The sequence below is a fragment of the Telopea speciosissima genome, chromosome 2 (genome assembly GCF_018873765.1).
Source record: "Telopea speciosissima isolate NSW1024214 ecotype Mountain lineage chromosome 2, Tspe_v1, whole genome shotgun sequence".
Lineage (NCBI taxonomy): Eukaryota > Viridiplantae > Streptophyta > Magnoliopsida > Proteales > Proteaceae > Telopea > Telopea speciosissima.
Window position 1 is genome coordinate 13,393,292 of NC_057917.1, and position 143,880 is coordinate 13,537,171.

The window sequence follows — 143,880 nt, forward strand, 5'->3', positions numbered from 1 at the left end:
CGAATCGGGTTTGATGGACACACACTTGTCCAACAATCTCTCACTTGTACATTAAAATCAATTCCCCATACATTTTAAACCCATGCCCTCCATGTGTTTCTCAAATACACCTGGTGACAAACCCTTTGTCATGGCATCAGACACATTTTCAGTTGTGTCTACTTTGGAGATACTCACGTCACCCTACTGGATAATCTCTTTGATGAGGTGATACTTCCGCTGCACGTGCTTGTTCCTCTGATGAGCCCTAGGCTCCTTAGCTAGTGCAATGGCCCCTCTGTTGTCACATAACAGGGGAATAGGGCCCTTGACAAGATCAGGGACTACCTCCAAATCTGATAGGAATTTCCTCAACCAAACACCTTCTTTTGCTGCATCACAAGCTGCAAGGTATTCTGTTTCGGTAGTAGAATCGGCTGTAGCCTTTTGTTTCACACTCTGCCACACAATGGCACCTCCACCCATTAGATATACTATCCCGGACGTGGATTTTCTGTCATCCTTGTCAGTTTGGAAATCCGAATCTGTGTATCCCAATACTGACAACTGATCAGATCCAAAAATCAAGAAATATTCCTTAGTCCTTCTCAAGTACTTGAGGATATTCTTGACAACACTCCAATGCTCGCGTCCAGGGTTAGATTGATAACGACTTACCATGCCTACTGCATAGCAAATATCCGGCCTCGTACACAACATTGCGTACATTAGACTCCCTACTGCTAAGGCATAGGGAATCATCTTCATCTCTTCAATGTTGGTCTGAGACTGAGGACATTGAGATCTGGAAAGACTGACTCCATGTTTGAAGGGAACACTTCCCCTCTTGAGGTTCTCCATACTAAATCTGGCCAGGACTTTGTCTATATAGGTAGCCTGTGACAAGCCTAGCATCCTTTTCTAGCGATCTCTTACGAGTTTGATCCCAAGAATATAGCTAGCTTCACCAAGGTCTTTCATCGAAAACATTGTGGATAACCACTGTTTTACTGATGAAAGAAAACCTATATCGTTATCAATCAGCAATATGTCATCTACGTATAAAATAAGAAAACACACTGCCCTCCCACTGATCTTCTTGTAAACGCATGGTTCATCCATGTTTTGATCAAAACCAAACGATTTGATTGATTGATCAAACCTGATGTTCCAGCTCCTGGAAGCCTGCTTCAGCCCATAAATAGACCTCTGCAATTTGCACACCTTTCTTTCTTCCTCCAAGGAAGAGAACCCCTCTGGCTGTTCCATGTAGATTTCCTCTTGAAGGAACCCATTTAGAAATGCAGTCTGCACATCCATCTGCCAGATCTCATAATCAAAGTGTGCGGCGATAGCCAATAAAATCCTGATGGGTTTCATCATCGCTACTGGTGAAAAGGTTTCCTCATAATCTATACCCTCTTTCTAGGTATAACCCTTTGCCACCAGTCTCGCTTTGAATCTCTCGACCTTTCCATCTGCGCCCTTCTTCCTCTTGAAGATTCATTTACATCCAATCGGCTTGACGCCAAGTGGTGGATCGACTAGAGTCCAGACCTTGTTGGAATGCACTGAATCGATTTCAGAGCGCATTGCTTCCAGCCACCTAGTGGCATCAACATCCTTTAGACCCTAAGAGTATGTCATCGGATCCTCATCCGATTCAACCGATACCATGTGGAACTCTTCCACTGTTTCCTCTTCGGTTAGAAGAGTAAGTCTGGTGGGTGGTCTAATAGTCCTCCCACTGCGTTGAGGTTCTTCAGGTGTTGGTATTTCAGTGGGTATGTCAATTGGTCTCACTTCAGGAAGTGACGTTTCTGAGCCATCTGATAGCTCCTTAATGACTACTGGTTCGGACCTCTGGGTCATCATTTCTTCCTCTAGAAATGTGACGTGTTTGCTTACAATGACCTTTTGGTCAACCGGGTCATAGAAATAATAGCCTATCGTGCCTTTGGGATAGCCTAAGAAATAGCATCTCAAAGTCCTGGATTCCAACTTATCTGTCTGTTGCTTTCGCACATGTGCTATGCAACCCCATACCCTAAGGTGTTGAATACTGGGCTTTCGCCCTTTCCACAACTCAAAGGGTGTCTTGGCTACAGACTTAGATGGAACTCTATTCAAGATATATATCGCCGTCTCTAAAGAGTACCCCCAGAAAGAAAGAGGCAGCTCACTATAAGTAAGCATCGTCCAGACCATATCCAATAGGGTCCGATTGCGTCGTTCGGATACATCATTTTGTTATGGTATACCTGGATTAGTTAGTTGACTAACTATCCCTTGTGATATGAGATGATCTTTAAATTCATCCGATAGATACTCCCCTCCACGATTTGATCGTAAGGACTTGACGCGTTTGTCGAGCTGTCTTTCGACCTCGGCTTGGAATTCTTTGAATTTATCAAAGGCTTTCGATTTCCTACGCATCAAGTATATGTAACCATATCTAGAGTAATCATCGATGAATGTGATAAAGTACTCATACCCATATTTTGCTTGTATGTTCATAGGTCCACACACGTCAGTATGTATCAACTCCAACAGATCTGTGGCTCTAGCACCTTTATTGCTAAAGGGTTTCTTGGTCATTTTGCCCTGAAGGCATGACTCACAAGTGGGGAATGGTTCCACCCTCAGACTCTCTAAGGGCCCATCCCTCACCAATCTACTGATTCGGTCCAAATTAATGTGACCTAATCTTAGATGCCACAGGTATGTTGAGTTCATTGGAGCTGCTTTCCATTTCAAATCAACATTTGAAACTACATTCGTTCTAATAGGGCAATCTAGGAAATACAAACCACTTTGCATATATCCGGATGCAACAAAAGAATTATTAAAACGAATAATTAACTTAGAATTAAAGGAAAAACTATATCCATCCAAAACAAGTTTTGAAACTGAAATTATCTTCCTCTTGAAAGAGGGTACATAATAGCAATCCTTTAAAACTAAACTAGCAGAACTAAATTTCAAAATAAAAGTTTCCACAGCCATCGCCATGGTCTCAGCTCCAATGCCCATCCGAAGACGCACCTCATTTCTTTCCAGGTTCCTTGTCTCCTTGAACCCCTGCAAATCATTGCAAATGTGAACAGTGGATCCACTATCCACCAACCAAGAATTGGTCGGTTCAAAAGACAAATTAGACTCATAAAGAACGTGAACATCACATGTACCTTCTTTAGCAGCCTCTGTTTCATCCGGCTTCTTGTCTTTCAAAGTTGTAAGGTAAGCACGATAGTTTCTTTTCCAGTGACCCTCCTTCTTGCAATAGAAGCACTTGCCTTTGCCTTTATTGCCAGACTTCCCACCCTTGGCTTTCAAGGTCTTACCCTTACTTCCCTTTTTCTTCTTCTTCCCGTTTGAAGAAGACTTTGCCTCAGTTGCATTGACCTCAGCCTTGTCCTTTTTCAAGGACGCTTCAGCCTCTACCAGTGCATTAGTAAGCTCGGTGAGCTCCATCTCCTTCTCGGACATCTTGTAGGACATCCTAAAAGGTACATAGGCAGAAGTGAGTGACGCTAAGATCACATCAGTCTTGTATCGCAGGCTGAAATCAGTCCCCATGGATTCTATTTTTTCAAACAGATTGATCATTTTCATTACATGATCCATCACTGGAGTCCCCAGGACATCTTGGAGTTATGGATTTGACTCACCGCATCGAGAATGTGCGTGTGTCAAGCTCTGTTGAATAATTCACAAGCTTATCCATTTTATCCCAGTGCGTATATCCTTGACTGAGTCTACAACTGACTTTTCCAACGATCCTAGGATATAGAGTGATGCCTTGGAATCCCTCATGAGGAACTCTTGCATCTCTTCATTTGCCTCAAAATCGTTCGGGTCGGGTTGAGGAGGAACTTGTTCATCTAGAACTGTGTACAGTCCTTCAACAGTCAGGAGCAACTTAATGCTCTGGTACCAATCGACATAGTTTATACCATTAAGTTTGTATTCGCTAATGAGTGTTAACAGGTTGGAATTAACGGTAGCCATCGTATATTAATCTACATATGCACAAGTAAATAACCACATGCTAATTAATGACCATTGAAAATAATAAATTGAGCACACACATCAATGGTCTTTCATGATTTGGGTTTCCCTCATAACCCAAAAGATGAATTGGATGCCTATAACCCTTGCATGCATAACTTACCCTGTCGGGAGTTATTATACACACCGTGGTAGTGTGGACTAAGCTGTCCGCCTCATGGGCTTCCAATATTTTTGGCCACCTGGGTGCCATGTCCAGATCCTTTCGGCTGACACACACCCAAGTCATGTACTTACCTATCGCATTAGTTAGAATCATGGAATCATGAAAGATGGCCTACTGTCGCAGTGCCCTCTCACTATCTATACCCTAACGTATCTCGATAGAGGTAAATATAGATAAATATGACAGTGGTCCTGGCAATGTCCTGTCGGCGTATGCGGGGTATATCACACAATCTCTACATTTATCTTCAATAGGAGGCCATGGACATGTCTATCGATTAAGACTAGTCCATATCATACATGTATTATGATTAAAGAGGGATTAAGCAACTCTCACATACATATCATGGATGGAATAAAATAACATAATTAATCAACATTAATTAAAAGTGATTATGGGATGACGACATTTTTATCAGAAACAATTAAAGAACCCTCCCAATAAAAATAAAACTAATAACTTTGGGTGCATTTATCATGCCATGGATGCTACGCCTCGATCATCTCCTCCGCTCGATCACGTCTTCAAAGTAGGTGACTTGCATCTCCATAAGCTTTGAGCGCCACATGTGGATCACCTTCCACATGCCCTGGGAGCCCTAACTCCTCTAAAATTACAATGGAAACCTAGAAAAAATTATATACACTTTCTTTTCCATAATAATAAAGAAATCTCGCATGGAGAAACCAACCCACCATTTGGGCTGCCCATGGGGTGGAGTACATTTGTTTATAAAAAAGAAAGGGGGAGAGAGAGAAAGAGAGAAAAGCATCACATCCACCCATAACCCCATGTATCACATACATAAACAATCCATCCATTTATTAGAATGTCATTCCCATAATCACATCATAATATAATTTTATGCATGGGCATTAAAGCAAGTGAACCAAAAATTAAAACATGGATTCCTTCAATTATTGAACCACCACATTGCATGTGATAACATGTATCCAAGCCCATAAAATTAAAATCGCATTTTAATTGCAAGTGGGTAAAGAGAGAATCTCTTCACCCATCATCATCCTCCAAAAACAAAACAAAATAATAAAATTCTGTTTTGAAAAATAATTCCTTTTTATTTTTTATTTTTTAAATTAAACTGGAGGAAAAACAAGGGGGTGCATGCAGCCCACTTGCGTAGGCTGCAGGCACTCCCTGCGTAGCCCGTAAGCCCAAGGCCCACGGGCAGCAGCCCATGGCCAAGCCCGTAGGGCTGTTGCCCATAGGCTTGCTGCCACGACAAGACATGTAGGCTGCAGCCCGCAGCACGAGCAGCCCGCAAAGGGAATGCGCACATAGGCAGGCAATAGGGGAGGGCGTGCGTAGAGGCTTGGTAGCGTGCGCTCCCCCCCCCACATATAAACATGATTAAAAAAAATTTAAATTAATAAAATTAATAATCACTCCTTAATTGGATATATGCTTCAATAATTGGAATAAATAAAACAAACAAAATCCATCATTACATGGGTAGGTTGTTACACTAACAACCTTGTAACTACCCATGTGCACATGGGAATGTTGTTACAACAACCATATTCTAACCACCCATGTGCCAACTTGCATCCCACTCATGATAATCATATTAATCATTAATTATTTAATATTCATGGGTGAGAAAGGTGGTTCTGATACCACACTGTTGGTCAAACAACGGTCCAGGGATCAAACCATGGTTCCCTAGGGAGACCAAGATATTTATCCTCAGGGTTTTGCACGCCCTGGGTTAGCCCATGGTGTCCCATGGGTGCCCCATTGAATTTTTAGGGCTTTCCATGCTCGCCCATGGGAACCCTGGTGCATCCCTGTTAGGGTTTCTCCTTCCCTCATGTGTCCCATAAAATTTATTATCACAGTAGGGACGAAGAAACTCATCTCTAGTCCATCACATGGCAAGGGGGATCCATCCCTAACTCGAATGCGCAGCGGAAAAGGTCGATTCGAGCATCCCATGAACATTAAATAATTAAAACAAAAAGAAATTATTCAAGAACTGCTAACCTGGTGAGCCTCAAGTGTTGCTCCTCCAATAGATAGTGGTTCTTCCTCCAAGAAGCACTTCGAGCAGACAGATCTGAACCTCAACCGGTGCTACCAAGGTTCTCCAAGCCAATCCCAACGTATCTCGAACTGGATCTGGGTTTCTAAAACCCTAGCTCTCAAGAACTAGAGAGCAAGAAGAAGAAACACAAGAGAGAGAGAAGGGGAAGCCAAAAACGTGGAGAGGGGGTAGCTTTGAAAAACGTGGAAGCCTAGTCTCTCCCACGTTTTGGTCTCCTTTTAAATAAATAAAAAATATTAAATTAAATCCTAATAGGATTTAATATAATCACAGTGAGAGTCTAACTCTCTCTCTCCTGATATATCTCTTGATTGGCTCTTTCTGTCTATCTCAAAGTCCTTTACTAGGTGAAGAAGCAGAATCTAATAGGGAATGTGTTAATTAGCTACTTTATTTAATTATTAATGAATAATTACAATTAACATCAAAACCATTAATTAAATAAAAAACCAATTAAATTAGCAAATTCCAAATAACTCCCTATATGATAAATAGTTCCCTATATGATAACTATTTATCATATACACCCCCCCACTAATCAACACCATCATTATGGAATCTAGGGCATGTACACATGTACTGCCAAATCCCAATCCATAGTACATGTCCATATAAGAGCGTCTGTGCATCTGATCGGGTCCCGCAAAACTCGATAAAATACTTTGTTCAAATAATTATAAATAATGTATCATTTTATGTAAAATAGATTTTTGCAAAACCATTTCCAAAATGGTACTGGATCCAGATTCTGATCCGACCATGCACAGACAGTCTCTATCTTGGTGTTCCCCAATCGGGCAGTGGTGACCGTGTTAGATAACTCCTTCACTCACAAAATGTTCACGCATTCCCAGAACACCGGCTTTGACTCGCTTGAGTCTCAGTCATTGATGAACCAAAGAATGCGATCACACTTTGCAGTGACAGGGTTTCCTCAGGCACAGGGTGTCGGTGACACATGCCTATCCCTTCCTACATCTGGCAGTAATACATGAGGGAATCGACAAAGTAGATTCTTCACCAATGTACACATCAAACATGTGAGCACTCGCATTCGTACCTTGACATCACATGTCTAGGCATACCCAATGCGACGACCATATGATAAGGGTGCCCAGCCCAAACCCTAGTCGTGACTACCATTTTAAGTAAAGCTTAGGGACACATAATGCTCAAAAAGTTTATATTGCATGTGACAATATCAAACTAAAATGTATAAATGTTCAATACAAAGGTGAACCGGGTTGAACCGAACCGAACCGGGTTTGATGGACACACATTTGTCCAACAATTACCAGTACGAGAAACCTTCTCCCATACTTTTTAATGAAGTGACATCTAATGCTATCAAGGTGAAGCCCCTAATGAAGATTCTACTTCAAAAAGAACTTTCTATGATCTCCTCCCAATCAATCTTACATGTTTCTAAAATTTGTTCTTAAGTGCAAGTGAAGTTGTAAATAAAAACCCTTCATCTATGTGTAACCTAAAATTAAAGGTTGGTCGGTTGGTATTACAACTTGACATAATCCACATTTACTTCAAGTAAATCTATTTATAATTTTTTTTTGGGTGGTGAATAATAAATTAATAATTCGTGCTATCAAGTAACCAACTTGGAATTATGTCAAAAATTGATAAGAGCCACGGTTAATTAGTCTCTCATTCAGATAGTTTTCTATAATGTTCCATTGTCCTTAGAGCTTCACTTTTGAAATCTAGTATCTAGTTATAAAACTGTTAGATTAAATGAAAAATCTTATTGTAACAAAAGTGGTGAACTAAACCCAAAGAGGTAGCGCAGTTGTCAAGGGACGAGGCCTAAGGAAGCTGAAGGTTCTGAGTTCGACTCCGCCTTCTCCCTTGGGGCCAATCGCCCGAGAGGAAACTCCCTGGTGAACATGGGGGCCCCAATATCTCTCGGTTCATGTGTGTTGCGGGATCGTGCACGAGCCCTGGAGGATTAATCGACCAAAGGCCAGATTACCTCCTGTTCCCAAAAAAAAAAAGGTGATGAACTCAGAAGCTGTAAACTTACTATTTTGTCCTTTTAAGATAATATATATATGTTTTTCGATGAGGGTAAATATTGCATTAGATAACTTTTAATTTTTTGAAAACCCTTTTTTATCCCAATATTAAATAACTTTTAGGAATAAACAAGGTGCAATTGAAAAAAGGTTATACAACTTCAAGTTGTACCTAGATTAAATAGTTTAATGTTAACCGGCATCGTCTTTAATGTTTGCAATAGAAATAGACCTAGACCTCTTGAGATGAGCCCAATAGACTTCTCTCACAAGAAAGCCATTTGATTCACCTAATCGAAAATATATATGAATTTGGAGTGCATATTAGCTATAGTCAAGTCTTTATAAATAGGGTAAATTACAAAACACCTCTTGAAAATGGAACAAATCTCAAATCACCCCATTTTATCTTAAAATGCTTAGAACACCTTTTGCTTTAGAGCCCTATATTACAGATTAGTTTCTGTCGTTAGTTTTAGGTTGTTAACTTATGAAGTCAGCTGGTTAATTTTTTAAAAATCCTAAACTACCCTTGACCCGTGTATAGTTACTATTTTATACTTGAAATCTAAAAACCTCCAAATTGATCTTCTTCCTTACACCACTTTCTTCCTCATATGGTCTGCAACTCAATGGAAGACTGCATCTCAGTTGGAACTTCTCGAGAAGACTTACACTGGTCTGTAAAAAAAAAATTAATTTCTTTATTTTTAGTTTTTAGTTTTTCTTCATAGTTTGCATGGTTTAGTTAGGTTAATAAGAATTGGTGGTTTTTTTATTTGAATTGGTCAAACAGTGGAGACGTATCCGACGGAGACTATGCGATCTGAGCTATCGGTAAAACTGGGCTTGACGGAGAGGCAATTGCAGATGTGGTTCCATCACCGGAGGGTGAAGGATTGGAAGCCTCCGCCGGTGAAGCGGCAAAGGAAGGATGCTCTGGTGGTGGCGGGAGAAGAGACGGAGTGATTGAGAATACAGAGAGCCCTAGAGCTATCCGCAACACTAGAATCGCAAAATCCAGGGAATCCAAGTGAAGAAACCTATAGAAAGGATGGTGCAGAGCACCTGTGACCGAAAATAAATTCGAAGTTCCCAAAATAAGAACGAAGCATTGATTAAGTTCCATTTTCTCCTCAAAAATCATAAATTTTGCTTTGTAAAACTCAATTTTTTATCTTTCCCTATCATTGTCTCCTTTCTCGCTTTGGGTCCAAGAAGTGTTGTAACTTGGAATAAGAAAGTTGTTCTGTTCTGTTTCTGGGGAATAAGCCTAAGTTTGGATCTGGGTCGGGGTCGATTCCGTTTGAACAGATTGATGTTGGCAAGGTCCGCCGCTGCCGTCTCCGAGAGTTACAAGAGAGAGAGAGAGAGAGAGAGAGAGAGAGAGAGATAGGTTTGAAACCATAGTTAGGGTTAGTTGGGTTGGGTTGGGTTGGGTTACAAAGGGATGGGTTAAGGTTAAATATGACATTTCATTTTTTGGTTTGACTTAAAATAACATCGTTAGTGTTAGTGTAGAAGGGACGGATGAGTATTTTCAGATAAGAGGGGGTGACTTAAGATTCATTCCATTTTTAGGGGGTGTTTCGTAATTTATCCTATTTATTTTTTGATAATGAAGTCTATACATTTATTGTTTGCCAAAAAAAAACTACTTATTTGTTTTATATTAACTACAATCAAATTATGCATTTAGTTATTTGCAGTAATCCAGCATTAGACTCTATGACCTTGATTAAAAAATTGGTAAGGTTTTTTTTTTTTTTTGGGTAGAAAAAAAAATTGGTAAGGTAGGTTCCATGACAATGTGTTGATGGCTCATGTAATTAATTGTTTATTAAAGTTTAACTTCAAACTTAATAAGATAATTTATGATCACATGGTACTCAAAATTCTAAAAGCCTCACTTATCTAATAAATTATCTTACCAAAATAAAATTATGCAATAAATTCTATCCTCCTGAAACCCTCTCCAATAATGGATCACTTTCAGGTATCTCTAGGTTATAAATTTATTAACTATATTATTAACTAGATTCTTCCTAATCTGGTATCTGCAACGTGGCTGTTGGTATTATTAGGAATCTCCTTAACATTTTGTTTTTTAAAAATAATATTTTTTTAGAGAAGAAGGAAAGACGTGAACTGTTTTTTTTTCCTTTTTCATTAATTTCGGAAGCCTTTCACTATTTAATAATAAAAAAAAAGAGAAAAAAATAAGGAAATATTATAATTTCATGCACGATCGTGTATAAGAGGAATCTTTTACACTGAATTTTAGTAACCATCAGATCGAATTGTTTTAATCTGAATCGTCAAAGAATAAAGTAACGATATATATTTGTCCTATAAGGTTACTCTCTCAAATACGTCTCTACAAGACTTTTTATTTATCAATAATGAATAAAAAAAAGGAAACAAGGACGGTTAGAGAAAAAAAAGGGAAAACAATTCGATCTCTTCTTTTTCTCTTTCTCTTCGGCCAGCGATTTCTGCAAATTATCCAATCTCTTTCTCTTCTTTTTCTTTTCACTGGGTCGAACCCTAGAAGGGGTTAATCGAAGTTTCAGAGGGAAAAAAAGGGGTGGGAATCGACAGTGGTTTTTTTTTTTGTTGGTAAAACTCAAATGGGTGGGATGATTTTCAGTGAAAATTGAAGAGGTTATTTATTTATTTCCAATCCCTCCACAAATCACGCATACATCCTCCAAACTCCGACAAGAGCGTCGCTTTGCCTTCTCACCGATCAATTCTTGCTACTAGCAGTTTAATTTCGTTCAAAAACTTCGACTGCACCCCACCCTTCCCTACCCTGCAACCCCCCTCCCTCACTCCCATCCCTGTAAATAGCCTTTTATGGAACTTCAATGTCTAAGAATAAATTACAACATATTTTCAAAGCCCACTATTTAAAATTGCAACCGAATGGACTCCTGCAACCATCGGTGGCTCCTTTGCTTCCGCTTGTGGTCTTAATCAGGAGCAACCCGGCCACGGGCTTTGCCTTGGGATCCATGTGTTTCAGAGAGAGAGAGCTTAAATCACGGGGACTTGCTCTGTAATTGAGAGCAACACATCGGCAGCGGCAATGAGCACTGTAATTCCCAATCAAATATGCTCGGTATCTACACGAAGGAACTTTTCTGAAACCAGTACCAAAACCACCCTCATGATCCCTGGAGAGAAATTTCTGTCACCAATTTCTTAAGCTGAAGAGTCAAAAAGTGAAGATCCTTCATGATCACATACATGGTTGTTGTAGTTTATTTCTATCATTAATGACTCCAAAACTTGAGAAGAACATGCTAGCCAGTCAACTCGCCACCCATTGATTCTCCCTCTTCCTGCCACAGGTTTCTGGAGTAAAATAGTTGCAGAGAACGAAGTTGTTTCGATTTTTTTTTTTTGTAATTATTGTATTTTTTAATTATTATTGATAAATACAAAAGTCTTTTACAAGTATTTAAAAAGGTATTGAAAGGTAACCGTATAGGAGTTATCTACAATTACTTTATTATTGGACGGTTCAAATTAAAACACTTTAATCTGACGGTTACTAAAAGTTAGTGTAAAAGATTCCTCTTATACACGACCGTGCATGAAACTTTTAGTCTTATAAATTTATTAACTATATTATTAACTAGATTCTTCCTAATCTGGTATCTGCAACGTGGTTGTTGGTATTATTAGGAATTTCGTTAACATTTTGTTTTTTAAAAATAATATATTTTTAGAGAAGAAGGAAAGGCGTGAACTATTATTTTTTTTCCTTTTTCATTAATTTCGGAAGCCTTTCACTATTTAATAATAGAAATAAAGAAAAGAAAAAAAGGAAATATTATAATTTTATCATCCCTTAACTCCCTTAGGACGTAAAGTCTTCGTTTCTTTTAATTGACTCTTATTTTATTTTTGAAATTCCTTTAAGTTAAGAATATAAAAGGGTTTTCGAAAATGACATATCACTATATATCAAAAGGTATCATTGTTATGCATATTTTTGTGAGTCCGGATCCTCTCCAATGAAACGCGTGCCTAATGAGCATCGAATGGCTGCGTTGACTAGACATGCACTGGGATGTTTTGCACAGCCAGCCCAACGATGGATGACTCATTGGAGAGAATTCCAACTCCATTGTTACAAGTATTCTTGTGAAATGACAATTTTTATCTTCATAAAAAAAATGTATATTATATTGAAAAAACAAAAAATTAAAGTGCATTACAAATGATTTTACACTTGAGAGCTGTTAAGTTAGTAACAAAATCTCATATTTATTAGAAAGTGTAAGTTTTGTGCCCATAATATTGCTAAATGGGCTGTTTTCTTTTCGTTTGGTTGGTGGGAGAACTCATATCTTGAGTGTCTCACGGCTATTGTAAACATTTTTTTTTCCCCTCGTTGAGGAAGAATAAACCATCTCCCCCTTTGTGGAGCATATGCGTAAAAAAAGAAAAAAGAAAAAAATAGATATACATAATAAATGAAGATACTTGGAAGTAGGAAGTAGGCTCGTAGGACCCATTGTTTTAGGTATCAATATCGAACCGATACATATCATACTGGTATCGATATCGGTATCAGTTCGTATCAGACAATTTTTCCCTCAAAGATTCCAATACCATACCATATTTTTTTCAATTATACAATCTACCCGTACCGTGCTCTAATCTAGTATTATCGATCATGGTATCAGTATTGATATCTGTTCCGATCCATATTTATACGGATCGGCCGATACAAAACCGATACCTAAAACCATGGTTGGAACGTCACCCATCACAATCTTGCCCATCCCTTTGATACCCTGAAGTACTAAAGACTTTGCCGTGCCGGGAAGAAAGGTCTTTCTCTCTCCCTTGTCCCTTTTTTTGAAAATGGCTCACTCTCCACTTCACACGTTATTAGGCAAACTTGCTTTGCTTACTTCCCACTCTTTATCATCCATTTAGCTCTATAAATTCCTCTCTACCCCTCCAACCAAACGGTCCAAAGCTTAGCAGAAGCATTGATCGAAGCAAGCAATGGAGACAAATCTTGTTCTCTTGATTTTCGTTCTCCTTTTCTCTCCATTTTCTTGTGCCAATGCAACTCTGATCCTTGATGATCTTAACCTTTTTTCTAATGCCAATCTCCCCTCTGTGCAAGCAGAGAAGCTAATTCGACAGCTCAATCTCCTCCCTAAGGACGCCCTTGACGCTCCCATCGCTACCCAAGCCGTCCCTCCCACCCCCAAGATCGTCGAGAAACGCTTCAGCTTACCTAACCTTGCTGCTTCATCTGATGTTTCTGTCGAAGACCTCGGTCACCATGCTGGATATTATCAGCTCAAGAATTCCTACGCTGCCAGGTACTTCCCCCCCCCCCCCCCCCTTTCCTCTGTTGAATTCCTATTTGTGTTTCTATGTTGGTGGTTTACTTCTATGATAGTTTTTGTTTTTAAATAGCGTTATGGGAACTGAAATTGAATTTAGAATCAGAAACGAATATTAAGCTGAGGAAATTTTGGTGCTTTAGATTCAATTGATGTGGTTTCAGTTTCTAAGTGAATTTGCACTCCAGCAATTAGCTTTTTGAACTCTGTTAACATCTCAAAATCCCCTGGATAATTAATTGCTGCTAGTTATTGCTTCTCAGATATTGTGTTGTTCCAGACTTCCAGTGTGCATAAAGCGTTCTAAATTGTTCAATCTTATCTGTTTTTTGTAGGATGTTCTACTTTTTCTTTGAATCAAGAAACAGAAAGGAGGATCCTGTTGTTATTTGGTTGAGTGGGGGTCCAGGGTGTAGCAGTGAGTTGGCTGTTTTCTATGAAAACGGGCCTTTCACCATTGCAAACAATCTGTCCCTTCAATGGAATGACTACGGATGGGACAAGGTATCGATGTTTCTTTTAACTTTCATCTTTAAGTTAATTGGATTATTTGAAGAACCTTTCAATTTTTAATAAGTTCTTTGTAATCATCATTTTTAAAAGGTTATTCTCTCTTACAACCTTTTTACATGGTTTACAGTCTGAGAATGGTTAGATTAGTTATGGAACTTTACATTATTAAAGTTCTAGAGCATCAAGTGGTTTTAAAAAAAAAAAAGCTGATTGAAACTTGGATTTTATTTCTAGATGGTTGTAAAGAATGGAATTTTTTATTTATAACATAATATTGTATTTACTGAAATTTCCTTTTTGATTGTGTTGTCTCTGTTTACCAGTTCCCTTGAGGTTGTTAAACACAACCAGAAGACCTTCATATTGCTTATTGTGGGAGCTTTAGCATAACTTTTTTGTATTATTCTTCAGGTATCAAACCTTCTATACGTTGATCAGCCTACTGGAACTGGTTTTAGTTATAGTTCTGACAAGCGTGACATTCGTCATGATGAAAAAGGTGTTGGCGATGATCTATATGACTTCTTGCAGGTCAGTTTTTGTCTTAAATACGATAGCATTTGATACAAGCTGTATGACCATTTTGTGGATGAATATATGAATGTAATAAGAAACAAAATCCTGTATATTTTAATGTCTCAATGGAGTTAATTTTTGCAAATATCCTAGAATTTGTAAAGTAGTCAGTTCAGCTCTGTATCATGCTCATGCTGCATGGTAAGAGAGAGTCTCCACTGCACATACGCTCAGCACTCAGCAGATGTCCCACCCACTGTCATTTGTAGTGTCTTGGGGGCATTTCTAGAAGCAAAAAGGACATGTATTGAGTGCTGATCATACGTGCAGTGGAACTGGACTCCATGGTAATTCCCCCTTTTCTTTAAATGCTTTTGTTGAGTACTTCTTTTGCAATTTATTTTGAGACTGAAGCCTCTCAATTTTTTCTGAATGTCTCCATGCATTGGGGGGGGGGGGGGGGGGAGTATGAATCTTTAAATGAATAAATTTTTTTAATTTGTCCACTGCACCTTCTGATAACCACTTGTTAAACATGGACGATTTTTCGGTGAGCTCCAATTAAGTTCCATGTTCTTCAAAACACTTAAAAGAAACCCATATTTGGGTGTAGATCTTATTGTCAGGTCTTGATTAGCACTGTGAAGTTATTGTGAAAGGATATAGGAACTGAGGCTACAGAACAATATTAAATGGGGAGTGTCATACTTCCACTCTTCCCCACCCTGCTTTCTTTTGTTAAAATTTATTCATTTTCATCTCCATGCCTTCTTGAAAAAATTACCTCATAGAAGAGCCTTCTATTTATTGAATCAGATCCTTGTTTTAAAGGTTAAGCTCCAACTTAACCACACATTTTGGTCCTACACGAAACAAACAGACACCCAAAAGGGGTGGGGGGGACTTGGATCACCCACATGGGGGATCTTCCAAAGGCACGAAAAAATAAAGAGAGAAAGAAAATGATGATGATGGATTGATTAATAAAAGAAAGTAGAGGTTATGTCCATTGGATGGTTAGTATCTCTTATGCTAAGAACATTAGTTTGACTCATTTTCTCCTCTATGTGTCAGGCATTTTTTGCTGAGCATCCTGAATACGCGAAGAATGACTTCTATATTACAGGAGAATCATATGCTGGGCATTATATTCCTGCTGTAGCCGCTCGAGTTCACCAAGGGAACAAAGCTAAAGAGGGGATTCATATAAACCTCAAGGTATGAAGCTGTTTTAACTTGATTTGGATTTATATTTGGTCAGTTATGCTTGCTTCTCTGGACTTAAATAGGTGCAAAAATGGTTGAACAGGGATTTGCAATTGGAAATGGACTTACAGATCCTGCGATGCAGTACCAAGCATACCCGGATTTCGCATTGGACATGGGAATAATTCAGGAAACTGACTACAAGATTATTAACAAATTGCTTCCAGTTTGTGAAATGGCAATAAAGCTTTGCGGTAATTCTTCTTATCTCTGCAATCTCTCCTGTAGTCCCTGGTTGTAGTTATGTTATGAATTCCCATATTTGTTGCTGCTGGTTGTTGGTTGAAACTGACAATAGTGGGGTGAATTTTTGTAACTTAAAGTGGAAATGAGAGGGGGATCCCTGCAGAATGTCACTAGAGTTGAATTCTCTTTTTGACAATAGCAGATGCCCCTACTCTCAATGGTTCTCTGCAGCTTGGAGTCATCATCCTTGGTTTAATACTGTTTCCTTTTGTTGCAGGCACCGATCGTAAAATCCCATGCATGGCATCATATGTTGTGTGCAACTCCATATTCAATATGATCGTGGAGCGTGCTGGTAATATCAATGTAAGGATTTGTCCATCATTTCAGTGGGTTCAGTGTTGGAGAAATACTAATTTGTTTCTAACAGAGAAATATGAGTATTTTCTTAACAAGCATTCTGCAATGTCTTTATTCAACAGTACTATGATGTCAGAAAGAAGTGTGAGGGGAGCCTTTGCTATGATTTCTCAAACATGGAGAAGTTCCTGAACCAGAAATCTGTTAGGGATGCTCTTGGAGTTGGGGACATTGAATTTGTTTCATGTAGCCCTTCCGTTTACCAGGCCATGATGGTGGACTTGATGAGGAATCTGGAAGTTGGTATACCTGCTCTTCTGGAGGATGGAATCAAGTTGCTGATATATGCCGGGGAGTATGATCTCATATGCAATTGGCTTGGTAAGTTTCCTGGGTCCAATTTATTAGCCCCCATTCCATATGAGTTCTGAGTACCCAAATCCTCACACCATTGTATCTACGTTTCTGCTACGCAGGGAACTCAAGATGGGTTCATGCAATGGAATGGTCTGGTCAGAAAGAGTTTGGCGCAGCCTCAACTGTCCCTTTCATGGTTGATGGTGGAGAAGCAGGACAAATGAAAAGCCATGGGCCTCTCACTTTCCTCAAGGTCACTCTCTTACCTCGTTATCTCACATTGCTGCTGAAATTTCTCTCCATATATAAATGGATTATTCATTATGATACCCGTTGTTTTTCTGTACTGATTAAGAGTCTGTCATTTTGATGACTAACAGGTCCATGATTCTGGTCACATGGTCCCAATGGATCAGCCCAAGGCTGCCTTGGAGATGCTGAAGAGATGGACTCAAGGGCAGCTTGCAGAACAAGGTCAGGTGGCTGAGATATGATAGCTCAGCTATGCTATCCATCTTCTGTGATATTTGTTATCCATTTAGAGTTTCCCTCACTTTCTAGCTCTCTTCTGGAGGTGCTTGTGAATATTTTCCCGAACTCTGGATCTCTTGCTTGAAATCGTTTAAAGAGACTCCATACACATTATTAAAATATGTTTGGATTTAGTATGTGCATGCCTCTGTATATCTTTGCCTTTTTTTCCCCATTGCAATGGATAGCTGCTAAATGGGTACCCGTGTTGATCATTGCCGGCAAGGTTTCATCAGATCAGACTAAAATCATTAAATTGAAATGGAAATTTTAAAAGAGGGCTTGATCCGGAAGAATCGGATCAGAATTGGCCAAGACCGATCCCAATTCTAGGGTTTTCTCACCTGTTCACTGGGTTTTCAGATCTGATGGGTCGATTCTAGGGTTTGTGAGACCAATACCAGCCGAGCACTAACCGATTCGATCCCCAATTCTGATTTTCATAACTGTCTGACTACAGACATGTTCCCTTAGGTACATGCGCTTCAAACTGCAAAAGAAAACTCAAATTTGGGTCTTCGTTAGATAAAATGCTAAAATCAGGGTCCATCGTTCTTTTTTATTGCAACGGAAATTGAAGAGAATTTGTTTTTTGGTAAATAGGGAAATTGAAGGGAAGGAAGGAGAAAATATTGATACTTAACAATAAGGTCTTTTGTATTCATTATCTAAATATAATTGTATAAATTACTTAACTTTTTTTTGTTATATTTAGTTGTATAATTATCTTACTTTAGATACAAAGTAAAGTGAAATTTAATAATCAATATAGAATGATTTGGAGTTAATGACATAATCACGAGGAATAATGATTATAAAAATCTATTAAAAGAAATTAATGATTATAAATTTTTATTTTTTTAAGGTTCAAAAATTTTCTTTTCCATTCCTTCTAATTTCCCTTGCACCTAAAGCTGGTAGAGTTTAGCAATTCACCTTTCCCACAATATTCATCTCTCTGTTTTTCTTGTCAAAATCCATCAGACAAGGTTTAGCACCTTAGCCTTGGTGTGCTGAGATAATCATAGGCTCGTAGCGATCAATCATGTTTGAAATAATACCAAATAAACAGAGAATATATAACTTATCTCAATGGTTTAATACTTAGAAATGAAAGAAACCACATATTGGAGGAGAGCTTTATGCACAACGAAAACCACGAACACTTGGTGGGGCTTGGTCATGCAACGGATCATTATCTGTTCCATTTCCCTGCCCAGTCCCTAACCCCAAGTTCCTCTAATGGGGGGGGGGGGGGGAGGAGCAGAAATGACCCCCCTACCCTCTGCCCGAACACACTACCCTAGTGGGTTCCACTCCCCCTATTAGAGGAACTTGGGGAAATGGACCGAACAGAAAATGGAGCAATAATTTTTTGTGGTGCCACTGATCACTGTCCTTAAGATCATAGTTGCCCCTTATGGCGTAATATGGGTTCTTACGAATCGACCTCCAAGTTGAAACAGCCCCCTTTCCAGTAGTTGATGTGCTCGCTTACTAGACCGCATTAGGTTATACCTAGATTGTGCTCAACCAATAAGAAAGGCAAAACTGAGAGAGACACTTAGATACTGTTGCGATACTAATCCGGATCAGCCTGGTATTTTTAAAACCATGTTTTGTATAGTTTGTTGATTGTAAGGTATTACTGGGAATGCAAGACCAATTATCTATCTATCCATTACTATGTTACAATAGTTTTTTTACATCTTACATAGACAAAGGCGCAAGAAAAAGGCCAAATGAATGGAAGAGAAGTATTGTGGTCCCGATTTATAAAAAAAGAAAAAAGGTGATATTCAGAGCTATAATAACTGTAGAGGCATAAAACTAATGAGTCATACTATGAAGCTATGAGAGGGGGTAATTGAAAATCCTCCCTAAGAAAAGAAAGTACTATTTTGGAGGAACTATTTTGCTTTATGATAGGAAGATATAGAAGCTATTGTCTTACTTAGGAGTCTCATGGAAAGATTTAGAGAGGGCAAGAAGAATCTCCATATAATTTTTATTGACCTAAAAAAAACATACAACAGAGTCCCTAGAGAGTTAATCTAGCATATGCTAGAGAAGAGAAGAGTTTCAAGTAAATACATAAACATAATTAAATATATGTATAATGGTGTGATAACGAGCATGAGAACTTTGTAGGGTCAAGATAGTGATTCCCAATTATAGTTGGATCACATCAAAGATCAACTTTATTAAGTCCTTATTTGTTTACCTTCATGGATGATTTAACCAAGACATTCAAGATGAGATTCTTTAGTGTATGATTTTTGTTGTTGATATTTTTTTGGTGGATGAGACATAGACACGGATCAACACCAAATTAAAGTTATGGAGATCTACATTGGAATCAAAAGGATTTAAGATAAGTAGAATAAAGACGCAGTATATGGTGTGTAACTTTAGTTATACTAGAACGGTTAATGAGGTAGTGAAAATTGATGAGAGGGAGATTCCACAAATTGATCATTTTAGGTATTTGGCATCAATCATAAATAAAGAATATGATATAGATGATGATATTGCTCATAGAATTAAAATAGGTGGATGAAGTGGAGAGGTGCGTCCGGATTGTTGTGTGATCGACATATTCTTTTAAAGCTTAAAGGAAAATTTCACAGGACTGTCATACGGCTGTCTATGATGTATGGTGCAAAATGTAAATGTTGGATAGTAAATAAGCGTCAAATAGATTAACTAAGTATAGCAGAGATGAGGGTGTAGAACAACAAAATAGTCTCACATTACCTGGGGATATGCCATAGAATGCACAAATATGTTGTGGCATTTTTACTTGGTATGTCACATTTTAAAACCGTGCAGACCTCAGTTCAAACCGGACAATATCGTGTCATCTGTGGAGCCGAGTTTGTGACACTTCATTGGTATCAAAGCCAAGGATGGGATTAAAGGGAAAATCAAGTGAAAAATACAAACTCAATTCATCATTTTATCAGATAATTTAATAGAAGCAATAAAAAAATAATCAATAAGAGCAAAGGTTAACATATCACTGCCCAACAATATGTTCGTACTACCATAACTAGAACCAATTGAACTATAAAAAAAATAGAGAAATAGACTTACTGATGTGAGACAAAACAAAATTAACTTACTAATGCCAACATGGAACACGATTGGGTTTTCGTTTGCACCAACAGAGATCAAGAGGCACAACGAAACACGATGGAAAAAGACTTATGCAAGCACATAACACGTTGGATGTCGATGCTACACGCACAAGGAGAGAGCATCAACAGTGAGTTGTTTCATTTCTCCCGTTTGCACAACAAAGATCAAGAGAAGGCTCTTGTTCTCATTCACATAGAACACGATTGGATTTTTGTAGCTTTTCTATCTCTTTTCTCTAGAAATAAATATAGATTCAATAAAATTCATGTTAATGGAAAATATATAACCAAGAGCCCCAACATAAATAAAATTTTGGAGTGGGAAGCCAAACCCTCCAGAACCCTTATCCAACAATCGAAAGTTTTTTCACTCTTTACGTTTTGCCCGTCGTTACATAAAAAATCAAAATTGAAATTGAAGAACACCAACTATGATGTTCTATTGATGGATGAAAAATCGGATAACAGATTTGATGCTCTTGAATGGAACAAATTGATGATCATTGGGCTATTAAAGTCAAATGACATTTCATTGGTTTCAAAGCCAGGGATGGACCCAAATGGAAGCGTGGATGTAGAACCACAAAACTATAGAATAGTCCCACATTATTTGGGGATGTGCCGTGGAATACACATTTATGTTGTGATCTTCTTACTTGATATGACGCATTTTAAAACTGTACGGATCCCGATCCAAAACAAACAATATCGTGCCATTTGTGAGGTTGAGTTTGTGATATTTCAAAGGGTATTGAGATGACTATGTGACAAAACTAGGAAGGATAAAGTGTTTTGAGATGACATGACCATGTGTAACAAAGACCTTGAAAAATAGAACCGAAGGATCTATATAGCCAATCCCATTTAGTTGGGATATAAGACTATAAGTGTAACGTAATAAATGATGATCATGAGGATAAGCAAGATCTTTGTGAGGTGGTTTCAGAATTTTTCAGCTACGGGGATTTGCCACAGGACCTCAATAAAACCTTCCTCTGTTTGATACCTAAGGGCAATACTCCTGAGTCAGTGGATCAATATCGTCCAATAAGTCTGTGTGGGGTTGCAGTGAAACTCATTTCTAAGATTATGGCTGGTCGCCTTAAAGGAGCTATGGATGTCATTACATCACCCAATCAGTCAGCTTTCGTTCCTGACAGAATGACCTCGGATAATGTTTACATTGCACATGAAGTGTTCAACTATGTCCGACATAGGAAGAAAGGATAGAAGCGCCTAGTGGCTATCAAGTTAGACATGCGGAAAGCCTACGATAGGCTGGAATGACACTTCATCGAACAAGTCCTCCTCAGGTTGGGGTTCTGTGCGAAATAGGTCAGTCTTATCATGATTTGCATCAAGTCTGTCTCTTTCCACTTACTGATTAATGGAGTTGATAGCGGAGCTATCCACCCCTCTCGGGGCATTCGACAAGGGGACCCGCTACCCCCCTTCCTTTTTGTTCTGTGTACGCAAGCTCTCAGCTCGATTCTTAGTGAAGCTGAAGGAAGGAACCAGATTAAGGGGATCAAAGTCTGGAATAGAGGCCAATCAATTTCCCATTTGCTGTTCGCGAACAATTGCCTGCTGTTCTCCGAGGTGAAGCTCCAAGATATCTATCATTTAAAAGATTGTTTAGAGCTATATTGCAGAGCCAGCAGGCAAGCCATCAATCTTCAGAAGTCTTCCCTTACCTTTAGTCCTAATACTCCTCTTCGTTTTAGGAGATGGTTCTCTAGAATTTTAGGCATCTCTTATGGGGAAGGTCCATCGAAATACCTGGGATTGCCGACGGATTTTGGAGTCTCTAAAGCTCAACTATTTCAAGACATTCGAGATAGGGTCTGCAACAAAATTCAAGGTTGGAAACACCAGTTGTTGTCTTCAGCAGGAAAAGAAGTTATGGTTAAATCTGTGGTGTGTTCTATGTCCAACTACACCGGGTCTCACTTCAAGTTGCTTATTTTGCACCACAACCAGATTCGACAAGCTATCTCTAATTTCTATTGGGGCCAAACCAGACAAGAGCACAAGGTGCACTAGATATCGTGGACGAGATTATGCCAGTCCAAGGAGAAAGGGGGCATTGGGCTTAGAGACCCTATATTACACAATAGAGCACTTCTCTCCAAGGTCGCGTGGAGGCTCTGGTCCAATCCAAATACTTATTGGGCCCAGTTTCTTAAGTCCATCTATTTTCCCCACTCTTCTTTCCTTGAGGCAAAGTTAGGCAGCCAGCCTCGTGGGCTTGGAGGAGCATACTAGAGGGACGCAATGCACTTCAACTGGGGCTTCTCTGGCAGATAGGTGATGGGGTATCAGTCTCTATTTGGGAGGATAATTGGGTGCCATCCCTCCCATACTTCAAGTTATCTTCTCCTAAGCCCACCAACTGTCCCTTCTCTAAAGTAGCTGATCTGATTGACCCAATCAACAGAACCTGGAAGCTGGATATTATAGATGCCTACATTCATCCCCGCGACAAGGCTGAGATTTTTAAAATTCAGATTAGTGTTAATTCCTTTTCGGACAGGCTAATATGGGGAGGTGCGAAGACTGGAAGGTACAACGTCAAGTCTGCGTACCATGTGCTTTCTAACCACAGAGCAATATTAACACAAGCTCTCTCTTCTTCATCCCGTATCAAAGCTTGGCAGCTCATACCGGACAAGGTGTGGAAAAGAATTTGGGGTTGCAAAACCCTACCCAAGATCAGAACTTTTCTCTGGAAAGCTTGTGCGCAGGGGTTGGCATCGGGTGAAGGTCTCTGTTCGCGACAACTGTCTTTAGACACATTATGCGTCAGGTGTGGCAAGGAGATTGAAACCAACGATCATATCCTGATGAGCTGTCCATTTGCAAGAGCCACATGGTTTGGAAGCTCTCTATCCTTCCGTGTTCCCCCAGGAGACCCAAAGCTTGCTAATTAGATATTAAGCTGGGACCACTTATTTGCTCAGGATAAGAAGACAACCCATCAAGACTTCAGCTTATGGGGCCTTTATATGTTGAAACTTGTGGCTAGCAAGAAATGACTAGACCTTCAACAACAAAATCTAGGCTCCATCTGATGTCCTTAATTCGGCCCAACGGGCCCATCAGAAATTCTGGTCTGCCTCCCAAACCCCCTCGCCTAAGAATGATCTCCTGATCAATACCAATACACCTACTCTGAGGAGTTGGGTTCCTCCCCCTGTTCACTTGTTGAAGATAAACTGCGATGCAGCATACCCTTTGAACGGAACTCAGGGAGGTGCTGGTTTCATCGCTAGAAATCACCTCGGAGAACTTATATTTGCAGTCTCAAATTTCTTGGACTTCCCCTCTGCTGCAGTGGGCAAGGTTGTGGCTATCCGCTCTGCTATGTTGTTTGCTTCCTCCATTGGGATCCCGCGCATTGTTGTTGAATCGGACTGTAAGGACGTCATTTTATGCTTACTTGACTCCAAGCGATCGGCCCCACTATCCATTCGTCCCCGTGGTTGATGATATTGTTCTACTAGCTTCTAGTTTCCAGCATTGTTCCTTTTCCTTTATATCTAGGGATGCAAACTGTGTTGCACACTCCCTAGCCCAGAGGGCCCTGTCGATGTCATGTAAGACAGTTTGGCCTTGCTCTACTCCTTGGATTTGTGAGCTTTGTGCTCATGAGGCTGGGCGGCCTTCATGTCCTTTTGAATAAAGCTTCATTTACCCAAAAAAAAAAAGAAAAAAAAAAGGAGGAGAAAGTGTTTAAGTAGGACCGCTAAGGAACCCCACCCCATTTAGTATTGAGATAGATCTATGTATGTCCACTTGTCCATGCATGTATGCATGTGTTGTTTCCCAATCCTTACTCTTCGTTACTTTGTCTTTTCTTTGGCCCCCACGCCATCTAGTCTGAACCATGACTCATATCTATCTCCCGCACCCACAGAGAGATATTTCTTTTGGTTCCACGCTCCTCCAACTAAACCGTCATTTATAGCTCTATAAAGATCCAATCCGCTCTTCTAACCAAACCGTCCAAGTCTCCCATCCAAAATCACAGGGGAAGCATTGATCGAAGCAAGCAATGTGGACAAATCTTGTTCTCTTCGTTTTTTCTCTCCTCCTCTCTCCAATCTCTTCCGTGACTGCAACTCGGATCCAAGATGGTCTTAGCCTTTTTCCCCATTCCAATTTTCCCTCTGTGCAAGCAGAGAAGCTAATCAGACAGCTCAATCTTCTCCCTAAGGACGCCCTCGATGCTCCCGTCGCTTTTCAAGCCTTCCCTACCACCCCCAAGATCGTCGAGAAACGCTTCAGGTTACCTAACCTTGCTGCTTCTTCTGGTGTTTCCATCGAAGACCTCGGTCACCATGCCGGATACTATCAGCTCAAGAATTCACACGCTGCCAGGTACTTCCCCGAACGGAACTCCCTCCCTGTTCTCTGTTGTTTTTCTCAATTTGTTCTCTTTTTCTTCTTTCGTTTTTTTTCCTCCTCCAATTTAGGGTGTTTATTGAATTGTTCTTATGAGTACTGAACGTAATAAGTTTAGAACGAGAAAATTTTGCGCTCCAGTTCTGATTTTTACGATCGCCTCAGTTTACTTCATTTCAGACTCCAGGCTGCTGTAAATGGAGTCTGTTGGTTTCTATTTGTATTTCTATGTTGGTGGTCTACTTATATGTTAGTTTTTGTTTCTTAATTTGTTCTGGAGACTGAAAGTGGATTTAGAATCAGAAAAGGATATTATGGTGAGGAAATTTTGGTGCTTTAGATTCAATTAATGTGGGTTAAGTTTCAAAGTGAATTTGCACTCCAGCAATTAGCTTTTCTTCTATTACTAATGGTTCTTTATTTTAGGGGTATATATGATACGTGGTTGCTATTCCCTGGATAAGTAATTGCCCAGTTAATGGACCCATGTGCTGCTAGTTATTGCTTCTCAGTTATTGTGTTGTTTCAGTGTGCATAAAGCGTTCTGAATTGTTCCATCTCATCTGTTTTCTAGGATGTTCTACTTTTTCTTTGAATCACGAAACAGCAAGAAGGATCCTGTCGTTATTTGGTTGACTGGGGGTCCAGGGTGTAGCAGTGAGTTAGCTGTTTTCTATGAAAATGGGCCTTTCACCATTGCAAATAATTTGTCCCTTCAATGGAATGACTACGGGTGGGACAAGGTACTTTTGTTTCTTTTAACTTTCTTCTTTAAGTTAATTGAATTATTTGAAGGAAAAAAAAACTGTCAATTTTAACAATAATTTTCAGAATCATTATTTTTAAGATATTATTAGGTTGTCGCCTTTTATCATGGTTTACAGTCTGAGAATTGTTAGATTAGCTATTTCAAGTGTATATTGCTTAACATTTGGTTTTGTTCCCTGTATCTCTACTTCCAAGAATTAACTCTTTTATTTTTCAAAAAAGGGGTATTGGAACTTAACATTAATGAAGTTGTAGAGCACCAAGTTGTAAAGAACTTCAACATGATTGAAAATTGATTCTCCCCCTCTCCCCCAGATGGTAGTAAAAAGTGGAGTTCTATTTATAACATAATATTGTATTTACTGAATTTTTCATTTTGATTGTGTTGTCTCTGATCACCAGATCCGTTGAACTTGTCATACACAACTAGAAGGCATTCATATTGCTTATTGTGGGAGCTTTAGCATAACTTTTTATTTTATTCTTCAGGTATCAAACCTCCTATACGTTGATCAGCCTACTGGAACTGGTTTTAGTTATAGTTCTGATAGGCGTGACACTCGTCACAATGAAGAGGGTGTTAGCAACGATCTATACGACTTCTTGCAGGTCAGTTTTGTTTCTCTTCATACGTTATTGCCCCTAAATGTCATATTTGATACAAGATGTATGACTCTTTTGTGAACCCCTGGTAGCATATATGAATTTTATAAGAAAAAACAATACCGTATATGTTAATGTCTTAGTGGAATTAATTTTTGCAAATACATCAGCTAAGCTCTATATTTGTTCATGCTGCATGGTAATTCCCTGTTTTCTTGAAATGCACTTATTGAGTACTTCTCCCCCCCTCTCCCCCGCACTCTCTTGCTGTGAGACTGAAGCCTCGCAAAATTTTTCTGAATGTTGCCATTCAAGAGAGGGGGGGGGGGGAGTAGAAAAACCTTCTGATAATCCTACAGCCATCCTCTCCTAAGAAGCGGTCTCCTGCTCCCATGTCTCCCTTCTATCTACTGGTTAAACATGGATGAGTTTTTTTTGAGCTTAATTAAGTTTCATGTTCTTCAAAACACTTGATGAAATCCAGGTTTGGATGTATAGCTTATTGTCAGTTTTGACTAAATCTTTAGGCATCAATCAGAGTGAGCTGGAATTAGAACTGTGGACTTAGTCTAAAGAATACAGGAAATTGGGAAATGAGACTAGGTCCGTCCCTCAGCGGCCAATCCTCTTTGCTGCTCTGGTAGAAAAATATTGAACAGGGAGTGCCGTACTTTACCTCTTCCCCTCCCCCTTTCTTTTGTTAAGATCTATTCGTTTTTATGCTGAATCCTTACTATTTTCATCTCCATGTCTTCTTGGCAAAATAACCTCATAGAACCTGTTATTTGTTGAATCAGATCCTTGTTTTAGCTGTTAAGCTCCACTTAACTGCACATTTCGCCCCTACATGAAACACACAAGACACCCCCACCCCCACCCCCCCCCGCGAAAAAAAAAAAAAAAAAAAAACTATGGATACCCACTTGTGTGTTCCAAATCACAGGAAGGGGAAAAAAAAGAAAGAAAGAAAATGACGATGATAGATGAATGAATTATGAAAGTGGAGGTCATGTCTATTGGATGGTTAGTATCTCTTAAGTAAAAATATGAGTCTGACTCATTTTCTCCGCTGTATAGGCATTTTTTGCTGAGCATCCTGAATTCGTGGAGAATGACTTCTATATTACAGGAGAATCATATGCTGGGCACTATATTCCTGCTTTTGCCGCCCGAGTTCACCGAGGGAACAAAGCTAAAGAGGGAATTCATATAAATCTCAAGGTATGGCCCTTTTTTAGCTTGATTTTGAGTTTTATTTGGTCAATTATGCTAGCTTCTCTGGACTTGATAGGTGCGAAAATGGTTGAACAGGGTTTTGCCATTGGAAATGGACTCACAGATCCTGCAATCCAGTACCAAGCATACACAGATTATGCATTGAACATGGGATTAATTAAGGAATCTGAGTACAAGGTTATTAACAAATTTCTACCAGTTTGTGAATTGGCAATAAAGGCTTGCGGTAATTCTTCTTATCTTCTGCAATCTCCCCAGTAGTCCCTGATTGTAGTTATTATGAAACCTCATATTTGTTGCTGCTGTTATTGGTTGAAAGCAACATCAGGGGTGAATTTTTGTTATTTATATATGAACATGAAATGGAATTGAGAGGGGGAGCCTTGCAGCAATTCACAAATAATTGAGATAGACTTTGAGTTGAGTTCTGGTTTTTTTAACATTGCAGATGCTCTAACTCTCAATAGTTCTCTGCTGCCTGGAGTCATCATCTTTGGTTTAATACTGTTTACTTTTGTTTCAGGCACCAATGGTAAAATCCCATGCGTAGCATCATTTATTGTTTGCAACTCCATATTCAGTATGATCATAGGGATTGCTGGTGATATCAATGTAAGCTTTTGTCATTCCTGTCTGTCCATCATTTTAGTGTGTTTGGTGTCGGAGAAATACGAATTTGTTTTTACCAATGAAATATGATTATTTTCTTAACAAGCATTCTGCTATGTCTTTATTCAACACAACAGTACTATGATGTCAGAAAGAAGTGTGAGGGGAGCCTTTGCTATGATTTCTCAAACATGGAGAAATTCCTGAACGAGAAATCTGTTAGGGATGCTCTTGGAGTTGGGGACATTGAATTTGTTTCATGTAGCCCAACCGTTTACCAGGCCATGATTTTGGACTGGATGAGGAATCTGGAAGTTGGTATACCTGCTCTTCTGGATGATGGAATCAAGTTGCTGATATATGCTGGGGAGTATGATCTCATATGCAACTGGCTTGGTAAGTTTCCTGTGTCCAATTAATTGGTCCTCATTTCGTATGAGTTCCGAGGTACCCAAATCCTCTCTTCCGCGTAGTTAAAAGTTGCGTACTCTAATTGTATTAATGTTTCTGCTGAGCAGGGAACTCGAGGTGGGTTCATGCCATGGAATGGTCTGGTCAGAAAGAGTTTGTCGCTGCTTCAAACGTCTCTTTCCAGGTTGATGGCGGAGAAGCAGGACAAATGAAAAGCTATGGGCCTCTCACTTTCCTCAAGGTTACTCTCCTAACTTGTTATGTTCACATTGCTGCCGAAATTTCTCTCCGTAATTGATTTATTTATATCAACTGTTTTTCTTTACTGATTAAGAATCGGTTATTGTGATGACAAACAGGTCCATGATGCTGGTCACATGGTCCCAATGGATCAGCCCAAGGCTGCCTTGGAGATGCTGAAGAGATGGACTCAAGGGCAGCTTGCAGAACAAGGTCAAGTGGCTGACATGTGATTGCTCAGCTATGTTATCCATCTTCAGTAGTTACTATTTACAGCCCTCCCCCCCACCCTCCACCCCCGCCCCCCCAAAAAAAAAAAAAACCTTCTGGCTCTTTTCTAGAGGTTGCTTGTGAATATTTTCCCCAAACTTTGGTTTTTTAAGTCTAGCTGGAAATATCAAAAGATTTTCCATACATATTATAAAAATATGTTTGGATTTACTATGTTCTAAGAATCATCGGAACATCCTTAGTGCAAGTCGGCTTTGAAAGATGCCCCCTATTGAGAAATTCTCTTACCCACTTATAAGCCTAAGGCACTCCTAAAAGGTAGCTAATGTGGGATCGGTGAGGGGAAGAAAAGGGGGGGGGGGTGGAGGCCATGAAAAAATTCTGTAATTTGGAGAGCTCTATTGGGTCAAATTCAAAGTCAAATTCAAGAAATACTCTTAGAATTTGACCCACACACCATGGGGGGCCGGCCCCGCTATGTTCTGTTATCTAGGTTTATTTGCTCATGTCAACCAATGAGAAGAATTATGAAGAATGGGGAATCCAGAAACGAGGATGGAGTTATATACTTATGTTGAGGATATGGCTAGATGACTGAAATCAGTTGGGTTTCATTTGGTTTCAAGGGACATTGCAGGGGAGGGAGGGGAACTAAAAATTTTCAAACCTTAAAAAGAAAACCTTTGTAATCATTACTTAAGGGAATTCTATAAACTACTTAAATTCTTTTATCATAATCCGGATCATCTATTGCGTGGCTGTCCCAATTGCCTTGCTACGTAGACACAGCAAGATGTGAAATGATCGACTTACCCCCATTTAGGCAAAGCACTCAGGCAGGGGTAAGGGGGTCATTGCTTGTTTTGTGGCTGCACAGTAGGACATTTGGGGCCTGGGGCCAACCGCGCACAGTAGGAGACCCCAATCCTATTTAGTAATGATACGTTTAAGATGTAATTATTATTTTACTTTTTTAATCCAAGGATTTAAATGCAAAATAAAGTCTAACAACCAAATATAGAATGGTGACATAACAATGTGGGGGTTATGATTACAAAAGTTTTTTTATTAGGTTTGAAAATTTCATTTCTCGTTTAATTTTCTTTGCATTCTTTGCAACCAAACGGAACCATGGGTATGTCTCCAACTCAGTTTTTTTTTTTTTTTTTTTAATTTTTTTTTTATAAATATAGGGGGAAGAGAAAGAAACAGTTTTTTTTTTTTTCATCACAGCGAGAAGTTGGCTATAGCATTTGGGCTGATCAATTTGAAATCAGAGGTTGGCACGTACAGGGAAGAACCTTGGAATTAGGGGAGACTACTCATCATTCAAGTCTCTTTTAAGATTGTCCTTGGAGAAATAGTAGTGAGCATGGCTCCTGCTCTAGAGTGTGGCTCAAGTCCTTGTACGAGGACAGTCCTTGGGACCCCACTCCCACGCACCTGGAATCGACCTCTGGAGTGAGGCGCAAGTCCTCGTACGAGGACAATCCTTGAGAACCCATACTCCTCTGGATTCCAAGAGGGTGAGCATAGGGTCCCAACTCCCAAGGACCGTCCTCGTACGAGGACCTGAGTCACACTCCAAAGCAAGAGCCATGCTCACTACTATTCTCCAAGGACAATCGTTAGAGAGACTTAAATGATGCTCATACGAGGAAAAATTTTTGCTGCTACGTCCATAGCAGGAATGTTCCTGCTACAAGGCTAGTAGCCAAGGATATGGAATAATTCACTTCCCCTTTGGGTTCATAAATACCCTCCTAGGTTTTAGTATTTTCTAAAATACCCCTTAAGATTCTATTTCCTTGGCTGCCAGCCTTGTAGCAGGAACATTCTTGCTACTAGTGTAACGGCAAAATTTCATCCTAAAATGTTAGAACGAGATAACAGATTCCTAGTATTTGATTTGCCAGTCTTGAGTTATAGGTCAATGCAGTGTAATAAATAATTTATATGTTTAATAAAATGGGATGACCTATGAAATATACTTAGGGTTCTAACCCAAAATCTGAAGCTTTAAGTAGGGATGAGTCACTGTTAGCAAAAACGCGTTTGAAACGGTCCCGTTTTAAAAACGGTTTTCGTATGCTTTCCAAATATATGGGAAAAAATGGAAAACAGCAAGCATTCCCGTTTTAAACGCGTTTAAAACATCTTCCCATTTTTTGGCGTTTTTTAAGACCTTAGACTTAAGTGACCATATCTCTCTCCCGAACTTTAATTGGCCTGATTTTTTCACCAACGTACAGATGACTCAAATGGCTGCATTTTTCATGATATCACCTTCAACTCAAAATCAATGCACGGATACCGAAATTAGAAGCATATATTTCAAATAATTCCTCAATTTATATGAGAATAGTGCCTTTTTTTTATTCTATTTTTTTGAAATATAAACGTTTAAAACCCATACCATCCGTTTTCCACTTTTTTACCGTTCTCTATTTTTTGGCCGTTTTATTTAACCGTTCGTTTGCAATTTGTTACCGTTTAAAACCCGTACCGTAATACTCCATTTTTTTGTCGTTTTTGTTTTTGTTAACTATGGGGATGACCAATGATGTATTATAAAACATCGAAGGCCTCTATAACTCCCAATTTATCATCACTCACCTCACATGCAGCTTCGGCATATACATAGATATTTATTTGAAGGACGACAACAAATGGACCTTGTTCTGCTACCATATTAAATAAAATCAATCGTTCACGAAATACCAATTGATGAGGTTTCAGGCAGACCCTCTAACATAGTATCATAGCCCATGGTTTCTTGCTTCTTTCACTGGCGTTACCTTTTTACATATACAAAAATGTCTCAATCCATCTAAACACATGAAGGGGTGTTGAAAGTTATAGAGTTATAGTCTCAATTCAGTTTGTTTAGGTCCTTGGTGCATTCATATATTTGAGGAACTCTCTCCACCTAATGTTTGAAGGTTTTGTATTAAACCCACAAACAATATTTTGTGGGCTTTCCCACTTTATTTAACAACTGTCATCATTCCATCACTTCCATTGTGCAATCAACATCTAAAACACAAATAACGTCATATTTGTTTTTTCAATGGATGAGAATGTAAGATGCAAAGTGATTAGTTGTTCATGTTAAGAGATAGAGATTTGATTCGATCTCAAGTCTCTCACTTACTTTACCAATAAAGCATATTTGCATCTTCAAATTTTATTTAAGTTAGTAGGGGTGGAAGAGAAATACTAAGCATCCTTCTATATGAATTCTACCAAAAGAAAAAAAAAAATCCTTTTGTATGAATTATAAACAAAATTCTTCTTGTCTCCAGAACAACCTTGTCCCTTCAAACTGCTTTTGATTGTTTCTACTTTAGGCTTTGGGAGCATATAAGTTGATTTATCACCTTAGAGTTGGGAAATGCAAGAATTGCAACAAAAGGAATTGGTTGGCAATTTTCGTTTGTATCCTAAAGATTTTGTGTTAGTTTTTAAGAAAGTCTGGTTGGTTGAGATAAAATATATGTTTCTTTTGGTATAATAGTATGGGAAGCAATTTTCTGTCCAGGAGTGTGGCCTACGCCGGCACTCCCATTTGTGTCTCTCTCTCCTCCTCAGCACAAGGGGTAGAGGAGTCTTTTCAAATGGGGGAAGAGAGAGATAGACTCATGAGAATGCTGGTGGAGGCTACACTCCCGGACAGAGTTCTTTTTCCATAGTTCTTTGAGCCTAAGGCGTACTCTACACCTCCTCACATATAGTATTATATTAAAATTTTTAAATGAGAAAAATAATAATTAAAAAAATAAATGTGAACAAGTGTAAAGTAAGTGTTAATATACTCTGGGCTGTTCGCTTATGTTTTAAGTTTCAAAGAATCAAACCACAAGAAGAACACACGAAGGTTTAACGAGGTTCGGCCATGGATGCCTACGTCCTCGGATCAGAACTCCCAAATCTTTTCTTATTACATCGTTGGGAAAAAAGAATACAGATAAATAGAAGAGAATGAAAGAGAGTTGCCAAGAAAGAATACCCTATAGAAGGCAACAAATATTCTGCACAATATTGACCGTATCTCCTTCCAAGAATAGGAAATCCGGATCAATCTTTCCAATACTCCCCCTTAAGTTGGGGCGAAGACATCGTCAGAGGTCAACTTGTTCACCATGACTTGGAACGATCCTTTGGGTAGAGCCTTAGTAAAGATATCTGCTAACTGATCTTCACTACAAACATATGGTGTCTCAATTGTTTTATCTTGGACCTTTTCACGCACAAAGTGGCAATCTACTTCTATGTGCTTAGTTCTTTCATGAAAGACGGGGTTTGAGGCGATATGAGTGGCTGCTTGATTGTCACAAAACAGCTTTGTAGGCTTGGACACAGTCTCACACCCCAATTCTTGTAAGAGCAATCGAAGCCACACAATTTCACTAGCGGCAGAGGCCATGGCCCGGTATTTTGCCTCTGCACTTGAGCGAGCCACCACATTTTGTTTTTTACTCTTCCAAGTAACAATATTACCACCAACAAAGGTACAGAATCCGATGGTAGATTTTCTGTCCTCAGGGCTCCTAGCCCAATCTGCATCAGTGTACCCAACGATCTGGGTGTGCCCATTGTTCTTCATCAAGATCCCTCTTCCTGGGGAGGTTTTCAAATAGCGAAGTAGGTGATCGACAACCTCCATGTGACCCTGAGTGGGAGCCTGCATGAACTGGCTCACATAACTAACGGCATAGGCGATGTTAGGTCTAGTGATGGTTAAGTAAATCAGACGCCCTACCAATCGTTGATATCGCCCAGGATCACTCAAAAGAGTATTATTAGTGTTAAACTTGTCACTGTAGTTCATAGGAACACTAGCAGGTTTAGCTCCAATTTTTCCAGTCTCTTTCAACAGATCCAAAGTATATTTTCGTTGTGACAGGAACAGACCTTTGTGTGAGCTAGCCACTTCAATGCCCAAGAAATATCTCAGTTTACTGAGATCTTTGATATCAAACTCTTGACTCAAATGCCGTTTGAGAGCTTCAATTTCGAACTGATTACTACCAATAATGACAAGGTCATCAACATAAACCAGAATGACAACAATACCTTTGTCATTGTTCTTAACAAACGTCGAGAAATCAGATTCACCTCTTTGAAAACCAAATTGGATGAGAGCAGTACTGAGCCTACCATACCAAGGATGTGGGGACTGTTTAAGTCCGTATATGGCCTTTCTGAGCTTGCAAACCATCCCATCCCCATTTTGTAACGCATGGCCTGGAGGGAGATCCATATAAACCTCCTCTTCAAGGTGTCCATGTAGGAACACATTTTTTACGTCCATTTGGAACAAAGACCATCCGCAATTCACAGCCACAGACATGAGTACCCGCATAGTATTCATTTTCACAACTGGGGCAAACGTTTCCTTATAATCGACGCTATAGGTTTGAGTGTACCCTTTGGCAACGAGACGAGCTTTATACCTCTCGATCGATCCATCACTGTTATATTTGATCTTATAGATCCAACGACAACCAACCATACGCTTGCCGGCAGGTAAATTAACCACTTCCCAATTGTGATTCTGATCAAGGGCTTGGAGTTCGTCCTTCATGGCATTCATCCACACACAATGGTTGCTTGCTTCTGCCAAACTGTTGGGCTCTTTATGTCTCTCAATAGCAAACAAGAAACTCCAAAAATTTGGAGAGATTCTGTCATATCCAACACAATCTTGGATGGGATGTTGAACCGTATGATAAGTGGAAAAATCTTGAAGCCGAGTTAAAGGCTTAGGAACCTGGACTTGCGAACAAGAACCATGGTGGAACCCGCAGGAACAGGAACTCCTGGAATAGAAATTTCAGGAACTTCGGGCACAGGCACAGTCTCTGTCTCAGCTACAGGTGTGGGTTCAGCCATGTCTTCATTGCCGGTGGTAGGTTCATCATCCCCAACATTATTATCACCATCATTATTCAAACTGTCACCCTGACTTTCAGCAGTAGGTAACGGGACATGAGCAAATTCAATAGAGAAATCACTGTAGTACTCCCCCTGAATTTGAGTCCTGTCAGGAAAAAACATATGAGCTTCATCGAAAATAACATCACGAGAGATGTAAAGACGTTGGGAACTGGGTTCATAACACTTGTAGCCCTTTTTAACAGAAGAGTAACCCACAGACACACACTTGCGTGCCCGGGGATCAAGCTTACTACTGGTTTGAGAATGGACATAACAAATGCAGCCAAAAACCCTCAAGTGAGAGATACTAAACTTCCGACCATGAAGGACCTCCATAGGAGTCTTATAACCAATCACCTTACTTGGAAGGCGATTAATAAGGTAGCAGCTTGTAAGAACTGCATCAGCCCAATAGGTCTTGGGTAAATGGCCAGAAAACATCAAAGCTCGGGTTACTTCAAGGAGGTGCCGATTTTTACGTTTGGCAACTCCATTCTGTTGAGGAGTGCCTACACAAGATGTTTGATGAACAATACTCAAGCTATGTAGAAATGATTGAAAAGGGTGATTGGTGTATTCAGTCCCATTATCAGTCTGTAAAATCTTGATGCAAGTATTAAATTGGTTGCGAATCATGGTGCAAAAAATTTGAAACACATGAAGAACCTCATTCTTCGACTTAAGCAAATAAATCCAAGTAGAATGAGATTTGTCTTCAATAAAAGTAATAAAATATTTGTAACCATTTCTGGAATCAACAGGAGCACTCCCCCAAACGTCAGAATGAACTAAATCAAATAACTCAGTTGATAACCGATTACTGTGAGAAAAAGGAAGTCTATGCTGTTTAGCAAAATGGCAAGGATCACAAGTACTAGAATCATGATTCAAAGACAGATCAAGAGTATGTAAAATCTGGTCAGATGGGTGACCCAAGCGCAAGTGCCACAACTGAGAAGCTTCCGCTGTACTTTTCTTTGCAACAAAGGCACCTTCACGGAGATTTATAGTATTGAGACCATTCTGAAGTTGACCTTCACCAATCATCTTCCTGGTGACGCGATCCTGAAATACCACCTTTTGAGGAGAAAAAATAACATTGCAATTCCACTCTTTAGTACACTTGCTTACAGATAGCAAATTTGAAGATAAATCAGGAACAAGTAAGGCATCAGAATTTTTTGAAAAAATTTTAAGTTGACCAACACCATGAGTAGGAACCTACACTCCGTTAGCAACAGTAATTGGCGGATAAGCAGTACTAATATTAGTGTTAAGCAACAGGTGTGAGGAACCACACATGTGATCAGTAGCACCAAAATCAACAATGAAACCATTTTTAGAAAGTGCAGATAAGGCATGAATATTACCAAATGTCTTAACCATATTTCCTGATTCAGTGGCAGAACTGACAGTGCCAGAGGAAGTCGTCCCATGTGTCTGAAGCAGTTGTTGGAATTGATGAGCTAATGTTTCAAGTTTTGATTGGAAATCGGTGGAATTTGCCTGGGCCGCCACTTTAGACTCTTGGTTCTTATCTTTGCTTTGGCGAAGATGGGGATGAAGTGACCAACACCTATCCTTGGTGTGGCCATCACGATCACAATGATCACAATGAAACCGATTTTAACCTTTACCTTTTCTTTTGCCAGATCTAACGTTTTTGTCACTTTGCTACTTGTTAGATGTAACATTATGAGCCAAGTTTTCAGAAGAATCTTTTTCAACAATGGACTCAGATTTCATAACCCGGCGCCTAATTTCTTCTCTTTGGATTATGGAACACACAGAGGCAAAAGAAGGCAAAGTAGTGCTCATGAGAACTTGACGCTTAAGGTCCTCGTACTCAGGTTTAACACTGGCTAACAACTGAAAAATTCTGTCATGTTCTTCACGTTTAACATAATCAGCAATAATCTGAGTAGCAAGCCTATATTGACTAAGTTCGTCCCACTTTTTCTTTAGGTTCCCAAGGTGTTCAGTGAAAGGTTGATTGGGACCTTGCTTAGATCGAGCAAGTTCCTGCCGCAACTCAAAGATGCGAGAAGCATTGTTTGCTTGGCCATACATTTCATTCAATGATTCCCATAAATTCTGAGCAGTATCCGAATATGCAAAAATCTCTTGACTTGTGACTCCATTGAATTAAAAATCCAGCTCATGACCGAATGGTCATTGGCTTGCCAATCAGAAAATTTGGGATCCTCCTCAGGAGGGGCTTTAATCTGGCCATTAAAATGGCCGAGTTTGGATCTGCCTCTAAGGGCAATGGTCACGGCTCTAGACCAAGGAAGGAAATTTCTCTCATTCAACACCATAGAAGTAAGACGCTGGCTGTTTGTTTCTTGCGCCACAGCCTTGGAGGAACCAGAGCCATTGCTGGTATCTTTACCACGAGTATTTTCTTTCTCAGATTCACCATCAGACATGGTGACAAAATGGAAAACAAAAGATCAAAGATAAAGATAAGAAGAAGCTTATCTGTAGAAGAGAACGCTCAGTAGGCTAGACAATATGCCAACAGCAATCACCTCAACCGATCCTGCGATCACCCAGCAGCACCTTCGAATGAGGGAAAGGCCATCAAGGAGTGAAACAACAAACGAACAGGCCGAGATTACACCCGCTCTAATACCATGTTTTAAGTTTCAGAGGATCAAACCACAAGAAGAACACACGAAGGTTTAACGAGGTTCGGCCATGGATGCCTACGTCCTCGGATCAGAATTCCCAAATCTTTTCTTATTACATCGTTGGGAAAAAAGAATACAGATAAATAGAAGAGAATGAAAGAGAGTTGCCAAGAAAGAATACACGATAGAAGGCAACAAATATTCTGCACAATATTGACCGTATCTCCTTCCAAGAATAGGAAATCCGGATCAATCTTTCCAATAGCTTAGAGAACCTTTTCCCATAACAAAATCAATCATCATGATAAAGATCACAAGTTCACGGAAAATTTTAAAAGTTATACCTTTTTATTGGTCGGTCATCCTGATATATAAGAGGTTGGGTTCAAAGTAGTTGATCATCTAGCAAGAAATCAAATAAAATCCTTCAATTTTTTTTTTGGTAGGAATCCTTCAATTTTATTATCATGCTTTTTATAAGTAGTCGCTGTGGTGTATTACAAAAAAAAAATTATAATAATAAATAATAGTTGTGGTGGTGGATTGTTTATTTAAGTCAATTGTATTTTTCTACGTTTTGTGTAAACGAATATGAACTTTTAAGGATTTTCCCTCCACCCATAGAGGATGGTTCACCCACCATCCTAGGGTTCACAATCCCCTTAGTGTGTATTTGTATATTCCAAAATACCCTCCTGATATCCTTTCCCATTCACCGTGGGTGGAGGGAATTTCGATCCAACTTTTAATATTTTATTCGATTTTAAGGTATATAGATCATATTTATGCCATACCCATCTTACCCTTGGGTAAATTGAGTTCTTTCAACTTAAATGAAAAATGGAATATCTTTTTGTAATCAAGGGAGGTAGAAAAGTCGTAATGATATATTTTCACACTTTTAGTATATTATATATATTTTTTTCAATTAGGAAAAATCCTATCATTTCACATGCCTACTTGTAAAATGTATAATTTTTAATAATGGTATGACAAATCACTTTCAAATTTTTTTTTATTTTTTACCCATGCATTAAATAATTTTGGATAAATTATACATCACCCCCTAGTTTTCAAACAAAACTCAGATCACCCCCTAGTTTTTGAAAAAACTCAAATCAACTCCTCTACAGTAACGATGTTAGTTTGCTATTAATTATTGGTGTGAAAGGACTATTTTACTCTTGTACTAAAACATTAGAATTAAATTTACAATACTACCCTTCCTTCATCTTCAACATTGGTCAAGGGTAGTTTAGGGATTTAAATTTATTTAATGGCTGACATCATCACTTAATAGCATAAAACTAGCGATAGGGACTAATTTGTTATATTGGGGTCTAAATCAGGGGGTGATTTGAGTTTTTTCAAAAACCAGGGGGTGATGTGTAAGTTTTCCAGTAACTTTTGAAAATAAAACAAGAGACAATCAAAAGAATATTACACATTTCACTTATGGAGACAACAAAATGCGCCCCGGTATCCTTTTTCTTGATGCAACCCAATCTCTTATATAATTTTTGGGAGAGGGTTTCGTGAATTTTTATCACCTCCAATTCGTTGCCCGCTCCAATTCCTCACATAGGAGCAGAAATGACCACCTACCCCACCTTGGGCAGTGTGTTCAGATAGGGTGTAGGATGGTCATTTCCACTCCTATGTGAGAAATTGGAGGAAATTGGAGCGGCCAGGAATTGGAGGTGATAACGATTCGGGTTTCCTCTTATTTTCGAGTACTAATTCCAACGAATGGAGGGTCCTATTACAAATTGTAGGGTTGGGGGTTTAAGGAGAGAGAATGAATGGGCTCCATGTGTCACTGTCTTGATGTATAAAAGAATCCATACACGGACAACGTGCAGAGCTTTTGCCCACAATTCTTTATATCCATTACCAACCAGTATCAATGAACTGTGGTACGCATGCGTTGTGCCTTCTGCAATGAAAAGGAAAATTAAAGTATAGAGGTGATTTTTGTTTTCTTTTTCTCTATTTTGTGTAGTGACATAGTAATCTTGAAACACCTTATATTGCTCAAGTTTGGGCATTTCCCTGTTAATAGTTTTACTTCATACTCATCAGGCTTATTTGGATTGCAAGGAAAATTAAACGGAAGGAAAGTATAAAAAAAAAAAAAAGGGTGTAATCATTATCTTACATGATTATATCATTAAGATGAAATTATTATTGATTTAGTTATTATATTTTAGGGTGAATGTTCTCTGTGTTGCAGCACAGCCTATGCCCAGGTAGCCTGTGCAGGGGTCAGGATGGTTATTGTGCCCACCCCCATGTGCTTGGGCGCAGGCTACGCTATGGCACAGAGAACAACACCCTCTATTTTTTATTTTATTTTGCATCAAAATCTTTTAGATTTGAAAAGTAAAATAAAAATTAGGAAAAGAGAATGCTACCTAGTTGCGTCCAGTGCGCAACTCCTACAGTTAAATATAGAGCCACGTTAAATGACCACCGTACTCTCAGGGATTTTCGTTTTTCCATGGGGATCCCTGTACATAGCACCTCGAAAGAAGCACTTACACGTGCACTCACACTTGTATGTTGAAAGAACACAGTGTGTGACGACCATATGAACATGATGTCCAGTTCTATCCGTAGTTGAGAACTATATTAGATGAAAACTTAAGGATAATCATAACCCGTTAAAAATCACGCATATAAAATTAATTTAAGTATGAAATGAAAATTCGGGTTTGATGGATACATATCCAACAGACAAATACATTGCAAGTTGCAACCAACCATGTGTCCAATTTCAACTTCAAATTCAATTATTTATCTTTCCATGAATTTTATTGATTTGTTTGTCATATGGCCAATTTCAATTACATTAAAACTTGACATGTGAGAAAGGGATTTGGAGTCAACCTATCCTGTTGGTTAGTAGAATATAATATACAATCAATTATGTTACAGTCCAAGTTTATTTTTTAAAAAAAAATTAAAAAATTTTTTTTTTTGGTAAAAGAAAAAAAAAATTTATTGAAGGTTTGGTGAGTCGCGGATTCATGGAATTGAATGCAGTGTCGCCCCCAACTTCTAATGTGAAAAAGTCATGCGAAATAACCAAACTACCCCCAAAAATTTTTTTGGTGGACTTAAGAAGTTTCCTAGCCTTCGTCCCTTTTACTCTTGTTTTTATCATTTTCTTCACTCTAATTAGGAAATAACCAAATTTCCCCCCGGCCCCCCCCAAAAAAAACATCTCTTTTATGAATGCATTATCCTCTTTTAAGGCGAAGTCTTAAGTCTGAATTAGCTTCCTTCTCTTGTATTCTTCTTGGTGAAGTTATGGCAGTTGGAAGTGAAATGTTAGAAGCGATTTTAGACAACATAGAATGGATTATTATGGAAATAGATTGTAAAAAGCTCTGGTTGTTCGTCTTAAAAGGCTCTCTAAGCTGTTCGAGCAGCGTATACTAGGCTCCTTTTGGTTGCGAAGAAAATTAAAAGGAAGAAAGGTGAAAATATTTCAAATCGAAGTAAACTTTTGTAATCATTACTCAATATGATTTTATAAACTTTACATTTTGGAAAAAAAAAAGGTTACCAGACTATGTGGCACCTACACTTAGACACAAGAAATGTGAAATAATCGCTCTGGCCCCATAAAATGAAAAATCTCAATCCTGTTGGATTGCCCATTGCACACTCTAATTGGGGGCCCCGTTGGTGTATGCAACTTGATAGGGATCCCCTTCCTTAAATTTCTTACCATATTTACTAATGATACTTTTTAGATGTAATTTTTAGGGGGAGGTTTTAATGCACGGTTGCATGAGAGGGGTGATGATGGTGATTACGATGTGTCAAATAGGGGGGGTTTGTCTTTTCAGCCCTTATTTGTGAGAGGAGAGATAAGTCCATGCACGGCACCTTCTGCCTAATTTTATTTTACTTTTGAAATCTAAGGGATTTAAATGTAAAGTAAAGTTTGTATGAGGTAATGATTACAAAAGTTTACTTATAATGTTTGAAATATTTATTTTTTCTCTTCAATGCCCTTGCAACCAAATAGAGTCTTACTACTTATTTGAAAGTAAATAAAAGTTCTTTTTTCATAAAAAAAAAGGAGAAATCAAGTGAAAGTTCGTTTCTTATAAGAAAAAAAATGGTCCAAATTGTTTTTTAGTCACAGTCAAGGGAGAATCTCTTAATCAAAGTCTTCGGAGTTCGGATGGTGTCTACAAGGTATATGGAATAATGGGGGTATTATACCACTTGTAAAATTGGGGGCATATTTTGGCAGCCGTTAGTGGCTATATGTAAGGGGGTCAAAATGAAACCGAAACTGACCGTTTATGATCGCATCTAATCGGACTGAGAAAAAATGGTGCGATTTTGGTTTCATATGTTCCATTCCTGGTTCGGTTCGATTTAGAACCGGAAAACCGTCAATTTTGAATCGAACCGAAACCGAATAGAAATCCAATGGCAAAAGTCCATAATTTTCTAATCCCTTTCCCTTTCCCCTTTATGTTTTACCCTAATTGGCTATTGGCTAATCCCTTTTCCTTTTAGGCTTTTATCCTCTAGTTTTTATTACTTTAGTAGTTTTTTTTTTTTTAGGACTATCCTACTCAAGGGCCCATAGGCCAACTACAAGCTAAGGAGAAGGCTAAGACAAGCCCACAATCTACAACTAGGGGGGGGGGGGGGGGAGGGAGAGAAAGGTGCCTTTTTTTGGCATAATATACAATCCAGGAGAATCGATTCCTTGACCTCTTGGGGGGGGGGGGGCATGCACCAACTTGCAATGCCACCAACCAATTGAACTAGTAGTTGTTTGCTTAGTAATTAGTTACGTAGCAGTTACCACGGTTAAAAAATAGGAAATCTTAGATTAGAAGATTTTATTTTCTTCTCTCATTCTCATCTCTCAAGGCGGTTTCCAGTTGTAGAGTTGCTGTAGAGTCCCTTACAAATTATAATCAGTTTTTTTTCCAATCGGCTAGTTCCTCATCAGCCCTCATTTGCTCACTTCTTCCTTCGTCTTCTCTCTGTCTCATCTCTCACGGTGGTTTAGAGCTTTAGAATTGCAAAGTGGCGGTGGAATTTCATAAACAAAATTTATTTTTAAAAGGTAAAATCTATATTCTACTGTAATCATTGATGTGTTTCAATAGTTTATTGTTTTAGCTTGTTATGTTTCTGGTTTTGATCATTAATTTATGGAATTTAGATGATAGTGTTTGCTGTTTGTACCATTCTAGCCATTGATTTGGCTTATTATTATCTTCTTTTTTTATTTAGTTATCATATTTGAACGTCTACTTTGATTAGTCACCACTCTAGCCCCAGCTCTAGCTTCACCCACCAACAATGGATGAGACAACAAGCTACTTGTGCTTATTCATCTTACTGTTGCTATCTCATGGTCTTTGGCCAGCCACTAGATTGCTTGTTCCCTCCCCATCCCCCACCCCCTCGCCCCTTTGCTTTCTTACTGGTCAGATAGACTCAAGTGCTTTCATGTTAGTTATATTCTGATTTGTTTATGAAATGGGTTAATTGAAATAAATGGTACAAAGATGAAAGGTTGTGTGTTAATCATTTATTAATGAAATAAAATAATTTCTCCCACACAACAAGAAAATGAATAACAAATTTGAAGGTTATAAAGTTAAAACTTGATGTGAACGGGTATTAAAAACTGCATGTAAACTGGTTGTTAACCGTATAACAAAAATTGAATAGAAACCGTTAAAATCGCACCGCAAATAAAACGATTATGGTTTTAGATGATTCTTATCCGGTGCAATTTTGGTTTTTACCTTACAAAATGTGCACTGAACCGGAATCGCACCGTTTGACACCCTTAGCTATATGGTTCCTTCACCAACCCCCTCCAAAAAAAAAAGAGAACTAATGTTGTAAAGCTGCGTAGCGTATGTTAGTGTCTCCTTATGTGAGAAGAGAGAGAAATAGACATAGGGGGGTGATAGAGAAATCAATCCCCAAAAAATTGGTCGGAGATTGTTGCTAGGTCGTGTGGCCCCTCGTATAGACCATCCCACCCCATTGAACCCACCTCAGCTGATGCTTCTTCGTGTTCTCCCATTGACCATTGACCTTTGCTGTGGCACAGGCCACGCGACCTGGTAGTTTTTTTTTTTCTTAAATAAAAAATAAAATGAAAAATTTGTGTATTTTACTTCTTTCCCATTTTTTCACTTCAAACCAAACGGATAAGAGAAGGCTACTTCCGTCATACAACCTGGATGAATCTGTTGTCGCATCAACCCAAGAATCAAGAAAATCGTTTTTATTTTTATTTTTTTGCCAGAAAGAAAATAGTGAAGTATAAAGAACATCTTGCTTTTTCTTCATCGAAAACAAAATAAGAAACATTGTCTTGCTTCAAATCTTGATACTTGGAAACTGGAAGTCTGGAACTCTGGAAGAAGGAAGAGAGAGAGAGAGAGAGAGAGAGAGAGAGCGCCGCATTTTCCATTGTCCTCTGTTCGTTTGTTCGAAGCGGACAGAGAAAGTTTAAAGGTGAATAATTTTCGTTAGAGCCTACGAAAGCTGCAAAATCTCATCTGGTTCTGGTTTATCTCATTTTGATTTCATCGACTTGACATTTTTCGTTGTTTTGTTGTCTCATTATCTCTCGATTTTGCTCTCTCAGAAAAGATATCCTCACATGGAGATCGATAAAGCCATAAGGGAAAGCAATGACCGAAGGCTGAAGTCAAAGTACAACAACGCCATCTACGTTATCAAGAGAGCTTTCGCTCTATACGCGTAAGCTTTGACCTTCTACCTTCTAACTGGTTTTCTCTGTTTAATCCTCTGAATTTCCAAGTCTATGAAACTGGGTTCTTTGTCATTCCGGCAGAAACTTAATTTGTTCTTGTCCCCGAATACTACAATTTCTGTTTCTTGCTTTAAAGACTCGCGTTCTTTGTCATTCCGGCAAAAACTTAATCAGCTTTATGTGAATAATATATGGACTGTGTAATTTGTGAATGGTTCTGCATATATGCTTAGCCATGTCAGTTTGGTCACAGTTGTCCTCTTTAAATAGTCACTATTCCTTTAATTTCTTTTTTTTTCTTTCAATTTTTTGTTTTCAAAATTTTTTCCCTGCATCATTTGTTATGATTCTCACTGTGCCATGTGCGTGAGCTTAAAGAAATTGGTCTTGTAATATTATCTTTAATCACCTTCAGTTTGCAACTCATTCCTTCTTACTGGTTGTTGTTCATATCCCAACCATCTTAATCGACCTTCCAGACATCTTTTTCTCCATTTAAGCAACTTTAAGGTTCCTTCCATTTTATTTATTTCTAATTTAGTCATCCTAGTTTTCACCCTCTTCCATAATCCGTCTCAACATCCACATTTGATTTACCTTTCTTTAATGTTAATGTTGTTTCTTTTCCGTATAGCATTCAGCACCATGCAGCATGGCTGGTCTTATTGGCGATTTTCACTGTGAAGTGTTTTCATCGAATAGAACTATTAAAGAGGAAAAGAGTTTTAGAGGCAATCTTATTTCTTAGTTGGAAATTTTTTCCGAACATCAACATGGGATGGTAATGGGGAGATTTTGTCCTTTAAAGGTTCTAATGGAAATTGATGGGACACGTTTCTGTGAAATTTTGTAGTGGGAACCTGGTCCTTTCTATAAACTTACAAAAAATAAAGTGGCTGCCACAGGTGTGTTCGTTTGTGTGATAATTGTAATGTTATTATATCTAGTTGGCATCTTCATTGCATGTCTGGTGGGTACAATCATTGCTTTCTCTTGCAAGAAGAGACAATAAAGAACTCCAAACTAAATTCTCGTTGCATGTCAATGTAGAGTTGTAAACAGCTTGATCATGGGCAGGAAGTTGATGTCAAATATTGAAGTGTCAATTAGGGCTTAAAGCAAAGCCTTGTAGAAAATATATTACCCAGATATGGCAATTGCACAGCATTTTGATGTATCCAAGATGAAGTTTACATTGGAATGAAAGTATATGACATCCTACCACATCCATTTAAACTATCCGGATAGCGTAGTGTAAGTGATCTCAAACTACATTGCAATGAGGATGCTTGTGTAATATCTTCCTATATATTTTGGTGGCATGATCAATGAAGAAATAAAATGCAATTACAATCCTTAAGCATTTCTGCCCATGGATTTTGCTGGCTTCATGAAGAGATGGTTAAAGTAGAGTAATTTTATGCATGTTTTTTCAGTGTAGATGATTCGTAAAATGTAATGGTGCAGGTAACTTTGAAGAATTTAAGGGTTTCTAGTTCTTATATCATTATTTTATATTAACACTATCAAATGGGTTATTTGTGCATAGTTCCCTCTGAGATTAGTAGGAATAGATATTGTTGATCACTATTAAGTTGACTCACTGAGTTATAATGGCTAAAATTTGAGAGGCACATTGATAGACCACATGGTGGGAGTATGGCTTGACATCTCTTGTTTGATTCAAATCTTTTGAGGTCGTAGTGGAATGTGCACTTCATCCTATGATTAGCATCAGATTAAATTTCAACAGATTTTTTCTCGGGAATCCGGATCTTTCTGGCTCAAGGGAGTATTGGGGACATGTCATGTCTGCAGAAAAGGTTCCCTTGTCCCCTCCCCCACCAAAAAAAAAAAAAAAAAAAAAAAAAGTAACTCTGGGCCAGTTGGTGAGGGCAACTCCATCTGGGTGAAGTTGATGCCTGATGGTACTTCCTCTAGGATTAAGACTTTCAGAAATTTAGGATTTTCATGATTTTTTATTGGTGGAACGAGATTTCTCTAGTATCTTTGCCTCATTGGTTGGGTGAATATTGGGTCTAGTGAAGTTTGGTGATTTCTCAATTGCTTAGATAGCCTTGGATATTGGCCTCCAAACTGAACACCTTGTTTGCATAGAGGCCAATATAGACCAACACTATATCGGATTCTTTTGCTAGAAGTGGTGATTCAGTACTGTCATGAATATTGGGTAAATAACCTCTATATAATCTAGGCCTTGATAAATTCTTGCTTTTGGCTTCAGTACCTTGTGTGTTCTTTTTCATCAATGAAATTCTGGCCATGAGAAAGTAAAAGTTTTGTGGCAGCTGTTTGCTTTATTGTTCTTTTAATTCTAATTGTGTTCAGGTGGAAGCAGAAGCAGATGGCATGACTAACTTTATTTATTTTGGTTCTTGGAGGGGGGGCGGGGGGAGGGTTGGTTTGACTCCTTATTGTGTAACTCATGATAATTGATTGTCTTGCACTCTTTTAATTCTTGTGTTGTCAGTTTTCAGATGTTATTTCTTTATAAAATCTTCCTTTTTTCCTTTCCTATTCTGATTTACTATTCACTTATAGAAAAGTTGAACTGTAGTTAAAGGAGAATCATATATACTCGACTAATTATTTTCTGAATGAATAATAAACATTTTATTGTCTTTCCATAATTAAATTGTTGCCTATTGCCTATGTTACTGGGTGAGGATATGATTGCAATCATGGGTATGGTCTATTTGCGTTGCTTTCATTATGTGTGTGGTTTAACATTATTTATTATACATTAGGAGTCAGTGATAGGACTTATACATTGTCTTTCCTTAGACCTGAATCATGATATTTTGGAATGGCAAGAAGAAAATGCTTTCTTATCAGGTGGCCTTATACACCAAGGATGGGTTCTCTTGTAAGGTACTGAGTTGTTTTACTTTTATTTGGACAGGTTTGAGGAGGTCGCATTCAGCTTTAATGGGGGGAAAGACTCAACTGTAATTCCTTTGCACATTTGTCTACATTGAAGTTCTTACTTGTTCAGTAAAAACAGGTAAAGCCTCATGGATATTTAGAATGAACTTGATTTTGCAGGTCTTGCTCCATTTGCTTAGGGCTGGATACTTTTTGCATAAAGAGACACCTAATTATTTGAGTGAAGGCGATACAAATTGTGAAATGAAGTGTCCAATAAGAACCATCTATTTTGTTAGCCCTTGTGCTTTCCCAGAAATCGACTCCTTCACATATGAAACAGCTGCTACGTGAGTGAATTTCTGTTGTCTCACTTTTCTTATGGCTCTGTTGTTGATGCAAACTAGTTCCCACTTCCCCTCTCTTAGTTCCAAGTATTTTTTTTCCTGGGTAGGAGGCTTTAGGTTTGTTTTAACATGCAAGCATGCAGATTTATTTTGGGTCTATTCTTTCTTTGGAGCAGTTATGACTTGCAGCTGGAAAATTTTCGCATAGATTTCAAGTCTGGTTTGGAAGCTCTTCTGAAGGAAAAACCAATTAGAGCTATTTTTCTTGGTACAAGAATTGGTGATCCTAATGCGGTATGGATGTGCGTCTTTGTTAGTTCATTGTTGTTTCTTCAGTCTTCTGGAGCTGTTTCTGAAGTCATCAATAGTCCAAAAAGCCTTAACAAAATGCATAATTACACTTCTGATTTGTTTATGTCTGTGCAGGTCGGCCAAGAACAATTCTCACCTAGTTCACCTGGATGGCCGCCTTTCATGAGAGTGAATCCCATCTTGGATTGGTCCTACAGGTTTGCCATGAACTATATAAGTTATGATTTGTGAATACACATGCTTACACACAATCACACATGGCAAGCTCTAGCAGCTGAATTGTAAGCACCTTTGTGTATACAATTCCCTATTGAGCTCCTGGCTGGAACCTTGGCAGCTTCAGATGAATTTGAATAAAGTATTTTTCTGTATAATCATTAGTGATGACAAGCTGTATCTTCTTATTCTTTTTATCTACTAAATCATTTGATCTACATGGAAAAGAATAACCATGCAAAAGTATGCTCATTCATTCTGTTTCTTATTATCCATTTATTAATAGTCAGAATGATTTATCTACTATAATTATGATCATCATCTAATTAGCTCTTACTCAATTGATATGGATGTCAAGCTTAAGGAAAGCAACTTGCAGTTAAGGATATATAGTTTCCAGACTTGGTGTTTTAAGTCGAGTAGTTACTCAAACAAGCCTAATCCAGCCTGTTGCAGTGTTCTATGTACAAATTACAAATCTTGAAGGAAGTTAAATCTAAAAGAATTTGGGTCGGATTAGACAACCCTTAGTGAAGAGATAGCTTTTTCCAGGATCCCATTGAAACTTGTTATATGATATGTTAGTTGGTGTTCTTTTAAGTGTGAAAATGCTCTTCCTGTTCTTTTGGCTGTTTTCAATGCAACTAATGAGTTTTAACTTTTGTATTGAACAGGGATGTATGGGCCTTTATTTTGACATGCAAAGTTCGATACTGTAGTCTTTATGATCAAGGGTATTCTTTTTTCCCTCTTGATAGGATTGACATTCCCTAGTAACTATACTCTTATACCTAGGACTGTTTTACACTTTCAGTGATTTGGTTTGTTGGTACACTATCTGACTTCTTTTATTATTATTATTATTTTTAAAATTGTTGTTGTCGTGAATATTATTATTACAGTTTCTTAGAGCTGTTACTGAATTTCTGTGGGTGTGGATATTTTTTTGATAACTAATGTTTAGTTTTGTCACTGATGCACAATAAGCATTCAATTGTTGTATTATAGGTTTTGGTACTAAAATCTTAGACATATTATTTCTCTTTTATAAATCTAATGCTTTTGTGCTTTACAGTTATACTTCCATTGGGAGCATATATGATACAGTTCCAAATGCATTGTTGGGCACCAGTGATTCTTCCACCAGCAAAGAGAACTTTAGGCCAGCCTATTTGCTCTCAGATGGAAGACTAGAAAGAGCAGGTAGAGCAAAAAAGTGTTCTCGTCAAGATTCTGGAAGTGATCCTGTCATAAATGAAAGCCGCACTTTAACGGTGTCAGTCATTGCTGTCGGCGATGAAATTCTGTACGTCCTCTAATTTTAATTGTATATTTGTAAGGTTTTACAGGAATAAATCGTAATCTCTATCCTGGAATTTCACTTGTTAAGAAAGGGCAGGGAGAACTTCTGCATGCAGCAAATTTCTCAAGCTTTTGTTGCAAATGTCTTGCCTAAACCCGCAATGTGCTTCCATTTACTTTGATGAAGTTTGGTCAGCTAATGTAAATTTACCTATTTAGAAGCGTCTTAAGTAATTTATTGTACTAAGAAATTAATTTTCAATTAATAATGTGGCTCTTAATATAATCTTCAAAGTTCATATTAAATGGATGTAGCTGAGATGAGGATTTTGAGATGGAGGAGTGGCAAGATTAGGAATCAGAAACCAAAGGATCTAAGGTTATGTAGAGTAGTGCACCAACTGATGGCAAGACGACGGAAAGTCAATTAAGATGGTTGAGCCATGTGCAATGAAGTCTGATGAATGCATCATTGAGGAGTGATATGGTGCGAATTGGAGGTGTCACAAGGGAGAAGGGGAGGCCAGCCAACAGTGATCTGGCTTGAAGTGATGAGTGAAGGATTACAATTTCGATGATTCTTCAATTGAGCTATCTATCCATCTAAGTGCATTGACTGAATCTCCTCTATAATAGCATCATCAATTCCCTTTCTCATTAGTAGATTGATCTCTGGACACTCTCACATTCCTCTCTTACCATAGATACCAACATGTTGGTAGAAAGTCACCTTTTTTGTAGGAATCTCCCTCCCTCAAGAGATGCCCCATGCCAATACTCAGAGTTTCTTCATTTCTTCAGGAAAAACCTAAAACATCTGAAAGGGCGTAAGGAAATAGAATCAGACCTGTTTGGTGAAAGAGAAACAAACAAAATAGATGTTTAACGGATCCACCCTCCACCACAGCAAACATATATGAAGAGAGAGGACTATGCCCTGGTCTCTCTCTCTCTCTCTCTCTCTTAGTACGAGTGTTTAGTTATGTACACTTGTATCATGGACCCCTATTGGATCCATTCTATGTTTTGGTTATTTGTTATCAATCACTATAGGAGGAGTAATAACAATCATCCAAGAAGGTTCACTGGGAGGCAGCATGTCGTATCTTATGATATCTAAAGGGGGCCAGGAAAGGGGCTCATTTATGCACCTCATCAGCATATAGATTGTGATGCAGTAGCAGACCCTTTATTTAACTTCTAGGCAGGCCCATGTGATGCATATTTTTAGGCCCACAGGTCCAGCCAGCTTTTTGTCCAAATATCCATCGAGCAGGAGCTTAAAGGAAGATATTTTCTTCAGATTTAGTGGGCCCCATTCCCAGTTGCATGGAAAAGAACTGAAGAAGATTCTTTCCAGATTTGTGGGCCCCATTCTGGCCATAACATGGAGGAGTTTTAGGGGTAGGTTGCTGCCTTTACGTGGAGAGGGATATTAGAAGATTTGGTGATCCTTTACAGCTATGGCATGGGCTCCACCTGGACAGCTGGCTTAGAGGAGTGATTGCTGAGATTTTTTTTTCCAGATATTGTCTACTTTCTATTTTCGTTTTATAATTCATGTAACAGCAATAGTTATTTAGTTTCTATTTCCAGTTCTCAGTTTTAGAAAGTAGGGAGTTTCCGTTTTTATTTGGTTTCTATTTTGTAAAAGGGGGTGGGGATTTTTTTTTTGGATTTAGCAACCTTTCTATGGCATACTCTTGGAGAGTTTAGTTGTAACTTTATTATAAATATAAGAAATGGAGACATTACCCATTGCTTTTTTGAGTTTAAGAAAAGAAGCTTTGCTTTAACCTTTGAGATGCAGAACCTCCTAGTGGGAGACTAGGTTGGAGTTAGGTGGGAGGCCTGCTCTGCAGTTCAAGTGGGAGATTTGAACATATCATTTTCTTATCTTTTTCTTTTATTTGCTCTCTCTCTTTCTTTCTATTCAGTCAACCAACTCCAGCAAGGTAAACTGATACTGTCTTTCTTAAGTTCTACTTTATTTCATTGGTTTTGGTGTCCTTTTATTGCGGCTATATTACCATTCCTGCAGTTTTCTCTCACTGCCAGACACTCTCGGTTCTGCAGGCCTGAGTTTCCTTGATCTGTTGGTCCTGTTTAAGGGCCATGCATCTGTCTGAACCGCTGCCCTTGTTTCTGGTGTTCTGTCCATCAATAATACTGACTCTTATCATTGTTACAGATTTCTCTTCAGGTTTTTCCAGCCTTCAACTTCAGCACGTCCACCATTTTGAACTCAGACTTCAGTCATAGTTTATGGCCTATCCAGCCCTTGGATTGGGCTCTGATTTTGGGGTCTCAATCCTCTTTAATATCCCTCCACTTGACCAAGACTTGAGAGGCCCATCAGATCAGTTGATCTGCAGTTACATTTAATCTCTCTTTTAGCTTATTTTTGTTGATTCTTTATTTTCTAATTCTGTTTTATGGGTCTTCGACAGATCCATTGGGTTATTCTCACCTTTGGAGCACTTATTTAGCTGGGCATAAAACCTAATCGACTTGATTTACAGCCCCATCCTATTGGTGGATGTTAAGTTATTTGATTCTCTTGTATTGGGGCTAGATTCTTGAAATTGAAGTGGCAGAAATTTAATGGTCTGGCTAGTCAAGTTGGTGGCACCAGAAATATCTTCTGTCAACTGTTTGGAAATCAGAAGGCAGAAAACATTCTGTCCACTGTGATCCTGAGTGGGTTTGTAGCCTTTAATCTATCCTACAGGTTATAGCACTACATTATTAGGTATCAGAGACATGGCTGAGGGGAGTTCCAACACCCTGAATCAGGCTGCAGACACTACTAATCTGACCGTTGTTGAGATGTTCCGACAACTGATGGACATAATGACTGCCATAGGGCAACGTGTAGAATCCATGGCTACAGAAACCATGGGATAACAGCAATCCACTGTCAATCATGCTTCTAGAACTGTCCTACAACAAGCACAAAGGACTGTCCACACGACAGCTCCCTATGAAGATTATGTTCCAGCCCACTTTGATCATGTTCTAAACCTACGGCAGCTCAACGATAAGCATAAGGTGAAGCTGGAACTGAAGGAGTATAATGGGAAACACGACCCGCAACACTTTCATGATTGGTTGTGTGCGCTCGATGACTATTTCGATTGGTTCAACCTATCGGAAGAATGGAAACTGAAAGTTGGCCCGCACCAAATTAGTGGGGACAACAAGGGAATGATGGCGTAACCATGAGGACAAGTTGATTTGTTGTCGACGAGAGCCCACCACGTGGGAGGAAATGAAGGATGAGTTGAAGGGCAAGTACATGCTCTAAACCTTTAGATGAAAGCTTCATGATCAAATTAACACTCTTCATCAAGGGTCCTTGTTGGTTGAGTACATGGATATGTTTGGTGACCTTATTTCTTGTACGGGCTTAGATGAGGAAGACAACCAGCTGATTTCTCGTTTCAGATTGGGGTTACGACATGATGTACGTGATAAGATGGGAGTGACCAGCATCCTTAGTTTGAACGGCTGTTTTGAGAAAGCCCTTGAGGCTGAAGATATGCTCAAAACATGTACTCAACGTTCCTACCCACAGTCCGGAGATACTAGACAATTTTCCAGCAAGCAAACCAAGTGGGTTTTCTAATCGAACTCTACAGTCCATGCCAGACAAGGGTAAAACACCTATGTTTAATGATGAGGTGATCAAGTACTACCACTGCAGGGGTTATGACCTGCAAGGTTTCCTAATCGATCTCCACAGTCTACACCAGACAGGGGTAAAGCACCTATTGGCTGGTTTTGACGGTGATAGGAGATCTACCACAGGTTATTGCACGTTTATTGGTAGTAACTTGTCATGTGGAGAAGCAAGTAGCAAATAACTGGGGTTAGATCCGGTGTTTCACGAAAGGACCATATAGGCTATGGCTCATATTGCGGCCGAGTTGAAGTGGTTGAAGTCTCTGCTTCAAGAGTTGGGTTTTCCAATTACTAAGCTGATGAAGATGTTTTGTGACAATCAAGCTGTTATATATATTGCCAGTAACCCGGTGTTTCACGAAAGGACCACACATATTGAGGTTGACTATCACTTTGTGAGGAGTGCTATTATGAAGAAGCTGATTGTTACTCTGTTTGTTTCATCTGTAGAACAGTTGGCTTTTTTGGAAGGATTGTTCCAAGCTGAGTGTAATTGAATCAAAAGTAGAAGCACCGAATACCAGAACCAGAGAAAGAGAGATGAGAGGAAGAAGAGTGAAGACTGAGAGAATGAAGGGGACTGTGCGATATGATAGAATGAATCTATCGCTCAGCCTGAATCTCTTTATATTGAAACAGAATACATAACCATAATAGGACTCTATTACATCCTCAGAATATAAATCTACTTAACCTAAAGTCTAATTGCAATAGGAAAGAGTAAATAACAAGAACTAAAACTACTAACTAGTTGTCGACATGATCCCCTATGATATAGGGTCCATGGACCTCCAACCGAGACACTATTCTAACACTGGGCATGTTTGGTATTAGTCACGATAAGGGAGAGTGTCCCTATCATTCTATGTTTGGTTAGTTTTAGTCTAGGTTCCTTGTTAGTCTCTATTTGTTTGTAATTAGTCTTGTATTCTAGGTAGGATTCCTACTTAGAGTACAAGTCTGCTTTTATTATCAATACAAGTAAAAGTGGAAGGTCCAGCGATAGACACACTGAATCTATCACTGGTTCAGAATTCTCTCATCTCTTTATCTCCCTCTTTCTTTGTTTCTTGTCTTCTTCAAGCTTTGGTGGCTGGTTGTTTGTTTTCTTCCTGGTTACAATGTGCAAAAGGAAAATAAATATATTAGGAAATCAGAGGAGTTAGTAGTTCACTGATGATCCATAGCAGGGAAAGATAATCAAGAAAAACAAAGAATTCCCCAGGAGAATGCCACAAGAAACCCACATGACATCAACCAGACAAAACAACTAAGCTCCAAACAGCGAAGAAAAACCAGACCCTCTGATCACACCACACCACTTCTAGCGTACAAGCTCCACTAATGGAAATTCTCTCGTCTTCTCTTTTGAGACAAATCATTGGTGAGCACCTTTTTGTGATTGATTTTCCATCCTGAAGTCCCTGCATTTCATAGAATTTTTGATCTATCTATTTCTTGTTTCTGGATACCAAATTGAATGCATCAAGGTTATGAACTTATTGGCATTAAACTGTGTATACATGTTATTCATTTCCTACTTCATGGATGCATATTGTTTGAACCCCATATCTCAAGATTAGCAGATTGGATCCGACCTGAACAAATTCCCTCACCTGATGCTGGCACACAATCAATGTCTTTCTGATCTGTTAGGTTGAATTATATTAATTTCTGCAATTTTATTAGAATTTAGTCATTGATTGTCACATACTGCAGTTACATTTATAGCTTTCCTGTTGATAATTACTTTAAGTTTCTAATACATTCCTTTGTACCCCCTTCCATAGCTCAGGTTTGGCACTGTTGAGGATCAACTAGGATCATCATTGTGTAGAAAGCTTCGTTCTATTGGTTGGACTGTCTCACATACTGCTGTAGTTCGGAATGATGTAAGTTACTGAATGTACAATCCCATGAACCTAGAAAAGAACTGTGGTGTTCGTTTGGCACTATGAGAGGTGTGCACAACATATATTACTGTTTTTTCCATTTCTTATTCCATTTTATTACTTTGACGAGTTAATCCAGTATGTTTGGGTTACTGTAAATTGAATGGAACTCCAGTACATGTAGCATTTATGCATGTGGAATGTGGATAGACCCAACATTTGATAGGTCAGACTTAGAGATCTTGTATTTCTATATAAAGATATGCTTAGATAATTGCAAGGTTTAAAGTATCGGTATTAGGTATTATACCAGAAGGGTGATTTTAAGAGACGTATCGTATCGGAGAGACAGAAGATACACTAAAGATATATATGAAATGGTCAAGAAACGTGTGGAAATGCTTAGGATAAATGCAAAATATAAAGTATGAGGTTTCTTACATGTGCTAATGCAAAAAATATGTTATTTTTGGTTTTGGGGAAGATTTAGGGTTTAGATGCACAAATCATTGCAAAGTAGGGTTTTAGTGCATGGTATCAGGCCGGATTGGACACTTTTGCAGTTTTTCCCCTCAAGATACTGATCAATTTTTTTATTTTTTATGACTATTTTCTCTCCCCTATTTAAATACCATCGATACGGTATCGGGCAGGTATCGGGGCCGATACCGATACGGATTGGCCGATACAGACAATCCGATCTCGATACCTAAAACCATGTTGCAAGCAAACCTAGTTTGATGCCATCATTCAGGCCATTGTTCACTAATCTAGTGATCCATTGCAAAACAAATGACACTAAAAATCAAGATTTGAGTGAAAAATTCAAAGTTTTGAGAGATTCATGTTCTTGTGCAAATCTAGTTTCGAGCCTTGATTGCAGGCTATTTAATCCCCAAATGAAGAATAAAATCAACAGTACTAGAATCTGATGGTAGTAGCAATGGATCAAGTCGATTTTGAAAAAAAAAAAAAAGACGATTAGAATGCCTTACTGGAGCTCTCGGTAAGTGTTCAGCAGTCACGGGTCATGTTCTACAGTTTATAAGAGATTTGTCAATGGGTATCGACGTATTGGGTTGTGTACTTGTGTATCGATGGGTATAGACCATGTATCGACTATATTGGGTTCTACAGTCATTTTTTTTAGGTATTGTATCAGTGGCTCGGCGCTTCATTTTTTTTAGGTATTGTATCGGTACTGCATTGTTTCAAGGCCTTCTGATACTGATATGTATCAGCTTATATGGCCTGATACAATACAACATGATACTTCCCTGGATAATTGCAACACTCGTATTGTTTGCATTCTTATGGATGATGAGGAAATTATGGAGCAAGGCCAAGAAATGAAGTTAAAAAATAGTATGAGTACAATGCCATGTGCAAACTTTGTGGTATTCATTTGATGCCATTCACTGGCTTGCTAAACATAAATTATTAGTTTTTTTTTCATTTCTCGTACCATTTTATTACTCTGATGAGGTAATCCATAGTCATAGGCTATGTTTGGTTAAATACATTTAGAATAAATAGATAAGTGAAGTGGAAGAAAATGAGATACAGCTTGTTCTCAATTTCCTTCAAATTACGACAATCTTTGTATCAAGCACTCATTTGATCTATTGCTTTATTTATTTCCTTCATGTTATATCTATCTTCATTTGTCTGTTTGCATAGGGATGCTTTGTTTCCTCTTAATCTATACCACTGAATTGTCTATCTCCTATTGCAGAAGAGGTGGAGTGATTTCTGTTCTCTTAATTTCAAACATAAAAATCTCCCCTCATTGGTTTCAGATTTTCCAAAGCTGTTCCATATCTTATATTTTCAGTTGTTGAATTGTATCACAAGTAAATGTGACATGAACATAAGATGGTTTCTTTTATTTCTCTCAAAATTCAGATTGATTCTGTCGCTGAAGAAGTTGAGCAGAGGAAATCCAGCAATGACGTGGTAGGATTCTACAGATAGCTTAACAGCTCTCAGTGATTGATGTGGTCTTGTTTTCCTAAATTTTGTTCCTTCTATGGACAAACCTGCACTTGTTATTGTAGGTATTCATGTATGGAGGTGTTGGCCCTTTGCATTCGGATGTATCTGTAGCAGGAGTTGCAAAAGCCTTTGGAGTTCGTCTGGTGCGTTGCATTTCTGCACGAAAATGCTTTCATATGCCAAATTATATTGAATAGCTCTATATATGCTAGCGTTCTATGGTAAATCTTTGACTTGTAATCCAGAGGTGTCACAGTGGGCATGCTATGATGGTACCTTTTAGGCACCGATCTGTAGGCTCTCATACAGTCATACCTACAGTGGATTTGGCACTGTATCTGCCTGTCTTACTCAGCACTGCAGTGGCAACTCATTGTGAGCTTGCAGCCGTAAGAAACTTGGCCACCTGGTTGGTAGTCTGCTCCAAACTGCAACCTGTATTCGATGGTCCCTCTTTTTTGAGGTTGCACCCTTTTAATTTTTTAGGCTTAGAGGACTATAGGGCTGAACAAGAAGTTGCCAACGTATCAATTAAACTGGGGGACTTTAGAGTGGTGTAAGAGTTTATAAGACGCCTGTTGAGTGTTGGCTGAGCTGATGCTGGGGGAGCAATTGTGGATGGGCCAAGGAGGAAACTGAAGACCTTAGTCCTTGTGTGTCAAGTCTGTTTAGCATATCTCGGACAACCACCATGTTTTTTACATAATATGGGCAGCTAATCAGGGTACAATCATTTGTTTGGGCAAGGATTGAAGGTTGGAGTTCTATAAATACCCCTCTTCTTGGGAGATGGCATTGGAGTCTTCACATTTGTGCGAGCATTCATGACACACCTCCATTGTTTTAGTATCTTTTGGCATTCATTTCAATCTTCTTTTGTGCTTCATTTATTAAAATGGTTTTGATTGTTAAATCCTTCTGGGTTTCATGACACACACTCCCTCCATTGTTTTATTATCTTTTGGCATTCATTTCAATCTTCTTTTGTGCTTCTTTTATTAAAATGGTTTTGATTTTTAAATCCTTCTGGGTTTCCTGGAGTTGGATAATTCTCTACTAACTTTAGTTCATAGGTTCAATTGTTTCACATTGCAGGCTCCTGATGAAGAATTTGAAGAATATCTTAGGCATCTTACGAGTGACCAATACACTGGGGACCGGAACGAGGTAACGCAATGTCCAGATAGCACTACACATCTGCCCAGTAAGAATATCATAGTCTTATTAAGACATGTTCTTATTTGGAACTGTTATGATGAAGTGGGGCCACACATGGGAACTTTGTTTTAGCAGATAGGGACCACACATTTGAACACATGATCTTTTGGTTTAGTTTTGTTAAAAATAATAGTGAAAAACCTATTTATTCGGATATTAAGTAACATTTATGGTATTGTGATTTGTTCTGCATGTTCATTGATGCTAAAATTGGTTTTAATCTTTAACTCGTTTTCCCTTTCAGATGGCCCAATTACCTGAGGGTATCACTGAATTACTACACCATGAAAAGCTAGCAGTGCCTTTGGTAAGTGTCTGGCTGTGGGTTTATATTGACAAGCTTTCCAGAAATATATAACATTACAGCGGTATTTTCGCTTCAATCTGTTACTTTAAGAAAAAAATGCTTACCTATACTATCCGCCAATTTTCAAAGGATAAAAACAAAGAAATAACTAACCTCATAAGTTTATCTGATGTTGAAGCAAACCGAGACCAAAAAGCTTATTTCTTGGCATAGTTGTCATGGCGACGCCATGGCGTCCCTCTTTGATTTCTTCTTCCTGTCTCTCTTTCCCTCTTCGATTTCTTCTTCCTGTCTTCGATTTCTTCTTTCCCTCTTCGATTTCTTCTTCGATTTCTTCTTCTTGTCTTCTTTCCCTCTTCGATTTCTTTCGATTTCTTCTTTCCCTCTTCGATTTCTGAATTTTCTTCTTAAAACTTGAGAAACAGTAGAGAAAAAATAAAACATGGCTTGAGTATACATCTATTAACACATTAAAAATAGAGAAAATAAAAAATAAAACATGGTCGACATGCTCGCCATGGTAACGCCATGGCGGGCGACATGTCGATATATCGACGTGACACCCCTCCACCGACTTGGATCGCCGTGACGCCGTGACAACTATGTTTCTTGGTCATATTTTCTAAGTCTGACGTTAGTTACTCCAGAGGATCTTATCTAAGTTTGACTTGGTCAATGATATTCCGCAGTGCTGGATCATATGCTTGATGAAGTGGATTACTGTTATACACTGTAGCAGGTCTTAAACATAGTTGTCAAGGCAGCTAGCCGGCTAGGTGACCCAAGGTAATGTAGAACTGTAATTGAATGATTCAAAACAGTACCAAAACAGAATTGAAACACAGAATAAAATCCAGATTTAGAAGAAAATCAAATAGATCACGATCAAGGCCTCAGATGTTCTCCAAACTCAAATTGAGTTCAATAAACAAGGAGAAGAATCCTTGCTGAAATTCTTAGGTTGATCCAAGGACTGGATCAGAAAATATGAGGCAGTCCTAGTTGTGCTAGGAGAAGGGTAGATCAGTAATTTCACCTCTCAAAAACAGAATTCAGACGAGAGGAATATGTAGATCAATCAATCCTGAAGATACAATAAATCTCAGCAATAACAGATTAGTGAAACCAGTAAATAGAGTCAATATTCAGAAAACAGAATCTCAACTTAAGAGATAAGGGCAGAATAGGAATTTCAATATAACTCCAAAATGGAAGGTCTGATCTGGATCAAACTTTGATCGAAGGCTTACTTCAGGTTGAAGAACAACTGATCAAAATTTGATTAGGATCTAATGGCCAGATTCTCTCAATTGAAATTCATGTAAAAAAAACCCTTGTGTATGAAGCCCAGATTCAGAATACTAGCGGAAAACTAGAACAGTACTTAATCTTTAATGGAGAGGAAGATGTAGGAAGAAGAAGATAGCAATAAGAGAAACACCTGGGGCTTCACGCCGCAAGGTGGTTGGAAGGATCAAACACCAACCAGCCTTGATCGAACACAAGGATCCTTGATCACACACAAGGTTTCTTCATCAATGGAGAAGAAGAGCAGCAATAGCTTTTCATTAGTCAAAATTTGTGTACTATGCTGTACCCCACTACAAATTTATATAGAAAACTCAAAAACAGACTTAAACCTTGTAAAGAATAATAGAAGAGAAAAGGAGAAGAGAAGAAGAGAAGGAGAGAACAATGAGAATCGATATGCTTGTGTAACCTTGGCAGTATCAACTTAATATTGGAGCTCCCACTCCATTCAATATATTGGACACAATTGGAAAATAAGAAAAGAAGAAAATAAAGCATAATACCTAAACTACCCCTAACTAATACCGAGACTTAGTCTCTTCTAACACTCCCCCTCAAGCTGGAGCATAGATGTTAATCATGCCCAGCTTGTTATAAATATAATCTACTCTAGCACTCCCCAAAGACTCTGTAAACAAATCTGCAAGTAGTTCCCATGTACGAACATGACGAGGAGAAATGAGCCCTTGGGCAGCTTCTCTCGAACAAAGTGACAATATACTTTGATGTGTTTCTTTCTTTCATGAAGCACAGGATTTGAAGCAATATGGACAACAACTTGATTATCATACCACAATTGCATAGGGGAATCATCTGTAAACCCAAGCTCAGTCAACAACTGTTTCACCCACATCAGCTCACATGTAACATGCGCCATGGCTCGATTTTCTGACTCTACACTGGATCAAGTCACAACTGTTTGTTTCTTGCTTTTCCACGACACATGATTCCTTCCAACAAATGTGCAATAACCTGTAGTTGACTTTTTGTCAATAGGAGATCCAGCCCAATCAACATATGAAAAACCCTCAACCCGTCCATGACCATGATCCGAGTAAAGTAAACCACGTCCAGGAGCCTTCTTGAGGTACCGCAAGATACGCATAACAGCATCCCAATGAGATGTCTGAAGAGCAGACAAAAACTGACTCACAACACTGACAAGAAAGGCAATGCCAGGTCGAGTCACAGTCAAATAATTTAGTTTCCCAACAAGCCTCCGATACTTCTCAGGATCATCAAGTACATCACCACCATCAGCTGTAAGTTTTAAATTAGGATCCATGGGAGTATGTAGAGGTTTAGAGCCTAACAATCCTGTTTCTGTAAGAAGATCAATAACATTCTTCCGCTGTGAAAGTGAAATTCTTTTCCTTGACTGAGCCACTTCCATGCCCAAAAAATATTTCAATCTTCCCAAATCTTTAGTCTGAAAACATTCCCAGCACTGATGTATCATACATCTTCCATGTACTAAACCAGTAGAGTCTAGGCAAATGTTGGATTCATCAGTGCACCAGAAAATCACCTTAAGCTTATGGTTGCCCAGGTGTTTTAATAGAATTGGTTTCCATTTCAAATGGAAAAAACAGTGACACTGGTCTTGATTTGTTATTTCTTCCTTTGACTAATCAATTAATGTGTATAGCAACAACAATCTTGTGGATGTCATTGTCACTGTGAGTGCCATTTGAAGCAACATTATGATGCACTAAAGCATGCAGTGGCCTTTTCTTGTAGATCAAATGCCAAAATGTGATAATTCTTTCTGCAACAAATGTTATTGAGCTGGACAAGCAGTGGGACTGTTTAATCGAGTTGACCAGCTCTAGTGGCCTCCTAGTGTCGACGGCACCATTTCTAACAAAGAGTCTGACTACATCTCTTTCTGATGTATGTATCATTCTTATTACTGCATCCTGCTCTGAATCTTTTGTTCATGGACTCATTTATTTTTTGCGTTTTATGGTATGATTTAACTGCAGATTATGCTGAAAATATAAAAATCTTGTTAATTAAGGTTTCACTGTTTGCTACTTTTTTCCGCCTTTGAGTCCGTATGAATTGGATTTGACAGTTTATGAATTTTTTTAGTGGCCTCATTTTTTAAATTTTAATGTCCCTTAATTTTCAGGCTTTATTTATTTATTATTATTATTACCTTACCTTCCATTTTTTATCCTTTTTCTTTTCGGATTGTGGATTTTGATTATCTTTAACATTCTTAATGTATAATAATAATAATTTGGGCACTGGTATGGCAATTAGCATATTGGCGGTACTCAAAATGTATTCTTGCAGAGGGAAATAAAGAGTCCTTTATTGGGTAAGAATTAAGAAAGGGAGGAAATAGTCATTCTCCCATGGAAACCCCCACTCTACAGCTGAATTGGACTAAGTACAGGGACCGACCTATGCAGTTCTCATCCAGCCACTGGCAGTGCACTCCCATGGTAAGAGTGTTCCTGTGTGAGAATTTCATGGGAATTAAAACTGGAACAAGAACCAAATACTGATGTTCATTGGTAGCATGGACAGTATTATGACTGGATTAAATATTAAAGTGGGATCTGCTGCTACTTTGCTGGTCCTTGATATATTTTGTTGTCCAAGAAGGTTAGCATTAACTCATGGATACCCACCGTTTGATACTTTGATCCATTATATTTAGTTGTAGGGTCTAGAGATCTGTTATTGCAAGTTGCATTTATGATTTTTACCCCCTTTATTGTTATGTTTCTGATATATGGATTTAGTTGATGGGTAGAGTTGCCAAGGTCATTTGTTGCCATAATGTTTATTATGGATGCCTTTATATTGGTAATGGGTAATGATGTTTTTGACTTTAATACTTCAATCACCATCTCTTCCACTTAGATTTGATTTTGTTAACAAAACAGTATTGAGGGAATGGCTAGAATTATCGATATGATTATTCAGCCCTTGAATTTATAACTTTCATAAAAGCAATGAAATTACATCAATAACCTTGTATAGCCGACCATGATAGCTATAGGGAAATAAAAGGAGAAAAATACCAAAACTACCCTTATAATATCGAGTAACATAACTCAATAGATTCATATTAATGAGAATCACATTTCAAAAGTGTAAATGCTATATTGTTAGTTAGGACATAGCAACAACAACAACAACAAACTCAGCCTTATCCCAACTTAATGGGGTCGGCTACAAGGATCCAAACAAAACAGAGTTGGGGAAAACTGAGGTCTAAACAAAACGGGGGGAAAAGAGATGAGAAATGCAAAATGGAAAATGACAAATGAAAGATGGAAATAAAAATAAAAGGAAAAGGAAAGAGGCACAGCCCAGCAAGTCAGGGGAGTCTCAACTAAATGGGTTCTAGTACATGAATCCTAGCCCTCCAATAGGCTCTATCCGAGGTCATACTAATGTTCTTCCTAACAACTTCTCCTATGGTCATTTTAGGCCTGCCCCTAGCTCTTTTAGCTCTTTCAATCAGGATCATATCACTCCTCCTTACTGGGGGTCCTTAGGCCTCCGTTGAACATGACCATACCACCTCAAACGACTCTATCAGAGCTTATCATTGATTGGGGTAACTCCCAAGTCAGCTCTAATATGTTCATTCCTTACTTTATCCTTCCTAGTTTTTCCGCACACCATCTTAATATCCTCATCGTTTATTTCATTTATACTACGTGTTTCCTTAAATTTTTGCTCTTCAATCCTTCCATATTAGAGTTCTTATTGTTATACTTCTCCTTTTGCATTATAATTTTGGAGTGATTTTCTTTGTAAGTTCTCACCCCCAGCGTTTTCTTTTTATTTTCAACATCAGCAAAGCATCTCTTGTTTTCCCCACAAAACCCATATGTTGGAGAAAAAGGCAGAAAGTAGGTCTGTTTTAAATATAAATGTCACTTATTTGTCACATTTGATTTGTCACGAGCTCATCTTTTGTTGCCATGTGATAAGAAGACCCCAATCCCATCTCATGGGTAAGATTTCATGTTGGAATCATGGTTAAAATGTGAGTTGAGTTTCATATAATTACAAGAATGCCATTTCACTTTAATGACATTTTTGTAATTTTTTGTTGGGTGAAAGTTTTTTTTGTTAATCATTTTTGTAATTTTCTGTTACATTGGCCACATTTTTAAGGCATTTTCAATGCTTTTATTTTTATTTTTAAGTTGATGAGTGAGATGGGTGTGGGTCCTTTATCAGGTAGATCCACTCATGTTTGATAATGTGCAACAGTTGTTGCATACAACAACAACAACAACCATAACCTTATCCCAACTAAATGGGCTACATGGATTCGAAGAGGCCATGACAGTAATAGAAATAAGAGCAGTAAAAGGAAGTAAAAAGGTAAAAAAAGGGGTTAAAATAATAAATAATAATAATAAATAAATAAATAAATAAAATAAAAGAAAACAAAACAAAATAAAATAAAATTACTAAAGGAAAAAGTCTAAGCAATAATTAAAGCAACATCTTAGGAACATCTCCCTACGAAGGGTCGGCTACACGGGTCCTTATCCTCCAAACAACTTTATCCACGGTCATATTAGGATCGAGCCCTCCCATATGCATATTCTTGCTTACCACTTCTCCAATAGTCATTTTAAGCCTGCCCCTACCTTTTTTAGCTCCTTCAAATTGAATCTGGTCACTCTTCCTTATTGGTGCATCCATGGGTCTCTTTTGGATATGACCAAACCACCTCAAGCGGCTCTCACGAAACTTGTCTTGGATTGGTGCAACTCCCAATTCGGTTCTAATACAAACATTCCTTACTCTATCTCTCTTGGTTTTGCCACACATCCTCCTCAACATCCTCATTTCTGCTACACTCATCTTATCTATGTTACTCTTCTTAACTGCCCAACATTCCGCTCTATATGTTATCGCTGGTCTTATTACTGTCCTATATAATTTTTCTTTAAGCTTAATAGGCATGCGTTTGTCACATAAAACTCTTGATGCTCCTCTCCACTTCATCCATCCTACTTTAATTCTGTGGGAAACATCATCCTCTATATCACCCTTTTTTGTTAATGGTTGACCCTAGGTATCTAAAGCATTCACTTTGGGGTAGCTCTCACTCCTCAAGTTTCACTACTTCATCAACTCTCCTGGTTTGACCATAGTTGTCATGGCGTTGCCATATCGACGCCATGGCGGCACCATGGCGTCATATCGTTGGAGAAGTGGGCATATCGACTACCGATATGGATGATGTAAGAATATCGACCGATATGGCCTCCATGTCGTCGCCATGGCGCCGCCATGAACGCCATACCACGACATATGGCCATATCGGGCGACATGGTTGTTTCAAATTATAAAACTTAATTTTTTAACAATAAATTTTTTTAACCATTTTTTATTTTAATGTTTTTTCCTTAACATAAAAAAAATAAAAAAAACATCAAATTGAAAACACTAATACACTATTGACTAATACACAATCACATATTCACATCAACAAATTTTTTTTTTTATTTAGATGGGTTGTTATTAGCTTTATTCACTCAATATAAATTACGTTCTTGTAATTGTTTTTTTGTTTTGTTACTTTTGTAGTCACTTTCATATGAATCATATCTCAACTCATGATTTTTCAACTTTATTATCAGCAAGACTATTGCTATCAATTATTTGATAATCCATGATTTCATATACACTAATGGATATTACACTTTCATGAATTAAACCATAGTAGATTAGTAGTACACTTTCATGTTAATTTTTGATGTTATATGGTATATATTATAGCATACTAAATGACATTAAAAATAGAGAAAATAAAAAATAAAACATGATCGATATGATCGCCATGGCGCTGGCGACATGTTGATATATCGACATGACACCCCTCCACCGACTTGGATCGCCGTGATGACGTGACAACTATGGGTTTGACTGAAGTTACACATCATATACTCTATTTTTGTTCTACTTAACTTAAAACCTCTTGACTTCAAGTTTGATCTCCATAACTCCAGGCTGGTGACAAGTGTCAAAACTGCAAAGGGACAAAGTAGTGAATTCCCAATTACAATTGGGTTACACCAAGGATCAGCTCTAAGCCCCTATTTGTCTGCACTCATCATGGATGATTTAACCAGGCATATTCAAGATGCGGTCCCTTGGTGTATGCTATTCGCTGATGATATTGTTTTGATAGATGAGACAGTGGAATATATAAAGGGTTCTATCTCATTAAACAATTATACCAAAAACTACAAAAAACGAAGATAATGAGATATGCAGGGAAAGGAAATCACGGGGGGGAGGTAAAGGACACAACAAACATCAGTAGCCAATACCAGGAAAACAATAGAGTAATAATAGAGGGCACAAAAAAAAAAAAAACTAGTAACAAAATACTTGGGGGAATAAAAGGGGAAATAAACTTTATCAAAAAAAAAAAAAAAGAGGGGGGGGGGAATAAAGGGGACACAGCAGTTAAAAACAGTAAGCAAATAATTGAACCAGTAACACAAGTAATAATAAGGGGACATATAAGTCAACAAGCAGTTAAATCTTACCAAACTGAGTTTGTAAAATCTTACCAGAGGCCGCCAAGATGATTGTGTAATCTTACTGATGAAGTGAACCAGGAGCGCAACAAGTGTACCCAAGAGACTTAATGGCCGCTGGTCACAGGCTTAAAGGGCAGAGAAGGGGGTGTGTGTCAGGCAGCAGGGGCTTAGGGGATCACAATACTGCACCGGTATAGGCTAAGAAACCAGTGATAACGGGGTTGGGAATGGTTGAGGGAATTTGGGGGATTGGAGTTCGGGATGTGGTTTGCGGCTAGGTGCTAGGAAGAAGGTTGGAGCTGGAGATGAAAAGAACTGTGTTGGGTTTTTTTTTTTTTTTTGAGGTAACAGCAAAAAAGAAGGGAGGTAGGAGGCAGGGGTGTAAATGTTTGAGAAGCGAAGTTCGGGGTTTTGTTGAGCGATCTTCGTGTGGCTGAGGGAGGAATCTGGGAGAAGAGAGATATAGGTAGAGTAAATCCGGGGTGAGAGTGGAAATTGGAGCGGTAATCGTGGGTTTGGAGCAATGGGAATCAAAGATTGAAGGTAGAGAAAATCTGGGGTGGGAGAGAGTGAAACTTAGGGGTGAAAGAGATAAAGATAGGGATAGAGATTATCATTGGTGGGAGATCTGTAGGGGATGTAAGTTAGTTGGGTGTAGGGGTGGGGTTGGGGTGCTATATTGGCGGTAGGGAAAATCAAAGATGAGAGAGATAGGGAAAGAGATATTGGGGGTGTGGGTGGGATGCTACTGACCAGCGGAGGTGGAGAGATAATCGTGGATGGGGGTGGAGGGTTACTTACCTGAGAAGGATATTTCTTCTCCACCGAGCGGCTAGGCTTCTCAGACCTGAAGAAAGGACCCGCTGATGAAGCTTTGGGGGCCTTCGAAGTGAGCGAGAAGCTCACCGGAACCCCAAGACGCGCCTGGAGTTTTCCAAGCAGTTCTTACCGTTAGAGAGCGAGAGATAGAGAGAGACAATTTTCAATAATCCGCAACAGTTGTTACATGTACACCCAAAAAAGATTAACGTTTGTAATGGAATTACTTAATATAGGGTGGGCCAAGTAATTATTCCATAAACAATTCAAGGTGCTACCCATCTGATGAATGGTGGATTGTTTAATCCAACGAGTGAAAAGTTAGCCAGGATCAGGTATCAAAGGTGATATATGTGCATCCATTAGAGATCAGATGATGCTGCATAACCTAGCTGATCCCAGTTAACCATTTTAGTGTAACATAAATGTCAATGCAACATATTTAGAATGCCTGTCTTTGTTGATTTCCCTCTTTTAACACATCCAGAAAATAACATTGTTATGAAAAAAAAGAAGGGGGGAGATAACAATATCTTCAGATGTGTTCTTGGAGTTTAATATTTCTTTAGATGTAATATGTTAAATTTTATGTATTTTCACCACATTCTTGTCTCTAAACTATGCAGGTAGAAACTGCTCAACCTCTATCAAAATTGTGTCTTGAATTCCCTGATCTCTCCATTGGTAAGAATATTCAAGACAACAAATTCTCCAAAGCTGTCAGACTTTTTTCAGGCAAATTAGGATTTCAGTATTTCTTCATTTTGTAGTCCTCTTATCCTATCTCCTTTTTTTGGGCCGTCATTTAGGGTGTTTCCGCAAATCCAGAGTTGGGCCCCTCATCGTTAATTTTGTGGGAAAGGTATACAATCTCACTAGTCCAATCAGTTGGTAAGTCATTTTACATCATGAACTGATCAGCTAGACTCATAGAAATTTCTCAACATTGTTATAGGACCAAGCTAGAATAGAGTTGGCAGTGGAAGCTTTATGCAAGAAGTTTAATCATGGAGACTTCTCAGAAGTAAACTGTGGGTGATCACTCTTGCTTGAAGTATTGCCTCTGGACACAGAGGGGTTGTATTTGACAACTGCACTGCTCACTTGAACCACAATTTCTCTGAAGCTAGGAGGTGGCTTCACATCTTGATTCAATGGTTGGGGAACTGGACGATCTCGTGCTCTCGAAGACGGGGAATAGAGCAGAAATAAAAAAATATGAAGCAGTGCCCTTGTAATCTAGAATGGTAATATTCATATAGTTAGACTTGTTACAACAAACAGACTGGGGAAAGGCTTGCCAGATTCTCCATATAATTCTTGGAAAAAGATGGAAAAGAAGAAAAGGTCAGACTTTAGCAGCTGCATCATATATTGGTAACCAACTGGATTAGGTATAAGAGTCATTCCTAACTTGGCCCCATATGAACACTATGGACTCGCAAACTTAAGTTGTCTTGTCCATTTGAACTCATGGGATACCTGTTTAGGGCACTAAAGGGTTGGACCAGGTAATCTCTTCCAATGCTTTGAAACCCTACCCGAGCATTGAACCAAATATGCCTCGTATTGGATCTATCAGTTTCAACCATGGTCAGCTCAAGGTCAAAGATGGAAGCACAGGCATTTTATCTTACCATAGATAAACAAATCTTGGGTTTAAGAATGCTAACCGGTTGCACTCTAGTCGTGGCTCCAATGTCTAGACACAGTATTTGCCTTAGAAATGACTGCCTTGCCCCCATAAAAAGGTGGAAAGCCCATGGAGCCAGGCGGTTCTTTGTCTAGGTGTGGGAGCCGTGTATAGAGCATGCCTGGTTAGCGTTCCTTTTCCCATAAATCTATTATCATCTTATTTTTTTCATGTTAGGTTTTTTCTTAGGACGTGAAATGGTTTGTAATTAATTGTAGGATTCACTTATTACGACTTCCAGGATTTCATTCCATAAAGAATTAAAGACAATCAAGTTTTGACAATATCAGCTTATTAATTCATTAATTACTTAAATATTTTTTTGAAGAAAAAATGCCACCTGGTCGTGCTAGACATTCTGCCCTTACATTCTGACACAATGGTGCATGAAATGACCATCACACCCCTAGTCATTTTTGGGGTTCCAGGGACTGGTTATATTGTACGTCCCTATATTAGGGCATAGGGGTGGCGTCCGTTGCGTGATCGGATGGCATTCTTTTTCTTTATTGTTTTTACTAATATTTCAAACTTGAACACCATTATTCTTCTTCTCTCTTTCACTCAATTGTCCTATCGTCTTCCTCTTTAATGCATTAAGCATTAGGGATGTAAATGGATCGAATTTGGTCGGATAGTGGCATTATCATATTCGTATCCGTTTATATTCGGACGGATTCGGATAATATCCTATCGGTATTTGGAAGGATTCGAATAATTTTTGGATAATGATTTTTTGAATACAGGTTCTCCTAAATGGATATGAATACAGATCGAATACGATTTTTTGACTATCCGTTGACATAGTTATCGTTTTTATGATGAAGGTTAGGGTTAAAACTTGAGAGTTCAGTTACTATCCTTTCTTCTACTCTTCTTAGTCTTTTATTCTCTTACGTTTTTTACTTTTGATTTTTTAATAGATATGTAATTTCATGTAGCACATTGCATAAAATAATATATATAAACCAATAACAAATCTAGAAAAAGAATCACATTATCTTAACTTATAAATTTATAAAAATAAGATAACAAAATCCAATAAGGTAACTTAAAAGGATAGACAAACACAAAGTTATATTTCACATATTTTATTATCGTTGGACTGCTAAACGAATCGGATAATAATCGATCGGATAAGGGGATTATCATATTCGTATCCGATTAGTTTCGGACGGATTCGGATTCTCCTAAACGGATACGAACGCGGATCTAATACGGATTTACAAATATCCATTTACATCCCTATTAAGCATGTTAAGGGTAATATAAGTAAGACAATTATGAAACATTTAATAGTCACGTGGGCAGATAATGTTGGATATAGAAGAATTCCAAAATAGACAGCCATGGTGCAGATGGTGGGAGTAATTATTTTCTATCAGTGTTATTTATTTCTTTATTTGGTAAGATCTATCAATATGATCTAATTACCTTAAAAAATTAGAGTTTCAAAAATTTTAACCTCTAATTTAATCTACAATTTATTTAAGGGATTGCGTAACTTGTTGTCAGAAAAGTGGTGAACTAGGAAGTTATAAACTTCTTTTAATTGCTCCTTGACTTACATTCAAAAGTTCGGACAAAAAAGTGTTATATATTTTTTTAAAATGGAAAGTTATTAAATGAAATATTTAATGCTGTATTTAAGTGAAATTAATGATAAGAAGCCTTAATCGGACAAAAAAGTGTTATATAAGGGCAAAAAAAGTAGGCCTGTAAATGGGTACCTAAAAATCCGAATTTGATTGTATTCGATTAGGGGTATCTGAATTTTATTCGAATAATCCGAAAAAATATTATATGATACGAATAGATATCCAACTAATGATATAGAGGATTTTTGAAGATTCAACAGATTTTAAAGAGTGAGGAAATAAGAATTATAAGACACAAACAATGGATTGAGAGTGAGTTGTAACGGTTGGAGGAAGGTATGGGTTATACAAGTCAGAGATGTAAACGGATAGTCAAAAATCCCAATTCGATTCACATCCGTATTCATTTAGGGATATAAGTATCCAGGCAGGACGATCACATCCGATCCGTTTACATCCCTAAAAAAAAGTAAGTTTACCAGTAAGATTTTTCCTTAATTAATTGAAAAAGTTCTTAGGTAGACATTCTCTATCAATAAGGATATAACTAAGACAAAAATGAAGCTAATTTTATTTTTTTTTGGTTGGAAAAATGAAGCTAATTAATACTTGTCAATTAACCACTAATCAAGAAGTCATACGTAGAATGTTATAGGCTCCGAATCAAGCCATTGATAAAAGACTGAACCGAAATGTGGTTGGTCAACAATTTGACCATCTGACCGGTCCAAGTTATCCAACATTGTTTTCTTCCCCCTTAACCCCTCCCCCCGACCCCACCCCCCCCCCCCCATAAAAAAAAATAAAAAAAAAAGGGCCACCACATTAGAAGAACCATTCAGAAGTGGCTATCAAAAAGTATTTTTTTAGCGACTAGAAGTTGGTGATGGTTGGATATATTGCTTGTCATGTGGTAGTCATGGATTGGAGTTAGTGAACCCATGTGATAGAGTCAGGGGTGTCAATCGGTCGGTTTGGGTTGGTTTTGATTTGTTTTTTACCGATTTTAGTATGAGAATGAGTCCAAAACATGATCCAATAAGGAGGTTTTTCGAACTTTCAAAAAAGAGAGAAACAACCCTGCCAGGCTGTGTAGCGTAAGCCTCCATGTGGATGAGAGAAATAAACATAGGGAGGCGATAACATATGCTATGTAGCTTGACAACGTTCTTTCTCTCTTTCCTAAAAATTTTCATTTATCATAATAGAAATTAGGAGTGTTTTCTTCCACCAGTGGGAATATAGTTCACCCAACCATCTAAGATCATCATTCTTCCCTTTTGTACGAAATCGATAAGGCTCTCTCTCTACTGTTCCTGATGCCCATTCCAAGACACCCAAATCCATAGGCAAATTCTTCGTTCACTAGAATTTATCTTCTTTTTAATGCTCTTCGCTTGTTTGGGCCTAAAATCTTAACCAATGAGTTAGGAATGCGAATACATGGACCTAACTTGAAAAGGTCACTTTGCAAATGGTGAGACATGACTCATGTGTAACATAATGCCGTAATACAAAAACCCCCCAAATTAATAAAGGAATGTTTAGATAGGTGAATGACCAAACCTACTTGATTGTTTATATGACCATATGCTTCTGTTTTTAATTTGGTTTCTTTTGCATTTGACCACTTTATATTTTATTAAGGGCCATTTTGGTATCACTTTTCATTTTGATTATGATTTATTTACAAAAAAATCATTAATAAAAAGGTTTTTTACAAAAAATGGAAAACTGTCTAATAACTATTAGACAGTATAGAATAAGAAATCGTTTGGAAAAATAGTTATTTATAAGAGATTTCTAGTGGTAGGTAAAGAAATTCTCTCATCACCCATCTTCTTTTCCAATTCAGTAACACATAGAGCAGGACTCCTATCCCATACCGCTTTGCAACCAACTCTGTCCCACCGATTGAAACCCACTTCTCTTCCCAATCTCTTTTCTCTTCAACCCCAAAATCAAACCCACTACCGAAACCCATTTCCATCTTCTAACCCAGCTCCCTCCATCCTTTCTATTTTGTTTCTATATTTTTTCCAACCGAGCTCACAAATCCCTTTCCATTTTTTTTTAAATCTAACCCTTCTCTTCTCACCTGATCTTCCATTTCTTTTCTTTTTTAAATCTAACCCTTCTCTTCTCACCTGATCTTCCATTTCTTTTCTTTTTTAATCTAACCGATCTCTTCTCACCCGATCTTCTTCTTCCTCCATCTAACGTAACCGAAAATCCCATTTTCACATCTCATAACTGAACCATAAAACCCATTCCAAACCCCATTTCCCCATCTCATAACCGACCCATTCCTTTTCCATAAGGGGAGGGGCAGGATGCCATTGCAAGGGTAGGATGTAGAAGGAGGAGGGGCGAGGCGTACTGTAACCCTATGGTGAAGGCTCGTTGCAAGAAGAAGAAGAGGAGGAAGGAGGAGCGGGTTTGTCTTTCTAAAAATTAAATAAAATGTCTATTTTACCCCCTCATATTTGGGTCATATGAGCACATGCTCATTAAAAAGAGAAAAAATGAAAGAAAAACAGATTTTAACCATAATCCATAATAGACTAACGTCCATTATCATTAGGGCTGTAAATGGATCGAATTCAGCTCGGATAGTGCTATATCCGCATCCACATCCACATCCAATTAACTATTGGACAGATTCGGATAGTGCTAAACGGATACAGATCGGATATTTTATCCGTTTATATGTAAATATAGCTTTTTGGATAGCTATAACCTATCAGTATCTGCATCCGTTTAGCTTTCGGACGAATTTAGATAATGCTAAATGGATATAGACACGAAAACGGAAACGGATTTTGACTATTCATTTACACCCCTAATTATCATTTTGGGGGTGTTTTCAATTATTTTGATCTTTTGTAAATAGAAATAGGGTCCATAAATTGTACCAAACATTTGTAAAAATGTTTATGTATCAGAATATGAAAATAAAAAATGATACCAAAGAGTTCCTAAATACATGTCTTTCCCAAGTCCTTTTAAAAACAAATCTTTCACTTTCAAGTTGCTTGGTTTATACATCCTGTTTTAAAAAAAAAATAAAAAAAAAAACAAAACTGTAAAATAAAATAAAAAAAGAAGGAGATCCTGAGCTATTGATAAAAAACAATCTCCTCTATTTAGTATGACACATTTTAAAGCCGTGAAGACCATTAGACAAAGTTGAGGACATAATGCCAAGAAAAGGGCTGGGACCTCACAAATTAAGGATGTTGGAACTACTTGTATTTTGAAGAAGGATAGACAAACTCTATTAGTTCTCGAATTGATAGGCTCACACCTCACAAATACTTGTAGGACTGATGTGCTATTTTGTTTCAATTTTATTTCTTTTGCTTCCATCAAAATAAAAAGGTCCCACTCAACGTGGGATATCAGCAGGTGAATCCATTTCACCAAAAAAAAAAAAAAAAAAAAAAAAAATCCATTAAATTGAAAACAAACCCAGCATAATCCAAGTCCTCAGCAGTAGAGATTGCAGAGGAAAGAAGGCCGCTGAGAGATATTATCATTGGAATCCCATTTGTGATACATTTGCAGTGGAACTTCATTAATTCTTTCACGACTGAACAAATTTTTCAACATGAAAAGCTATGAACCACTTGACTTGAGTAGTTTTGTTATGGTGGTTGATCTCATTGTGGATTGAGACATCAAGTATCAAACTGGGCCATGGCCTTATCTTCAGAACTGCTCAGAGTCTCCAACAAAAAATTGATAACCTTTAATTTCATCCACCTCATTCTTCTACAAATAAACAGGTGCTGAAAGTTGGATCACTCTTGTGAATTTACACTGTACAAATCAAGAACATCATGTACAAGAATCAAAGCTTGGGAAGTCTGCAAGCAAATCCTAATGTCATGCTGTGTCTGATTGTTTTTCTGACTGCAAGGAAATCAAATTGGTTAAAGCAGGTCAACAGATGGTTGAGAGCAGAAATCAAGTTCATCAAGGATGCAACTTCTTACCAGCATTTTGTGGTCCTCCATAATCTCTTCCATCACCTCTTGCAGCGGTTTATCTGCACTGTTAGGAACAAGAGCAGCAAATGCAGCTGGTTCTAGTCCTGCACAGAATTAAGAGAAATGTTACTGACATTCATATAATATGAATATCAAAGTAGGAAAGGGCCTTACCACCCAAAAATAAAAATTAGAAAATATTTTATGACAAGAATAATTTATGACGGACGTCCAATACTCAATCAACTTGAGGGGCACAAGCTGTCCAACGTAGAAAACCTAAGAACTCTTCAACCATTGACATGACATTATCAGACAACCATCAACTTCTCTCAGCAGGAAACGGTTTAAATATTTCAATGGCAGGCCTTGGGTCCAAAAACTGTTTGCACTTAAGGTACTGATCTTATGTAAAACAACTTTACTGAGTCACAACAGAAAACATTCAATACCATCCAGACAAGGGGAAGGGTTCCAGTAACAGATTTGGAAACAGACAACCTCCAGTGAGTGAGCTTTTGTATACTATCCAGTAGATGTGCAGCTGGGGGAAGGAGGGGTGGGGGGCATGGCCCCTATAGTTTTTCACAATTCCATAGAAGTGCTAATTTGTTTCTTATGCATTCTACCTCCTCTCACCATACATCACATACATGGTTATATTTGAGTAAAAAAATGATGTTTAAAATTTTATTGAATTTAAAGTATAAAATTATCAAATAATTTTTTTTCTCAAAATGAAAATTTCATGTATCATGATTATAGCCAATGGAGAGTTAGGCGCATTTAGCCCATTCAATTGTATGGCCACTTGTATGGGATTTTGCTTGGTTTTGTCAACAACCCATGTTTTTAGAATAGAGTTCACTCGTTCAAACAATTATTTTAACATTTCTCAATATTTAGAAGTAAATTTAGTTCATTAATCATAAGATATATTAGCAAATTAATGTTCCTACTTTATAAAAATTCAAAATGTATTGTATAAAAGCGCTATCAGGTGCGATATAATCCATCTTGAGTACATCATGCTGGCCCCCCAGGGTTGGATCCTGGCTCCACCAGCGTACCAGAAACTAAGTCAGTTTTCCATGTGTATATGGAATGAATGGTTTTGCAATAATGATGTAAGATCATTCTATACCTGTCTCTGGAAATGCATCAATGAACATCATCATCTCCTCCCCACTAAGACCAGATAAGATGCAAATCCGTGGCAAAGACTTTGCAATCTGTACAAAATAAGGAAATTAGTTACATTCAGGCAGACAAGGAAGGTTATTAATATTTTACAATTCACCAGTATACATGCTCCCTAAAACAGAAGCTCGCAACTTTTACATATAAATGCAAACAACAGAAAAAGGTCAAACATTTCATAGAGCTTATCTGCATTAATTATTCAATTCTTTTTCTCCTACCTTGAACCTCAAGGTAAAGAGGCGAGAAACAGAGTTGGTCCCTGATGCTTCACAGCCCACAAACAATAGTGAAAATTTTATTCAACTAATTTGTTATATTCCATTACACAGAAAGAAGGCATACTCATCTGGGATTCTAAGTAACTTTTGGCCAATGGTCTATTGAATGTACCATCATTGAAACCAAATTTCTTCCCTAATTTTCTTTTGATAAACCAAATTACCAATGAATTGCTATGACTTCACTCTTTATTATGTCAATAGTCAGCAATATATGGTTTGCAAAATACAAGCAAATAAAGAAGAAAAAGAAGGACAAAAAAAGAGGAGAAAGAAGACAAATGTACCGAAGATAAAGAGAATGAAATAAGGAAGAATAAATGTGCAAACTATCATTTATATGGACTTGTCAAGGAAAAATAAAAGAGCAGATGATACATACAAAAAAAGTATAGCCAGACAAGTGAAGCCACTAAAAGGATGGAACGTTAACCTCAATTTTTTCCAAATTAGATTGCTGAGTATGCATTGCTTTCCACAGTGGGAGGGAAATCATTTCCTCAGTACAATGAATAACCTATGATAAGATGAAGTGTTATATCTAATTTTAAAATAATAGCGAAGATAGAGCTAGATAGAGAATTTATTGTTAAACAACCAACATATTACAGAGAGAACTTTTCCTCATCAGAAAGCAAAGGGGACAAAGGAAAATAAGCAGACTTAATGAATATTATACTGTTAGAAGTTACCTTAAGAAACTCACCATCCAACTCTTTTAGAAGTTTCTGTATCTGCAATTTAAAAGATACAGATTTTGAACCAATAAGTTATTTGAGAACTTTGAATCCTCTAAAATATAATCAAACTAGGCAAGTAAGGATTCTAACAAATTAAAAATGTGTGCTTGATTGATAATTTAACAATCCAGTTGGTCCAAAGTGCAAAGTACTAATTTCCAACATGAATACTCTTCCTAAAACCTCATATAAAGCGTAGTGACAACCTTGATGCAAAAGTTTATGAAAAAAGAAACATGATTTTGTTATTCAAGAGGAACATCTCAGAGCAGGAATTTAATGATTCGTATGACACTGCATGGATTTAATGATTGGTATTACACTGCATGGGTTGGCTCTGGTGATACAAATCCTATCCATGACAGAGTGGCCAAACCAGTGAGCAAAAAAGAGCTAACAGTGGGATTCAATAACAGTCTATCTCCATGCAACTATGACATACTCTAATCCTACTCAGGACTGAGGATCCTATATAACCCAGCTATCCCACTGACAATGATCAGGCAATCGATATTGGTATTGGCTGATCCTTAAAAACACACTAAGTTGAAACAATAACATTTAATTTATAGCTGACTGCAATAAGAAAACTAATAAGTGACACTGCATACCATAGGCATAAGAAACGAAATATATAGATGTAACAGTAGCATTACCTTGTGAGTCTCTTTCATGTCAAAACCCAACAGCAATAAAGCCTGCAACCAAAGCTTTGAGATTATCCAAAGACATCAAAATAGGTGGAAATATTACATCTAAAGATGTCCAGTAAATGACATTCTGAAAATCAAAATCATGTCTTAAATTATAGGGGTGGTTTAATTGAATCAGATTCATCAATATGTAGGTGGTGGGATTAAATTGAAAGATGTTTTAGTAAATCAATGTTCTGAAGAGAAAAACCATCTCTTAAATCATACAGGTGGTTTATTAGTATCATAGATATCATATTAGGGATCAAAAGATTTTTTCTTTTTAGAAATTACAAGAAAAGCACAAAATTATCAAAATAACAAAATAATTATTATTTTTTTCATTCCTTTCTTATCCATATGCATAATATAACTAGTCGTACTATCAACAGCTCTCCACCCACATGCCATAGGTAATAAATTTTATGAGCATTGAAAATTACCTAAAATATATTCTTCAACTCATGCATTTTTTTATGCAGATTAACTTTAACAATAAGCTTTCATGTGCCTCCACGATCCTTCACCATATTCTTAACCCCCTCCCCCCCCTAAAAATAAAAATAAAAAAGAGACATGTTTAGAAGAAAAAGAAAGAGGTAAGATTGTATATTTCCTTCCAAAAAAATTTAAATTTTCTGTCCCTTCAAGAATCTTAGGTAACTAATGTATTTATTTGATCCCAATTGATAGAAAAATGAGAAATAAAAAGATACAATCAAAGTACCCCTGGAACCACATAAGATAATTGTGACATTCTAGAGGTTGTTTGGTCTCAAAAACTAGAGTCCCTTTAAATCTGTTAAAGTAGGGTTTAAAGAACCCAAACATTCATATAAGGGGCTCCCTCTGGTTGCAAATAAAGGGAAATGAAGGCAAGTGAAATTAATTAGAAAAAGAAAATGGAAATTTTTGTAATCATGATTGTATAACTCATTTAAAGCCTGCCAAATATGTCAATTAAACCTTTTGGCTATATATATTTTTTATTTTTTTATTCAAGCATAGGAACTTGATTGAAGTGAAAATTAAATACTGGATTAGAAAATTTTTAGTTAGTTACACAATCATTGTTGGTATGATTAGAAAATTTTCAAGTTTATTTTCATTATCATTTCATTTCCTAGTTTATTCAACTAGAATAGATTCGACAGAAATTGAGAATTCATCAATAGATCATGAATTGGACTCTAACAATAAAACAATAATTTATGGATTATTTCAGAAAATGATCCAATTATAAAAGAATACAATCATACGATTTGGATCAAAATGCTTGACACTGTAAATCAAATCATGGATGTTTTCATGAATTGAAGATTTTTAACAGCAGTAGATACAAGGAAACAAATAAGCACAGATAGAGAGATTTATATAGACAAAGGAATAGGAAACAAATAAGCACAAATAGGGAGATTTATATAGACAAAGGAACAGGAAACAAATAAGGAAGAGAATATAAAGTATACAAGAGAACATAAATATCACATTTAATGATCGGTGCTGAACAAACAAGAACTTACAGGTGGACCATATATAGGATCATCAGCATTTAAAGGAGCGAATTTCGAGTCTTCAATTACCTCACTCGGAAGTCCTGTAGTATGATATACAAATGAATAATTCATAAGCAGCAGGATAGGAATCTAATGGGTCTTCAAGGAAATGTTTCAGTAACTAAACATATAAGGGAACTGGAACAGGTCCAAGAGTGATTACTTTCATAAACACACAACATATATAAAAATGTACGAGATGACTGAATAAGGCTAAGAGCAAATGCCTAGTGCAGTTGGTAGAAGTGTGGAGCATAAAAGCCCACCCTATCAGGAGGTCTTGGGTTCAAGCCACCTGGTGAACCTTCCCTCCATCCTTCCCCCATAGAATAGGTACCTATAAAAAAAAAAGGGCTAAGAGTGCAAAGCTCTTGGTCATTCTAGTTAGACACTGTACTACATAAGGCTAGAGTTTAGAATTAAATTTCTGTGGGTGTTTTTCTATACCAGTAGACACTTCATGAACCAAACGAAACACTTTAGTTTACTCTGTTGAATAAAAGTTTGCAATGAGAACCACCAAGACCTAAGAAATCAAAATGAAAGACAGTTCCAACTTGTTCAATCAGAACCCATTGCATCGAACCCAGTAAGCATCAGAAAGCCAGAACTAGAAAATCAGAAGAAAAAAGAGTTTACCATCAGAAGACGCTTTAGCGAGGTGCTTAAGTTTTAGGTGATATATGTCCTTTGCTGAAAAAAATGCCCAACCCTGCGAACTGCCAGAACCATTGGCGGACAACGTCGGTTTATAGAGCCTAAAATAATTGGAAGAAATATTTGGAGAGTAGCCAAAGCAGAAGCAGCTTCGCAGTGTGAGTAGAGTAGAAGCCATTTTCGTGTTCTTTACTTTTTAGGGGTCTAATCCTTAGTAAGCCCTTTTGTTCTGATAAAATGTATATATATTTTTTTTGGTAAAGGTTCTGATAAAATATTGGGAACCATATAACCCATAATAATTAGCCGTCTTCTTGAATTAAATTACGAAATGGCCGTGGACATAGTGACATACCGACATACACTCTTATCAAGACGGTTTGTTAATTCAACGGCCTTGATTGGTGGCTAATGGATATATGCCCTCAGGCCTCATCGGTCGTCAGATTCATCACTCTTCAAAATCCATGGCTACCCTTTCATATGTTGGGTAGCTCCACTAGCTTGAGTGATTGGGTTTGAGAGAAAAATGGAGGGTTTTGTGAGTGGCAGTGAAGAGAAACCAAAACAGGGTTTGGAGGGAACAGGCTTGAATCTACCAATCAACCGCCACGGAAACCTGAAAAGTGCTTCAAGTGATGAGAATCTGAAGGAGGTTCTGCAAAATATCAGGTCCTCCAAGAGTCCAGTAAGTGGTGGTGCCTTCTTTTAGGTCTTCTCTATGTCGTTTTATTTTTCTTGTCTATCGTTGTCTAAGACTGAGTTAGAAAAATGTAACTAGCTGAAAGGACAAATGGAGAAGAAAGACGGTTCTTCCTTTATTTGATTGGTATATGGTCCTTGGTTTAGTTTCCTTGTTGAAATGTTTTTTTTTTTTCAATGCATATCTTTTCCTTTCCCCAGATGAAACCGAGCTAATAATGTTTCTGAAAATGTGTTTGCAGGCAGTGATCAATTATGGCGCATCATGGTATTGACATACTTCACTCTCCTCTGTTCTTTCGTATATTTATTTCATAGAAAACTTGACACTTCCGCATGTATAGATCAAATTATATGAAACTGTTGCATATTCCAATAATTTACTGTTCTTTGAGAGTCATGAAGAGTTGCTATGATAACTGTTTTTATATCCAGAATGGAGATGTATTGATTGATCAGTTTATAAGCCAGAGAGTGCGACTCAAATCAAAATGGAAAACAGAATCATTCATGTTTTAATTCGAGTTAGGGAAACTGTTAGTTGCTACCAAATAGGAATTTAGGTGTTTGCTGGTACAACTTTAGGAGATATGGCATGGTAAGTTGACTGCATGTCATATGTTCTGATGATATTCTATATAAATAATTGGTGCATCTTGTCGTCATCAAAATGATGAAGTCAGAGTTGTAACATTCTTTTGATTGCCCCTTGTCTTATTCCCAAAAGTTATTTAATGTATGGGTAAATAAGGGGTTTTAAAACAATTTGAAAGTGACTTGTCATTATTTAATGTAGGGGTAAATAAGGAGATTTGGGATAGTGTCTCTAAGACATATGACTGAGTGGGTGACTCAACAAAGGTCTATCAAATTCTTCAAAAGATTGTCACTATGAAACAAGGTAGGCGAAACATTTCTGAATATTATCACACTGCCATTGGTCTTTGGGAGGAGTATGACCAGTACAAGGACCTCCAGTTGTCAAACCTTGAGGATGAGACAAAGGTATATAGGACACTTTAGAAGGAACGTGTTTATATTTTGCTTGGTGGGCTTAATCCAGAATTTGAGCCAATCCGACTGCAAATCTTGGGGCGGTCACTTCTTCCATCCTTAGATGAAGTGTGTAGCTACTTACAGAGTGAGGAGACTAGAAGAGTATCCATGGACACTGCAACATCCCTAGAGAGACCTGCTCTTGCCTCTAGCTCTCACAAAGATTGGCGAGGTGGGGAAAGAGGCCAAGGGCCACTCCATGGAGATAACAGAGAAGATTTAAATGTGATCATTGTGGGAAACTGGGGCACACTAAAGAAAGATGCTGGATACTTCATGGCCAACCCCCTGGTGTGCGTGGTGGATCCCCTAGTATACGTGGTGGTATGAGAGAGGGCGCTAGAGCTACATTGTGATAGTTGAGACTAGGTCACCTGGACTACAGGCCGATCCTGACTCCCTTACTAGAGAGGATATTGCAGCACTACGCCGGATGATGTCTTGACTAGGCTACTCTTCTACTACTCCTGCAAAGTCAAACTTCAGCTTCAACCTTGCAAACCTCTACATCTACACCCTCCATTGCTCCATCTTGGGTCATTGACTCTGGTGCCACAGACCACATGACTGGTATATCTCAGTGTTATGATTCATACACTATTTGTTCTTGTAGGGATAAGGTTAGAGTTGCTGATGGTTCCCTTTCTATTTCTGGTAAGGGTAATGTTCAAGTTACTTCTTCTATTTCTCTTGAATTTGCTCTTCATTGTCTCTAACTTTGCTACTAATCGGCTATCTGTAAGTCATATAACCAAATCCATGAATTGTTGTGTCACCTTCATTCCTAATTATTGTTTTTTTTTAGGATTTGGTGACGAAGAAGATTATTGGCAGTGGGCGTGAAGAGAAAGGCCTACCTTCTTGAGCCCCGCACTCTTGTTTTGCCTAGTGCTCAGTCCTATGTGTGTGGCTGGAGTGACAGTAGTACTATGGATTCTGTTATGCTTTGGCATCGAAGTTTAGGTTACTAATGTAGTCCTAGATAGGTAGGAGACCTACTAAGAGCCAGACATCCAGGACCTGTTGAGCTGCTGGTTCAATGGGACAGAATTGGAGTTGTAGGTCAAGTTTAGGGTTAGGGTTAGGGTAATGGATAGGTATCTTATATGGTAAAGCTAGGCAGGTTTAGGGTAGTCTAATTAACTAGGTTTTATTGATTTTGGATGAGTAGAAGTAGTTTAGATGTAATTGGGCAGCAACTAGGGTTAGGGTTTTGGGAAATAGGGAAGTGATGGAATCTAGGGTTTAGAGGTGGAGTTAGGGCAAGGGCTTTAGGTCGAGTGTGGGTAGGGTGGAGGGGAATATATGCTGAAAGTTACAGCTAAATCAGATGGTTATATTTGGAGTAATGGAGGTTTCCTAGTAGAATTAGGAGAGAGGGGTAAAAGTGTAATTTCAGACAATCGGTTGGGTGGATGGTACTGAAATTTGGATCGAGTGTCTCTTAGGGTTTGAGGAAGATTCGATCAAAATTTTAGCAGGTTCTAACGGTTAGATTTGGTTGGGCAAAATTCTCGCAAAAATCACCTTGCATGTGACCTTCTTGAATGGAAGAAGAATAGTTGCAGGTTTTAGGGTTCTAATGGATCTATGGTATTAATGGTGGATGAGGAAGGTAGTAAGGATTGAGTATTAGCAATGGGGAACGATGGGGGTGGGTTTAGAGGATTAGGAGAAGAAGAGGGATGATGGATAACACTAAAAACTTACGTGGAGTTGCAGGTCTGCAATGGTAGCTGCTTGAAGACTAGAAGCAGGTCCTCCTGATCTACAAAATGCAAGGAGTCGATTGGAGGTCCACCAATCCCTTATAACAGATCCTCCCGGTACTACCAGACGCAAGGAGTCAACTGGAAATCCACCAGTCCCTTCACCTTGATATAACTCACAAGGCAACACTCAATAGAGCAGAGCAGCAACTATGGCAGCAAACAAAAGATTTTTTCATTAATCAAATTCGTGTTCCATGTTGGCCTCCCTTACAAACTTATATAGAAGACTCAAAAATAGACTTAGACACTGAAAAGGAAAGGCCTAACCCTATCCTTAACTTATTAGGTAACTTAAACTGACTAGGAAACTGAAATAGACTCAAAATAGAGTCCTAATCCAGCCCAATTAAACAATTAAAGGTCCAACTACTTAAATCACTTAAATTGAACCACTAGTTCAAACTAGCTTTGGACTGGTTCAATTAAAAACATTAAAAACATGAAAATCAATTAAGAACATTAAAAAACATGAAAATAAACTAAGTATAGGGCTAATCCCGTATGCAACCTATGTACCCATATTTTAGGCCCATTAAAGTGGCCTATTACATAGAAAACCCATGGGATCAAAGGCCCAACATGTATATAACTCAACCCTAGACTTATTTCTAAAGAAATAAGCCCATTTCGATGATGAATTTGGATCAATTACCTATCTTTTGTTGTTATAAGAAAACAATTACCCTACTGGTTTACTTTTTTTCCACTCTTCTCATGTATTTAAATGTGAACCATGTATTTTTGTTAAACATTGTCGTTCATCTTATTCTTATCATGGTAATAGATCCACTGTTCCTTTCAATATTGTGCATTCTGACATTTGGGGACCTGCTCCCACTAGTTCCTTGTTTGGTTATCCTTATTTTGTTTCCTTTGTTGATGATTATTTTCGGTCCACTTCAACTTTTTTGATGAAACAAAAGAGTGATGTTTATGATGCTTTTAAAAATTTTTGCCAACTGATTTGTACTCAATTTGGTACTCGTATTCAAATAGTTCATTCTGATAAAGGGCGTGAGTATACGTGTGGGGGACTCCAACAAATTTTAACTGACAATGGCATTATTCATCAAGTTGCTTGTGTTGATACCCGCGAACAGAATGGGGTGGCTGAAAGGAAAAATCACCATTTGTTGGGGGTCATTAGGAGTCTCCTCTTTGGCATGCATGTCTCTAAGACTTTTTGGTTTGATGCCCTTCTTGTTGCTGCCTTCCTAATTAATCGGATGCCAACTCAGCTCCTTGGCTCCAAATCCCCTCTGGAAACCCTATCGCCTTAGGTTCATGCTTTTTCTCTTCTTCCTAAAGTGTTTGGGAGTGTGCTATGTCCATGTCAATAAATCAGCTCATACAAAGCTTGACCCCAAAGCACTCAAATGTCTTTTCCTTAGCTATTCATCCTCTACCAAAGGGTATAAATGCTACTACCCTTCCTGCCGAAGGCGATTTCTCTCCAAAGATGTCACTTTCTTTGAGTCTATTCCTTTCTTTTCTCCTCATCAACATCCTCTTCAGGGGGAGACTAATGGGAGTGAACTGGTTGCTGATGTTATCTCCTTTCTTTCTCCTTTGCTTATCTCTCCCTTCCTACTTGATATTGAGAAATACAAAGAAGTGGATGTTGTTGACATTGATGAACATTCAGGTGTTGAGTCTGATAACCCAAAGGAGTTAAATGTGTACAGAAGAGGCTGTTGGAGGAAAAAGACCTGCCAAGAGTCCTCTTTGGATTAACATCCTAAGCTCCACCTTCCTTAGTCAGGTAACACTCCTTCTCTTCCCTCTGGGTTAAATCTGCCCATTGTCATTCGAAAGGAAAAGAGAGGTTGTACTAATCCCATAACCAAGTTTGTTTCCTATGATGCTATTTCTCCTACAAGTATTGTCTTTTCTACTGCTCTTGCCTTTTCTTCCATTCCCAAGAATGTCACTGAGGCTATGTCTGACCCAAAGTGGAAGGAGACCATGTCTAAGGAAATGATGGCTCTTGAGAAGACCGGTACTTGGACACTTGTAAATCTTCCCAGGGGGAGAGTTCCAGTTGGATTCAAGTGGGTCTATACAATTAAGTATCGATCAGATGGTAGAATGGAAAGATATAATGCTTGATTGGTGGCCAAATGGTACAGTTAGGTGTGTGGCATTGATTACTAAGAGAAATTTGCTCTTATGGTCAAGCGCAACTTAATCAGAGTTCTCCTATCAGTGGTAGCTAATAGAGACTGGTCGTTGTATCAATTAAATGTAAAGAATGCCTTTCTCTATGGTGACCTAGAAAAGGAAGTGTATATGCAACCTCCACCTGGTTTTAAGTTTCCCTCAGCTGAAGGGATAGTGTGTGTCCTAAAAAAATGCACTTTATGGTCTTAAGCAGTCTCCTAAGGGTTGGTTTGAGCGATTTAGATAGGCCATTGTAAAGAATAGATATTCCGAGAGTCAGGCTGACTATACTTTGTTTATCCGGCAAGGTAATGATACTGTCACAACTCTTATTGTTTATGTTGAAATCATACTTGGCCCAACAGTTTGAGATTAAAGATCTTAGACTATTGAAGTACTTCTTGAAAATTGAAGTATCAAGATCGAAATAGGAAATCATTATTTGCCAAAGAAAGTTTGTACTGGACCTATTGAAAGAAACAGGGATGTTGGGGTGTAAACTAGAAAACTCCCCAATTGATCAGAATCACAAGCTTAGTGAAGATTGTTGCTCTTCTCTTATAGATGCATGAAAGTACCAAAGATTGGTTAAGAAACTGATCTCTCTCTCTTGGACTCAACCAGACATCACTTATGCAGTTGGAGTGGTGAACCAATTTATGCATGCCCCCAAGAGTGGGCACTTGGATGTTGTTTATCGCATCATCATGTATTTGAAATCTTCTCTAGGAAAAAGAAATCTATATGCTAGGTACAACCATTTGAAGATTGAGGCTACACTGATGCCGATTAGGCTGGTTCAGTTTCTGACAGACGATCTACGTTAGGTTACTGTACTTTTATAAGTGGTAATCTAGTCACGTGGAGGAGTAAAAAATAGTCAATTGTAGCTAGGTCCAGTGCAGAAGCAAAATTTAGAGCTATGGCTCATGGAGTATGTGAACTCATATAGTTGAGGTGGTTGATTCAAGAGTTGGAATTTGACATTGATGGACCCATGCAGCTCTATTGTGATAACAAGGTTGCTATAAATATTGCTCATAATCCCGTGTAACATGACCGAACGAAGCACATTGAGGCTGATAGGGGCATTTCATCAAAGAAAAGTTGTATTCTGGTTATATTTGTACTCCCTTTGTGAAGACAGGTGATCAAGTGACACATATCTTCACCAATGGTCTCATTCCTAACCAGTTCAGTACCCTTCTATGCAAGCTGGGAATGTATGACATTTATTCTCCAACTTGAGGGGGGAGTGTTAGAGTTTATGTAATAGGGGTACTTTAGTCACTAGTTTATTATAAGTCATATGGAGTTGTATTTTTATCTTTTGTTACTTTTTACCTTTTACCTCCCTAAGGAGGCATATGTAATTCCACGAATATGTTTAATGAACAAGATAGGTGAGAGGAGTTTATTCTCCTTCACCACAGTTTTCTCTCATGCTTTCTTCTTCATTCTCTTTTCTTCTTCCTTCTTCTCTTCTTAGCTATTACTCATTGTTCCTGGGTAGAATCAATCCATTCCTAGTTTCTAACTCTCAGATCCATCATGTCCACCTATGCTCTCGGATCCAGCTCCTTGATCTCAGACATCAGGTAGTGGTACTCTTTGCTCGTCTATTTGCCCCTCTGTTAGGGATGTTCCAAAAATGTCTATGATCGAGTATTGCAGCAGGGACATTGGGCATATTAGCGTGCCTATTCCATCTTAGTGTCTGACCGCCCCTTCCCATTGCTATTAGAAAGGGAGTTAAAAAATGTACCCAACAACCTATCTACCTATCTCTAAATTTGTCTTGTATGAATCATTATCTCCTTCCTATTGTGCCTTTATTTCCTCTTTATCCTTTGTATCTATCCCACAGGGCTGGAAAGGAACTGCCACAAATCCTAAGTGGAAAGATACCATGGTCGAAGAAATGCAGGCCTTGAAAAAAAAATGAAACATGGGAGCTTATCCCTCGTCCTGAAGGGAAGAGGTTAGTAGGCTGTAAATGGGTGTTTACTATAAAACAGAAGGCAGATGGAATAATTGAGCGATAGAAGGTTAGATTGGTTGTCAAGGGGTTAATCCAAACCTATGGGATTGACTATCAGGATATTTTTGCTTTGCCTTTGTTGCAAAAATGAACTCTATTCGGGCATTGTTGTTCTGTACAACAAATCTTGGATGGAATCTCTAACAACTTAATGTAAAGAATGCTTTTCTTAATGGAGATCTCGTACAAGAGGTATACATGAATATCCCTCCAGACTTTGAATATTCTTTTATAGATGGCAAGGTGTGTAGATTACGGAAGTCCCTCTATAGTCTCAAGCATTCACCCTGAGCTTGGTTTGGGAGGTTCCAGAAGGTTATGCAACAGTTTGGATATAAACAGGGATTTATGATGCATTAATCTCCTTGCTCAAAACTCAGTTGTCTACGGAGTTTGAGACCAAGGATTTAGGATCTCTTATATATTTTCTAGATATTGAAGTAGTCTGTTCAAACAAGGGTATCTTCATTTCCCAAAGAAAGTATGTCCTAGATATTCTAAGTGAGACAGGGATGCTTCGTTGTAAACTTGCAGACTCACCCATTGAAGTTAACCATCAACTCAGTTGCAACGGTGGTGAACCAGTAGATAAATAGAGATATCAGCGACTTGTAGGCAGATTGATCTCTCTCATACTTGACCAGATATTGCTTATGCAGTCGGTGTTATGGGCCATTTCTTGCATGATGCTTAGACTAATCACCTGGAGGCTGTATACCGAATACTGGGGTACTTGAAATCAGCACCAAGAAAGGGTATTTTATTCTCTGACAGTAGCCATATGAAGTTGGAATGCTTTACCAATGCAAACTGGGCCAGTTCTATTGATGTAAGCACTCCACCTTGGGATATTGTACATTCCTTGGAGGGAAATCTAGTTACTTGGCATAGCAAAAAGCAGTCAGTAGTATCTAGATTTAGTGTAGAGGTAGAGTGCCGATGGCACAATATGTGTGTGAACTCATCTAGCTTAAGATTCTTCTTGAAGATTTTGGGGTATTGTCTGAAGAACCTATGAGGCTCTACTGCGATAACAAGGCAGCTATCAGTATAGTTCATAAACTTAGTCTAGCATAACAGGACCAAACATCTTGAGATTGACTAACACTTCATCAAGGAGAAACTTGAACAAGGCTCGATCTGCATCCCATTTGTCACTTTAAAGAACCAGTTTGCTGATGTATTTACTAAGGGATTGACTTCGAAGTCATTTCATCTTATAGTTTCCAAGTTGGGCTTAAGGGATATATATGCACCAACTTGAGGGGGAGTGTTAAGAACAAGCATTGACTAGACACTGTCTAGATTCGTTGTATCTGTATGCTAGATAAGGACTATGACTCAACCTTAACTCCGGGTGATGCAGACCCTAGCCTCCTCGAATTGAAGAAGCCACCCTAAGCCTAGGGTTTTAGTAGGAGCCTTAGTTTAGTTTATTTTAGTTCTATACTTAGTTTTTATTTTGTGTTTTTAATTGAACCGGTTTAAATTGGTTGCATCCAATTGGTTCAATTGGTCTAATTTAAGTGAAGTGCTCCTATTGGCTAAGAGGTTTTTATATCCTATTGGCTAGTAGGAAATCTTCTTTTATTTCAAGTAGTTTAAGTTGTTTTTAAGTCATTAGGGTCAATTGAGTCTTTTTTATGCTTTTGAATTGTTTTAAATCACTTAATTGTACCTCTCTACGATTTTGGATGGAGATTAAGTTGTAATAGTTTTAGGAATTAGGCCTTTGGCCTCCTATTTAATAAGAGATCGTGGGAGAGGCTCCCCCACCTAATTATGTTTAAAAAAATCGTGCTTTGCTGTTGGCCTTTGCTGCCGCTGCTTCTCTTTTCTAAGAATTGCCTTGTGAGTAATATCAAGGTTGCCTTGTGAGTAATATCAAGGTGAGGGCTGGTGGACTCCGGCGACTCTTTGCATCTTGTAGATCGGGATGTCTTTTTTCTGCTATCAAGCTACATCAAGCTGCTGTTGCCTTTGAAGGAGATCAAACCAGTGAGTTATTTTTAATTCCTGCAAGTTATCCTTCTCTTCTTCTTCCCCCCATCTAACCTAATCGATTCCCCAAAACCCCTAGCTTTTCTAAATACATTCCAGCATTCATCCTTCACCCATATTCATAAAAAATCAGAACATAACCTCTCCATACCAGTACCTCCACTCGATCTAACCTGCAGCCTCAATTGTCCACAAAAAACCCTAAATCCCTCCATCACCATTAAAAACCCAAAAACCCAAAAACTTACCTAGACCTATCCAACCATCCAAATCCTTCAATATTACAACCGAACCACCCCTACACTGCCCTTAACACTCGACCTTAAGCTCCAGCCCAAATTCCAGCTCTAAACCCTAAATCTCATCTCCCCCTTCATTCCCAAAACCCGAAACCCTAAACCTAAAATTTCTGAAATTTAAAAACTTATTCCAATCTAACCAAACCTAGTTCATTAAGACCTTTAAAACCTGCCTAGTTTAATCCTATAAACTATTTTCCCATTACCTTACCCTAACCTTAGAATTTTAACCTAAAACTACACTGCTATCTTATTGTAACTGCTGAACCAGCAGCCTCCTTAGTTCCTTTTTGCTATTGATCCTATTACCCTGGTTCCTAGTGGGATTACTCCTACCTAGGACTACATTAAATTGGTATCAGAGCCATGGCCGACCATGGCAATCCAACCCCAAACACCAATCTGCCCCCCAACCTGATCCCATGACAGTAATCATGGACATGCTGCAGAAACTTAATGACAAAGTGACACGATTGGAAGAAAGGCAAGCTGTGCCTCTTGTAAGCAATCCTCTATGTTGAAGTCGTGAGTTATATGGGGCAAATAGGTCTTTATGTAGTTACTTTATTTCTTTGTTTCTGTCCTTTATATTTCTGTCTTTTATATTTCGACTATGTAAGGGCAATTCTGTCCAGTTAAGTTTTATATAAATAAATCATATTAACCTGCGAGAGAACATTAAGTTCTCATGCAGGGCTTCTCTCTTACGGCTTGCTCTCTTTCTCTTCTCCTCTTTCTCCCTCTTCTCTCTTCTCTCCCACCTTCTCTAATCTGGTTCTCTTATTTCTGGTATTGTATCATGGTATCAGAGCCTGAATAATCAGATTGGAGAAACCCCCATGATTCTCTTTTGATTTCCCTTTATCGATTTCTGGTTTGTGGTCTACAGCCACCTATAGCTGTCTCTTCTACGATGTAAGTTCACTCCTTGAAGAATGAATGGAGTGATACATATTGGTACCTACATGATTTGATGATTGATTGGAATCCTCCCTCGATTTTTTTGTTGAAGGCTGCTGAGATCGAGTACAGGAGAAAACCCTGACAATTATTGTTTTGTTTCTTTCGAAGCTCTTCCTTGATGTCTGGTTGTTCTGGCCTTCTCCTACATGGTATTTAGTGATTCTAGAAATTATCTTACCCTGTTTTGGGGTGATCCTGCTGCTGCTGTGAAGATCCCTTCTTCTTCTCAGAAATTCTGAGATCGATTCTGCCTGGCTGCTTCTATCAGTGTGGGGCTGCTACTGTCTATTACCTCTGGGTTGCTGGAGATTATTCATCCTTTTATTATCCTCTGCTGCTACTTATTACTGCTGTTCTTGGCTGCCTTCATTGAGTGACATTGGCTGCTGCATATTTACATTATTTCTGCCTCGGTTTTTGATGTATATACACTATGGCTGATTCAAAGACCTCCAATGACAATGTGAATGCTCAGATTACATCCATAAAGTTGAAGGGAGGTTCCAACTACTTATTGTGGGCACAGGCTGTTCGAGTCTACATTATGGCCAAGGACAAGGCTGACTATCTTGCTTCTCCTCCTCCAGCGGCTGACTCTAAGGATTATAGTACTTGGAAAAGGGAGAATGCTATTATTTTGATTTGGTTGTGGAACTCCAGGGAGCCAGACATTGCTGCGAATGTTATGTTCCACACCACGGCAAAGGGAGTTTGGGATGATCTTAAGGAGACATACTCTCAAGAGAAGAGTATGACATGTATCTTCGACCTTTCTGAGAAGCTATTTCAATTTCAGCAATCGGACAAGTCTCTCCAAGACTATTATAGTACTTTTAAGGGAATGGTCGAAGAACTAAATATGTTCCAGCCCCTCACCACTGATATTGAGAAGTTGAAGTCTCAAAGAAACGAATTCTTTGTATCTAAATTTTTGGCTGGTTTGAATCCTAGTCTCAAGGCTGTTAAAGGACATGTACTTGCTGGGGAATCTGTCCCTACATTGAATGACACTTTTTCTCGGTTGCAGCGTATTGCTTCTTCTAGCTCCAAGCCCGACACCAATCCAAAGGAAAATTCTGCTTTCACTACTACTAGAGGCAGCGGTAGAGGCCGTGGCTCAAGGGGAGGAAGCGTATTTGGTGGTCGTAATTCTGGCGGACAGCATATTGACAAAGCAGCCCGTTTATGTTCTTATTGTGGGAAGACAAATCATACTGTTGACACTTGCTGGTCCAAGCATGGGAAACCCGAATGAGCTCAAAACTTGGCCAATCATGCAGTCTTTGAAGATGGTTCTGATTTTGCTGCACCTAGCGATTCTAAAGCTGGTTCAACCGTGGGAGATTCTTCTACCAACCTTCGTGATGAGATGCAACAACTCATGCGTCGCATCAAGAGTTTGGAATCATCCACTTTCACTTCTGGGGCCTCCACCACCACTGCCACCCTAGCTCATGCAGGTACTCCTGCCGCTCTCCTTTCTACTACTTCCACACCCTGGATCATTGATTCGGGGGCTTCCACTCATATGACTGATAAGTCATCGGTTTTTAGTTCTATCTTTTCTAACTCTCACACACCTCCTGTTATTGTGGCCAATGGTTCCTCCACTCTCAATCGGGCATATCTGTATCTCTCAATTTGAATATTTCTCTTTCTTCAGTTCTACATGTTCCTCAATTTCCTTTAAGTCTTTTGTCTGTTAGCCAACTTACTAAAAATCTAAACTGCTCAGTAACCTTCTTTCCCTCTTATTGTGTTTTTTAAGATCTTCACACGAGGAAGACAATTGGTGGAGGGTGTGAGAAAGATGGTCTATATTATTTGTATGGCGCTGCCCCGTCTGCTTCGGCTGCAACTACTTCTGTTGGTGGAGAGTTTCCGTTTCGATGGCATTGTAGGCTAGGACATTTATCTTTATCTAGATTATAGGTTGTTTTTCCCCAGTTTAAGAGTTTGAATAAATAAGAGTGTGAGGGTTGCGAGTTGGGTAAGCATCATCGTGCTACATTTCCATCTCGTTCTATGCCCCGTAGTGAGTCTTTATTTTCCTTGGTACATTCAGATGTGTGGGGTCCTTGTCGTGCTAGCAATAGACATGGTTTTCGTTATTTTGTCACTTTTGTGGATGATTATTCCCGGACCACTTGGCTGTATCTTTTAAAGGATAGATCAGATTTTTTAAATGTTTTTCAGAATTTTTGCAATGAAATAAAGACTTAATTTAATGCTGTTATTAAAATTTCTCGGTCTGATAATGCTCTAGAGTTTGTTCAAAATGAGATCTCTTCTTACTGTGCTTCTACTGGGATGATTCATCAGACTAGTTGTTCCTATACTCCTCAACAGAATGAAGTTGCAGAACTGAAAAATAGGCACTTACTGGAAGTTGCCAAGGCCCTCATGTTGCATATGCAGGTGCCCAAACATTTTTGGTTTGATGCTGTACTTACTTTGTGTTTTTTGATTAATCGCATGCCCTCTTCTGTCCTTAGTGACAAATCCCCTTTCTCTATTTTATTTCCCGGTGTTTCAACTTTTAGCTTGCCTCCTAGAGTTTTTGGGTGTGTTTGCTTTGTTCACAATCTCCATCTTCATAGTGATAAGTTGGACCCTCGGTCCACCAAGTGTATCTTCTTGGGTTACTCTAGGACCCAAAAGGGGTATAGATGCTATGACCCTCTCACTCGCAGACAATTTGTGAGTGTGGATGTCACCTTCTTCGAGGGTACATCCTATTTTTCTGACAACCCTACTATATCTAGTGATCCATTAGCTGTGTCTGAGGCTCCTCCTATTCCTGCCATTGTCCCTATGACTCCTCTACTACAGGTGTACCGGCGCAAGAGATACTTTGGGCAACTCCATCCGAATCAGCCTGGCCCATCCGCATCGCTTCCTGCACCTGTCTCAACCTTTGGTGGAGATCCTACTCTACCTGTCCCTCCGCCGCACGCCTGATCCGGATCCTCGATGCCTTGCCTATTGCTACTCGGAAAGGTAAACGCTCATATACTCAAAAGTCTCTCGTTGCCTATCCTATTGAACAATTTGTTTCTTTATCTCATCTTCCTCCTTGTCCCCATGGTTTTGCTACCTCTTTGTCTTCATATACTATTCCCCGCACTCACACTGAGGCTCTTCATAGTCCTGCCTGGAAACAGGCCATGGATGTGGAAATGGGTGCTTTACTGACTCGACATACATGAGAGTTGGTGGATTTACCTCCTGGTAAAGACCTAGTTAGGTGTCGTTGGGTGTACACTATCAAGTACCATTCTGATGGGTCTGTTGAGCGGCTTAAAGCCCGCCTGGTGGCTAAAGGGTATACCCAGACTTACGGTGTTGACTACTTTGAGACTTTTTCTCCTGTGGCTAGACTGAATTTTGTTCGCATCATTATCTCTTTGGCTATGAATTTTGCTTGGCCGTTGTATCAGTTAGACATCAAGAATGCTTTTCTTTATGGTGACCTGCTTGAAGAGGTTTATATGGAGTAACCTCCGGGCTATGTTGCTCTGGGGGAGAATAGTGGTCGTGTGTGTAGGCTGCACAAAGCCATTTATGGGCTGAAACAGTCTCCACGTGCATGGTTTGAGAAGTTTAGTTTTGTTGTCACACAATTTGGTTTTACTCAATGCTTCTCTGACCATTCTGTGTTTGTTCGCCGCCAAGGAGAGAAATTGGTGGTTCTAGTGGTTTATGTTGATGACATCATTGTGTCAGGAAATGATGAAAATGGGATCCAGGAGGTGAAAAGTTACTTACAGCAGCACTTTCAGACCAAAGATTTGGGCCAGCTTCACTACTTCCTTGGGATTGAGGTTATCCGAAGCAAGAAAGGAATAAGCCTGTCTCAAAGGAAATATGTACTAGATCTGTTGACTGAAACTGGTATGCTTGCTGCAAAACCAGTGGATACTCCTATGGACCCTAATCACAAGCTTGGTTCTGATGATGGTGAGTCTTACAGATATTCATTCCTACAGAAGCTTAATTGGGAAGTTGTTATATTTGACAGTCACTAGGCCAGATATTTCCTATGTTGTTGGTGTTCTTGGTCAGTTCATGCAGTCCCCTTGCAAGTATCATTGGGATGTAGCTATCCGTGTTCTTCGGTATTTGAAGGGAGCCCCTGGGAAAGGACTGATTTATCGTCCAAATAAACATATGGAGCTGGTTGCTTATTCTGATGCTGATTGGGCAGGTTTTGTTAGTGACCGTCGATCTACTACAAGATATTGCACTTTTGTTGGGGGAAACTTGGTTACGTGGCGGAGCAAGAAACAGACCATGATTACTAGGTCCAGTGCTGAAGCTGAGTATAGAGCCATGGCCCATACCACCGCAGAGCTGATGTGGGTTAGGTCTCTCCTCCTTGAGATGGGTTTTTCTATTCCAACCCCAATGAAGATGTTTTGTGACAACCAGGCGGCCATCTATATTGCTAGTAATCCCGTCTTTCATGAGAGGACTAAGCATATAGAAGTGGATTGTCACTTTGTTCGCAGTGCCATGTTGAAGAAGCTGGTTGAGACACCTTTTGTCTCTTCGTCTAATCAGGTTGCTGATGTGTTCACAAAGTCTTTATTTGCTCCTACTTTCCGGTCTTATTGTAACAAGCTGAGCATGGGTGACATATATGCTCCAGCTTGAGGTGGAGTGTTGAAGTCGTGAGTTATATGGGGCAAATAGGTCTTTGTGTAGTTACTTTATTCCTTTGTTTATGTCCTTTATATTTCTGTCTTTTATATTTCGACTATGAAAGGGCAATTCCGTCCAGTTAAGTTTTATATAAAGAAATCATATTAACCTGCGAGAGAACATTAAGTTCTCACGCAGGTCTTCTCTCTTACGGCTTGCTCTCTTTCTCTTCTCCACTTTCTCCCTCTTCTCTCTTCTCTCCCACCTTCTCTAATCTGGTTCTCTTATTTCTGGTATTGTATCACTCTATATGTAGAGGACAGATTACAGGTTCACTCTGAAGTACATGGAACTCTAGGAAGGGATGAACATCATAGAGATCATCCCAGACGTCACAGGGACCACAGAGATCATTCTAGACATGACAGAGATTACAGGGATCGACGTAAGTATGACAGAGATGACTACAGAGAAGATAGGGACAGAACTAGAGAAGAACCTCGAAGACCTAACTTTGAGGCATAGATGAGATCCTACTTCACTGGAGATGAAGCTACTAATAGGAGGTACAACACGCAGAAGGTCAAACTCAAGCTGAAGGAGTTTGATGGGAACCGTGATCCCCAGGTGTTCTATGACTGGCTTGCTGCCCTGGATGATTATTTTGACTGGGATGACTTGCCTGAAGATCGAAAGATGAGATTGGCACGTACCAAATTGATTGGCCCTACCCGAGAATGGTGGCGAAAGACAGAGAGAGACATGGAACGCGAAGGTAATGCACCTACTAACTGGGAGGACATGAAGTATGACTTGAAAGAGAAATATTTGCCCAGACACTACAGAGCTCAGATGCAAGATCAACTTAACTCCCTACGGCAAGGGACTATGACTGTAGCTAAGTACATGCAGCAGTTCGATGCTCTTTCTTCTTGTACTGACACCAGAGAAAGTAATACTCAGATGCTGTCTCGATTTCGGTTGGGATTACGATAAGACATTATTAAAGCTATTGGAGTTGCTGACGTTCTGGACATCAAGGTTCGAGAAGGCATTGAAGGCTGAAGAATTATTGGCTGGAAATAGAAGATTTGATTCCTCTACTGAAGGTACTAACAAAACTTTTTTCAGTATTCAAGTCTACTACCAATGGTCACAATCGAGTTGGAAACTCTGCTGCTGATCCTACTCGATCAGGCTACTCTGTTGGTAGTTCTTCCCGCCCTACAGCCCCTCCACGTGCTGATCATAAAGGTAAAGCTCCCATGGACAGCAATGAACCCCACAAGTGTTTCCACTGCAATGAGCTTGGGCACTATGCCAAAGAATGCCCACAAAAGCGTAAACCTATTAGTGTGGCTGCCAAGGCAGAGGAAACCCCTGAAGGGAACGATGAGCAAGGTATATATGCACTACCCCCTGATAGTGACGACGACTTAGAAGGTTACCTTGAAGATATAGATGGTGGTGCTCAAGGTGTCCATACGATTGCTACAGTTTTCATGGATGATGTGGTTGATTGTGAAGAGGTAATTGGGAACATTTCACAGGGAGACAATGACAAGCAAGTTGCTGTTCTTGAAGAAGTGGGGCTGAATGAGAAGGTTATCAATATTGAAGACCCTATGGAGGTTGAACACATTGATTTTGTGATGCCCCCTTGGTTCTTCGAAGAGAAGGCTCCACGACTTGAAAACCATATTCCCACTATTCTAACCTCAACAGAATTCTGCCAGGGAAGTGTTGAAGCTGCGGCCCACATGTTGCTTCCTCCTCCTCATCACAAGGTTCGTGGACGGGTTTCTTCACACAAGTATAGTACTTGGACTCCCACTCATGATGTCAAAAAGCTCAGCCCCACGTTGCCAGGGTGTTGCATGGATTTCACCCATTCATCGGAGATGAATGGTTCTAAGATGGGGAGACTTAATGCAGACTCTAGCCTCCTCGAATTGAAGAAGCCACCCTAAGCCTAAGGTTTTAGTAGGAGCCTTAGTTTAGTTTATTTTAGTTCTATAGTTAGTTTTTATTTTGTATTTTTAATTGAACTGGTTTAAATTGGTTGCATCCAGTTGGTTCAATTGGTCTAATTTAAGTGAAGTGTTCCTATTGGCTAAGAGGTTCTTATATCCTATTGGCTAGTAGGAAATCTTCTTTTATTTCAAGTAGTTTAAGTTGTTTTTAAGTCATTAGGGTCAATTGAGTCTCTTTTATGCTTTTGAATTGTTTTAAATCACTTAATTGTACCTCTCCACGATTTTGGATGGAGATTAAGTTGTAATAGTTTTAGGAATTAGGCCTTTGGCCTCCTATTTAATAAGAGATCGTGGGAGAGGCTCCGCCACCTAATTATGTTTAAAAAATCATGCTTTGCTGTTGGCCTTTGCTGCTGCTGCTTCTCTTTTCTGAGAATTGCCTTGTGAGTAATATCAAGGTGAGGGCTGGTGGACTCCGGCGACTACTTGCATCTTGTAGATCGGGAGGTCCTTTTTCTGCTATCAAGCTACATCAAGCTGCTGTTGCCTTTGAAGGAGATCAAACCAGTGAGTTATTTTTAATTCCTGCAAGTTATCCTTCTCTTCTTCTTCCCCCCATCTAACCTAATCGATTCCCCAAAACCCCTAGCTTTTCTAATTACATTCCAGCATTCATCCTTCACCCATATTCATAAAAAATCAGAACATAACCTCTCCATACCAGTACCTCCACTCGATCTAACCTGCAGCCTCAACTGTCCACAAAAAACCCTAAATCCCTCCATCACCATTAAAAACCCAAAAACCCAAAAACTTACCTAGACCTATCCAACCATCCAAATCCTTCAATATTACAACCGAACCACCCCTACACTGCCCTTAACACTCGACCTTAAGCTCCAGCCCAAATTCCAGCTCTAAACCCTAAATCTCATCTCCCCCTTCATTCCCAAAACCCGAAACCCTAAACCTAAAATTTCTGAAATTTAAAAACTTATTCAAATCTAACCAAACCTAGTTCATTAAGACCTTTAAAACCTGCCTAGTTTAATCCTATAAACTATTTTCCCATTACCTTACCCTAACCTTAGAATTTTAACCTAAAACTACACTGCTGTCTTATTGTAACTGCTGAACCAGCAGCCCCCTTAGTTCCTTTTTGCTATTGATCCTATTACCCTGGTTCCTAGTGGGATTACTCCTACCTAGGACTACATTACCGGGACATCAGTCAACACCATGTGTGTAATGTCACACCAGACATTCTCTTTATAACCATCCATCTCTAAAGGCATGGAACACCGCTGGTTAACTTCAAGAGTGTTTCCATTTAAAAGGGAACCTTGTAGGGTTGTGAGTGCTTCTCTGGTTGCAACTTACCCTTAATGATAAAAGCTTGTGACTCAATGTTCACACAACCAAGGTTCTATGTTTTGGTATCGAGCCTGGTTTCGTCCAAGTTCGAAACCAAAACGTTTCGATCAAAACCGAAATTTCAGTTGAAATCAGTACTTTTTTTTTGCAAGTTTCAAGCGTCAAATGGCCAAATTAGGTCCTGAAACTTATCTCAACCCTATTTTAGGTCCTCTAAACATACTGGAACCATTGTGTTTTAAAAAATCACATCCAAACGGTAGTTTGGCTTCGGACCCTAGGTTGGTGGTGTATGCTGTATACATTCTCTAATATGGACTATCCCACACAATGTTTGGTACACGAGCACATATAATTCAAGTAAAACAACTTAAATATGCATTAAGAATAAATAGACGTCATATTATAAACCTTATCATAATTAGGGATTGTACATGGTTTGTTACAAAGAGTCAAATATAGCGGAGTCAATAATACAAGCAACAAGTCACCCTATGCCCATACTAGAGTCCTAGACTCCTAATACCAAAATGAGTTCTGGCTCGGATCAAAACCACTAGAATGTTGTTGTTGCTGCCAAATTAAGTGATCCCCTGGCTGTATCACAAAAGTTGACCATGTCATAGTATGGTGGAAGAAACGCTCGAAGTTCACTACCACAGCCCTATAAATGGAATCATCAATATACTGGAGGTACCCTAACCTAGGGTATAGATCTCTGAACCGTGAGAAACTTGATCGAGAGCCACTTCTACTGGATGGTGCCTGTGGAACCGTCATTGGCATATATGGTTGGGGGCCAGGAACAAAAAGATGTTGTCCACAAAATTTGACCCAATGTGTGACTGACCCTCATACTCGGGGTGATGATGAAGAGCTAAATTGCCTAAATCGACCATACCCAGTATAGTCGGAACTGGTGTTCCCCATGGCCAAATGATGGTGCACACCACTGCCCCCCATGCACATATCACTTTCCTCCATACTTAGGCCTCCAAGAGTGTCAGTCAAGCTCGTGACATTGATGTCCATGGACTCCATCCTATCCTCCTCCTCGGGATGTGGTCTAAATCAGCGATGTGGCCTCTTGAGTAGCCTGTATGTGTGGAAGCACATGCACCATGGTCCTCATCCTCTGTGGCATGAGTGAATTGAGTCTTTCCTATAAAGCACATCGGCTCCGGCTCCTGGTACTTCTTGCACATCTTTGCAAGTCATCGTCATCATCATCATCATCATCCACCATTAGATGGGGACAGTGTGCGAGTGTGGCCACAAAAATGCGACCAGTTGATGTCCTCATCATCATCCTCACCAAGCTGAGACTAGAAAGGTCGGAGTGTCGGTGAATGAACACTGCCCTGTCGAGATGCCATAAACTCGTTGACATTAGCATCCATTTGACTAGATATCTCGGGGTCAGGCTTACCCCTAGCTTGATTCATAATAGGGTCACCTCGATCCTTGATCCACTGGTATAGGGGATCCTACTCCTCATCTGAGTCAACCTGGAAAATTTTGGCAAGCTCGATTAGATCTTTATCACCACCATCCATGCCTTGTTGTATGTGTTGCATCCTCGGTCTCATGTTATAATGCACTTACATGTACTGCTCTAGTTGTTTGTGACCATCTAGGATTGAAGTTTGCTGACAATCATAATAGGTAGTTGGGGGTGATTTGAGGCTAACACCCTTCATATGTGTTTAGAGACTCCTTTTGTCTGATCCAACATATGGCATGGTTGTGCTGCTCACTTCTTTGCGTTGGCTGCCACAGTTTTCATCTTGCCAAGCAGGATTGTTCAACTTTTGTGCATCACTGCATTCCATGCTTGCCATGTTCTGTTGTTTAGTTATCTACCATGCCTAGACCAATGGCCCTATTCGGTGCCAATTAATTCAGGTTCTGAGAGACCTTGTCCACCAAAAGTAGCTTTCATCCTTGTTGGTGGCTTTATGCACATGATCAAGCATTTTGTATTTTCTGTGCATTGGTAGATAGATCCCTGTATCTCAAAACACATCTTTTATCCCTGAGGAGGACTAATCTCCATGTTTATCCTTCAGCATGCCAATTGTTGACCGATACACTTGAATCCCTCGAAGATGAAATACATCTTCACCTTCATATAACCTTTGTTAAAAAAATTCACATTATAGTATTAATTCCAGCATGTTGGGCACTGCTAATATGTCCTTTTCCTCCTACGACTGCAAAGTGCTAAACTGTTATACCTTTGGAGCACTCATTTGCCTGGTTCAGCATTTGAGAATCTTTGCAATCTAGCTTTCTCCTGCTACCCTTTGTTTGCAACAAGCTCTCCGATCAATTAAACTTTATAGCAGTAGAAACTGATACCTGAAACCAACATCACAACCTTTGAGACAACAATCGTTTTCTTTCTCATGACCTACATCTCTATGGTATTATCATTTTATCTCTTATACAATTCATACGATTTTCGACCACCTTTGGGCTGATGTAGCATCTCCATCTCTTGGGACCGAAGCTGTCTGAAACACACAATAAAGAGGCCGTGACCCCCTGCTAGTCCGCTTCCATGAGGTCCTGGGAGAGGTTGAGATGGTCCAAACCTTTGGCTTTTGAGCTTATAATGGCCACTGTCAGACTCAAACCTGTTCCTTCATGCTGGAAGCCAAAGTTCTTTACCATCGAACCAGATGATGGCCCTTTGCCCAAAGAAGCATTTGCAATCAAGAAATGGAAGTAAATTGCTGGTCATCCTACTCTTCATGAAGGCATTAAAAAGAATCCAATTATTAAACTTGTTCATGAGTAGATGCCATGTGTTTGACTATTTAATTGCTTAAAGAGTTTTTATCTATAGTACTCAAGTACTTTTGGATTATCTAGTTAAGAGAGTATAAGATAATAAGATGTAGAATCAAAATTGTCAAGTGTCCAGTCCTAATGGATTACTTGTGTCTGCGTTTTAGGGGTCTATTTCTTTTATTTATTAGAATTAGGTTTCTTTAATGGATTAGCATTCTTGAAATATCTTGCAGTTAGAGATCTATAAACGCTCTGTTTCATTAGGAGATTGTGATGTTATGTTTGTAGTTCAATAAGGTGGGATTTCAGTTCAATTTGTCATTAGATTCTCCCTTTCTCAGTTATATGCCCCCACCCCAATCACATACCTTTTCTCATTCAAATGGAATATATCTTGACCTTATCTTTCAAGCTTCCCAATGTATTTGAACCCTAATCCAGAAAGCTTGTTATACTTTGTTCACTGTTCATGTGTTCTTAATTTCTTCCAAAATCTTGTTCTGGAGAAGGCCAAGGCCAAGTCAGTCCATTGCCAATTGCCATTTGCATGCTACACTGTACAGGCCAAGGAATCAGGTGCTCTGGTCCAAAGCTAATACTTGTACTGCAAAGTGACCCAATTTGATCTACTACAAGTTGCCACGGACTACCTCATACTGATTTGAGCATTCATTTGCTGTGAATATCCTTGAGCTACCACAAGCTGTCCACAATGGCCTTGGCTTTCAGTCACATGCCTGTGCAGTGTGCACTACCTACCATGGAGTCTTCATCATCAAGCATGCTTGGTTACCAAGGTGCATAGATGGTACTCATAAGGATTGTCTATAGATGAAATCATTTCTATTTGTTTGTAATAATCCATTTAAATAATGAAAATCTGCATTCAACAGAAAAGAAATGAAGAAGACTCCGTGATTTTCATCTTGACATGGTCTATGCAGATCATAATATTTCCAATAAGTTAATGCTTCTGAATTGGTGCCTTCTTAATCTCAAGCCTCATGGGTAACCATATTGAATGATCAGTCATCCCCAAGTCTATACCTTCAACCCTACAATCCATATTTTATGAACTTGCTGACTTATGAAAACATATGTTTTGGTTGCTTATTTGAACATAGTTCAAATGCTGTGGCAATGAATGATGTCAGTCATGAGATTTGATTTTATATTCTCTGTTCAATGCATTATAAAATGTGGGAAGATACTTGAATAATGTCATCCATTTTTTCAGGTGTCATATCTGTAGCCAGATGCTTCCTACATTTTGCAGGATGAGTAATGAATTCCCCAAGCTTTCATTTGTATATGCAGACATTGATGAGTGCCCAGAAACAACTCAGCACATACGTTATACGCCAACTCTCCACTTCTTCCGAGATGGTGAAAGGGTGGATGAGATGCTTGGTGCCGGAGAAGAGAGGCTGCATGACCGACTATGGTTACACTCCTAAGATACACTTCATGCTTGTACCCTTTGCTGTAAAGGGCCTTCCATATATACTTCACATGACACTGTTACTTTTCATAATATTATAGGCATTTGTTAACTTCCATTTTTAGCATTAGCTTGGCATCCATATTGTTGTTCTCCTTTGAATTGGTTTGCCTCTTCAATGCAATATGCCATCTTAAGTTCAAACCAAGAAACTGAAAAAAATCAGCGACAACGAAACCGAGTCTCTGATACCTGCCATCTTAGATGCTTCCTCAGTGACCCAAAGCCATTCTTCTCACTGAGTCTGGAAAAGGATGTGATAGTAGATAAGATGGTCTCATCCACAAAGTCTCTGACAGGAAATGATGGAGGCCCAAAATCAAGCCATTAATAAGTGTGTTGTGAGTCTGGGAGTTGTCGAAGCAAGGTGGGTTTTCATTCATTTTCCCAAAAAACCCAAAAGAATGTTTGCGGAAAAGTGTAATGATCTGTGATCTTCATGAATCTCCCTCCAGTCTGCCTTGAACTGCTTTCACATTCATCCCATAAAATAAGTTATGTATGTCTTGAATTCTTGTACCTATTTCCAAGAATGACCCGCTTAGACATTTTTTATGGTGACTTGAATGGAACTTTGGAATTAAAATTGAAAGCAGTAACTTTCGTCTTGGAATTTGTTACATATGCTTCTTAGTTGATCTGATTCGATGGAGGAACATTTATATTCTTTACCCGATTTGTTGTAAAATGAGTGAAATTTGGAGTTTTTCGTATTAGAGTTTCTGGAAGAGCAGTAGTGCCCCGTGGACGTAGCATACCATATTGGTGTGTGAATCATGTTAAATCTCCAATCTCCTTGTTATTGTGCTCTATTTTTCGCTTTTGTTCGTGTTTTATTTGGTGTTTGTTCTAACAAGTTATTCTACTGGAACAAAATAGGTAAACGATTGCAACCTCTAGGGACTTGGCGAGCCCATACCCGCACATACAAAAAAGAGAAGTTTCACCCTTTAATAGCTTCCGCATGAGAGAAGGAAAAAAAAAAAAAAACAATTGATGTTTTGCAATCTGGAACCTTCAAACTATAGCAGTTATAAAAAATTGGAAATTTCAGATGCCCTCGACCAAGCTAGTGATGAAAGCAGAAAATTAGAATAAAAGAACGATTATAAATAGATCCCCCCATCCAATATTTGGTGAAGCTTTGAGCAACACATCCTCCACTGAGCGGCTTCTCCTTCTTGTTTGTCGGCAGGAGCTTGGTGCACTTACATATGCTTCTTAGCTTCGTCCCACAACAGAAAATACCCAAGGTGCAGGTCTGCATTAACTCTAAGCCTTGTCATTCTTGAGGAGCTTGACAGTTTCCCAAGTGAAATCTGGGTCATCCCGGCCAAAATGCCCATAGGCAGCAGTCTTCAGGTACCTAGATTTGCCTCCTCTTTTCAGGTCGAGGTTAATGGCAATCATTCCTGGCCTGAAGTCAAAATTTTCCTTGATCAGAGCCAATATGTCTCTGTCTGGAATCTTACCAGTCTTGTATGTGTCCACAAACACAGACAAAGGCTCCGGGACACCAATAGCATAAGAGACTTGCACAATGCATCGTCGGGCAAGCCCAGAAGCCACTACGCTTTTAGCTGCCTGCCTGACAATGTAGGCACCACTGCGGTCCACCTTTGTTGGGTCCTTGCCAGAGAAGGCACCTCCACCATGAGCACCCCACCCACCATAAGTGTCAATGATGATCTTACGGCCAGTGAGCCCAGCATCACCATGAGGTCCTCCAATGACAAAACGGCCTGATGGGTTGAGGTGGAAGATGGTCTTGTCATCAAGGTACTGCGAGGGGATGACTGGCTTGATCACATGTTCCTTCAGGTCCTTGGAGATCTGGTCGTTTGTGACAGTCTCATCATGTTGGGTTGAGATGAGCACAGTGTGGACTCTGAGAGGGACCATAGCACCACCTTCATTCTTGTACTCAACAGTCACTTGAGTCTTCCCATCGGGCCTAAGCCATGAGCAGGTTCCATTCTTCCTCACTTCAGTTAGTTTAGCCCCTAGCTTGGTGGCCAAGACATGGGTAAGGGGCATCAGCTCGCGGGTTTCATCTGTTGCATAACCGAACATATGACCTTGGTCACCAGCTCCAATTTCCTCAGGCTTCTTTGTGAGGTGACCATGAACACCCTGGGCAATGTCAGGGCTCTGCTGCTCAATGTTGACGAGGACATTGCATTTGTCAGCATCAAGACCCACATCAGCTGAAATAAAACCAATGCCTCTGCAGGTATCTCTAACAATCTTCTCGTAGTTCACCTTAGCCTTGGTGGTGATCTCACCAAAGACCATGACCATGTTGGTCTTGGTGCATGTCTCACATGCAACCTTGCTCTCTGGGTCTTGTTCTAAGCAGGCGTCAAGGATGGCATCAGAGATCTGGTCGCAGATCTTGTCAGGGTGACCCTCATTGACGGATTCGGAGGTGAAGAGGAAGGTATCCATATCTAAATAAGGAAGATTATTTGCAGAAAACATGTCAGTTCTTTTATATTCAATGAGGAACGGCTGTAAATACATTAGAGTAGCTTCACCAAAATATATGAATATTATAAAACAGGGAAAAAGAACGCTAGCCGGTTGCGCTACCACATCCAGACTCATAACCGCCTAATCGCCTTTCCCGTGGGATTTCCACCTTGTAATGGGTAAGGCGTTCATTTCCAAGGCGGTTACTGTGTCCAGGTGTTGGAGCCATGCATGACCGGTTAGCATTGTGCTCAGACACAAGGCTGCGTCTAATGACCGCCGCCCCCGTCGGGTAGCGTTCTCTTTCCCAAAATATATATGCAACATTATTTTTACCAGTCTCGTTTGAACATAATGAAAAATCCAAATGCTGTATGTATGCAAACTAAAGCATTGATCCAAGGTACTTAAGAAACAGAGCACATTGATCTATGGAACTGGATGCGAGAATTGCAGTGAAGGGTGAGGAAATTAAATTGAAAGCAGTAAATGTCGTCTTTGTATTTGTTAGGTCACATCTGTCTTAGATCCACAAAAATACAAGAACAGAAAACACATAGTATAACTGAGATTGTCCAAATAAATCACATCAACCAGTTCAGAAGACAAACGAAAAGAAATTAAGAGAAGAAGCACTTCGAAAGAAGTTCAAATCATGAAAAATTACAGGCTAATTAACAGATCAAAGCAATGCAATAAGACAATAAGAAGAACAGGCATTGGCTGAATAAGCCGTATCTGTGTTAGATCTAGCAGATAACCTAACGAGATCAACATTCAAATCATGATCGCAACAGAGATAAATGAAAGAAAGAAAGAAAGAAAGAAACAGAAACAATGAAGGATGGAAGAGAGAGAAATGGGAATAGGCCAATACGTACCCCTCTCTTTCTCTGAGAAAGAAGGCTAAACGCGGAGGTCAAAATCTGAAAGAGAAAAGGAGAGATTTGAAGCAGTTGTTGGAAACGAGTAAGACGACGAAGCGGAGAGAAATGCTATGAGGGTTTTTATAGGAATCCGAAGACTTCGGTGTGCTTTGAACGTAGACGGAATCCCGTCTGACTCGCTCTCCTTCCCTCTCTTTTTCTCTCTCTCTTCCCACCCCTGCGGTGCCACTACGCACGCTGCGCCTCACCTCTCCAGCTCACCTCACGTTACCGGCTCAACCCTTCTTCCTGTTGACCTCTCCTGCTGTCCGGTGGGTGTCGATCCGCTACGTTTCCTTATTTTGCGAACGCGTAAGTTCGGCCAATCAGCAAAGTGGCTCTAACGTTGTGGTTTCCACAAGATTGGCATCCGTTTTCCTTCGTCAACTTCTCAGGCCATGGTGGGCCCCACTTCTCCCTCGAGCGTTTCTTTTCCATGGTCGTTCGCACACAGAGAGAGATCATAACCCAGAAAAACAAAAAAGAGAGAACGTGGGTCGGAGGTGTTGTGGGCACACGTCAGCATATACACGTTGTCGTGTTTTTTGGGGAGAGGACTTTCTACTCTGTCAGCGTGGGAAAGAATTTGGGCTTTTTATCCTGTGAGTACAGGGACAATGGTAACCATGGCTTCGGTAATCGGCATTGGAATGGGTACCGGTCCGGATAGAACAGATTCACCCCTATTTCTTTTGTAATTTTGATTCTCTTTTTAACACTTTTACCATTGTTCGTGCCAATCCATCAAGATGGGATCGGCCAGGAATCGGTATTGATCTACACTGCTCTGATATCGATTCTTCAAACCATGATGGAAATTGGGAGCACGCATAGAAGCATCAATAGGGGTAGGATTTTAGCCATTTTTGCAATAGGGGCATAGGGCAGTCTTTTTGCCCCATCTTATGTCTGACACACAAGTCACTAGGGCTGCAATAGGGTCGGGTTGGGCCAGGCTTTATAGAACCCTAGCCCAACCTTGAGTCCCCTTAGCTGGGCGCAGGCTCGACCCTACTCTGACTCAGGGCCTGAAAAATCCAACCCTGACCTACCTTCAGGGTTGGGCTGGACTGACCCTGATTGGCCCTTATCATGGGGAGGGGGAAGGAAATGCATGGGATGGAATGGACCGGGAAGAAAATTATCAATTTTACATAAAATAACACTATAATAGAATGTATTTTATCAGTTATTATCTTTAAATATAATATATTATATAATAAAATGTTGGTGACGTTTAAAGTTTATAATATATATATATTAGGGAAGCAGTTTTTTGTACGGGAGTGTGGCATACGCCAGCACTCCTATGAGTCTATCTCTCTCCTCCTTAAAACAAGGTGGCAGAGATGTCTTTTCACATGGGGAAGAGAGAGATAGACTCATGGGAGTGCTGGCGTAGGTCACACTCCTGGACAGAGATCTTTTTCCCTATATATTATATCTTTTTTTTTGGTAAAGAAATATATATTATAGTATAACTTAAAACAAAGTTAGGCCGGATCGGGCCAGGCTTAGCTTGAGGCCTCAACCCTAGCCCGATCCGACCTTGACTCAGGGCCAAAATTTTTTAGTCTTGATCCGCCCTCAGGGCTAAATATCTCGGTCTAGACCCTGTTCCGGCTTAGGGCGGGTTCGGGCCGAAAGGGCCAAACTTGCATCCCTACGGGTCACGCTACCGGATAAACAATTTTTTTTCTAAAAATAAAATAAAAAAAATACATGAGAAAGGGTTCTCAAACGATATTGAGGATTTTTTTTTTTTTGGGGGTAAAACGGCATAGAGGATCACACATTCACACCTATAAAATAAGTCAAAACGGTACTATGCAAACGAGGGCATTGAGATCACTTCATGTTTGGAGGGAAGCGATAGACATAGCTATATCAAAAACAACAAAAGCTAAGAACAAACATATAATAACAGATTCGGAATTGTAACCAAGCATCGCCCATTGGTTCTATATCTGATTCATAACTAGAAAGTTTCTCTGATCCTTCAATAATTGGGGTCAATCGAAATCTCACTTATCAGATTCCATTGTGGAAGACACCATTTTTTCTAAGGAATTAACCATAATATATCTGATCTATACATAATATCATAAAAAATAGATAAAAATTTATGAGTGCTAGGAATACTAGTATACCCTATCCAATGGTTTAAAGAACCTTGAATATGTGTGGATTCCAATGGATCAATTCTAGGGTGTACGAATGCTGACATAGACCACACTCCCTTGTAAAGGTTTTTTCCCATGTGGGATTCTCACCTTTGGGAAAGAGCATGAAAAAAAATCCACACCGACACAGCGGTGTGCGGATCATTTTTCATTTTGGTTTTTAATATTAAATTTAAAGCGCGTGGTCTCATATTATGTGGACCAGAGGAGAAAGACTTATGGCTATAATATTATATTAACCTTAAGCCTCTAATTTCACGCTTTGGTGAAATTTATTTTCATATTCATGGGAGTATACTGAACGCAACCATAGGACAGAGAAGTACATAAATGCTGCCAGTTACTTTCCTTCTGTATAAAATATAAAACTATGGGTGGTGTCGTTGTCAACTCACTCCCTAGACTGGATTAGTCGTTTAAAGGTATTTTCATTTTTCTAATCGTAAGGTCATAGCCGCATTTCCTGAATTTATTATTGTTCATCCATTTAATTTTTTATTTTATGAAAAATAAATTATTTATTAAGCCCAATTGCAACGATAAAGTTCAAGTACATCCCAGAAAAACGTGGGGGCATGTCCATGCCCACCCACTTACATGGTGAAGGAATAAGCAAAGAAATTACAAAAGAAAATAGGAGACGGGCAGAGGAATTTGCCGTCCTCAAAGCATGCACCATCAGAATTAACTTTTACATAACCTTGTATAGGAGGAGACAAAGACGAAATTCCCATAGAGGGATTATTGGTATACGAAGGGTTGTCAATGGAGATAGCCGCTAAATCTTGTATCATGTTGTTGGCTAAACTCAATGTATTATAATGATTAGTTGAAATCCCTTTAAAAAGTTTTCTATTTCTTGTAAGCCATATCTCCCATGAGAGAATAGCATTGGATTGAGCCAGCTTTCTACAGTCTCTCTCTTAGTCAAACCAAGATTTGAGTCTCATGGGAGATAGGGATTGCTAGAAGTGAGAGTGCATTCTTCCACCAATAAGAAGGGGCAGAGAAAATGGGATCCATGGGTGGCATGGTTTTGGTGCACGGTATCGAAACGGGTATTAGTCAACCCGAAATTGATACGATATTGGATCGGTATCAGCACAAATTTGGGCATATTGGACAAATTTACCCTTTATTCTTCTTTAAAAATGAGTTTTTTTTTTTTAAATCATTTTACCCCTTGTCCGTACCATATCACCGTTATGGTATTGGCAGGGTATGGGGATCAGTCACTTGCAAAATCGATACGCGTCGCCAGATACGATATCGATACCTCAAACCATAATGGGTGGGATGCATGGTTTGAGGAATCGGTAGAGGATTGTCTAGATTGGTCGGTTCTTATCGGTATCGGTGGAGACCAATACCGATTCTTGACTAATCCCGTATCGGTGGATCGGTACGAACAAGGGTAAAAAAGTTTTAAAAAATCTATTTTTTCAAAGGAAATAGGGGTAAATCTATCCGATCTAGACTGATACAGACCAATCCAGAATGGCATCATATCGATTTCGACCGAGAACGATATCGATACCGATTACTAAAACCTTGGTGGGATGTGAGAGTCTGGGAGAGCATGCACAGATAATCTGTACACTCCTGATAATATTTTTCCTTTAATATGTAATGGGAGAGGATTGGGCATGTCGTCAGTTTTCAATAAGCTAGCGTCATACACTAATCATAGGATTTGACACAAGAGGGCAAGGGGTTCTTTTTAAAAAAGAGGAAAGAGAGGATGACATATGCTGATGACCCAGTTGTTTAGTAGTGTGCCCAACCTTTTTTATCACATTTGTTACATACTAGGGTTGGACTCAAGAGAGCATGCTGAGCACCCTGGCATTTAGCGAGGTACCCAACTTTTTTTCCATATGTAATGTACCAAAAGATAATACATCCAATCAGTAAAGAGGGGACAGAATCTTAGCGAAGATCACAACTGCTAACGAATTGGTTGGTGCCTTGATGGTGGAATGTTATACCCGCACCCGATATTATAATTAATTATTATTTCTTCTTCGTGACGTGTAGATACCGCTGCCAAGTATGCTGGTGGGCTGTTCTCGATGGTGGTCAAACCCAACTACAAGATCATTGACCACAGTACGGGTTTGCCTGTGGAGGAAAGATTCCTCAACCGACAGTGGGAGAAATTCATCGATGGTAACTTTGTCGACTACCCTCTTGGTACCAGCCCAGGAAGCGAAGAATTTCGGAGAGAACACCCTGCACTGTCGCCTCAGTTGGACATTTCGTTCAGTGATGAACTTAGTATTCCTGTGGGAAAACTATTCGGGGTCTTGGGAGACACACCATGGCAGTTGTGAAGTAATTTCTAGTCCCTTGTCTTATTTATTTACCTTTTCCTTTGATGTCATCGAAGTACGGATCAAGGTTAGGACCGCCTAAGCTATTTTAACCGTTTGTGGAATATTTTATTGTGGGACCCATTTACCTTGGGAACCGTGTAAGGGACTTGTGTTCCCATTTCTCGTGGATCCCATTAATAATCTTCTTTTCCTTGTGGGACTTATGGGTGGACCCATTTAATCTAATTTGACCCAAGAATCGATTTTGATTTATTTTGTTACCCAATCAAACGGACCTTAAGTCCCACCTACCATAAATAGAACTCATGGGCATTCATTATTCATAACTCCTCCCATCTACCCTAAAACGTGGAAGAGAGCAAGAAGGAAGGAGAAAAGGTAGAAGGTGGGTGAAAGGGCTTGGCTGGAGGCTTGAGACTCCACCTCTTGGAGCCCTAAACGTGGAGCTCCTCTGTCTTGGTTAGGTAGTTTTCTTGCCTTCTGTTTGACAGAGCTCTGCTCCCTGGCCTCTTGTCTGTTATGATGATGATTTCTATTTTGCAGCCTAAGTATGCTCTGCAGTTGCCGTCTTCGACGGATCCTCTGCATCAGAAATAGGTGTGTGTGGTGTACTGTTGTCTTCTTCTCCGACCAGATTGGTAACGTCCCTTGAGTAAGGTGTGGGTCTACAGGCAGAGACCGCTCTAAATCCCGGCACACTCGAGTTACCTCCGGTCTGGTCAGAGGAAGACACTGTTCATCGTCCACCGTGTTTACTATTCCCATCGTATAACAGTCAAAAGGTCCGGTGCATCTCTGAAGAACGGAAGTCAGTCCCTTCAGCGATGAGTTTAACTCCTCCCACTACTGCTCCCGTTACCCTTAAAACATCTCATGCTTCTAAGGTCGACTACTTATATGAACTTAGTTATACCCCGGCTGAACAACAAATTCACCCGACCAACTTCCCCATCATAAACCCTTATGATGTGTTTCCCCAGACTTCTACTTCTGTTACCAGGAAGATCAGGACGATCATATCTCCTAAAAAGCCTCAAGGTCTCAAGGAGTACGTCCAGGCTCCTCCTTTCTCCTAGAATCAAGTCACTGCTAGTGGTAAAGAGCAGTACTTCCCTGTGAACATAAGTACTGAACTGATCCGCCAGTGGATCCAGCTTGGTTACACCCATCTCCATCTTGGTGCCGTCCAGATAGCTACTTCCTTCCATGGTCGCAAGGGTCTCCCAGTTGCCATGCGCCTTAATCTTTTGGACACCAGATTCTGGAATTTTCCTCATGCAACCATCACGGACGTTCAGACCACTCTGAACGATGGCACTATCTTCTACACGGTGTACCCTAACTACAATATTTCTCTACAAGATCCGAACCTGCCTGATGCTTGGCAGTTTTTGATTCAGTTGACAGGAGCGCCTCAGAAAGAGACAGCAATAGTAGCCACTCTTCACTACCAGATCTGCTACAGACTCCAAAACCATGCCATGAACCTCAATACTAGATTCTCCAGTAACGATGCAGCTCTGTTCGTCCAGATCGACGAGGATCGAATCTCTACTATTACGCATGTTCCTCGACAGATTGACAGAGCAACACTACTCAAACTCATTCCTGAGTCATGGATCACGGCATACGAGTCTACTCATAACATCCCAGCTGCTACTCCGCCTCTTACGGCTACAAACCCTGTCTACAAGCCTCTTGAGGATGGTCGTACACTTGTCACATATCCAAGACCTGCGGACATGTGCACCATGATTCCTTCAGCATCCCCAGCATGGTTGGACGACGTCGATGATCTTGAAGATCCTCCACCTCCTCCACCTCCGAAGCCAAAGAAGAAAAAGCGTCAGCCAGACCCTTTATGGCTCCGTTATCAGGCTGGTTGTCCGAACGTCGGACCTCTTAGAGAAGACCGTGGCAGATATCAGTTTATCGTGGACTATGGCAATAGCAAACCCTGTTCTTTGGGTTGCTGTTCCCCGCCACCATCTCCATCTCCTCCACCGGTCACTCCTCACTGCAAACCAGATTTACCTCCGGCTCCACCTTCCCCTCCAATGACTCCCTTGTTGATGCTGTGGCAGACACAGATCCAGCAGCCCATTCCTTGTTTTATGGCTTCTAGTTCAGAAGGGATCAGCAGGAATTTTCCTCCTACTGCTGACTATGAAGATGCTGATCGCCGCCGCCACAAGTGGAAGGTTACTCCCCCTAATGTCCTTGACAATTTGGGACAGATGGCTACCAATTCCACAGTTGAAACACAGCTTAACTGGCAGGCAGAAAATGCTATAGTCCAGAACCAGTATCTGAACAAGCTTCTTTCCTATCAAGAGCATCATACACTTGCTCTCCGGCAGAATGAATCTGACATCCGTTACCTCAAAACACGGATTGAATCCCTCCACCAAGAGCTAATGACTATAGCTATGACGGTGAAGGATTCCTCATATGCTTCTTTTCTAATCTCTGGCCGAGAAAAGGAAAAGAAACTGTTGGAAGAATAGCTCAGATTGGCTCAGACTCAACCATTTCCGTCAAGCCCCACTCTCTTTCCTGAATCATTTACAACCCCTATTTACCATGAGCATTCAGCCCCACATAGCTTTCCAACTGCTATGTTTAAAGAGTTGCAGGACCAGCAAAGACATCTAGCTACCCTCAAAGCCAGATCCTCAAAACCCAAGCGATCCCATACATCTCATATGGACTATCCGGCCTCTCCATCCTATCTTGCCCCTCAACAACCTATTTTCCAACCCACTCCTATTTCCCTGCAAAAACCCATGGTTCAACCTACTTTCCAACCTTTACCTGACCAGTAGACAGGATCCTCTAGTTTTGTTCCCTGGGTTCCTCCCAGATCAAAACCTGATACCCCTGATTTAGCCTGTCCTGTTATTCCTCTCCCGGAAAACACTAATACCCTCAGCACTTTCCTCACTCAGTTAACCCTGACCCAACCTAAAATCATACCTATTTTGTCCATGGCCAAAGTTTCCTCTGTTACCTCATTCTCGGACTCCGACTCTTACTGTTCCCAGAGTCCTTTACCTGCCTACCAAACCAATCCCCCGGCGCCAGATGCCTCCCAGGCTTCGACTGAACCTATTGTCCATAGCAGCGACAGTAAAGTTGATACTGCACCACAGCAACAACAGCAACAACCCAGAGCCCCTGCACCTCCTCGTGTTCCCCCACAGGCAACTAATCCCAGTCCTTTTGCCAATCAGGACCCTAAATAACTATTCACCTTTGATGGTCTCCCATTTCACAAATGGCCTGAGAGTATCTCAGAGTTTCATGCCTGGCTTATTGCAGAAATGTTAGTTGCTGGAGCCACTGACGGCACTGTCATTACCAAGTTTTTGGCCCGTACCCATGGAACCCTCAGAGAATGGTTCATGGCCCTTGGTGGCTATCGGCAACTCCAGTGGACTCAGATTCCTATTGATGTCTTCACCGCACAATTGTACAATGAGATGATTAGGCCCATTGAGAACAACAGAATCAAGGCCCGAGAGGAGTACTTCCAGATGAAGTGTTGCTCCTTTCAGAAGGCTGATCTTGCTAAGCACTATACCCGCATGTTGGACCGTTTTTACATCCTTGGAGGATTGGATGACCCAAATATGAAGCAAGTGTTCCTCAATTCTTTTCCAAAACCTTTGGGCAAAGAGGTCGTGAAATCTTTACAACATTTTGGCCTCCGAATTGATCAGGCTCCTATCGATCGTCTCTACTAAGAGATCCTTAGTGCTCTGCAGAAGTTATGTGATCAGTAATTATTCTTCAAGCAATGGGAAAAGACCACTCATAAGCTCACAGATGCTTGTGTTGCATCTCATCTCAAGATCAAGTGCAAAGACAAAGACTGCTCTTATCCCTCTAAAAAGAAGTCCCACTTCTCCAAGATCAGTACCCGTCCAGGGAAGAATTATAAGAAAAATGGTACCCACAGATTTCACCGGTTCAAACGTAAGCATCAACATAGGTCTCAGCAGCGGCCCTATAAATTCTTCAAACGAAAGAAATTTTGGCAGAAGACCTCTGCCAGATGCTATGCGTGCGGAAAAATTGGTCATTTTGCTCGTAATTGCCTGGACAAAGCCAAGCAAGCCAAATTAATGCATATGCTGGCTCCCTTTTCCATCACTGATGATCCAAATGCAGATATTGAATCCCTCTACTGTGTAGATGATGACTTCTCCCCGGACTAACTGTTTGTCCTTGAAAATTGGGAAGAAGAAGACTTGGATACCTTCTCACCCGAATCCGAGTCCGATGGATTTGACCCCATCTACCTGATGATTTCTCCTTTGTCCCCTCCTAGCCCTCTTAAGTCACCAGCTTTGGCAATCACCAAGACTCCACTTCCTCAAGCTAGTCTTTCTATCTCTCCTATCACATGGGACCGTCCTATCAAAGTTATTGGATAGTTTGATACGGGTTGCTCTACCACCATACTAGCCTCCCATGTCCTTCCTTCTGAATATTGGAAACCTCATAAACAGTTCTTCACTGCAGTCGATGGTCAAACATTTTCTGTCAACCTCATCTCCAAGAATTCTGTTCGTTTTCAATTATTCCCCTCTCTTACCTTGTGTCATACAGTTCTAGGATCCTCTCTTCTCGGACGTGATGCACTTATTGGCTTTGACATCCTTTGTCAGTTACCTCACCTCAGATGGATTATACATGGTCTCAGCTACAAGAAGTAATTCATCCCCTGGACAACTGTTTCTAATTTGCTACTAATCACTCCTATTACAGATATTAAAGAACAATTGCTCCTCCGTTGCAGTGCTGAGAATCATGCAGACTTTCTCACCAAGTGTGCTCATCCTCTCTGGTAGAACCCAAAATTCTTCATCCGTCTCCCTTTCAAGAAGAATAAGGATGCAAATCCTACTAAAGTCAGCCACTCTGGCATGAAGCCTGAATACCTCACCAGTGCGCGCCAAGAAGTTGCCCTCTTAGAAGCTCAAGGCCTCATCGAGAAGACATCTTCCCCTTGGGTTTGTGAAGCCTTTTATTGAACAAAAGAGCTGAACAGAAGTGTGGCAAACTCAGACTTGTAATCAACTATCAGCCTCTCAATGCATTTTTGGCCGATGACAAATTTCCATTACCTACCAGGCCAGCCCTTCTACTCCAACTTTCTAAGGCGAAGATATTCAGCAAGTCTGATCTCAAAGCAGGATTTTGGTAGCTCGGTATTCATCCAGATGATAGATCCAAAACCGGTTTCTGCATTCTCGATGGACATTTCCAGTGGACAGTTCTTCCCTTTGGTTTCAAAGTGGCTCCTTTTCTATTTCAACAAGCTATGCTATAGGTCTATGCCCCCATATAAGAACGTGCCTTGATCTATATAGACGACATACTCCTCTTCTCCGATACAGAGGAAGATCGTGCTCTTCTACTACAGCAGTTCTTGGACATCACCATAGCCCATGGTATAATGCTCTCACCCACAAAGATGGAAGTTGCAGTCGACACTATTGACTTTCTCGGTGTTACTATATCCAAAGGACAATTCCAGCTCCAGCCACATATTGGTCACTCCCTCCTCGAATTCTCAGATGGCCCTTCACTCGGCAAGAGTTGCAGCAATTCCTCGGCATCATTAATTATATGACCGAGTTCTTACCTCACCAGGTCCGATTCATGAGTCATCTTCACCGACTCCTCCGAAAGGATGCACCACCCTGGTCCTCTGTCCATATCCAGGCAGTCAAAGATCTAAAAGCCCTGGCTCAGTCATTACCAACTCTACAGATCCCATCTACAGGACTTCGTATTCTACAGTTCGATGCCAGTGATACCCAATGGGGTGCGATTTTACTTGAAGAATCTCTAGGCAAGATACGACGTGTATGCGAATACCATAGTGGCATGTTCAAACCATCCGAACACCATTACCACTCCACATTCAAAGAGATTCTTGCAGTCCGTCGTGGAATTGAGAAATTTTAGTTCTTTCTTATTGGTCATACATTCCAAATCGAAATAGACATGACAGCCTTCCCGAAGATGTTACAGTTCAAGCAGAAGCAGCTCCCTGAATCTCAGCTGCTACGATGGGCGCAGTGGTTCTCACAGTGGTCTTTCAAGGTTCGTCACATCAAAGGCAAAGATAATACCCTCGCAGATTTTCTCTCCAGGACCAAGAAGAATTTACCATTATCTTCTTCCATCCCTGTCCTTTGCATGCCCCTTACCCCTGGAGCTTCCTCATCCTCTTCAGCTCCACCACCACCTGATCCACTACTTGACCTCTTACCTGCTCTCCCAGCATCCATCTTCAGTAACATTTCCCTTCGTACCCTCAGAAGCAATAGTATCTCCACCTATCAGTCTGTCCTCATCTCTATGGTTCATCATAGTGGTCTCCAGTATGATTGGGTAGTCTGCCATCCAGATTTCCCTTTTCTTACTCCTTTCACCATTAACCCGGCCCTGTTCGATAAAGACTGTGTCATTTTCTTCTGGCACCTTCTTGCTGTTCACACAGTTGCTCTTACCTTCAACCGTCATACTCTCTATCACTATCTTAGTACAGTCTCCACCATCTTCTCTAATCCCGTTAGCACTATTTAATTACGTCTCCAAAGACCTCAGTGTCTAGCCCGTTTTCTCCGACTCTTTGCTCCCATACCTCAATGGCTTCAGTCCCTCTCTGCTCTTGATGACGACCCCTTCGTCACATATATTTTCTATCGACCACCTAATTTCATCCATCATCACCTGGTCTCACCTCCCATCCTGGATCACAATCTCATTGCCTATGATCCGACCTTCTTCCTCCATGGCACCAGTACCGAAGATCTCTTTGTTCATTGTGATGATTCAGAAGCGCACCAGGAATGATGGCACACCTTCATGACAACCATGTGCTCCTACAACCATGTTGACCCTGCAACACTTTCGGCATGCCTTCTCCGTAGCACCCGTACAGCTTGGGACGTCAACAGGTTGCTACAACACCCAGTCATCCAGCCAATCATTAACGAACATCTGGAGTTCGAAGTGGACCACGCACTGGATATGTTCATCCCTTACACCAGTGACACCGACTTCGACACCGATTAGTGGTCTGTCATTATCATCTTTTCGGTGTTGTCTTTTATTTGTCCTATTGTAACCGATGTTAAAAAGTAACTATAGTTTGTCGGTGTAGTTTGGTAAAGTAACTATGGTTTAGAAAAAGTAACTTCAGTTTGTAAACCCTGGTTAATATGTCGGCCAGGTTAGGTCTAGTTTACTATGGTTGAGTTACTTTTCCAAAAGTAACCGTGGTTTAGTTTGTTTGTAGTTGTTATGGTTTTCTATTTAAGCAGCCCGTCTGCTCAGTTTGTAAGATAAGTTCCGCAATGAATGAAAAAACTCTGAATATGGTATCAAAGCCATGTGAGTAGTTTTCTTGCCTTCTGTTTGACGAAGCTCTGCTCCCTGGCCTCTTGTCTGTTATGATGATGATTTCTATTTTGCAGCCTAAGTATGCTCTGCAGTTGCCGTCTTCGACGGATCCTCTGCATCAGAAATAGGTGTGTGTGGTGTACTATTGTCTTCTTCTCCGACCAGATTGGTAACGTCCCTTGAGTAAGGTGTGGGTCTGCAGGCAGAGACCGCTCTAAATCCCGACACACTCGGGTTACCTTCGGTCTGGTCAGAGGAAGACACTGTTCATCATCCACCGTGTTTACTGTTCCCATCGTATAACAGTCAAAAGGTCCGGTGCATCTCTGAAGAACGAAAGTCAGTCCCTTCAGCGATGAGTTTAACTCCTCCCACTACTGCTCCCATTACCCTTAAAACATCTCATGCTTCTAAGGTCGACTACTTATATGAACTTAGTTATACCCCGGCTGAACAACAAATTCACCCGACCAACTTCCCCATCATAAACCCTTATGATGTGTTTCCCGAGACTTCTACTTCTGTTACCAGGAAGATCAGGACGATCATATCTCCTAAAAAGCCTCAAGGTCTCAAGGAGTACGTCCAGGCTCCTCCTTTCTCCCAGAATCAAGTCACTGCTAGTGGCAAAGAGCAGTACTTCCTTGTGAACATAAGTCCTGAACTGATCCGCCAGTGGATCGAGCTTGGTTACACCCATCTCCATCTTGGTGCCATCAAGATAGCTACTACCTTCCATGGTCGCAAGGGTCTCCCAGTTGCCATGCGCCTTAATCTTCTGGACACCAGATTCTGGAATTTTCCACATGCAACCATCACGGACGTTCAGACCACTCTGAACGATGGCACTGTCTTCTACACGGTGTACCCTAACTACAATATTTCTCTACAAGATCCGAACCTGCCTGATGCTTGGTAGTTTTTGATTCAGTTGACAGGAGCGCCTCAGAAAGAGACAGCGATAGTAGCCACTCTTCACTACCAGATCTGCTACAGACTCCAAAACCATGCCATGAACCTCAACACTGGATTCTCCAGTAACGATGCAGCTCTGTTCATCCAGATCGGCGAGGATCGGATCCTTACTATTACGCATGTTCCCCGACAGATCGACAGAGCAACATTGTTCAAACTCATTCCTGAGTCATGGATCACGGCATACGAGTCTACTCATAACATCCCAGCTGCTACTCCGCCTCTTACGGCTACAAACCCTGTCTACAAGCCTCTTGAGGATGGTCGTACACTTGTCACATATCCAAGACCTGCGGACATGTGCACCATGATTCCTTTGGTATCCCTAGCATGGTTGGACGACGTTGATGATCTTGAAGACCCTCCACCTCCTCCACCTCCGAAGCCAAAGAAGAAAAAGTGTCAGCCAGATCCTTTATGGCTCCGTTATCAGGCTGGTTGTCCGAACGTCGGACCTCTTGGAGAAGACCGTGGCAGATATCAGTTTATCGTGGACTATGGTAATAGCAAACCCTATTCTTTGGGTTGCTGTTCCCCGCCACCATCTCCATCTCCTCCACCGGTCACTGCTCACTGCAAACCAGATTTACCTCCGACTCCGCCTTCCCCTCCAATGACTCCCCCGTTGATGCTGTGGCAGACACAGATCCAGCAGCCCATTCCTTGTTTTATGGCTTCTAGTTCAGAAGGGATCAGCAAGAATTTTCCTCCTACTGCTGACTATGAAGATGCTGATCGCCGCCGCCACAAGTGGAAGGTTACTCCCCCTAATGTCCTTGACAATTTGGGACAGATAGCTACCAATTCCACAGTCGAAGCACAGCTTAACTGGCAGGCAAAAAATGCTATAGTCCAAAACTAGTATCTGAACAAGCTTCTTTCCAATCAAGAGCATCACACACTTGCTCTCCGGCAGAATGAATCTGACATCCGTTACCTCAAAACACGGATTGAATCCCTCTACCAAGAGCTAATGACTATAGCTATAACGGTGAAGGATTCCTCATATGCTTCTTTTCTAATCTCTGGCCGAGAAAAGGAAAAGAAACTGTTGGAAGAACAGCTCAGATTGGCTCAGACTCAACCATTTTCGTCAAGCCCCACTCTCTTTCCTGAATCATTTACAACCCCTATTTACCATAAGCATTCAGCCCCACATAGCTTTCCAACTGCTATGTTTAAAGAGTTGCAGGACCTGCAGAGACATCTAGCTACCCTTAAAGCCAGATCCTCAAAACCCAAGCGATCCCATACATCTCATATGGCCTATCCGGCCTCTCCATCCTATCCTGCTCCTCAACAACCTGTTTTCCAACCCACTCCTATTTTCCTGCAAAAACCCATGGTTCAACCTACTTTCCAACCTTTACCTGACCAGCAGACAGGATCCTCTAGTTTTGTTCCCTGGGTTCCTCCCAGATCAAAACCTGATACCCCTGATTCAGCCTGTCCTGTTATTCCTCTCCCAGAAAACACTAATACCCTCAGCACTTTCCTCACTCAGTTAACCCTGACCCAACCTAAAATCATACCTGTTTTGTCCATGGCCAAAGTTTCCTCTGTTACCTCCTTCTCGGACTCCGACTCTTACTGTTCCCAGAGTCCTTTACTTGCCTACCAAACCAATCCCCCGGCGCCAGATGCCTCCCAAGCTCTGACTGAACATATTGTCCATAGCAGCGACAGTGAAGTTGATACTGCACCACAGCAACAACAGCAACAACCCAGAGCCCCTACACCTCCTCGTATTCCCCCACAGGCAACTAATCCCAATCCTTTTGCCAATCAGGACCCTAAACAACTATTCACCTTTGATGGTCTCCCATTTCACAAATGGCCTGAGCGTATCTCGGAGGTTCATGCCTGGCTTATTACAGAAATGTTAGTTGCTGGAGCCACTGACGGCATTGTCATTACCAAGTTTTTGGCCCGTACCCATGGAACCCTCAGAGAATGGTTCATTGCCCTTGGTGGTTATCGACAACTCCAGTGGACTCAGATTCCTATTGATGTCTTCACCGTACAATTGTACAATGAGATGATTAGGCCCATTGAGAACAACAGAATCAAGGCCCGAGAGGAGTACTTCCAGATGAAGTGTTGCTCCTTTCAGAAGGCTGATCTTGCTAAGCACTATACCCGCATGTTGGACCATTTTTACATCCTTGGAGGATTGGATGACCCAAATATGAAGCAAGTGTTCCTTAATTTTTTCCCAAAACCTTTGGGCAAAGAGGTCGTGAAATCTTTACAACATTTTGGCCTCCGAATTGATCCGGCTCCTATCGATCGTCTCTACCAAGAGATCCTTAGTGCTCTGCAGAAGTTATGTGATCAGCAATTATTCTTCAAGCAATGGGAAAAGACCACTCATAAGCTCACAGATGCTTGTGATGCATCTCATCTCAAGATCAAGTGCAAAGACAAAGACTACTCTTGTCCCTCTAAAAAGAAGTCCCACTTCTCCAAGATCAGTACCCATCCAGAGAAGAATTACAAAAAAAATGGTACCCACAGATTTCACCGGTTCAAACGTAAGCATCAACATAGGTCTCAGCAGCGGCCCTATAAATTCTTCAAACGAAAGAAATTTTGGCAGAAGACCTCTGCCAGATGCTATGCGTGCGGAAAAATTGGTCATTTTGCTCGTAATTGCCCGGACAAAGCCAAGCAAGCCAAATTAATGCATATGCTGGGTCCCTTTTCCATCACTGATGATTCAGATGCAGATATTGAATCCCTCTACTCTGTAGATGATGACTTCTCCCCGGACTTATTGTTTGTCCTTGAATATTGGGAAGAAGAAGACTTGGATACCTCCTCACCCGAATCCGAGTCCGATGGATTTGACCCCATCTACCCGATGATTTCTCCTTTGTCCCCTCCTAGCTCTCCTAAGTCACCAGCTTTGGCAATCACCAAGACCCTACTTCCTCAAGCTAGTCTTTCTATCTCTCCTACCACATGGGACCGTCCTATCAAAGTTATTGGATATTTTGATACGGGTTGCTCTACCACCATACTAGCCCCCCATGTCCTTCCTTCTGAATATTGGAAACCTCATAAACAGTTCTTCACTGCAGCCGATGGTCAAACATTTTCTGTCAACCTCATCTCCAAGAATCCTGTTCGTTTTCAATTATTCCCCTCTCTTACCTTGTGTCATACAGATCTAGGATCCTCTCTTCCCGGTCGTGATGCACTTATTGGCTTTGACATCCTTTGTCAGTTACCCCACCTCAGATGGAGTATACATGGTCTCAGCTACAAGAAGCAATTCGTCCCCTGGACAACTGTTCCTAATTTGCTACTAATCACTCCTATTGTAGATATTAAAGAACAATTGCTCCTCCGTTGCAGTGCTGAGAATCATGCAGACTTTCTCACCAAGTGTGCTCATCCTCTCTGGCAGAACCCAAAGTTCTTCATCCGTCTCCCTTTCAAGAAGAATGAGGATGCAAATCCTACTAAAGCCAGCCACTCTGGCATGAAGCCTGAACACCTCACCAGTGCGCGCCAAGAAGTTGCCCTCTTAGAAGCTCAAGGCCTCATCGAGAAGAGATCTTCCCCTTGGGCTTGTGAAGCCTTCTATGTGAACAAAAGAGCTGAACAGAAGCGTGGCAAACTCAGACTTGTAATCAACTGTCAGCCTCTCAATGCATTTTTGGCCGGTGACAAATTTCCATTAACTACCAGGCCAGCCCTTCTACTCCAACTTTCCAAGGCGAAGATATTCAGCAAGTTTGATCTCAAAGCAGGATTTTGGCAGCTCGGTATTCATCCAGATGACAGATCCAAAACCGGTTTCTGCATTCCCGGTGGATATTTCCAGTGGACAGTTCTTCCCTTTGGTTTCAAAGTGGCTCCTTTTCTATTTCAACAAGCTATGCTATAGGTCTATGCCCCCATACAAGAACGTGCCTTGATCTATATAGACGACATACTCCTCTTCTTCGATACAGAGGAAGATCATGCTCTTCTACTACAGCAGTTCTTGGACATCACCATAGCCCATGGTATAATGCTCTCACCCACAAAGATGGAAGTTACAGTCGACACTATTGACTTTCTCGGTGTTACTATATCCAAAGCACAATTCCAGCTCCAGCCACATATTGGTCACTCCCTCCTCGAATTCTCAGATGGCCCCTTCACTTGGCAAGAGTTTCAACAATTCCTCGGCATCATTAATTATATGACCGAGTTCTTACCTCACCAGGTCCGACTCACGAGTCATCTTCATCGACTCCTCCGAAAGGATGCACCACCCTGGTCCTCTGTCCATACCTAGGCAGTCAAAGATCTAAAAGCCCTGGCTCAGTCATTGCCAACTCTACAGATCCCATCTACAGGACTTCGTATTCTACAGTCCGATTCCAGTGATACCCAATGGGGTGCGATTTTACTTGAAGAATCTCCAGGCAAGATACGACGTGTATGCGGATACCATAGTGGCATGTTCAAACCACCCGAACACCATTACCACTCCACATCCAAAGAGATTCTTGCAGTCCGTCGTGGAATTGAGAAATTTCAGTTCTTTCTTATTGGTCATACATTCCAAATCGAAATGGACATGACAGGCTTCCCGAATATGTTACAGTTTAAGCAGAAGCAGCTCCCTGAATCTCAGCTGCTACGATGGGCGCAGTGGTTCTCACAGTGGTCTTTCAAGGTTCGTCACATCAAAGGCAAAGATAATACCCTCGCAGATTTTCTCTCCAGGACCAAGAAGAATTTGCCATTATCTTCTTCCATCCCTGTCCTTTGCATGCCCCTTACCCCTGGAGCTTCCTCATCCTCTTCAGCTCCACCACCACCTGATCCACTACTTGATCTCTTACCTGCTCTCCCAGCATCCATCTTCAGTAACATTTCCCTTCGTACCCTCAGAAGCAATAGTATCTCCACCTATCAGTCTGTCCTCATCTCTATGGTTCATCATAGTGGTCTCCAGTATGATTGGGTAGTCTGCCATCCAGATTTTCCTTTTCTTACTCCTTTCACCATTAACCCTGCCCTGTTCGATAAAGACTGTGTCATTTTCTTCTGGCACCTTCTTGCTGTTCACACAGTTGCTCTTACCTTCAACCGTCATACTCTCTATTACTATCTTAGTACAGTCTCCACCATCTTCTCTAATCCCGTTAGCACTATTTATTTTCGTCTCTAAAGACCTCAGTGTCTAGCCCATTTTCTCTGACTCTTTGGTCCCATACCTCAATGGCTTCAGTCCCTCTTTGCTCTTGATGACGACCCCTTCGTCACCTATATTTTCCATCGACCACCTGATTTCATCCATCATCACCTGGTCTCACCTCCCATCCTGGATCACAATCTCATTGCTTACGATCCGACCTTCTTCCTCCATGGCACCAGTACCGAAGATCTCTTTGTTCATCGTGATGATTCAGAAGCTCACCAGGAACGATGGTACACCTTCATGACAACCATGTGCTCCTACAACCATGTTGACCCTGCAACACTTCCGGCATGCCTTCTCCGCAGCACCCGTACAGCTTGGGACGTCAACAGCGAGCTACAACACCCAGTCATCCAGCGAATCATTAACGAACATCTGGAGTTCGAAGTGGACCACGTACTGGATATGTTCATCCCTTACACCAGTGACACCAACTTCAACACCGATTAGTGGTCTGTCATTATCATCTTTTTCGTGTTGTCTTTTATTTGTCCTATTGTAACCGATGTCAAAAAGAAACTATAGTTTGTCGGTGTAGTTTGGTAAAGTAACTATGGTTTAGAAAAAGTAAAGTAACTATGGTTTAGAAAAAGTAACTTCAGTTTGTAAACCCTGGTTAATATGTCGGCCAGGTTAGGTCTAGTTTACTATGGTTGAGTTACTTTTCCAAAAGTAACCGTGGTTTAGTTTGTTTGTATTTGTTATGGTTTTCTTTTTAAGCAGCATGTCTGCTCAGTTTGTAAGAGAAGTTCCGCAATGAATGAAAAAACTCTTAATATGGTCCCTTCTTCTATTTTTGGGTTTTGGGGACTTGGGAGATGGGAAAACCTTGACCTAGGATTCTACTTGGAACCTAAGGATAGATTGAAACCTTTAACCTATGCTATGGTGGAGCTATTACACTCCATTGTTAACCCTAAGACTCACCATCTCATCCTACTTGAAAGACTTAGGTTTTCTACCTTATTATGCCTTAGATTAGGTTCTTCTTGGATTCTCCTCTTGAATCCTTTGGATTGTATGAACCTAATGAGGTCTTACAACCCTAATGGACCTAGAGAGAAGTTCATTTGGTGTTCTCTTGCCTTCAAACTCCTTGAAAATGGAACCCTTAGTGAAAAACCCCTTGAATCTCGGATCTGGAGGTATACGGTTTTACATGTGATTTTAAGACCTACGAGAAACCACCCTTAAAATCACCTCCCTGTGTAAGTCCCTGCTTAAAGAGGTTTTACATGCGATTTTATGTTCTGAGAAAAATCACCAATAAAATCGCCAGGCTTTGAAGCCACTGGTTAGAGAGGTTTTACATGCGATTTTAGGAATTGGGCATAAGACCACCCATAAAACCACCATGCCTCTGAAACCCTATACTTAGGTGATTTAAGGGATGCCTTTTGGGGATCCTCTCCATTACTTGTTTAACCTTATTCTCACTCTTTCCTTAAGTTTAAAACTCTTATCTTGTGACGTATTACTCAATCGCGGCGACAAACTTGTAACAACGGGGTATAACCTATATTGTGAGTGGGTTTGGTTATTGTTTAGGTTTGCTATTATTAATCATACATGTACCATGCTATTAGTATACTTTATTAAGCATGATTGCGCATCTTGCATACTTTATATTACTTTATTGATATGATAATGTTGTGATTGCTTTTCATCTTTTATTTGGGTTACGGTGTTGGTAAATATCGGTACCGAAATCCCAAGAATATGTAATATCTTTGATTGAATGTCATATTAGACTGTATGCGTCGTGCAGTGCTGGTACCCGGGTGCTATATGGAATGAGACGTTGATGCACCCGGAATACCTCTTGGGACGATAGAATTTCCATGTAATATATCTGCGACTAGGACGTTTGTACCCTTATGCTACGACCCTTACTAACAGGGGTTTAGGTCCGGATTCTGTGGAGGTGGGAGAGGCCAGTCATGGTAGTAATAGTTATCGGGGTTTGCCACTAGGTGGTCTTGGATGCTTCGACCGGCGTAGGCCCCCTGATGACAATTGAGGTTTCGTTGTGGTGATAAGGTAAGTGACCCACAGTGTCTCCCGAGTTATCACAGTAACATATATCTTTGACTTAGTTTGTGTGATAGGTGAAAAATTTACTAACATGTGCATGCATCATTGGACTATATGTGAATTGTGTGTTTGTGGTTCCCCATCCCCTCACTAGCTCGGTGGAGCTAACCCCTTCGTGCGCACACTTTTTAGATTATGATGCAGATGGTGGTTATCTCGCGAGACTCGAAGTCCAGCCCTTGGGACACGATGATATTGGTACGGAGGAGCCGAAAGCTGTGTCAGAGGAACATGGCGACGGGTGTCCTTGTGATGATTGGGCCTACGGGCCGTGAGGATACTTGGGACTTGGTCCCTTTTTGATTATTTTGGGACTTAAAGTCCATGTATAAACATTTACGGTTATACTCTTTTGTTAGTTATTAAATGGTAATGGGAAATGTGTTGACTACAGTAATTTATCATTTAGCCTTTGAACATCTTGTAACTATTTGATTTTATATGCTTTCGCGATCTTTTGGAATGTAATATTTCCTTTCCGCATTCTGATATTATATTACTTTAATATTAGTTATGACTGTGCGTTGGGACATTGTGTCAGTGATCCAGGCAACTTAATGGGATGACACGTGTCGTCCTAGTCACCATTTATATTGTATTATATTTCTTGTCTGGATTAGGGGCGTGATATGAAATGCAGACTCTTAGGAGGTCACAAATTTGACTCTCTTAACTTCACCTTGTGCCATAAGGAACCTCTTCCCCCTCCCCCTCCCTCTCCCTCTCCCTCTCCCTCTCCCTCTCCCTCCAAAAATCTCTCTCTCTCACTCTTAGGAGTCGTTAAGTAGACCCAAAAAGAAAAAAAAAAGTATACCTAGGAAAACAGAAAAGAAAAAAAAAGTGCATATCAAAAGTTTTAGGCCTTGGACACTATCTCGAGTATCTCAATACTAGAGAATTTCTAATTCTCTCCTCCCCTTCCCTTAAAATGTCCCCCTTTTCCTCTTGTATGATGCCCCGTCTAACTTCTCCATGGTGTCACCCGTTAGCTTACTGCACATATGAGCTTCCGACAAGATAATTAGGGAAAATAAACAAAAGATGAGAATATAATGGCAGCCCTACGCTAGATCTAGCCAAGATCTTGTTTGTATTTTCGGTTTGATTGAGATATATGGAACTAAATCTACTGGGTATAGTTAGGGATGTAAATGGATAACCGAAATCCGAATCCGAATCCGCATCCGTATTCGTTTAGGGGCATCCGAATTCGTTTAGAGATATCCGGAAAATAATCCGAATACTCCGATTAAAATCCGTCCGAAAAAAAATCCGAATACTTAATAATAAAAAATTAAGTAAATAATGATTTTGAGGGTTTTTGAAGATTAAACAAGTTCTAGAATATGATAAAAAGAGAATCATGATCTAAGAGATGTGGATTGAGAGTGAATTGTATCTGTTAGGGGGAGGAAGGTCTGGGTTACACAAGACAGAGATGTAAATGGATGGTCGAAAATCCGAATCCGATCCGCATCCGAATCCGTTTAGAGGTATCCGTATTCGACCAAGGAATATCCGGCTCCGATCACATCCGATCCGAATCCGATCCGAATCCGATCCGTTTACATCCCTAGGTATAGTTGATAATAATAATAACAATAATAAGATTTTTTTTAAAAATTTTTTAATTAAAAAAAAAAGGAAAAGATAGTAAATCTTAACCTAAGACTTCGGGTCTTGCCAATTGAGTATCTGACTGTCTAAGTAGGGCATCAATTGTCCCAATTTTTACATTAAACTAAAAACGTTATTTTTCTAACACGAAATTAACCAGGTTATTGTGTTCCTTGAATTCTAACATGGGAATCACTCATACCACTTGAGATGAGAAACTCAAGTGGTGAGCATGGTTTGAATTTTGAATTGTCCATTATTTATGTTGCTTCATCTTTTCTTTCCATTGCAATTTCATGGAGCTTCCTTTTTCTGGACCACAATTTTCTTAACCAAATAAAAGAGGTGGAGACCTGCTCATTATGGCTAATATTGATAAGGTCTTTGCCAATGGAGAATTAATTAGAAGTCAAGGGGTTTTAGAGGCCTGCCGCCATGCAATGGTGGGCTCAGACCATACGCCTACTTCGCTTCGTTTTATTTCCAAATATCAGGTCAAAGGTACATAATTTTTTTTTAGTCCAAATGGAGGAATGTTATTGGGCGCAGCGCGCGAGGGTTCAATGGTTTAGTGAAGGTGATAAAAAGAAGGTTTTTTTTCACATACCACCTCTGAGGTTTGTCTTAATTATAAAAACATTTCTCAGTTTTGAAAAATTCTACGTGTCCCCCTGAAATTCTTAATAGGTAGGACACATAACCCGAATTTTTTTCACCTACGGTTCCCCTGCCCAGTACGATTCCCTAGTGCCTCTAATAAAAGGGGGTGGAGTCCATCCGGGCAGTGTGTTCTGTCAAGGGGTAGAATGGTCATTTCAGCTCCCTTATGAGAGGAACTGCACATTCCGTTAGTCTAAGACTAACAACGTTAAAAACATAGGATGAACTACCAAAAATACCCTTCTAAGATCAAAACAAAAAAAAAAAAAAAAACCTGCAACTCATCTTCCCCAAATCGTTTGGGGAAGATGAGTTGCAGGTTTTGTAGGGAACACTAGAATTCTAGAGGACAACAAGAGAAGATTAGGAGACAGAAGCTCTTCTGTATTATTCCATGTTGAAACGATTGTCAATCCATACAAAGAAAACTAAAAAGAACTCTTTTTAGGTGAACAATGAAAGTAACTGGATTCAGAAGATCATTGTCACTTCTGAATTTTACTTTTACCTTTCTTTGATTCACTTTTGTTTGAAAACCCTAAACTAACATAAATTGATCCAAATCTACTTCAATCCATACATCTAGAACCACAAATAAACTACTAACCAAACTCAGCAAATTCTTCTCCTGTCACTCCCTTAGGGTTCCTTGAAAGAGCTTCTACTATTTATGGTGACTGTACCTCCATCGTCTACAACAATTCCACCTTCACTTGGTCCCAAACCTACCAATGTTGCCTTCAAATCGCTTCTGCTATCTCTTCTCTCAAAATCCAAAGAGGCCATGTTGTCTCTGTTTTTGCCCCAAATCTTCCTGCCATGTATGAACTCCACTTCGCTGTTCCAATGGCCGGAGCAATTCTCAACACCATCAATATCCATCTCGATGCTTGCACAATCTCCATCTTCCTCCTGCAATTATTACTGCTTGCAGCCCTAATAAAGAGGAGACGGGTCGGAATGGTTTTTTTTTTTCTTAGAAAAACATTTTTGATATTTCATCTTATGCTTATGCTTTTAACGTTGTTAGTCTTAGACTAACGGAATGAAGTTATGTGTTACTGTTAAGAACCTTAGGGGGGTGTTGTGATACAGGAAGCCAGAACAGATAATAGAGGGAATCATGTTGAGCTGGACGTGGGGGATATCCCAACGGCTTCCATTATCAGAAGGAGTATACGACAAAGGCGACAGCCTCTGGCCATGAGGGACTACGTGTAGGAGCCTAAGCATGCTCATGCAATGGAATATCAGAGTTTACCGTTAGCCTATATAGAGGCAGGTTCTGTACCTAAGGACAATCAATGAATATTCTAATTCTCTCATCTCCTTTTCTCCTCTCTCCCTCTTCCTTTTCTCCTCTCTCCCTCTCTCTCCTTCCTCGTCTTTCTCTCAATTTTTCTCTCCTCCTTATTTTCTCTGATAAATTAGATCTGAGACATTCCAGGAGCACGTAGAATTTTTTAAAATTGAGAAATATTTTTATAATTACATTGGATAGTACGTGAAAAAATCCTAAAAAGAATGCGTTTTTTCATATTGTTACTTCACGACGCCAACAATTCAATTTTATCAATTCAAATGGAAGTTGGGTTCCAAATGGTCCAGGTATGTTTCAATTAGTTAAAGATTATTTTGATCAACTCTTTGTTTCGTCTAATCCTTTACATATACCTTAGTTCTTGGACTGTGTTACCCCTCGTGTGGTTGCGGAGCAGAATTACAGGCTCTGCTCCCCTCTTTACATATCAGGAGATAAGCAAGCAGTTTTTCAAATGGGCCTCATAAGGCTTCGGGTATTGATGGTTTGCCTACGAAAAAATTTTCAACTTCATTAGCATCTTATAGTTATGGATGTGGTCAATGCAGTTCAATGGTTTTTTCGTACTGGTCATATGCTTAGAAGTTTTAATCGGACAATGGTTTAAGGTATCGGATCGGATCGATTGATTTTGACTGGATCTGATCGATATCGATCGAGACCAATCCGATCCAGCCGATACCAAGATCTCGAACCATGAACCGGACTGTCATTACTCTTATCCCAAAACAGAAAATTGCCTTTGAAAACTCAATCGAAGGCGATTGCAATGGCGGGAGGCTGACTTACCGCTCCTCTTTTCCGGAGAGTCTCCATTTGAGGCTATTGAGTTGCGCCACTGCCCCGGTACCACATTCTTCTTCTCTGAACTCTTATCACGGAACAAGCCGCTGCAATGCTTCTTCCTTTCAAGGGACAAGCCGTTGCAACCCTTCTTTCCTTCAAGCGACCAGGACTGGAATTCTTCTTCAAAAATTCCGATTCCAGACTTTTAAACCCTGCTTTCCCTTCTCCTCCTTGCAGTCATTTCCCTAACCACCTCTATGGAGACTGTTCCTTCCTCCTTCCTCAATTTAAATTGTTCTTTCAGTGGTTATTTCATTCACATTTGATTTATCTCCGATACGACATTGAGTAGAAGATCGTTTACCCTTTGTTACGGTGGCTTAAAATCGTAGAGTGGCTTATGTTGTTCAATCTTGCTCATCTTCTTCCATCCATAGAAGTTTTACCATTTGTTACCTTCCCATCACTTTGTACCAAAAACCCTAAAACAGAAAAATCGTTCAAACAAAGCAGTGGAAGCATACTTTCTGTATTTGTCTTCCATGGTTTACATTTAACAGAAATTTATTGGTTGAACTTACAACTCTGACAACCTTGTAAGACTGAATCTCTGGTTTCAAAGAAAGCACCTTTTATGTCTAAACTGCAGCGCAAGAAAAGTTTTTTTTTTTCCCTTGGGTATTGTTATTTTGGTAAACTCCCTTGGGTATTGTTAAAGAGTAGTTGATGATGACCTAGAAGATGAAACGGAGAAGAGGAAGTGAGCAAGGGGTTATTGAATCTATTGACTTGATGGAGAGTCACTCACTCGTCGGCCGGAGACGAAGAAGAAGAACAGGACAAGAGGGGACGGGCGAGGGATTGCAGGTCATGTGAGGAAGATGATTGATTTTGGGGTTTTGAGATTCAAGGGTAAAAAAATAACTCTACACTGATCAAAGATAGTTTAGGAATTTAAATATATTTCATAAGTTAACAGTATAAAACTAACGGTCGGGGCTAAGTTGTAATACAGGACTCTAATACAGGGACGATTGAGTATCTTTAAATAAGACGAAGTGAGTTGAGTATCGTTTGATTTTTAGGGGGTGTCATGTAATTTATCATTTATTTTCTTAGTTATTGTTTTTTAAAGCAAAATTTTAAAGTATTATTGGAATCGAGTCCCATTTAATACCTCATTATATCAATACTCATTTTTTTTTAGGGAAAATTACATGATTAATTACTTTTGGGTTTTCATTTACAAAGTTGTCCACCCTATGTTTGAGTTAACAAAAATAGACAAAAACAAGTTTAGTTTTACAAAACTAGACAAAACAGTGACTCTCCTTCCTTCCTTGGCAGTTCCCCTCTGAAAAAATTTCTTTTTTTTTACTCAGTTACTTGGGGTAGCAGAGAATGGCGGTGGCTAGGACAAGGGTAGGGTTGCAGAGAACGGAGGATGCCTGGGTGAGAAGGCACTGATAGGGGTAAAAATGTCTAAAAAAATAAGTGTGGGAGGGAGAGATACTATTTTGTTCAGTTTTATAAACCTTAACTTGTTTTTGTCTATTTTTGTTAACTCAAACATAGGGTGGACAATTTTATAAATGAAAACCCAAAAATAGCTAATCATGTAATTTTCCCCTTTTTTTTTTCGTACTTGTAAAGGGAAAGGTTATCTTGGTACTAGAACCTCAGCTTGGTAGATCACATCCTAGAAGGAAAACCATGTAGAAAACAGACACTTGTCCCTCATCCATTCATCTATGATTGATACATATGTTTAAGGCTAGTGTTTGCCATTAATATCTGTTCTTGTTGTTTCAAGCTTGAGCCTTCTGTTATACTCCAGCTTGAGAGGGAGTGTTCAAGATTCTACTGTGGGGGTTATATTCTTGGTTAAGTAGTATAACTTAATTTCTTTTAACAAAAAAAAAAAAAAGTATAGCTTAGTTTTTTATTGTTTCCTATTTCGATTGTAAGTTCTTACTTTACTATTGTGTTTAGGTCTTAGGCTTAGCAAGGTAAGTGTCTTTTTCCTATTGAAGTTCTGTTTTACTTAATATATAAAGATCACGGGTTGGTACGATAAAACACATTCTCTATCGTCCAACATCTCTTCTTCTCCCTCAATCTCTTTCTCTCTTTTATCCTCCATTCCAGTTACTGGATTCAGATTCTGGGTTTGTTACTAACTTGATATTCCAATCTGAATTGAGGTTTTGTGTTTCGAAACATTCTTCCAAATGAAGGCCATACCTGGATTAGTATGCAGAATTACATATTAGTTGAGATGGTGTTAGTGTTGTTGTATATCCAACATCCACTATTTACATTATTATACTTCCATTTTTATTAATGGTCCAATCCAATCTGATTCAGGCCCTTCTCTCAAACCTCATTTCTGTACTAACTTGGGATTTATGAAACATTCCTTGGAAGCTGCTAACCTATAACTGACATAATGTCAAAACCTTAAGATGGCCTGATGCTGAATATAGACTCATTTTAAAGCTCCTAGATGGATTAAATGGTATGGATGAGTTGTGCAGGGAAGGAATCATGCAGCCATTGCTAATTCCCAATTAGGAGAAAAATTAGTGGACACAGATCAGAAGCCATTGATAGTTTTCAGAACTAGTTTGCATGATACCTCTATTTGAGAATAGATAACTCAATGTGCCAAGACTGAAAGTTCAAGTGAGTGCTGGTGGAAAATTTTCTGGATGTTAGTTTCTGCTGGCAACCAGTTCAGATGGAAACACAAAAAGATGTTAAACAAAGTTTTGTAACCTACATTTGTGATTTTCTTTCTCCCTTTTCTCTGTATTCAACAATCACAGCAAGCCATTAAATACCATGAGAACCAGACAGAGAGCTCATAGTCTTCAAGCCAAAGATTTTAACACATCAGAGCTCATTAAACATTGTAGGGGGGGGGGGGGATTTTACAGACATGCCTTTCAGGCAATAGATTACAGTACACTACCTGTCTACCTGCTATGATGTACTACAATCAAATTAAATAAGACCACATTAGCTACTGTCTCTTTATTCCACTGGTGTTTCTAGCTTCTGCAAAAGCGAAATATTAGTCTGCCACAATCTTTAAATTCAAAATCTACATCTTCACACTGACAGAATGGTTGTAACCTTTCAGCTGATTTACCAAAGCGGTGAGCTTGTACCAGATGCATCATTCACAATGGAAAAAGAATCTCGGTAAATCCCCAGATAAGAAATTAGTGGGTCTACGTCTGTCCGGGACTTGTCAATGATGAACCTCAAATACTGTGATTTTACAGTCAGAAATCGCAGCAGCCTTCGGTATCCCACGGTTGTGCCCTTTGTTACCGTCTTCCACTCACCTTCTTCAGTACGAATATCAAGACGGAACTCACTAATCCGCTGGCCCATGTGAATGGGTTCCTGAATTTGCAGCACGTTAAATGCGTTAAATGATATAGATTTGCCGAAGTCCAGATTTAATACCCAATCAGATTGATGCTCTTCAGGTGCCCAGTAAGAGAAAATGCCTTCTTCAAGGACATGGAGTGGGTCAAACCGAGAATCACAAATGCCTCCACGTCTGCTGTTAACAGTAACCACGGCATTCTTGGCTAAGTTGTTGGAGAATATGATGTGCCAAATTTTGGTGAAACAGGCACTTGAATGTCCTCCTCTGATATCAGATCTGAAGAATTTGGTGGGACATTCAGTAAAAGAAGACCTTTTCTTCCTACTGATTTGTAATATATGTCAAGCAAATTGATTGCAGACTTTGGGCACTCAGAAGAATGCCAAAACCAACCAGGCCTGATGGATACATCACACTCTGTAGGAACCCAATCAGGACCATTTGGGTCTCCTTCAAGAGAATGCCTGTGACATGTAGAAGGGTACGTGAACAAAGTTCCCAGTGTACCCAAACCGCCCCCAAGTAGACAACCATAAGTAAGACTTCCTAGTGTAATACCACAAAATAAGGAACAGATCCTAAAAGATTAAGATCTAATGTCATCATGAATATTACATTCATCAAATGTGGCTCTAGATTATGAAGACATGAAACTCCTGGACTGAGTTTTAAAGCTACAACATGAAAATAAGACCAAATCATTTAAACAAGTAAATTCCCCCATTGCTCCACTAAAACTGTCACACTGGCAAAGTCTCAGCAGTCACTGGGGAATTATCAAGCTTAAATGTGATTTTGAGATTTCATAGTAAGCTTAAGGAGACTATACACACAACACCCAATGATATAGTTCACAAATAGAAGACTGACCACCAAACAATCTACACTTCCAAATTCAAGGAGGATGCAGGCAAAAAGGAGATAGATGGAAGGCCATAGCTAATAGGAGTCTATTACAGAGAGTTCAAGGAAGGCCATAGCTAATAGGAGTCTATTACAGAGAGTTCAAGTACAATAAACTCTGAAGAAGATAAAATTATCACATGAATGTGAAGTCAGGAGAGGATAGCTCACAGGGGATCAGTGTCGCCAATCTAAGCAGGCCTTCGGTCGAAGAGGGACCAGCAAGTGGAGCCAGCAACACCATTTTCATTCCCTATCCACCTGGTGTCTGGGCCAGCATCTGAGAATATGACAGCCCTAGGCTGCAGCTGATGAATGAGACTAAACCAAGAATCAAAGAAGTATTCCATGTACTTTTCTCCCTTTCCTTTAGTACCATCCAACCATACCTCCTTGATCTCCCCATACCTGTTCCATCCTCAAAAGTCATTAAAAGCCTTCTGAAACATTCGAGTTCAGAATTTCAATTCAATAGCAGTTCATTAAAATCCCAATCTGGGTATAGTAGATAAAACCCCTCAATCAAATAGGTAATTGAAAACACAGGAGATTAAATTGATCAAGAAAGCAGCCTTAAAAACAGTCAGTCGGAAACACCGACATGATTTACTAATCTAAACTCGGAAGGGGAGAGGGGTTGTTAAGAAACAGAATCAAAAACTGAAAGAAACCGTGATTTATCTCACCTTGTGAGCAATTCAGACATCTGGGCCATATAGAACTCATTATACTCAAGAGTGTTGCCATAAGAAGGCTCGTGACGATCCCAAGGCGAGACGTAGACACCCAAATCGATACCAACGTCCCTAGCAGCGTCAGCCAATTCAGCAAGAACGTCACAGGAACCGTGTTTCCAAGAACTGGAGCGGACAGAGTAATCGGTATAGGCGGAGGGCCTGAGGCAGAAGCCGTTATGAATAGGATTAACCGATTCCAATTTCAAAATTGTTTGAATATGTTATCGTTTGTGAGTTCAGATCTGCTCCCCCCACACCCCCCATGGAGGGTTCAGATCTGCCCCCACCCATCCCTATGTGGGTAGTTGATCCGAATTCATCGTTAGTCGACAGCTGAAAGCTTGAAACTTTTGCTTGGGATTCTCGTGAAATCATGGGATTTTTTCTCTATTGAATTCTAACAACTTTTATGTTTATTTTAAAAAAAAATAACATTGTACATGTCTTCTTGCCATACATCGTGGGATTAAAATCCTTTACAGTGCGGGCATCTTGCAATGCATTATTCTCTGAATTTTCAAGATTATGTTTCAAATGTATGACTAAATTCTTCAGTGGTTAGGTGAGTGAAAAGAGAAAAGCTTCAAAGGCAAATTTTACTATGGATAAAACCAAGTTAAAGCTAATAAAATAACCGAAGACAACAGGCAACAAAAGAAAAAAGAATAACAAGATTCTATTTGTTTCGGCATAAAATTTTACTTGAAATTTTTCATTTCAAAAAAGTTGACATGTAAAATTTTACATGTTGAAAAATGTTCCAATGTTTATTTTTTTTTAATGGAAAAAAGTATTGAAAAATTTTTCAACATATAAAAATTTACATTTACGAAGTAAAATTTACCAAGAAAAATTTTACGCCGAAACAAACAGAGCCAAAAAGGAATTTCAAGAGAAACAATTTTAAACAAAATTAGCAGAACAAAAGGCGCTATAGCGAAGTCAGAACAATTAGATCATCTATGATTTTCATTCATCACATAATAAAGAAAAACCACATTGCATTCTTCAAGCCAACTTCCCTCTTCCATGGCTTCTTCAATTTGTAGCCAATTGAGCTGAAATTTGGAGAGGTAAAGCTGCGTACATTATGACCCTCCCCAGACCTTGCAGTGGCGGAAGCCTCGTACACTGAGTATGCCCCTTTTTTGAGCTGAAATTTGAAGGGAACAAGCTTTACCAATTTGGATATCTGCAGTCTAAAAAGCCTGCTACTTGAATATTGTCGGATCTTCAAGGTTGCTGGATGAGGCTATAAAAGTTGGCCAACATTATTTTTTCCAGTTAACTTAGTTTAGGTAAGTAGGATGACGCACACACACACACACACAAAATAAGCTTGACCCACTAGAATGATGTTTTTTCCAATTATGTTCCATGCTTGAAATAGAATGGATAATGCTGAACTCCTCATCATTTCTTCTTGTTAAGGGACCACTATTGTTTATTTAAACCTTGGTCGGGAATTCACAAGCTTTTAGTATTGGAGAACTTTATTTCATTGAATACAGAGCAAATCCAGTCCTCATGGGCTTTAACTTTGTAAGATGGTGGGATCCAATTTGCCATGTGGCCTATTTAGCCACATCAGCATAAAGACTGGGGAGGTGGTTACATCATCTTAGGATAACCATCTTGATGGGATCCACAAGGTATTTAAGTGAACAGAGGTCCCTGGTTTCAGTAACAGAGGCATTACTCCCCAATGAAAAACCAAGAAACCAGAAGCACCTAGCTGCTGTCGCTACCACTGTGCTACAGTCGCCAAAGAAGCAGAAGCTCGTAACCAGTACACCTCGGTATTCTATTTCCGCTGCATTCCCATCTCCGTTCAGGTAACACCCGAACCGTACCTATGGGATTCAATTTCTTAACATATCTAAATGTAAGAGAAATGCTAGATGTGCTCATGGGAGAACTTTATTTCATTCACATTTGTGAAAATTATGGTTCATGATATTTGACATTAGTACCAAACAGGCACTACTACAACTGAATCACTGCAACCATGTCTCTCATCAGAAATGGCAATTTTTTTTGGTTCCCTATTATTTTAGATGAACTTCACAATGGTAAGCTGAAATGAATCCTGAAAAGCTTTAACTTGGGAAAAGAATCAATAGCTGAGGCCAAGTTGTAGCCCAAGTGTGGCATGGATAAGAAATAGAGTCATGATCCCACTACCCAAGATACCATGAACATTCCTTAGTCCAGGATTTCCCTACAAAAGAAGCAGATTCTGATGAGCTCAAACAAACCCTTCCAATGTAATTAAACCAATTCAAACAATCTGATACCATAAAAATGAAGTCTTGGGTGAGAGGAAAACCATTGTTGAATTCATGAAGCAAATCCATATATGTTCCTTTTCCAATACATTTACCTCGAATAATGCAGGCAAAATGGTCTGTATGGTTAACAAAGCAAGCCCAAGAGAACCTGTAACAGCATGTGGACTGCAAGAAGAAATATCAGGAAAGAGAGAGAGGAGAGAAGACAAATGAGGTTACTATATAATCTCTGATTTGGGATTGATATACCTGTTAGAACAAATATCAAACAAAACACGAACAAAAACGAAAACAACGTAAGATGACACAGAGATTTAACGTTGTTCACACAACAATATGGTGTGCTATGTCCACGGGCGAAGCTGAAGATGTTTCACTATATAAATCGGAGAAAGTTACAATGGAGATCTCTCAAGAACACCCAAGAAACGGCGCTGCTGCTCCTAAATCGAGAACCCCAAACCTCACACACTTTACAACAAAGCGGTTAAAGAATATAAATATTCCTTCATCAGTATGGGTTGGGCCGAACCGTGCCCACATAGGGGCTTTGCCTCTAAGTTCGGAGCCCATCACTGATCTCAAAAAACGTTCCATTCGGATCGCCACCAAAAATGTTGGAGCGAGTCATTCTTCGAAACGGGTATAAGAACTCGAGACATACATAACAATACCTTCACAACTAATAATGTATATAGATAGAACTAACATAAGATCATTGAAATCCAAGTTTTAATGAGTACCTCTCAAAGATAGGTTTATCAGAAGTGAGTAGAGATGTAACTCCACCAGTTGCTCCAAGAGCAAAGAAGAAAAACATACCACCCAATAGCTTTGGGTGTAAATCTTTGGCATTTGCCTTCTCCTCCTGAAATGGTTTATGTAATTGGGTTTCAATAGTATGAATTAATTGCTTCTAAATTTTGTGCTCAAGCTCAGAGAGAAGGAGTGATCTAAAAATGAGGGCTTACCACATCGTCGGAGAACCGAATTCGGAAGCCTAAGTAAGTTCCATAACCACCCATAGCAAAGAGAACAACAGCCTATACAAATAGAACAGAGAGAACAAAGTATTAATTTCATAAGTACTGTGATCTTGGGTGTAAACTTGCCAGTCTTGAAGATGTCTGCTGCAAACCCCCAACCTATGAGATGATAAAAATAGAAAGGAGGAGCACTTCAAAAGTAAAAGATTTTTTCGCAGAAATGAAGAAATGGGATCATATACCATGTTGCCAGGGTGACCCCAGTGGACTAACCAATCTGGAAGATTCAAAGACTTAACCAGTTCAACGAAAGGCCCAAACAGAGACCTCACAGTTGCAGCTGCATTGCATCTCAATTAGCAAGGTCGTTCAAAAGAAAAGTAGAAAAGGAAAAGAAATGCAAATGTAGATGGAAAGAGGTACCTCCAGGAAGAGAGGCCACAAATAGCCAGGGCAAAGGAGCAAAGGAGTACAAGAGGGTTTCTGTGGGTTCCGTCCTTACTACTTGTTCTTCCTCTTCATCTCCTTCTTGTTGATGTTGGGTCAACTCCAATCCTTGGAAAGGCTCGGTCTTGAAGGCGGTGGAGGGGCCAAGGACAGCTCGTCTGCTACTTGTTGCAGCTAAGGGAAAGGACAAGGCAGAGATTTTAGAAGAAACGACTGAGGAATCAGGAAAGGATGAGAAGGGCAGGAGAGGTGGAGAGACGTTTGCTCTGAGACTGGAAACAGCCAAATTCAACATTGCCATTTCTTTTTCTAAGGAAAGAAATCCGAGGAATGAATGCTGCAGAGAGAAAAAGAGAGAAGTGGGAGGGTTGAGTGAGAGTGGTAGATTGAATTTGATTTTGGTGGGTAATCTGCTAGAGATAAAATGGGGAGGAGAGAAAGGAAGGGAAGGAAGGAAGACACGACAGTAGATATTCAAATGGCTCCACGTGTTCTCAACACGCTCGTCATTACAAAGCAGTGTATGCCCATTGAGGTCCTCTCAATACCTTTTGAGGTCTTTCTCATCGGCCGTTTGTTTGATGGATGGGGGTGGGAATATTGTGGGACTAGTCCGGAAAATAGGGGATGGGAGTTTTACTAATATTAATCAAAGTCTTTTGGTTTTTTTGTTTTCGTAAGACTTTAGATAATATAGGGGTGAGTTTTTCAAGTGTCACGTCAATAAACAAAGTATTTAATAATATTTATGAGATTTTGTAAGTTCATGATCCTAAGTTAAATAAACAAGGTTGGGATGAGATTTTCCAGTGCCACATCAATACTTTCTCACCCCAACTTAGTCCCCGTCAAACAAAAAGGGCTGAATTCAAGTTTAGATTGGGTTTTCTAAACCATAAATTAAGGTAAAGAGATCTTGTCTTAGTAGACTCACCTATCCCTCCTCAGATCCAGATTCTCTCCAACTCCTCTCCAACCACCCATCCAACGGCTAGGAGGAATTGGACACACATCCCAACACCTGCCAATACATTGGGATGCATGTCCAAATCCTCCCAGCCATTGGATGAATGGTTGGAGAGGATCTTTTTTCCATCCCTCCTCAAACTCGATTGAAACTGGTCTTCCTGACATTATTTTACCACAAGTTTGGACCAATCTGGCTGGGTCATGGCCGAGTTAATAAAGGTTTGGTTTTACTCCTCTCAAAACCCAGTTAGGTGAAGAGTGGTTCTCTTTTCTGGGAAGGAATTAGGCAGCCATTGCTAATTCCCAATTAGGTGAATAGGGATTTTCTTTTTTGGGAGGATACTTTAAGAATTGCTGTGGATGCAGATCGAAAGCCGTCGATGATTTTCAGAACTAGTTTGCATAATACCTCCATTGCAGGTTATAGAAATCCATAATGTGCCATGACTGAAAATTTCAAGTAAATGCTGGTCACAGATTTTCTTGATGTTAGTTTCTACTGGCAACCAGTTCATATCAAAATACTATAAGAGGCAACAAAAAGGGGGGGGGGGGGGTTATATGCCATATATGAAACAACTTAGAAGAAACAGCAAAAGAAGGCAAGCTATTCACATCAAAATTTCCTTCTCTAGAAGTGTGAAGGATAGAGATAGAGTTGAAGTGCGCCAAGAGCTCAAAACAGTCTAGCCATTATATTTTGAATACACCAAGGGATAGAAATAGTCCTCCTGGAAAGAATATCAATCACTAAAAGGTGGTCACCTTCAAGAATCACATCTTGATACCCTCAAGAAACTGCAATATAATGCCAGTCTAGCAGCAAGAACCTCTAACAACAATGGAGAAAGTAGTACCCATATGTTCTAAAAAAGCTCATAAGAAATGCTCCTCTAAAGTCACGAAACACTCCTCCCAAGCTAGCTGATCCTGGGGCACCCAAAAGTAGCACCATCAAAATTAATTTTAACAACAGATTCTTGAGGTGGTCTCCAACAAATATGCAGTAATTGAGAAGACCTCTTGGAAGCATTCTTAGGATCAAAATATTCCTTTGCCAAAGAAAATGATTTAATCAGAACAGTTCTAGAGGAATGAGACAAGTTTCTGTGAATATAGTCATGGTAAGCTAGCCATATCTGACAAATGATGGCTGCCAATAAACATCCCAACCAAGGCTTACAAAGTTTCAAGTCTTTAGAGCTGAGAATAAAATACATGAATTGTGTTTTCTTTTATCCCTTTTCTATGTATTCAACAATCACAGCAGACCAAGAGAACCAGACTCAGAGCTCAGAGTATCCAAGCCAAAGATTTTAACACATCAGAGATCATTAAGCATTGGGGGAGTGGGGAGGCCAATGGTGTCCAAAAGAAACTCTTCTATTGGAAGAGAGTACGTAAATCTTACAGACATGCCTTTCAGGCAACAACAATAGGTTACAATACACAACCTGGCTACCTGGTATGATGTACTACAATCAAATTACATAAGACCACATTAGCTTCTTCTGTCTCTTCACTCCGCCAGTGTTTCTAGCTTCTGCAGAAGCGAAAAAATTAGTTTGCCACAATCTTCAAAATCTACATCTTCGCACTGAGAGAATGGTTGTAAGCTTTCAGCTGAATTACTTCAGTGCCATTGAAGTAAAGCTGTGAGCTTGCACCAGATGCATCATTCACAATGGAAAAAGGATCGAGGTAAATCCCCAGATAAGAAATTAGTGGGTCTACGTCTGCCCGGGACTTGTCAATGACGAACCTCAAATACTGTGATTTTACAGTCAAAAATTGAAGCAGCCTTCGGTATCCGATGGTTGTGCCATTTGTTACCATCTTCCACTCACCTTCTTCAGTACAAATATCAAGATGGAACTCACTAATCCGCTGTCCCATGTGAATGGGTTCCTGAATTTGCAGGACGTTAAATGATATAGATTTGCCGAAGTCCAGATTTAAAACCCAATCAGATTGATGCTCTTCAGGTGCCCAGTAAGAGAAAATGCCTTCTTCAAGGACATGGAGTGGGTCAAACCGAGAATCACTAATGCCTCCACGTCTGCTATTAGCAGTAAGAATGGCATTCTTGGCCAAGTTGGAGGAGAATATGGTGTGTCGAATTTTGGTAAATTCTTCAAGCACTTGAATGTCCTCGTCTGAAATAAGGCCTGATGAATTTGGCGGGACATTCAGTAAGAGGAGACAGTTTCTTCCAACTGATTTGTAATATATGTCAAGCAAAGTGATTGCAGACTTCGGGCGCTCCGAAGAATGCCAAAACCAACCAGGCCTGATGGATACATCACACTCTGCAGGAACCCAATCATGACCATATGGGTCTCCGTCACGAGAATACCTGTTACACGTACAAGGGTAAGTGAACAAAGTTCGGAGTGTTCCCAAACCAACCCCAAGTAGACAAACCATAGATAAGATTTCCTGATGTAATACCACAAAATAAGTGACAGATCTAGAAAGATTGAGATCCTTAAGTTCATTAAATGTGGCTTTTAGATCATGAAGACATGAAACTGCTGGACTGAGTTCCAAACATAGTTGTCACCGCGCCTAGGTGACCTAAGGCGCTGGAGAGGGTCCAAAAGTATGGCGACACCAACAAGACGGGTAAGGCGTCTAAGGCACCCGCCTAGGCGACCAAGTCGGCCAAGGCGACGCCTTGACAACTATGTACTTCCAAACATCCAACATGAAAATAAGACCACCAAATCATTTAAACAGGTAAATTCCAACACCCCCCCCCCCCACCCCCACCCCCACAATGTTACATTGGCAAAGTCTCAGTAGTCATTGGGGAAAATATCCAGCTAAGATGTGATTTTGAGATCCCATAATAAGCTTAAGGAGACTAAATTTTATCACCATATGATGATGCAAACACACAGAACAACCGATGCTAAAGTTCACAATTTGAAAACTGACCACCAACCAATCTACATTTTCAAATTCCCATGAATGATGCAGGGGAAAACGAGATAGATGGAAGGCCATAGCTAATAGAAATTGCTCGACTCTATTACAGTATGTTGAAGTACAATAAAACATGAAGTAGATAAATCCATCACATAAATGTAGAGTTGGGAGTTAACTCACTGGGGATCGGTGTCACCAATCTTGGCAGAGCTTCGGTTGAAGAGGGACCAGCAAGTAGAACCAGCAACACCAGCTTCATCCCCTATCCACCTGGTGTCCGGA

At 39.7% G+C, this 143,880-nt stretch overlaps 8 protein-coding genes, 1 long non-coding RNA gene and 1 pseudogene across 12 annotated transcripts in view; 4 read left to right on the forward strand and 6 right to left on the reverse strand.

Moving 5' to 3' along the window:
• Window positions 1–13,310: 13,310 nt before the first annotated feature.
• On the forward strand, window positions 13,311–17,552 carry LOC122653235 (serine carboxypeptidase-like). Its single transcript, XM_043847191.1, has 9 exons — window positions 13,311–13,665; window positions 14,025–14,193; window positions 14,614–14,733; window positions 15,793–15,936; window positions 16,028–16,178; window positions 16,448–16,536; window positions 16,653–16,911; window positions 17,007–17,140; window positions 17,268–17,552. The coding sequence occupies exons 1-9, from the start codon at window positions 13,340–13,342 to the stop codon at window positions 17,379–17,381; spliced, it is 1,506 nt and encodes a 501-aa protein (XP_043703126.1). The 5' UTR covers window positions 13,311–13,339; the 3' UTR covers window positions 17,382–17,552.
• A 7,010-nt stretch (window positions 17,553–24,562) lies between these two features.
• On the forward strand, window positions 24,563–29,137 carry LOC122653233 (serine carboxypeptidase-like). The gene is made up of 9 exons (XM_043847189.1): window positions 24,563–24,938; window positions 25,537–25,705; window positions 26,220–26,339; window positions 27,411–27,554; window positions 27,645–27,795; window positions 28,093–28,181; window positions 28,316–28,574; window positions 28,697–28,830; window positions 28,949–29,137. The coding sequence occupies exons 1-9, from the start codon at window positions 24,613–24,615 to the stop codon at window positions 29,060–29,062; spliced, it is 1,506 nt and encodes a 501-aa protein (XP_043703124.1). The 5' UTR covers window positions 24,563–24,612; the 3' UTR covers window positions 29,063–29,137.
• On the forward strand, window positions 26,059–68,451 carry LOC122653232 (FAD synthase-like). 4 transcript variants are annotated; one of them, XM_043847187.1, is made up of 18 exons: window positions 26,059–26,063; window positions 35,204–35,207; window positions 44,286–44,401; window positions 47,338–47,383; window positions 47,481–47,650; window positions 47,824–47,941; window positions 48,074–48,156; window positions 48,850–48,909; window positions 49,251–49,481; window positions 54,957–55,053; window positions 56,959–57,009; window positions 57,111–57,191; window positions 58,144–58,215; window positions 58,511–58,573; window positions 61,625–61,777; window positions 67,869–67,926; window positions 68,052–68,104; window positions 68,198–68,451. In XM_043847187.1, the coding sequence occupies exons 3-18, from the start codon at window positions 44,301–44,303 to the stop codon at window positions 68,279–68,281; spliced, it is 1,521 nt and encodes a 506-aa protein (XP_043703122.1). In that variant the 5' UTR covers window positions 26,059–26,063; window positions 35,204–35,207; window positions 44,286–44,300; the 3' UTR covers window positions 68,282–68,451. The 4 variants fall into 4 exon arrangements, with proteins under 4 accessions (XP_043703122.1, XP_043703120.1, XP_043703123.1 ...); XM_043847186.1 differs by lacking the exons at window positions 26,059–26,063; window positions 35,204–35,207 and adding an exon at window positions 44,111–44,152 and having other exon boundaries at window positions 68,198–68,345; window positions 68,379–68,451; XM_043847185.1 differs by lacking the exons at window positions 26,059–26,063; window positions 35,204–35,207 and adding an exon at window positions 44,062–44,152.
• Window positions 68,452–74,265: 5,814 nt separating this feature from the next.
• LOC122649728 lies at window positions 74,266–79,876 on the reverse strand. Its single transcript, XM_043842972.1, has 8 exons — window positions 79,634–79,876; window positions 78,962–79,035; window positions 77,403–77,444; window positions 76,699–76,740; window positions 76,440–76,523; window positions 75,670–75,757; window positions 74,532–74,629; window positions 74,266–74,448 (listed from the first exon to the last, which is right to left on the reverse strand). The coding sequence occupies exons 1-8, from the start codon at window positions 79,827–79,829 to the stop codon at window positions 74,422–74,424; spliced, it is 651 nt and encodes a 216-aa protein (XP_043698907.1). The 5' UTR covers window positions 79,830–79,876; the 3' UTR covers window positions 74,266–74,421.
• Window positions 79,877–80,155: 279 nt separating this feature from the next.
• Window positions 80,156–102,915, forward strand: LOC122651409 (thioredoxin-like 3-3). The gene is made up of 3 exons (XM_043844793.1): window positions 80,156–80,339; window positions 80,596–80,621; window positions 102,673–102,915. Exons 1-3 carry the CDS (start codon window positions 80,181–80,183, stop codon window positions 102,890–102,892), a joined length of 405 nt encoding a protein of 134 aa, XP_043700728.1. The 5' UTR covers window positions 80,156–80,180; the 3' UTR covers window positions 102,893–102,915.
• Window positions 84,172–92,507, reverse strand: LOC122651411. The gene is made up of 3 exons (XR_006331448.1): window positions 92,374–92,507; window positions 87,505–87,508; window positions 84,172–84,183 (listed from the first exon to the last, which is right to left on the reverse strand). It is a non-coding gene; the product is annotated as an uncharacterized LOC122651411 (long non-coding RNA).
• Window positions 102,916–104,009: 1,094 nt separating the features above from the next.
• On the reverse strand, window positions 104,010–106,329 carry LOC122651408 (S-adenosylmethionine synthase 1-like). The gene is made up of 2 exons (XM_043844792.1): window positions 106,292–106,329; window positions 104,010–105,384 (listed from the first exon to the last, which is right to left on the reverse strand). The coding sequence occupies exon 2, from the start codon at window positions 105,382–105,384 to the stop codon at window positions 104,209–104,211; it is 1,176 nt and encodes a 391-aa protein (XP_043700727.1). The 5' UTR covers window positions 106,292–106,329; the 3' UTR covers window positions 104,010–104,208.
• Window positions 106,330–134,081: 27,752 nt separating this feature from the next.
• LOC122650472 lies at window positions 134,082–136,168 on the reverse strand (annotated as a pseudogene).
• Window positions 136,169–137,886: 1,718 nt separating this feature from the next.
• Window positions 137,887–140,103, reverse strand: LOC122652591. The gene is made up of 6 exons (XM_043846378.1): window positions 139,675–140,103; window positions 139,494–139,591; window positions 139,237–139,308; window positions 139,009–139,133; window positions 138,358–138,430; window positions 137,887–138,195 (listed from the first exon to the last, which is right to left on the reverse strand). Exons 1-6 carry the CDS (start codon window positions 139,997–139,999, stop codon window positions 138,091–138,093), a joined length of 798 nt encoding a protein of 265 aa, XP_043702313.1. The 5' UTR covers window positions 140,000–140,103; the 3' UTR covers window positions 137,887–138,090.
• A 1,873-nt stretch (window positions 140,104–141,976) lies between these two features.
• The window catches only part of LOC122652590 (alpha-L-fucosidase 1-like), a 2,988-nt gene continuing 1,084 nt past the window's right edge, over window positions 141,977–143,880 (reverse strand). Inside the window, exons 2-3 of the mRNA XM_043846377.1 lie at window positions 143,779–143,880; window positions 141,977–143,023 (exon numbers count right to left, since the gene is read on the reverse strand). The exon at window positions 143,779–143,880 is cut by the window's right edge and continues 135 nt beyond it. Of these exons, the coding sequence (XP_043702312.1) occupies window positions 142,252–143,023; window positions 143,779–143,880 (874 nt within the window). The 3' untranslated portion in view covers window positions 141,977–142,251. The remainder of the gene's footprint in view (window positions 143,024–143,778) is intronic.

What these genes read in the sequence shown, in the direction of transcription:
- LOC122653235 (XM_043847191.1), top strand. Translation starts at nt 13,340, where the DNA reads ATGGAGACAAATCTTGTTCTCTTGATTTTCGTTCTCCTTTTCTCTCCA. An exon ending in AAGAATTCCTACGCTGCCAG is followed by an intron (nt 13,666 to 14,024) that starts GTACTTCCCCCC and finishes TGTTTTTTGTAG; the next exon opens with GATGTTCTACTTTTTCTTTG. An exon ending in ATCTATATGACTTCTTGCAG is followed by an intron (nt 14,734 to 15,792) that starts GTCAGTTTTTGT and finishes TCTATGTGTCAG; the next exon opens with GCATTTTTTGCTGAGCATCC.
- LOC122653233 (XM_043847189.1), top strand. Translation starts at nt 24,613, where the DNA reads ATGTGGACAAATCTTGTTCTCTTCGTTTTTTCTCTCCTCCTCTCTCCA. An exon ending in AAGAATTCACACGCTGCCAG is followed by an intron (nt 24,939 to 25,536) that starts GTACTTCCCCGA and finishes TCTGTTTTCTAG; the next exon opens with GATGTTCTACTTTTTCTTTG. An exon ending in ATCTATACGACTTCTTGCAG is followed by an intron (nt 26,340 to 27,410) that starts GTCAGTTTTGTT and finishes TCCGCTGTATAG; the next exon opens with GCATTTTTTGCTGAGCATCC.
- LOC122653232 (XM_043847187.1), top strand. Translation starts at nt 44,301, where the DNA reads ATGGAGATCGATAAAGCCATAAGGGAAAGCAATGACCGAAGGCTGAAG. An exon ending in ACATATGAAACAGCTGCTAC is followed by an intron (nt 47,651 to 47,823) that starts GTGAGTGAATTT and finishes TCTTTGGAGCAG; the next exon opens with TTATGACTTGCAGCTGGAAA. An exon ending in GCTGTCGGCGATGAAATTCT is followed by an intron (nt 49,482 to 54,956) that starts GTACGTCCTCTA and finishes TCCATAGCTCAG; the next exon opens with GTTTGGCACTGTTGAGGATC.
- LOC122649728 (XM_043842972.1), bottom strand. Translation starts at nt 79,829, where the DNA reads ATGGCTTCTACTCTACTCACACTGCGAAGCTGCTTCTGCTTTGGCTAC. An exon ending in ACATGAAAGAGACTCACAAG is followed by an intron (nt 76,741 to 77,402) that starts GTAATGCTACTG and finishes TTTAAATTGCAG; the next exon opens with ATACAGAAACTTCTAAAAGA. An exon ending in CTAATTTGGAAAAAATTGAG is followed by an intron (nt 75,758 to 76,439) that starts GTTAACGTTCCA and finishes TATTTTGTACAG; the next exon opens with ATTGCAAAGTCTTTGCCACG.
- LOC122651409 (XM_043844793.1), top strand. Translation starts at nt 80,181, where the DNA reads ATGGAGGGTTTTGTGAGTGGCAGTGAAGAGAAACCAAAACAGGGTTTG. An exon ending in TCAGGTCCTCCAAGAGTCCA is followed by an intron (nt 80,340 to 80,595) that starts GTAAGTGGTGGT and finishes ATGTGTTTGCAG; the next exon opens with GCAGTGATCAATTATGGCGC. An exon ending in ATCAATTATGGCGCATCATG is followed by an intron (nt 80,622 to 102,672) that starts GTATTGACATAC and finishes CCATTTTTTCAG; the next exon opens with GTGTCATATCTGTAGCCAGA.
- LOC122651408 (XM_043844792.1), bottom strand. Translation starts at nt 105,384, where the DNA reads ATGGATACCTTCCTCTTCACCTCCGAATCCGTCAATGAGGGTCACCCT.
- LOC122652591 (XM_043846378.1), bottom strand. Translation starts at nt 139,999, where the DNA reads ATGGCAATGTTGAATTTGGCTGTTTCCAGTCTCAGAGCAAACGTCTCT. An exon ending in GGGGTCACCCTGGCAACATG is followed by an intron (nt 139,309 to 139,493) that starts GTATATGATCCC and finishes CTATTTGTATAG; the next exon opens with GCTGTTGTTCTCTTTGCTAT. An exon ending in TTCGGTTCTCCGACGATGTG is followed by an intron (nt 139,134 to 139,236) that starts GTAAGCCCTCAT and finishes AAACCATTTCAG; the next exon opens with GAGGAGAAGGCAAATGCCAA.